The 127,002-nt window shown below is 50.3% G+C and overlaps 3 protein-coding genes across 6 annotated transcripts; 1 reads left to right on the forward strand and 2 right to left on the reverse strand.

Moving 5' to 3' along the window:
- The first annotated feature begins 10,282 nt into the window (after positions 1–10,282).
- SHISA8 (shisa family member 8) lies at positions 10,283–37,153 on the forward strand. 2 transcript variants are annotated; one of them, XM_045020062.1, is made up of 4 exons: positions 10,283–10,845; positions 31,313–31,440; positions 34,415–34,585; positions 35,137–37,153. In XM_045020062.1, exons 1-4 carry the CDS (start codon positions 10,283–10,285, stop codon positions 35,517–35,519), a joined length of 1,245 nt encoding a protein of 414 aa, XP_044875997.1. In that variant the 3' UTR covers positions 35,520–37,153. The 2 variants fall into 2 exon arrangements, with proteins under 2 accessions (XP_044875997.1, XP_044875998.1); XM_045020063.1 differs by having other exon boundaries at positions 34,436–34,585.
- Positions 37,154–49,875: 12,722 nt separating this feature from the next.
- On the reverse strand, positions 49,876–85,751 carry SREBF2 (sterol regulatory element binding transcription factor 2). Its single transcript, XM_044983831.1, has 19 exons — positions 85,602–85,751; positions 79,474–79,857; positions 78,172–78,353; positions 73,024–73,164; positions 71,553–71,774; positions 70,057–70,171; positions 69,675–69,856; positions 68,651–68,843; positions 67,589–67,770; positions 66,167–66,440; positions 64,360–64,529; positions 62,674–62,842; positions 61,908–62,028; positions 59,414–59,523; positions 58,345–58,477; positions 57,125–57,293; positions 55,289–55,474; positions 53,904–54,015; positions 49,876–53,031 (listed from the first exon to the last, which is right to left on the reverse strand). The coding sequence occupies exons 1-19, from the start codon at positions 85,681–85,683 to the stop codon at positions 52,811–52,813; spliced, it is 3,348 nt and encodes a 1,115-aa protein (XP_044839766.1). The 5' UTR covers positions 85,684–85,751; the 3' UTR covers positions 49,876–52,810.
- An 8,756-nt stretch (positions 85,752–94,507) lies between these two features.
- Positions 94,508–118,512, reverse strand: CCDC134 (coiled-coil domain containing 134). Of its 3 annotated transcripts, none has more exons than XM_044987923.1 (7): positions 118,219–118,512; positions 107,413–107,528; positions 104,874–104,995; positions 104,358–104,442; positions 100,899–101,080; positions 100,572–100,643; positions 94,508–96,925 (listed from the first exon to the last, which is right to left on the reverse strand). In XM_044987923.1, exons 2-7 carry the CDS (start codon positions 107,513–107,515, stop codon positions 96,800–96,802), a joined length of 690 nt encoding a protein of 229 aa, XP_044843858.1. In that variant the 5' UTR covers positions 107,516–107,528; positions 118,219–118,512; the 3' UTR covers positions 94,508–96,799. The 3 variants fall into 3 exon arrangements, with proteins under 3 accessions (XP_044843858.1, XP_044843866.1, XP_044843849.1); XM_044987931.1 differs by having other exon boundaries at positions 107,413–107,525; positions 118,213–118,512; XM_044987914.1 differs by having other exon boundaries at positions 118,213–118,512.
- Positions 118,513–127,002: the final 8,490 nt, after the last annotated feature.

Consider the following 127,002-nt stretch of genomic DNA (forward strand, 5'->3'; position numbering starts at 1 on the left):
GAGGCTCTTACTTAGCTGCAGCCCTTAGTTTGGTTGATTTTCTTGTCTGACTCGGTTTAACCAGCTGTGACTAAAAGGACTAAGGCCTCGAATGACTCCTCCATATTGTCATGCCCTGCCACAAAGGATCTGCTTACAGTGTCAGTGATTGGTATAGCCTCCTCTAGCCTGTGTTTAACCACAGGATTGTATTTCCGCAGGTACAACATCACTCTTTTGTAGCCTTGGTGGTGCAGCCACATATTGATTATGTTGTTTAGTCAGTTAGTCGACTATACCTGTGGTTTGTTATGAAAAATATTCAAGAGACCAAATAACTAAAGTATCAGAGGGGTAGCCGTGTTAGTCTGGAGCTGTAAAAGCAGCCAAGAGTCCTGTGGCACCTTATAGACTAACAGACGTATTGGAGCATGAGCTTTCGTGGGTGAGTACCCACTTCGTCGGATGACATGCATCCGACGACATGCATCCGACAAAGTGGGTATTCACCCACGAAAGCTCATGCTCCAATACGTCTGTTAGTCTATAAGGTGCCACAGGACTCTTTGCTGCTTTTACAAATAATTAAAGTTAGCCAACTTCTTGTCTAAGACAAACTAGCACAATATAAAAGGGAGACCTCTATACCCCTCCTTTTGGGCAGCAATCCTCATCTCCCAGCATGTTCACCTCACACAGTAGGTGTGCTTCGGAGATACACCCCCAGAACCACTTGTATTTACAAGGCGATTGCTTACAAATTAGGTGATGTATAAAGTGTTTTCTAAGATCCAACTTCTTAGTTTGTACCAGTTCCTTAACTTGTTCTGTACCATTCTTATTGTTTTCGATACTAGAGTTCCAGGTACTGGTCTGCGAAGGTACCGCCCCAGCTTTCATTGGGGCAGAATATTAATTTGATCTTTGACCATTTTCCTATCGGCTTGTGCCAAATGCTGAGTTTTCCTGTTCCAAAGCATTGCGGGATATACTAGTGAACAAGAGTGAACAGCATTGTGGGAAAAACAACACAATTCAGTTGGCAGAACTGCCCAATACCTACAATATTCACATCATATGCTGAACTTGTGGTGCAAGTTATATGTATAATATATACGCTGGCTAACACACATGAGGAATTATTAGCATGATGGCCTCTAATGCTTATGGCCAGAGTCCACTATAATGCCTCTCCTGTGCACCTATTCATGAAAGGACTCAGACAAGACAACTGCACACACTGCTTTTTCAGTTTGTGCACACTTTATTTGCATGCAAGTGAGAGTCTTGAATGCACGAACCACCAGCTTTCCTTCATGCGGTAGCACAGCCCCTCCAAGCTGGATGTAAAAGCTAGAATTGACGCGTTTTGACTTATATCACAGTACGCCTGAACTGGCGATTAGTTGCCTCATTCTGGTAAACACAGAACCATGCTGGGCATCTCGTTAGGGCACAGGCCAGATTCTGGTTGTGGTTCCCTGACTTTGAGCTGGTTCTGTGCTGACACCAGCCTCAACGTACTTTGGAGCAGGGGTTCCAAACAGCAGCAATACATGAGCTTGTTGGAAGTGGGATGCCAAAAACGTAAACATCTTTCAGTCTCAAACAAACAATTGTCTCATGTACTGTGGCAGGCCAGAAAATGCCCCAGAATCAAAATGCACTTTCCTGGTTGCTTTCAGCCATACTGGTGGCTAACACTCACCAGCCCTACTGGCATCGTTTTATTAAGCGGTGTGCCGTGCGCTGTGGCTGTGCAGATGGGCACTGTCCTCTTCTCCAGCATCCAACTGGCTTTCTGCTAGTCCTACCTTCAGCTTGCCCCAAGCCAGACCATTTGGGCTACTGAGGCAAACGTGCATAGTTCTGTGTAATTCTCCCAGAGTCCCCCTCACCTGAAAAAACCACACTGCTGCATTGATAAAAACCTGCAATGTTTAAAAAGAATGTTATAAGCCAATGTTTTAGGGTTCCTTAGAACTTATGTTGCTATAGAGCCCAGAAATACTTAAAATAAATACACACAAGTAGAAGATATTTGCACGTGGTATTTCAAACATCCATTTTTTTTTTGAAGAAGAAGAAGGTGGAATGTGAAGCAATAAGATTGAGCAACCACAGCTTCAGAGCATCCATGTCAGTGACTGCACAGTCTCCAGATAGAAACATTAATTCTGTGACACGCTCATCTGTGGGTCTACTTGGACCTTGTATTTGTATAATGTGCAAACAATTGGCTTAGCTTAGGTGGGACATATGAATCAAATATAGCGTGCTGTGCCCGCAGGTCATTTTTCTCCTCTTCAGACTTCAGGGGACCCTTGAAGACATGTGCTTCCTGCTGCGTGAACTTCATCCAGCCCTCAGGAAGGTTCTTTCTTTCCCAGTTCCTCATGGGCAACTAGACTCCAGTAAGCTCCCTAACTTTGGTCAATTCCTTTCTTAGGCTGCTTCTGCACTCACAGGCCTTCTGAGCCCTGGAATGTTTTTTACTTCATGCACGACTGTGAGCAGCATCTCTGCACCTAAGAGATTATTCCAGTTGGCACTCAGGCAGGGAACAAACTTTACTGCTGACTAACTTCTAGAAAGTATTGTATCACAGCTAACAAGCTCGTCTCCAAGATCTAACTGCCTCTACATTCGGTTAAACAGACCTTGTAAGACTATACACAATAGTGCCATGTAATTATTTTTGTAATTTTGTGAAGGCAACGGGAGTAGAGTTAATTTGCAAAACGGATCTCAGGCAGGGCTTCAGCGGGAACTGGGTGATCTGACTGGTTAAAGGGTTTGACTGCTGCTGAGATTTGTAGTAACTTGGGCTGAAATCCTCTCAGTTCTAACAAGCAATATTGGCCCTTGTCAGTACTTGGATGGGAGAATTAAGGGTGCTGCAGGAAGTGATGTGGGTGACTCAGTAAGGGGCACTCTGCCTGCAGGGTCAGTCAGCCATGAACCAGTGCTCCTGTATAGCACTTGCAGGGGCTGCTAGAGGTGCCATCTTCTTCAGGAGTCAAAAAAATTAGCCCCTGACCTCTTGTGATCTGGTGACAGCGCCGCCCCCCGCTAGACACTGCAGTGTCTTTATCTGAAGCCCAGTTGGACAGTAGGTAATCAGTCACAGGTGCACTGGATCCTGCTCCCTCTTAAAAGGGCCAGTCATCCTGTAATAAGGAGCCACCTCTAGGAGGGGGTTGAATCTCTATGACCCGTTCAATGGTTTGTTTCTCTCTTGTTGTTATTATTAGTATGTATGTTACAGTAGTGCCTGGAGGCTCTGGGGGCTCCATTGTGCTGGGCACTGTAAAACTTGGTAAGAGACAGTCCCTGCCCTGAGAAACTAATGCCACGTCTATACTACAAACTCTTGCCAGTGCAAATTATGTCAGTACAAAGCCACCACAGTTAGTATTTCGCTTGTGAGCGTGCATATTTGGCTCCTTGCATCAGTGCTGCAGGTACTCACCAGGAGTGCTTGTGTCAATGCACAGTGCAGTGCACCATGGGTAGGGATCCCAGTGTGCAACCCGCCACCATCCAGTGCACTGGCTTGTGGGAAGTTTTGGCAGCGCATGGTGGGGCAGAAATGAGTCGTGCAGGGGTGTCTGGGAGCAAGGGGTCAACTTCCCAGGGTGCAACTGTCTTCATCCCATAATGTCAGCTATAGCCCATCATTTTTGCACCTTTTAAAAAAAAAATCCTATGAACCCGTGTGGCCCTCCTCACTGCTCGCCATCTCTGACAGAAGCATGGAGCCTGTACAGCTCTGCACTATTTTAAGTTCTGCAAGCACAGGATGCACAATCCTCCAGTATTTGCAGAGCTGCAAGAAGAGAACTAAATCAGCAGGGAACATGGTCGTTTCATAGAGAACAGATGGCTGGGGGACACAGCAAGAACCAGTTCACGGTTGTTGGTGGTGTTCACGGAGCAGCTGCAGAGGGTGGAGTGCCATTTCTGGGCCTGAGAAATGAGGGGACCATTGTAATGCAAGTGTGTAGGGCTATTAATTGTCTCCTGCTATGCAGGACTGTGGCTCTCATCAATGTGCAGGACACAGAGGCTGGATTTGCAGCAATGGAATTGCCGAACTGCGGTGGTACAACAAGCAGCATGCATATCCCTATTTTGGCACTAGCCCACCTTGCCATAGGGTATGTCAACAGAAAGGTCTGCTTTTCTATGGTCAGGTAAGCATTGGTGGATCATCAGGGATACTTCACTGACATCAGTGTTGGCTCATCAGGGAAGGTGCATGACACTCACATTTTTAAGAACACAGGACTGTTCAGAAAGCTACCAGCAGGGATCCTTCTCAACTAATGGATTATCATTGGCGATGTTGAAATGCCAGTAGTGATCCTGAGGTACCCAGCCTACCCCTTGCTCCTTGGCTCATGAAGCCACCTCAACTGCACCAAACAAAGATTCACCAACCAGCTCAACAGGTGTAGAATGACAGTTGAATGTGCTTTTGGTAGTCTGAAGGGATGCTGGCATTGTTTACTCACAAGTGTGGATCTCAATGGAAAAAAACATCCCAATGGCTATAGCTGCCTGCCTGTGTCCTGCATCATATCTGTGAAGCAAAGTTGCCGCCAGGGTGCAGGTGGAGCAGCTGTCTGCTGTGTTTGAACACAGGGGCTATTAGAAGAGCTCAGTGGATCAAGGAGGCTTTGAAAGAGCACTTTAACAGTGAGCCGCAGTGAAGTACTGTGCTCTACATAGTCCTGCTGTTTCAGAGCCTGTTAGAAATTGTGCAGTGCTTGGTGTACATCTCTGAATATAACACTGACAATGCACCTACTAACTGTGTGGTGCTTGCTGTACGTTTATGATTATTACACCGTTCTTCACTGATCCTACGAGTCGTCGCACTATACAACAGCAAGTAAGCGGGTGCTTTCAGAACTGCTAGGCGCTCTGCAGCATATGTTGTGAACTAATAAAGATGAATTATTTTCCAAATAATAGAATTTTATTGAGCAACAAAACCAGTGCAAATTAACATCTGTGCACTTTAAAAGCAAATACACTAAAAACTTAATGAAGGAATGGAACAGAACTTAACTAGGGGAAAGAACATGTCTTTCCATTTTAGCTACACAGACAGCAACCATGGCTTTCACAGGTCAGTGTATATAAAGCTGGGGTTGTCCTCTAATGTCCTCGCACCCCGGGGTGGAGTGGGAGGGCTAGAGATGCAGTTCCTGATGCCATGTGGAATGTTGAGAGGGGCTAGGGAGGTGCTGGAAATCGGGTTGTCATCATTGTATTTCAGAAATATACAGGATTGTTTTCTTAGCATGGGGGAGGAGTACCCAGGGGGGCTCCCGATGTCACAAAGGATGGGGAGCACTAATCATGGGGCAGTTGAGGAAACCTTCTGCTCCCTGCAGCAGTCTTGGCTGCCGGGACCCAGCTCTGGAAGTGAACAGGGCAGCACTGCAGGGGCGGGGGAGGGAGGGGAGTGGAAAGATGCACCCCTGAGTATTGGTCCCCTGCTGGACAGGGCCCCCTGCTGACTCCAGCTCTTGATCATGGCCCCATCTGCTTTCCCTGGGCAGGCTCCATCTGGCAGAGCAAGTGGATGGGGCCGTGTGCCCTGGAACTGCACCGAAGGGCCAGGGCCAGGGACAGGAAGGGGCTCTGTCTGGCAGGGGGGTCAGCACTCCTGGGGTATAACCTTCCATTCCCTGCTCACAGAGTCTCTGCCAACATCCCTAGCAGAGGAGCATAACTGCTGGTTGGTGGCTGCTGCAGTAGTGGGGGAGTGAGGCAGGCAGGGAGCCTGGTCCTCGCAGCCGAAACCACCTGCACAGAGCTCTGTTCGCTTATCCTGCCGGACAGACCCCCCTCCGGACTCCAGCCTTTCAGTATGGCCTCATCAGGTCTTGATGCCCTCCTGATAACCTTTTCAACCCCCCCCCCCACCCCCATGAGGCCATGCCCCACAGTTTGTGAACCTTTGCACTACAGGTAAATCATGGGACCAATTCTAAATTGTCTAATTTTACAAACTTTATATAATTGGAAAGTGAGGTAATAATAAAACTGGCTTTGCATAATGAGAATATGTTTAACACGTTGAAATACGAGCTAAAAGGCATCCTGTACGACAGGCAATTTTCTATTTAAATAAGTGTAAGCAGGGTTTGAATGAGCTCTCCCCTGACATCTAGTGATGAGCTGGGGAAGAAGACTTCAGGAGCCAACCTTGTTTACATGGACACACTCACCCTGCCTAGGTGCTCAGCATGATGGGGTTGTTGGATCACAAGTCACTTTCTTATTGGGGGCAGGGGTAATAAAGGGTCATTATCCTTGTTGTGTGAACCAAGAGGTGGGCAGAACTGTGCTTAGCATGCCCTGATTGAGGGGTTCACCGTCAACTGAACTGCGCTTGCTAGTTAGGGGACAGGGTGCCAAACTCCAGTAGAGTTGAGGAAGGATGGGGGATGAGTACGTGTATCTGGACAATGGAGCAAGTAAGATGCCTTCTCTCCTTCCTCACCCGTACCAGGGTGGGAGGTGAGTTTGCACAGATGCACCTCTGAACTCTGGGTCTTCACTGACCAAGAACAACCACTGTGAGTGGGGCACATTGGAGGGTGGAGGGAGGGGCATGTTAAAGGAATTTTTGGTTTTTGGACTTAAGAACCTGATGCAAAAGGACACTGCCCAACATGTTCTTGGGTGCCGGTTTTGTTCATGGTTTAATGCTTATGAATCCTGCATGTGGCATTTTCCCAAGTTAATGCTGAGTTACTTTCCCCCTTTTTATTATGTTTCTTTTCTAGGCTTAGACTCTGTGCTTGTGAGAGGGGAAGTGTTGCCTCTAGAGGTGCCCAAGGGATGATGTGTGATTGTCCCAGGTCACTGGGTGGGGCTCCAGATAGTTCTTTGTTGCGCTGTTGAAAAGAAACTCCTAGATATTGAACCCAGCCCTTGTTGCTGCTGACTTCAACTGGCAGAAGGGTTACATAAGGGACATCCCTTGTAATACAGGACTGTTGGCAACCCTAGCTGTAGTGGAGTTCCCCATGGACTGCAAAGGGACGTGAGCCCATGCTGTTGAACCTGGAGGTCTACAAGAGTCTGCAGCATCTGTGTTTGTTTCTGAAGAAGCCTCATTATGTCCTGGTGCATCTCCCTCTCCTCTTCCTGCTGGGACTCCTGGACCTTTCTCCTGTGTGCTCTCTCCTTCTCCAAGCTGTCTTCAGTGTTCACTCTCCAGGCCCTTTGCTCATAGTCTGATGCAGCACTGGCTTGCAGGATCTTAGTGAACATGTCATCCTGAGTCCTCTTCTTTCTTCTCAGCTGGCTCAGGCGTTCCATGGGTGTGGCGGGGGAACCCCTCAGGGCCGCAACAGCAGCAGTTGCAGATACCACACCCAGAGGTACCATTGTCAGTATAGTCACACTAGAAAGTGAAAGTTAAGATTGAGAACTCCCTTTCCTCAGTCCCCCATTTTAAACAAGACGTGCTTATTGTTGTTCTGCTTCTGAGTGCTTCTGCATGGTGCCACTCACAACATCAGCCGTGGTGAGAATGGCCTGCCAGGGGTGAGGAAAATGAGGGAACTGTGCCGTTGCATCACACTATGAATATAGGGTCCTGGCACTGAATACGGGCACCATTTTCCACAGGTAGTCGTGGTTTTAGCTGCTATCTCACGCCTGAGGGTGACAAAGGCACAGAGAGCACAGCTGCTGCAGACGTCCCAAAGCTGCCCAGGCCTGTATGCTGCTAGTCTGTGCTCTGCAATGGTGCCTGCCAAAGTGATCACTGACCGGCATGGGAACATGTCCCACCGCAGAGGAAGAAATAAGGCTGCCGTCCCTAGAAACCTTCGGGAGGGGATTACAGAGTAGCTCCAGGGAAGTTTCATGGAGATCTCTCAGGAGGATTCAGGGGACATCCCTGTGTGCATGAGCTGCTCCTCATGCCCCCACCTCACTGTACAGGGGAATGAGCAGCAGCCAACGCCACCTCTCTCCATCATTCCTAGTATGAGTAAGTGCCTGAAAAGTCGATAGCTGTGTCCTGCTAGGTCAGGGGCGCCATCAGAACATCACTGCAATGGGAAATACATTTACACACTTACATTGGGCTCCTTCTCCTGCATCGGGCTCACCTGTGCTCAGCTGCCGGAACTGACTGGCCTGCAGTGCAGTCCTAAACAGGTCCTGGCAGGTGACCTAGCTGGATCACCACCCCCCGGTTGCACGGCCCCCATTGTCCTCTTCCATCTCCTCCTTGTCCTTGCTGTTCACGCTGGGGTGTGTGACTTGAGCTCCTTGCAGGTATCCATGGCGGTGTGTGGGGTGGTTATGCACATTGCACCAGAGGCTAATATATTTGCTTTATGTGTTGCTGGAAGGTGTTCAGCCCAGAGTGGTGGGCACCATGTAAGAGCTGGTAGAGCGTTCAATAAAGGGCATTTGGTCATCAGCCACCTGAGTCTGGACTGGAACCATGTAGAGGCGGACGGCTCCATGCCACATGCCACATGCTCAACCTCTGGAGCCAGCACAGCCCCCTTGGCCCATTAACTAGGGCCAAGATTTTCAAAACCAAGAGCCTCTACTTCGGTGACTCAGTGTGGACGTAGATTCCAAAATAAGGGACCTGCTTTCGCAACTCCCGGCAGCGCCCACTGAACTCAGCACTTCACTGGGTGCTCAGAACTCCTGGCAAGCAGCCCATTTATCTAGGTGCCTACATCTGGACTTGGGAGCCTAATGTCACGCACCCCTGTTTGATGGCTGGTTGTATGGGCAAGGCTGGGGGGATGTGTTGATCCTGCAGTCCTCCCGCTGGCAAAACTCCCCACTGAAGTCAATAGGGAGCTTTGCCCAAGTTGGAGCTGCAAAAGCTCGCGCCAGAGGGTTATTCTTATAAACGGTGTCATGTATTAGCCTTCCAAGCTCCTCAGAGCAGTGCCCTCCCCCCGCACCCGCCCACCTGGTTGGAAGGTCTAACTTCAGGTGGGTGAGGATAAGGGTGATGGTGACAGCACTGTATGGGCGCCTTAGGAAATGCACTGCAGTCATGGGCCCAGACATGCTGGCCTGAAACCGGGTTACTGCAGGGCTGGGGCTCTCACTGCAGTGGGCTCTTATGGGGTGGTAGTGCTTTGCCAGAGGAGGGAGAGTGTGTGTGTGCGGGGGGGTAGCCCTGCAGAGAGAGAGAGAGAGAGAGAGAGAGAGTGTGTGTGTGTGTGTGTGTGTGTGTGTGTGTGTGTGTGTGTGTGTAGGGGGGGGGGTAACCCTGCAGTGTGTGTGTGTAGCGGGGGGTAGCCCTGCAGAGGTCCAGGCGCTTTCAATCCCTCCCTTGACAGGTGTGTGTTTGTGGGTGTCTCTCTTGTTCATGCCACTTGTGCACCAGTGCCTGTGGCTACAGTCGACAAGGAGCCGCTAGTGTCCTCTTGTATCCCCTCTGGCCTGGTGACAGCCTGGCTCTGGCTGCCAGCCAAGGCTCTGCACGAGGACAGTGGCTGTGCAGCTAGAGGACTTGGCTAAGGTTCTTCCCTGGTTTCCTTTGGTAACTGTCAGACAATTGTGGCGCAGGAGCCCGCTCAGTTTAGGAAGGAATAAGGGCTATTTCGCCTTCTTTCCCCTTCCTTGATCTCCCTCCCGCGCTCTCAGTTGCTCCCTCCCTCGCTCCCTCCCTCTCTGGTGTGAAGGTTGTGTGTGTGTGTGTGTGTTGTTTTTTTCAGAAAGCTCAGTGTCTCCGAGGAAGGGGGAGAGAGACAGAGCTGCGCTGGCTGCCTCCAGGATCCTCTCCCAGCTTCTAGCCCCCGAGGTGGGAACAGCCCTCGCTGTTTCCAGGGCAGCCTTTCGACTGACACGACAAAGATACAAAATTCACTCCTGAAGGACGAGGAGCAGAGGGGGGTCTGCAGCTCCTGCCTCCTTGCACCCAGGCTCTCACTAGGAATTTCAGGGGTTGCCCTGATGCCAGGCTGACACTCCCCATACTGTTGTTTTTATCTTTAGTATTTTCCTCTTCTCCTTTTTTTTCCTTCCCCTGCCCCACACCCCACCCTAAGCCCTTGGCTCAGCCGGTGGCTCGTTCTAGTTGTGGGGTTTGCTGGGGGGAGCTGTTTAGTGAGGTGGGGGTGACTCGTCTTTTCCCGCCGGCTGACGGAGTGATACAGCTTGTGTCCTAGCATCTGGCTGGGAATTTTTGAACACCCTCCTGGCTGCGTCTCCGGAGGAGAGGAGCTTTTCTCCCTCGAGAAGGCGGGCGAGGCGCTAACCAGCCTCCGTCCCCATTGACGAGGCGACTGCGATGGCAAGCGGGAGTGGCGCACGGATGGAGCGGGGTTACGTCTTCGGAGTCTGTTGCCTGGTTCTGTTGGACCCAGGGCGGGTTTGGACCAGAGCGCCCAGCACCCAGGATCCTGAGCTGGAGGGACAGGTGGAGAGTCATGGTAACACCAGCTGGGCTCCCACCTTGGAGGACACCATGGTGGCCCCCACTGAGGCTGTGCCAGGTGGGGACAGGTGCCGTGGTTACTACGATGTCATGGGGCAATGGGACCCTCCATTCAATTGCAACTCAGGGATCTACCGGTACTGCTGTGGCACCTGCGGGTACCGCTTCTGCTGCCAGTTCAACCACGGGCGGCTGGACCAAAGTGGATGCTCCAATTACGACACCCCCAACTGGGTCAACACAGGCCAGCCGCCAGCCCGGGTGGATGAGACCCCCGAGGATCCTACCCGAGACAAGACCAACATGATTGTATATATCATCTGTGGCGTGGTGGCCATCATGGTGCTGGTGGGCATCTTCACCAAGCTGGGCCTGGAGAAATCACGTAGCCCCCCGACGGAGATGACCATGTCCAGGTAAAAGGGACCTCACTCCTCCCTTCCTCTCTGTCTCTGTCCCAGCTCCCTCTGTCTCCCTCCACAGCAGATAGATGATACTTCCAGACTTCCCTCTTGGCTGCATTTTCACCTTCCCTTCCAGAGGGCAAGACCCAGTCCAACCCCAGATCCCCACAGTGACCTGCCACCCCTCAAACCCTCCTTGATGTGGCTCTGGACCCTGAGAAGAGAATTTACGGGGGAGCCAGGTGTCTGAAACACCGAGGCGGGAGAGGAATGAGTTGAGGGGGTAGAAATCAGAGCTGTTGGGTGAAGCTGAGCAACGGGAAATTTAGGCTGGAGATCAGGAACCCTTTCCTACCAGTGAGTCCTGCTGGGCTATGGAATAGTCCCCCAAAGGGGGTCGGGGGATGGAAGCCCCATCACTTGGGTCATTTAACAGTGGACTGGTCAGATCCTGGGAACAGTCCTCAGGGGATGGACAAGGCGTGTCCTACTCTAACCGGTCTTCTCCAGCCCTGATTTCTGTGATTCTGAGTGTAAGGCTCATAGTTTTGCCATCTCTTTGGGGGCATTTCAGAGTTAGATTCTATACAGGACGATTACTTACAATGAACGTCTTAGCTTTCCTGCAGCATCCTGCTTTGGGAGAGACCTCGCTGAGCAGCTTCATTAGTTTCTGTCTTGTCAAAGGATGTGTGTGTGTGTGTGTTTACCATATGACCCTCTCCCCTCCTTGCCAGCAGGTTGCCAGAGAACCGCAGCATTGTCCGGGCTGGTTTTGATCGTGCTGTGGGCAAAAAGTTCAGCCAGGGCACCTCCTTTCTCCGGCGGGGTGGCTTTGCTACCATGTGGGTGCCAGGAGGGAGTAGGCAGCCAGCTGAAGGGATGGGTGGGGGAACGAGGGATCAGGATGGCACTGCTGGGACTCTGCTCAACCTCTGTGTCTCCTCTCTTTTGTCCAGCAAGTCTGAGAGGCTGGACTTCCCAGCAGTGAGAGAGTAACAGGGACCGGGAAGGTTACAGGATTCCCTCCCGCCCCCGCACCCTCTTTCTCCCTCTTTCCTTCTCTCTCACTCTCGCATCGTCTCTGTATTGCTGTCTGTCCCTTCCTCCCTCCCTCCCTGTGTGCCGCCTGCTCTCTCTTTTCTTCTCTGGTGCACGCTCTCTTAATACGCGCTCTCTTAATATGTCAGTTCTTCACTTCAAATAAATGTTCTTCTTGTTGTGTTCCCAGAAGCCGACTAAGGAATTGCTCAGGGCCCCAAGCAGCTTGGGGGGGGGGGACAATTCACTTTTTATTATGTGTTCAGGAGGGCCCCCCAAAATATTCTGCTTAGGGCCCCCAATGGGCTAGCACCGCCTCTGCGTGTCCCCCCGACCCATCCCCGCTACACACAAACACACACACGCGCTTCCTTTTTTATTAGCTCTCTGCATTCAGCCTCCCTCTCCCCCTCTCGGAACGTCTCGCCCTCCCGCCCCCCGCAGCACTCTGGGAAGGTTCAGTCCCAGCTCAGGGCAGAGGTATGTCACCTCCAGCCACGCCACTTTGCCCCAGCGATGGCCCCCAGAGGTCCTACGTCCTTTCAAGCACGTTCAGTTGTTATCAGTTTCTGTCAGGGCGGTGGGTGGTTCAGGGGCTTGTCCATGATGAAAGGGTGTGTGTGTGTGTGTGTGTGTGTGTGTGTGTGTGTGTGTGTGTGTGTGTGTGTAGAGGCAGGTGCGGGGAGGCAGTGGCACCTGAGATGCCAGCTTCTTAAAATGCCAGGGCCTCCCCTCCCCATTGCTTCCTGCTATGGCAGGACAGGAGAACATGAGACCTCACCTGACTCATGACGCTAGTGGAGCTGGGGGGGGTGGGGGCAGCCAGCGAGGTGCCATGGTGCTTCGGTGGGGGGACAGATTTAAGGCGAGAGTGTGTCACCCACTGACAGACTCACTGGGGCTGCCAGAGAGTCCAGCTCGCATGGCCTGGGGGAACTCGCTCAGCCTTGTGCCTGCAACCAGCTGCTCCACTGACCCCTGTTGAGTGGCAGGCGGGGAGAGAGCCGCTAACGAGCTGCAGCCAGGAAGAGTGACTCCAGAGCCAAACTCCTTAGGAAAGTCCTGACTTCCAGGCACCAGGTCTCTAGGGCTGGCTGGCATGTTGTGATGCCACAGACTGGGGCTATGCCAAGTGCCCAGCGCTGGTCACAGGGTGCCTGACACAAAGCAGGTGTGTTGTGCCATTCGGAGCGGTCCCCTGACGCCGCACTCTGAGCGGTCCCGCGCTGGGATCATGGAATCGGTGCCGTCTCTCAAGGGCACCGCAAATGCTGCCTTGCCCCCTCGTGGGGGCCGGATCCTCCACTGGCGTCAATGTACACCATCCTAAGGAGCAGGCATGTGGTCTTTAAAAGCCCCACAGCACTTTTTGCTAGAGAATAGGGGTTAAAACTGGCATCTCAGTCAAATCCACCCTAGGTAACTGCAGTGCACCTCCCAAATTCCTTCTCACATTTCAAAGGAGAGGATTATCCTAATTTACCCAGCCTATGGCATGGCTGGATTGTTCTGCTGGGTGAGCATAGCCATGGCATTCCACCCCAGAGATGGTTGCATTTCCTGGCCGTGTGAGTGATCCCCAAACATTCATTCTGTACAGCACTTTGCTATGAAAAGGAAATCAGTAATGTAACCTCTTGCTATTCATATATCTTGGCTCTGGCTTTGGTCACCAGTGTGGTGAGTTGGGTTGGGGTTTTGTCCTAGGTCCCTGTAGACAAAGCCCTATGTGGTGACATTGTCTCCTAGGGGCTGTCAAACAGCTGATGGGGACTGTTGCTCCAAGGGCAGCAGAGGGCCCCCCAGCTGGAACACCATGGAGTGGTGCAAGACAGAGGTGAGGCACAATGGCAAAGGGCCTGCAATAAAAATGCATGCTTTATGCCAGGATGGAGGGGCATTGGCACAGCGCTTGGCGGGGGGCTAGCACTGGAGTAGCTGGGTGATGGGGGTCAGGATGGAGGGGCACTGGCAGTGCTGGGGTGCTGGGAGTGGACGCGTTGGCAGTGCTGGGGGGCTGGGAGTGGAATAGCCGGGTGCTGGGGGTCAGGGTAGGGGGGCGTTGGCAGTGCTGGGGGGCTGGGAGTGGAGTAGCAGGGTGCTGGGGGTCAGGATGGAGGGCGTTGGCAGTGCTGGGGGGCTCGGAGTGGAGTAGCAGGGTGCTGGGGGTCAGGATGGAGGGCGTTGGCAGTGCTGGGGGGCTCGGAGTGGAGTAGCTGGGTGCTGGGGGTCAGGACGGGGGGGTGTTGGCAGTGCTGGGCAGGGCTGGGAGTGGAGTGCCAGGTACTGAGGGTCAGGATGGGGGGGCATTGGCAGTGCAGGGGGGCTGGAGTGGAGTGCCAGGTGCTGGAGGTCAGGACGGGGCGGGGCATTGGCAGTGCTGGGGGTCGGAACAGAGGGCATTGGCAGTGCTGGGGGGCTGGGAGTGGAGTGCCGAGTGCTGGAGGTCAGGGTGGGAGGGGCATTGGCAGTGCTGGGGGGCTGAGAGTGGAGGGTGTTGGCAGTGCTGGGGGTCAGAATGGAGGGCATTGGCAGTGCTGGGGGTCAGGGCAGGGGGGGCGTTGGCAGTGCTATGGGGCTGGGAGTGGAGTGCTGGGTGCTGGGGGTCAGGACGGAGGGCATTGGCAGGGCTGGGGGGCTGGGAGTGGAGGGTTGTTGGCAGGGCTGGGGGTCAGGACGGGGGGAGCTTTGGCAGTGCTGGGGGTCAGGGCGGGGGGGATTTAGCAGTGCTGGGGGGCTGGGAATGGAGGGTCGTTGGCAGTGCTGGGGGTCAGAGCGGGGGGAGGCTTTGGCAGTGCTGGGGGTCAGGACAGAGGGTGTTGGCAGCGGGGAGGAAGGGCAGCAGCAGCAGCACAATCAACACAGATTTGTTGCTTTTACTTTTTTGCAGCTTCTCTCTTAGGCTGATTTATTTTTTTTAGCGAGTTTTATGCTACGCAGTGAGGTGCTAACAAGAGCCAGTGGAGCCAGGCAGGGCGCAAAGTTCCCATGCAGAGCTCTGCCAATGCACCTCAGTGCTGCCTCCGAGCTGCCCCTCCTAAGCCAGCCATGGAGGTGCCACATGTAGCCCTGCCAGTGCCCAGGACTCCTCATCTCCAGCACCTCCTGTTAGCCCAGCCTTCCCCTACCCTGACCGAGGGCAACCACAGCTCTGCCAGGGCGTCTCCCTCCTGATCAGCAGCACCAGAGATCCCTTGGTGGCAGAACACAGCACTGGTGCAGAAGTAAGGAAGTTGGATGATCTAAAACAAAGGGGGAGAGGACGATAGGGACAAGAGGGATGGGGAAAGGCACAGACAGAGGGGAGGGGGAGAGGGCAGGGGACAAAGAGGGCGCAGCGTAGACATGATTCCATCAAGCACCTGGGTGAGTTTCTAATCGGTGAGGTGCATGTTTTAGCTGCAGATTGTCGGCCAGGGGGGTAGATCTGGTGATGACTCCGTTATATGGGGCCGTGTTAGGGGGGTCTATTAAAAAGGCAGCGCCTGAGGAAATGCCTGCCCAGGACAGATAATGACCAGGAGAGCATCTCAAAATATCTACATCCCCTGAAATGGCTGGGCCTTAGCACTCGTCCCCCTTGCTTTGTTATACAATTTTGTAGCAACTAAATGTCCTGCGTTTGGTCTCCAAACGGGTAGCAGCCTCTGCTCTCCCGTCGCTGGCAGCCACTGAGTCAGCACTGGGAGAAGCCCCACCTCCCGCCCGTCGCTGACATGAAAGCTCCGCCCCCCCAAGGGCTGACTCAGCCGAGCCGCTGGGTGTGACAGGTGTAGAGGAGAAGGCTGGAGTGGGTGGCAGGGTGATTACAGAATCCCTTGAAAGGCAGCTGCCACTCAGGGCTGGGATGGGGGAGGAGGAATGAGAGCGCTGAGGAGGCGATGACAGGAACAGATGAAGGCAAGATTGAGCCCCATGCTCCGAGGGGACTCACTCTTCCAGGAGAGTAGCAAACAGCAGTGCCATGCACGGTGATCACTAGTAGCCAGCTGCCTGCTGAGCTGGGGGCTGCCTGATTTTGGCAGAGGGCTAAGGAGGAAGCCGAGTGTCCATCTGGGAGCAGGCAGGACTAGGAGGCCCAACATTTTGGTGAATCCAGGTTCAATTAAGTCTCAGTCCATCTATGAGATGAAGCCTAGTCCTCTCTGTCTCTGTGTCTGCCTCCATCCCTTCCACCTCCTCCCTGTTCCTCATTTGCCTGGCAGGTCTACTGAATCGATACAAACTCCCCCAGCCTCCCTCCGCCCCAACTCCTCTGCCACTAGCCTGCTCCTGGGAAGTGCTCTCTGCACTCTTGGGGTGTGCACGCGTCCAAGAGTGCGTGTGTGCGCGTATGCACACGCTTGTTTTCCTGGCTGGGACAACTGGAGGAAGGACGCTACATCCCCAGGGATGCTGCGATGACTCCTGTCATAACACACCTCTCTCAGCTCCGCTGGGGTGTACCCAGAAGGCCTGTTGCCTTTTCTGTGATGGGAGGGTTTGGTGGGGCTGGAGCGGGGTATGAAGAATGTGTTGTGTGAGCAAGGGGGATGTTCTAACCCTGCTCTCTCCAAGAGAAACCAATGAGAAAAGAGGGGAGGGAAAGTATTGTCTGGTGGCCATTAGCTATAGTTCCTCTCTGGCCAGCAATGTGAGCTCCCTCCCAGCAGTGCCTACCTACACACTTGAACTAGGACTCAATTGGTGCCCTACCAACCTCATCAGCGAGATCCCCAGGAGCGGTCGGCTGCCAGATCTAGCTGCTGGAATCTCAGTAACGTGCTTTTCCCTCGCCTGGTCCTGGCCATGCCTGGGGCTGTGTTTAGTCATATGGTGTCAGGGAGGGGGGTAAGTTCCCATTTCATGTGTGTGGGTAATAGGAAGAGAGAGAGACTTTCCATGAAACTGGTAGTGCCTAGCAGTGATACACAGATACACCAGTACCCCAAAAGCTTAGCCCACTGTTGGGAATCACATCTTCTTAGGCCAATAATGAGAACCAACAGATCTTTCTTCAGGACACGTGTGGTTGGGTTCCATTTATTCTCCTGCATTTCTTGCCATCAGGGTTTAACGTGTGAGCTGTCCTCTTGGCAGATTGTGTTAACCAGAGGAAACCTGTTTTTTTACTTGTAGCCTGGATTCTGTGGTGCCAGATCTGAGCGTTCGGTTTTTTTCCCTTCACTAGTGCAAGTCAGCGCTCCCTGTTTAACCAAGCTGGTAATGTATTCTGCTCCCCCTCAGGGTCTAGCTCCCCATAAACATACGTTCCAATCACATGGGACGGTACTTTGAAATATGTGGGTCATCACTGAACAGATCTCTTCCCCAGAAGCTGCGTATTTTTGGACATGAGCAGATGGAGTGGGAAAAGGCAGGTTTTTCTTGCATGCCTTTGCACTTCTTCCATGTGACAAAAGTAGGACCCCACACCAGCCCATTCTCCGTATGGAGTATGGTAGCTAATCTCTGGCCACCTACCAGAGCACTTAATGGCTGTTGCTGTGCTGAGCACGCATGGTCTTTCTGAACTTCACAGCAAAAGCAGGTGTAGAACTCGCATCCTCTGGCTTCTACCACGTGAGCTAAAAGACTCTCTCTGTTAGCAGCATAGGCTCTATGACTCACACTTGAGGAGTTCTGACACTCTCCAGCAGAGGGCAGTACCACGGGTACGCTCTATCCAGTTTATTATGAAATATATTGTCTATGATCCTGATAGTTTCCTTTGACACAAAATGTTCTGGAAAGGCGAAAGCTGCGCTTATACAGTGCTAATAGCAGGGAGGAGATGTTACGCGCCAGCATTCTCCACTGAAATGCACTGGAGACTTATGTGCATGCAGAGGCAGGAGTGGGGCGTGTCTCACAACATATGCAAGTGCACAGAAACAGTAATGCAACTGTGACAAATCCAGGCGGCCTGGTGATGCAGGCCAGCAACCCCAGCAGCAAGAGGTGTCGAAGCTGGTAACCTGTGCCCGGACAGATGGCCTCTAACAAGACCGCACCAGAGGGGGAAGATAACAACAGATGCATAAGCTGCCTGGGCCAGGAGCGGATGCATGAAGTGTCTGTGCAGAGGTAGCACAGGGTCTGCGCTGATTTCAGAAATCTCTTGATGTAGAGGGAGCAATGGCCTCAGTGTCAAAATGTGTCACAGTCCTGACTCTGGTACAATGGGGTCTGCGCTGCATGAGGAAAGCAGAGGACAGCCCATGGGTCTGAAGAGATCATAGAATCATAGAATATCAGGGTTGGAAGGGACCTCAGGAGGTCATCTAATCCAGATTCTAGAAGACAGTGCCACTGACTGCAACAACGATCACATGGTTCATGGTTGGCAGAGGTTGTGGGTAGCCTCTTCTGGAGAGGATGTTGGCCGCAATCACTGTAAAAACAGGCAGCATGTGATCGGAAACACACTCAGCATATCTGTGCACCCTCACCACAGCCCCTGCAGGCTATTGGTGGAGGCTCCCCATGGCTCCCGCTTTAACTGGTCTTGTTTTACACTGGTGTTGCTCAGTGGAGTGCCATGTGATCGACACTCAGGTGAGAGGAGAATCAGGCTTCTGGGTGAACAGCTGCAGCAGAAGTCTTTAAATCCCACATGTTGAAGAGGGAGCAGACAGTGCAGGCAGGCAGGCGTCCCGATGGCCTGGTCTCAATCTGCATGCAGCAGGCCCAGGTTCCAGTGGGCTGGGTCCATGCTCGTGCTCTCCACAAACACGCAAGGTGACGGAACATCACTGCCTTCTTTGTGTAGCTGGCGCAAAGGGTGGCTGGTAGCACCTTGTACCCTTTATGGTATGTACTGGCCGTGTATCATGGCGGCCAGTCAGGCTCACTTCATAGTGACGCAGTGGTTCCTGGAGCACTTCCAAGGTGGTCTCTGTCACAATGGCAGAAATTCCACCCGTCAGTAAGTGAATTGTGGCCTAGTCCTGCTGTCATAAGCTTCTAGAAGCTTTTTTGATCAACTGACGTTATAAAAGTCAGCTCTGCTCGGCGCTCTGGGGGGCTGCTTTACGTCTGTCTGGGGCGGGTGTTTCTTTGGTGTGGAGTCAGCTGCGATGGGACTTGCGGCTGAAAGCATGGTCAAAGCGGGGACAAAGCCCCAGGAGGCAGAACCAAACTGCAGCGCGATCTGGGGAGATTGGAGCAGGGCTGGGGAGGTTGCAGGCTACGAGGAAAGGGTTGGTCCTAGGATCTCTAAAGTCCTAGATCTGGGGGGAGAGAACAAACTGGCAGAGAAGTACAGGGTGGGGGGAGATGTATTATTTCCTTATTTGCATTATGATAGTGCCAGGGACCCCAGTCAGGATCAGGATGTGCTCGGTGCTGTACAGAAACAGAGGGACCGATTGCGCTGCCTTTATTTGCGCTTGTACCTTCCTGCACCGTGGTGGTCCCCTGAAGCCAATGGAGCAAGGTACTCTCTGGTATGAGGAAGGGCTTCACACCTGACCCAGAAGTAAATACAGGCCGTGCCCCTAACAGCTTCCAGTCAACATCTCCAAGCCTGCCACCTTGCCTCACATGGGCTAAGACCCTGTTCTGCTAGGAACACTATTAGCGGCGGTGGTGCTACTCGCTGAGAGTAAGGACAGCAGCATCGTAGCCTCCTGCAAGCGCAGAAACCTGAGCAGCAGCTGCCTTGTCACATTAAAGGGAGTTCCTTTTCATCTTACCTCCTTAAATCTGTCCTAAAGCAACCAAGCAGTAGAAGAGAAGGGTGGAAGCTGCAGGGAAGGGGGCCTGAATGGCTATTGGGGGATATGCATGACAAGATTGGAGTGGTAACACCACAGACTAAAGTGCTGTATTAGAAGATCCTTTCCCTCTTGCATGCACCAGGCTAATGCTGCTGTGAACTCCACTGACCTCAATGGAGGAGTTTACTCCTGGGGGAATTCTGTGCCACTGCGCATGTGCAGAATTTATGTCCCCCACAGATTTCTTTGTTTCCCTACAGAAAAATGACTTTCTGACAAGGATGCAAAGGGAAGCCACAAGAGCTGTCAAGCGACTCTCCCCAACAGTATGTTCTAGGGGCCCAGGAAGAGAGGTAAATCACTGTGGGGCAGGAGGCAGGACTGGGGAAGACCCAGCTGGTGGCTCCTACCCTGCGTCGGGCTCATCTGCTAGTCCCAGCTGGGCTGGGGAGGATGGGACTTCCTCTTCTCCTACACAGCATCTGGGGCCGGGTCAGGCCCACCCCCAGATTTCTGCCCCAGCTGAAGGAAACTCTGCAAGCCTCCCCTCCACCTCCCCTGGGCAACTGAACAGTAATCCCCAACTCTGTGCACCGAGTGGCCTGTGCTCACCAATGCCATGCTGGAGCCTCCACATTTATTTGACAAATAAAATTTGCAGAATTTTAAAATATAGTGCGCAGAATTTTTATTTTTTTGCTGCAGAATTTTTAATTTTTTGGCACAGAATGCCTTCAGGAGTAGGAGTTGTGCCTCATTGGCCCTGGGGTGAGAGCAGGATCGGGCCCTTTCTCTTTATCTCTCTCCACCTCCCGCTTCTGTCTGTTCGTCTCTCTCCATAAGTGTGGGATGGGTGCACCAAATACTGCCCCTCTGCTCCTTTCCAAAGGCCAAAAGGGGCAGCCTGCTATTTCCAGGTGTGAATTTAGCCCCTGGCGTTTGCAGTGATAACAGACCCAGGGCTGTGGGGAGCTGGGTGAAGGGGGTAGAATTCTGCTCATTTGTTTGATTTGCAGAGCAAGGTTGGGAAGGGACAAAAATGAGCTTTTTAATCCTTTCTGGCTAAGTTGAACGCTCACCTGAATGAGTCAGTAGAGGAGTCAGGACTCTGACACATTTCGACATTGAGGCCATGGCAACTTGCTCCCTCTGGATTGAAGGAATCTCTGAAACCTGCCCAGAGAGCGAGGAGCCCCTACAGCCAGTGAAAAGAACAGAACAGAGGTGCTCTGGGGCCAGTGCATTCTGGTGTAGCTGAAAGTCTTAGCAGGAATCCTAGTCCCATTGTTTCACAGCGGTTGCTGAGCCATTGCCCCGATATGGGACAGCTTGAGAATGCTAGACAAGGTTATGGCTCTTTGACATCCGTCATGTCTCCTTAGATCTGCCCTAATAGCATATTTCCTATCGTGTAGCACAGCAGTACCGTTGCCTCAGGGAAGGGACCTGTCTGATTGGTAGGGAGATGGTCACGTGAATTGGGAGGCAGTGGATATGCGACTCAGGAGACCTGGGCCTGGCTCAGCCACTGATCAGCAATGTGGCCTGGGGCAAATCTGCTTCCCTCGCCAGTCCTTCGATTATAAACTCTTTGGAGCAGGGACTGTCTCAGAGGGTACCTCTGGCTCTGCGGGCTGGAGGTGTCATTTCCAGTCTGGTTAGTCACATGTGCACTAGCTTTGATCAAACTAGTACACTAAAAATAGAAGGGTGGTCATGGGCGGCAGGACAGTACAGCTGCCTTAGAAAGTACCTAGGGTCCCGGGTGGGACTTCTCGGGGCAGACAGCCCAGGCTGCTGCAGCTATATTTCTATGTTTAGCTTGCTAGCTCAGTTGGACCTAGTGTGCTGTGTCTACACCAGGAGTGGGCAAACTACGGCCCGTGGGCCACATCCAGCCCACCAGCCAATTTAATCCGGTCCTCGAGCTCCCACTGGGGAGCAGGATCACCAGCTGCTCCAAGCACCCGTGCTGCAGCTCCACGCAGCTCCCAGAAGCAGCGGCATGTCCCCACTCTGGCTCCTACGTTTAGGGGCAGCCAGGGGGCTCCGCGCAGTGTCCTCACCACAAGCTCCACCCCCCAGAGCTCCCATTGGTCGGGAGTTGTGGCCAATGGGAGCTGCAGGAGCGGTGCCTACGGACATAGGAGCCAGAGGGAGGACATGCCGCTGCTTCCAGGAGCTGCCTGAGGAAAGCGCTGCCTGGAGCCTGCACCCCTGAGCCTCTCCTGCACCCCAACCCTCTGCCCCAGCCCTGATCCTCCTCCCACCCTCCAAACCCCTCGGTCCCAGCCTGGAGCCCCCTCCTGCACCCCAAACCCCTCATCCCCAGCCTCACCCCAGAGCCTGCACCCCCAGCCAGAGCCCTCACACACACACCCCGCACTCCAACCCCCTGCCCCAGCCCGGAACCCTGAACTCCTCGTTTCTGGCCCCTCACCAGAGCCCGCACCCCCAGCCAGAGCTCTGAGCCCCTACTGGACCCCAACCCCAATTCCATGAGCATTCATGGCCCACCATACAATTTCCACACCGAGATGTGGCCCTCGAGCCAAAACGTTTGCCCACACCTGGTCTACACAATGGGGCCCTGATCTTGGGCAGGGCCTCTTGTGTTCATTTAGATAGAATAAATGGGCCAAAGGTGTTAACGTAACATAGTTCCTGTCTAACATTAAGGAGCGTTAAACAAGGTTCCTGGTTTGGTGTGCACAAATATCCACTTGCTTAGTACTATGGAAAACACATTAATGAAAATCTTAACTTTTTATTAAAGGGACAAAAACAGTGAAAGCATCCGAGATGTAAAGCATTAAGTGAGGCTTTCATTTTAACAGCTTCCCTTTCTCTTCGGCTAGACAGAGTTTTTAGAAGGAAACCTCCTTTATTTGACAGTCTCTGAGGTGATGTCAAAGATGATAATAACTGTCCTTTTTGGGGAAAAGAGAAGAAGTTAGTTGAGATGAGCTGGACCTATTGTCGTTGCTGTTGTTCGATTCCTTTTTATTCAGGTGGCATTTGGGATTCAGTTGGAGCCAGTAGAGGTGGCGATTGTCATCTGGGTCCCTCTATCTGGCCTGCTCTGGTCAGGACATCTCTCAGGATTAGGACGAAGAAGATCAAAGGTCACACAAGATGATGGCGGTGGCAGCCATCATGGGGAAGCTCACTCCAATAGCCTCTGTCTGTTTTGTTTTTCTATATTTCCCCACACGAAATCTCTTTCTTTAAGGACCCAAAAAGGGAGTGATGGGTGGAATAGCCCATCCCCCTCTTACTTTGTTCACCAATTCGGCTGAATGTTTTACCCACCAGTTTTGGTTAATTGATTTCTGGACCCACACTTTCTTGTTTGCCAGGCATGAGCTTAACACAGTCCTTGAGTTATATCAGTAGGCCTTTTTGGTTGGACTAATTCCGTAGCACTATCGTGTCTGCGTACACCAGTCATTCTGTCTGCGTTTCATACCTTTTCCCCCATCAGCATGTGTTGGGACAGGTTATTGTGACATCTTAGGAACCTTCACACACTTTTTACAGTTGAGCTTACAATTAGGGTAAATTTGCAGGCCCAATTATCACAGTAGACCTCTATTTGCTACCAGAATACAAATAATAGTCTAGCAGCAACAACGCATTCATAACGCTCCAATACCATGATCCTGACCTGCCCCACCCCCTATTTCAGTCCAAGGGCCAAACCCTCTCCTCCCACTGCTTTGCCAGGTCTCCTCAATCCTTACCATTAGCACCCCCTGCTATTCCAGGCCCAGTCTAGCCAATGCACCTTGATCTTGATCTACAACCTCTCCTGCCACTCCTGTAGTGGGCCTCTCTTCAGCGGCTGATTGCCATTCTTGATGAATTATGTGGTCCATATGTGGTGGTGATGATGGCTGCTTTATTGTTTGTATTGGGGCAGTGCCTAGGAATCCCAGTTATGGACCTCAACCCCAGTGTGCCAGGTGCTGTACAAACAGAGCAAGACAGTCCCTGCCCCAAAGAGCTTACAATCTAAGTCATGCTGACACCGTTCCACTGGAGACTAAGCTGAGACTCCCAAGCTTATCTCACGTGTTGCTTTAGCTAATGATTTGAACTTCAGTGTGGGAGGCCAGTTCAGTAACCCAACTTGGCCCTGAGGTAGGTACCCTGCAGCACCCCCACTGAGCTGCCACATTTCTACTCACTCATTGATTCACTGGTTTCCCCTCTCCTCCTTCCCAGTCACCAGCCTGAGACCTTCAGCTTCCCTCTGAGTGCAGAGATGAAGAATTCATCCTGGCTTTGGGCAATGTCACCCGTCACTTTCACTAATTTGCTTCTCCGCTTCTTGGATGGCCACACTGTCTCCTTCGCCCTGCTCTGGGTCCTCTTGCTGATGGGTTGGAAAAGAATTGCCAGTGGGTCCCTCCAGAGATGGGCATCAACTGCAGTCGGAGTTGGATCCAAAGTATCCAGAAGCTGGGGGTTAGTCAGACCTGGGAGCTTGGTTGGATCGTCAGGCTCTAACTCTCCAGCTTGATCTCTCCGTCTTTACTAACATGCTTCCATCATTGCACATGCCTGGCAATCGTTTTAGGGTTGCTGAAGAACACTGGGCAGTGTATGTTTGTTGTCAGAGGGCTGTTGCTGAGTGATAGGCTGTGACACTTTTGTTACTGTAGGGTTTTTTCTGAGCACTGGTTTGTGCACATGGGTTTCTGATTTCTGGCTTGCTAACAACCCCGGGGGTGCTCACACCAGTCTGTCACTGGAGGGATTCTCATGAATGTTTGCATACGCTCATTGGTTGCTTGTTTGGGCTGTTCACAATGCCCTATTGAAGGGGGTTTTGCTAGTGTAAGACATGCCCACTCAGTGGTGGTTAGGCCACATAAAGGTTGATAGCCCACCCTGTAGCAAGCTTAGCAGCCTGGGTCTTAGCTCAAGCAGTAGAGGCTTGTGCCTTAAGCTCCAGAGGTTCCAAACACGAGCCCTGCTGCTAATGACCCCCCTCAGCGTTACACTAGCAGTGCACGGCACACATAGATTTGTTGTGGGGTTGCTCTAGTGCAGTGCTTCTCAACCCTTCCAGGCTACTGTGCCCCTTTCACGAGTCTGCTTTGTCTTACATACCCCCAAGTTTCACCTCACTTAAAAATGACTTGCTTACAAAATCAGATATAAGAACACAGCAACACTGTTACTGACAATTGCTGACTTTCTCATTTTTACCATATAATTATAAAATAAATCAACTGGAATATAAATCTTGTACTTACATTTCAGTGTATAGTATAAACTATACTATAGTATAAATAGAGCAGTATAAACAAGTCATTGTCTGTATGAAATTTTAGTTTGTACTGACTTTGCTAGGGCTTTTTATGTAGCCTATTGTAAAACTGGGCAAATCTCTAGATGAGTTGCGGTACCCCCAGGAAGACCTGTGTGTATCCCCAGGGGCACATGTGCCCCTGACTGAGAACCATTGCTCTAGATAGTGATTGTGGAGGTTGGTGAAATCTAATATTTTTGGATACTTTAACGTGTTTGTGACACCGTCCCTATCTAAGAGTTCTCTTGGCTATTGTAGCAGTTCCTGGTATATTCTTTGTGTTGGTTGGGAGTGGGGGAGGTTTGCTTGAGGCTGTGAGCTTCGTTTGTTGTTTTAGGGTTGTGCTTATGCACATAGAGCTTTGCAAACTTTCATTGTGTTTATAGGGTTGCTGCTTACTGTTGGTCTTTGCACTCTGTTTTTATTATAGCATAGATTCTTATTGACAACTGTCTACACTGTTTTGATATTGTAAGGTTGCTTTGGATTGCTGGTATTGATGTTCTTTTTATTTCAAGGGGAAAAGTCACGTATAAAGAACTTCACAAAGAGGCCCAAGAAAATGTAGGTCAAATAACATTCAACTTGCTGATGCAACAGGCCCGTTTGAGTGCTGATAAAGGAAGTTGCCTCGGGTAGTATGGTCTTCAGTGACAGAGATGTCCTTCCACTGCCAGAGACAAAAGATAAAAGCCTAGCCCACCAGTTTCCAGCCTGCTGAAACTGACTCATAGCTATGGCTGTAAAAAGGTGAAAAATTAGTATTTTCAGTGGGGGGACACAGCGTGAGGAGGAGTGTGAATCAGTTCCTATAAAAGAAAACCCAGTTCAAATCCTCACCCCAAAATACAAATCAAACCAAAACTCTGTGGTGCCTTCAACATCCCTCTTGGATTGCGGGGGGGAGGAAGAGGGCTAAAGCTACTTCCCTTTGGGATTGCCTCAGCCCCTGAGCTGTACTAATGTGTCCTGTCCTAGATCTTTGAGGATCTGGATGAGGTGGAAGTAATTATTGTTGATGATCTGCTGATTTAGAATGAAATCAACCCCGCAGCATGCCAGAGATAAAACTGGAACAAATGCCAGGTCAGGCTGAGTGAGGGCAGTTATGTGGGACATGGACTCAGCAACAAAGACTGGACCCAAGAAAAGTGGAGTCAATTGTGCAAATAGAAAGACCCCAAATCAAGGAGCACTTATGGAGATTCGTGGCCATGTTAGTCAACCTAAGCAAATTATCCCTCATTTGTCACAGGCAGAATGCTCTTGGAGACTAATACAGAATGGTACAGCAATGGCTGGCAAAAGAAAAATGTTGGGGAATTAAACAAAGGTTGCCATCAAAAGACCAGCACTGAAATATTCTGAAATTAACAAAAAGCCCAAGATCTCAGTTGGTGTGAATTTTCAGAGAATGATGCAAGATGATCACCCAATGGCAATTGCTTTCTAAGCACTGTCCCCAGTGGCTACTATTAGAGTTAGCTTGTGATGTTCACCAATCGCTGACAGGGGCCAGAGTGAAACATAAAGGTCCTGGGAACAGCCCTTCCATATTCCAGACTGGGATCTGGAACAACTGACAAAGGGACTGGCCTCAGAGAATCCATCTCTGGTTTTACATTCAGCACTGTGAATGCTAGTCCAGGACTTTAGAGGTTTGGTGAAAGCTGTGAGAATTCCCTTGCAGTGCAGGGGAAGCTAGTGTAAAGTTCATGGTTATGTACTTCAGTACTGAGTCTGAGTTCTTTGTCCAGATGCCAAGACACAATTAAACGTGATACAGGAATGACCCGTGTATAGAAGCTGTGACAAAGTAGGCTATGTCTTTATCAAATGGCAAACTCCATTTTGGATGGTAACCTCCATTTTGGAGTAGGATATCCTTTTGTTTTAGGAGCTGAACCCGGGTCTCACCTTGTCCAGGTTCAGGTTATTATGCTGCATCCCACACACTGCCCTTCCCAGGATCAGTGCGGGGGGGCCTTGCTGAAAGACTGTGACTGAGAAGCCATCACAAAACAAACTAGAGTCATCAGCTTTCTCTCTCAACTATTGGCCATCCACGTGGAACACAAGCTCACTACACAGAAGGGAAAGGGGCTGGAGATTCTCAGCCTGGGAACATGGGCACAAGGGGTCAGAGATGGTATTTGAGGAGGATGATCTCTGTGAGAGGGTTGGCCACTGCCACATGCCAGGAGACCAGGCTGGAGAGAGAGAGAGAGAGAGAAGGCAGAAGGCACTCTGCCTGTCCTGAGATGCTGACCAGACCTTGGTCTCACAGAAAGGGTGAGAGCAGACTCGGGATGGATATGTCTCAGAACTCTTATTTTGCAAAGCTTCTGTAACTCTTTAGTGCTTTGCTTGCTTGCTTGCCATGTTGTCCCTGAAAGGGTTAATCAAGAAGCTCAGAGGACTCACAGCAAGGTGGAATGCTAGAAAAGTGTCTCTGAGCAACTGGAGGCTCAGGAGGGCTGGGGCACTGGTTCTGGGGTCTAAGGTGGCTGGGCTGCAGAGTCTACTTCACAAGGAAGGGTAGCAGTGTGATGCTGTATGGAATCTGGGGGACACTTTAGAATATTATAAAGACCAATATTGTAAAATGGAAATGAGTTGTGCCAGATATGTCGTGAGGCAAAAATGTTATAATTTGTCCAGTACAGTAAGTCCTCACTTAACGTTGTAGTTATGTTCCTGAAAAATGCGACTTTAAGTGAAACAATGTTAAGCGAATCCAATTTCCCCATAAGAATTAATGTAAATGTGGAGGTTAGGTTCCAGGGAAATTTTTTTCGCCAGACAAAAGACTATATTATATATTATATATATATATATATATACACACAGTATACGTTTTAAACAAACAATTTAATACTGGTACGCAGTGATGATGATTGTGAAGCTTGGTTGAGGTGGAGGAGTCAGATGGTGGGATATTTCCCAGGGAATGCCTTACCGCTAAATGATGAACTAGCAATTGACTGAGCCCTCAGGAGTTAACTCTCACACTCTACTTTACAAGGCAGCAGGAAAGGAGGGACAGCAGACAGAGACACACACCCTGTGTGTGTGTGTGTGTGTGTGTGTGTGTGTGTGTGTGTGTGTGAGAGAGAGAGAGAGAGAGAGAGAGAGAGATGAGCATTTCCCCCTTAAGTATGAAGTGGGGTCAGAAGTACACTGCCTTGTTAATTAGATCAGCAAGCTGAGACTGGACCACAGCTGCAGCTGCTGCTGCCTGGAAGCTCCCTCACCCTCTGTCGTGTGTCTTCCCTGCTCTATGGAAGATGGGGTAAGTGGGGTGCAGGAGCAGGGGGGCAGGGGACACCCTGACATTAGCCCCCCTCTTCATCCCCCCCCACAGCAAGCAGGAGTCTTGGGGAGCAGCTCCAAGGCAGAGGCCAGGAGCAGCATAAGGCAGTGGGGGGAGGGACAGCTGCAATTGGTAGCCTGCTGGGCAGTTGCTGCACAGGGAACTTAGGAGAGTGGGGCTGCCAGTCCACCCTGGTTCCAAGCCCCCACCAGCTAGCTGCAACAGGCTGCTCTTCCTGCAAGCAGTAGACAAAGCAGGCGGCTGCCAAACGACGTTAGAAGGGACCATTTCACAACTTTAAAAGAGCATGTTCTCTAATTGATCAGCAACGAAACAATATTAACTGGGACAATTTTAAGTGAGGAGTTCCTGTATGCTAATCTTGTTTATATGTTCATATCATCTTTGTATTATGAGTGATAGATATGTAGGGTGTATCTGTATTTCAAACTTGTGCTGTGCATCTGGATGACACCCCCAGGCAGATTGGCATCAGCACTGCCTAGCCTGCTTGATGGCCCATCAAGGGACATCAACTGCACATTGGAAGGGTCAGAGATACACCGTGGGACTCAGCAAGGCATGCAGGGATGTGCCTATAGACTGGCCATGTGCTGGGCAGCTTGTGTTTGAAACAAAGGAAATACAAGCGGCCTGGTAAAAGACTATAAAAGGCAGCTTCATCTTCTCCATTTTGTCTTCAGTCCTGCCTCTTGTCTTCATTCCTGCTTCTTACCTCTGGAGTAACCTTCCTACACAGGAAGCTCTGAACAAAGCTGTGGAAGTGTCCAGAGACACTTTCAAGCCAGCAAACTCACCAATACTGCTAAGAAACAGATATCTGGACTTTGAATCTTTGTTTGTATGTGACTGTTTTACCCTTTAACATCTCGCTACTTATTCTTTCTTTTTTCTTTATAATAAGCCTTTAGTTTTAGATGCTTAAGGACTGGCTGGCAGCGTGGTATTTTGGGTAAGATCCAAACTCATATTGACCTGGTAACACGGTCAGAAGAACATTTTGTATATGTGAGCCAAGTTTAAAATAACTTCTCACTGTACTGGACCTATGTGCTGACTGGGAGCCAGAGAACTGGAATGAAATAAAGGGGGCTGTGAGATTTATTTTTTTGCTTCTTGATAACCAGTGTGTGGAGCAGAAGCACCATTTGTGACTGGTTGGGGAGTTTAATTTCGGTGTTACCCACCAGTCTTGGGAATATCTGCTCTCCCTTTTGCAGCCTGCCCTGACCTTGGCATTTCCAGTGAGGGCTGCCCTGGGCACACAGGGTCACAGACAGATACCTGGGAATGAGTCTGAGAAACCCAGAGCTAGGACCAATGACCAGGCTCTGCCCAGACCTGATTGGCTTAGGAGCTTGTGGGATCCAATGGTTGGGGCCATTCACAACAGACTGGTGTCTGTCCAGATGGGGGGACAGGGCCAGGTTGTGACAGAAGCATCCGCAGTGGAATATGTGATAAATATGGAGTAAAAGGAGTGAATCTGTGTTCAGAAGGAAAGTGGGGGCGGGGGGTGGAGAATGATCATACAGATTGGAGGCAGAAAAAAATCTATCTGGACGCTCCTTGCTTGGTCTTTCCTTGCAGGACAGGCTTGGATTTTATGCTAATTTTTATGCAAATAGCACCATGGGTATCTGATCCTGGGACTTGCTGTCCCTGGCTGTTCTGGTTTCTGAGCGTATACGTTGCTCTGGGAGCTTCCGTGCACCATGGAATTTCTGGGATGTCTTCAGACATGAATGTTAAACAAATGATGCTTATGTAATGTTCTTTAATGTCATTATTAATAAAGGGATGATTAAAAATGGACAGAACAGCGAAGAAAGGTCACATCTGGCTCATCCACATCCCTGCTGATGCCGGATCTTTCCCTACAGTCTCTTCTGCAGGGCTTTCTCCACATCCATTTGAAATGACTCAAGCCCTGGGGTTTCCATTGCTTCCCTCAGCAGACAATTCTGCACTTTGGTAGTTCTAGCTCTTGGGAAACCTCTCCTGTTATTCGGCCGGAGTTTTCTGCCTCTGTTTCACCCCATTACACCTAGTTATACACCTTTGGTTCACTTGGAACAATTCCTCTCCCTCACTGTTTTGACACCCATTAGGTATTGTGCCCCCAAGCCCATAACCATGGCCAAGCCTCATGTCTTTCTTTATTTTAAGCTAGTCATGCAAATGGGTCTCTCCAGCTTCTGGATGTGCAGGAGGGGGAAGAGGACAGTGTGATGAGCACAAAGATTTCACTAGTTCATTCTCCTGCCCCCCGACCCCACCCCCTTTAACATTAGCAACAACTGACAATTTACTAGGTGGCAGGGGCCTCCCTTGTAATATTGACAAAGTGCCCCACAGTGTTCACGCTTTTCAAGAGGAAGTGGATCATGCTACAAGGCTGAGCATGCTGGGGGGGCATGGCTAGGTGGGGTTGGCCTTTCCTTCTAGCCTTGGCTAGCACAGAGTTCAGATCCCACCTTGGTTGGCAGGTGAGTTTGGTGTTTGGCCACCAGGGCTTTTGGTTTGTTCGGCCATTGTTGCATAGGACTGGAAAGCGGCTGCGTAAGAGGCACTGGGAGACCCATGTAGTGGCCCAGCACTGGAATAGCAGTGGGATCTACGGGCAGAGTGGAGGTGCATTGGCATTGCTATATTGAGCCCTAGGCTGGAATAACCAGGGTTTCTGTGGGGAGGTCTACACTACAGAATTACTTCAATATAATGTGACTAATCCACCCCTTGAGTGACGTAGTTACACCAACCTAGAGTGCTGGTGCAGACAGCGCTATCATGGCAGGACAGCTTCTCCCACCAACACAGCTACCGCCTCTCAGGGAGGTGGATTAACTACGCCGACGGGAGAGCTCTCCCCCATCGGCGTCATCCATCTTCATTAAAACACTGCAGCAGTGCAGCTGCACCAATGCAGCATATGAAGTGTAGGCCTGCCCTCTGGGTCTGAACTGAGGTGCATTGGCAGAGTGATAGCATGTCTGCACCAAGTGGCTGTGTCACACACCCGTGAGGCAGGGAGATGTGGAGACTCCCCTCACGTGACACTGCTTTCCTTTCTGCCTTCTCCAGAACGCTCACAGACTTACTGAAACAGCCGGGCCATGGCCCCTCGGACCACATGACTGACGGCCACGTGGGCAGCATCCAGGTCCAGATGGGTGACGGGCTTGCCCGGAGCTCCCCCAGAAATGGCACAGGTAAGAGCATCGCCTCCTGTCCCCCTCACAGTCCCAGCTGTGCTGGGCAGGGACCGGGTTGTGGGCAGCAGAGGGTCTCCCGGGCTCCTTCCATTTCTGTGAATGAAGTTTGAGGGGGGCAGGATGGGAGCTGGGGGGCCCTGAGTGGAACAAACCAAGCAAGGCAGTTTACACGGAGGCACAGGTATCTGGCAGTAGCAGAACATGCACAGGAGGAAATCTGTTCCCTTGTTTCTGTTATTTTCTATTTAAAGTAGAGCATGAAAGGCAGCCTGGGGAGCTACCTCCCGCGGTGGACTCCAGGGCGAGAGAACGCCCACCACCACCACCACCACCAAAATGCTCATCATGGGGAATATTGCAGGCACTGAGCTCTCTTCTAATGTCAACCCAGCATGATGGGGCGCTGGTCATGAGGAGTTCTGGGGGTATCATGCTGGCATCAGGGGTTCCCAGGGAGGGGGGATACAGCCCCTGGAAATTCGTTCACCAGAACCCTATTCTCAAACGGGGAATTCCTTCCTCTTCAAGGGGCCAGATGTCCCACTTGGGACCCTGTCACTGCTCTTTATCAACACTCCCCTGGGAAGCGGGACATGCCTCTCTCCACTCTCCCTGTAGCTGCTGCTCTAGTGGATGTTGCAGGGGCTGTGGGTGAGAGGTATGTTGAGGCTCAGGAGGGTTGGGCGCCCTGATGCTTCCGCTCCTGGTTCTGGGACAGTCCCCACCAATAACGGCTGGCACAGGGGAAACACGACACTGATTTGGATGTGTGGCGGCTGCGGCTGCCCCTGCCGTGGGGTGGCAGATTTCGAGGCTTGCATAAGTTGCATGTGTGCCTTCTGCCCCTTCTCCAGTGCGCTCCCTGCTGCCTCTGGGGGAAGGCTCCCCCTCCGGGCTGACAGTCCCCTGCTTGCTTCTCTGAAAGATCGAAAGTGACATTTGCCCTGGCAGCAGTCAGCGTGTGTTTGCAGCTCACAGGTCAGAGCACAGTGCAGTCATCCGGCTAGGACAAGCTGCAGGAGCCCCCAAGGCTGGGGGTTACTAGCTGCACCCGGACTAGCGGGTGGGAGCATGGAGGAGGGAGGAAAACTGTCCTAGCTGTGAGGTGTGTTAGGTGGTGGAACAGTCCCGTGGTGTTGGGGAAAGACCCATCACTTGGGTTCTTTAAAGCTAGGCTGTGCAAAGCACTGCAGAATATGGTGTAGGTCAGTGTCCGGCACTGCCAGAGTGTACCTGGGGTGGGTGGGATCCATTCTATATCTCATCCTTCTAGAGCAGGGATTTCCCCCTCAGAGCTGGAGCTAGTCCCAGTGCTGGTGAATGGCGACAGGTGAGATCATCTAGCGTGTGGAGGGGGGATGTCCTCACAGGGGATCTGCTTTTGGGGTGGGTGTGGGGAAGTGTTTCTCCTCTGCTGAAGGATGGGCTGATCGCTATCCCATGCTGTCCCCTTGGCACTCCCCTGGATGGCAGCAATGGGAGGATTGGTGGGGCCAGGAGTCACTGGTACCACTGCGGTCCCCAGCTGTGTAACACAGGGAAATCGGCTGCTAATCCAATGAGCTTTAAGTTTGGTTCAGCTCTGCTCTGCCCAGGGAAGATAGGGAGGACTCTGTTTTCTCTTTCATTTGCCAATGACACTTATTAAAGGGGGCCAGGGGAATTTGCATTGAAACGCTTTGATCTGAAGTTACCGCTGGTGAATGTCTCCCAACCAAGAGCCTGGAGACTGAAGTCTACCAGGTAGATGGGCAGCCACTCTCCTAGCTTTGCACTCACATGGCCCACAGCAAGGGACTGTTGCTAGGAGTGACGGGAGGTCAGGTCCTGTGGCCCATTCAGCCACTGGTCTCTCTGCTGAGGGGGCCAGTTAGTGCTGCCGGGAATGGCGGTGTCAGGGCTGTGGGTGTCGCAATGGAATGGGAACTCGCCCTTCACACCAGCCACCAAACAGCAGTCGGTTACAAAGGGCTTTTGGCCTCTCCTGATCTGGGGACAGAGTGTCACCAGAGCCACAGCCATGGAAGGTTCCCTGAGCAATCCTCCCAGGTGTCCAGTCCCACGAGGCAGGTGGTGATGTTTGCTCTCAGCACAGATGTCTGACTGCTCAGGGGAGACTGTGGGGACGCATGGGGGAAGGGTGTAGCCAAACCTGAGGCCAGGGTGGGGGAAGGGTGAGCTTGTTAACATTAAAATGCATTTTTATGCAGCTAAATGCAAATATATATAACTAGAACCAAGGAAGGCAGGCCAGCCACTCTATCCTGGAAATCAGTGACGCGCAAAAGGAGTGAGGAGTCCACATGAGCCCCCGATGCGATGCTGTGGCAAAAAGAGCTATTACGCGCCTTTGGTGTATAAACGGGGTGGGATGAGTTTACCTCTGTGTATGTCCCTGGTGAGACTGACTCTGGCATACCGCATCCAGTTCTGGGGTCGGCAGTTTAAAAAGAATGTTTAAAAGTTGGAGAAGGTGCAGAAAAGAGCAACAACCAAGGATTGACAGGCGGGAGGAGATGTCTTGCAGTGAGCCACTTAACGAGTGCCGTCTGCGTAGCGTCGCCAAAAGAAGATGTAACTTGATTAGTGCACAAGAACCTTCACAGGGAGAACACACGGGCTTTTTAATGTGGTGAAGAAAGATATAACAAGAACCAATGGCTAGACGCTGAAGCCAGACAAATTCAGATTAAAATTAAGGCACAGATTTTTATCAGTGAGAGGGAATGAAACCATTGGGACAATCTACCAAGGGAAGTGGTTGATTCTCAGGCTCTTGCTGCTTTCAGATCAATACTGGAGGCCTCTCTCGAAGCTGTGCTGTAGCCACGCACACGTTCCTGGGCTCAGTACTGGGGTAGCCAAGTGAAATGGAGTGACCTGTGGTGAACAGGAGGACAGGCTAGATGATCTAATGGTCCTCTCTGGCCTTAGACTCTGACTCCCTGACCCCTTAAACCTTCCCTCCCAGAATCTTTCTTTGCATTTCCAGACAATATGCACTTGAATAATGCTGTGGTCAGCACCCCCATCGCCCCCCAGATGGGGCTGCCACATGCTCACAGCAACCGGCTGCAGATGACGAGCACCATGCCCCACCAAGCTCCGGACTACGCCAAGTATGCCACGCTCAAGGCCGTAGGTATGTGCTGCCACCGCATCGCTGGCCCAGGGGCTGGACAGGGCTGCTTCATCAGCAAGTGCTTCCTCTGTCTTTGCTTCAGCTCCTCCCTCCCCTGATCCCATGGCAGGAGTGACTGTGATTTCCCCAAGGCCAGAGGGAAGGAAATGGGACACCATTGCTGCTGTTAGGGAGAGCAGCGCAGCCCCCTCCTCTGGCAGTTCTGCAGGCCTGGAGAGAGAGGCAGGGGCTGCAAGTGGCGTGTGTGCTGAGTTCGAGCAAAGCTTCGCTCAGGGGTGGGGGTTCAGCACAGGCGTCAGTGAAGGAAAGGGGCCTGGAGCAGGCTGAGCAAGGGAAGCTGCTGCATTCATGGAGCAGGGGCCAGAGATTGAGATGGCCAAGGTTCTTTCCCTCGCAGCAGAGCTGAAGCCCAGGTAGGGAGAGGTGGGGACATGCATGGAGGAGAGCCATCCTGGCAGGCAGAGACGTGGAAGGCTCCTGTACAGCTCAGGAAGGCGTGTGTGTTCCCTGTCTGTCTGACTTCCTGCCCTTTGCTTTGCTTTCCCCTGCAGAGAGTGCACCCGAAGAATTCTACAAGCGGTTTCCCATGGTGGACATGCCTCCGCCTGGTCCTCTGTCCTTCCCACCCATGGGGCTGCATCAGAAAGACATGCCTCCCCTGCACGACAGCTGCGCCTTGGTTGGCTTGGCTACACCCGGGCAGAAGGCCAAAGTGGTGAAAACCAATGCCCACCCACTGGTGGCCAGCCCTGCCTTCAAGGGAGGCTGGGACCCCAGCCATCACCACCCCCCTGATGTCCGCCGACAGATCTATGCCAACAAGCGCCAGTTCAGCGTCGAGAAGCTGCCGGAGGTCTTCAGCCAGACGCCCACCCACTATGTCCAGCCCTCGCGGCCCTTCTCCACCAATAGCAAGACTGAGGTCACTGTCTAAAAAGAACCTCCATCTTTTCTTTTTATGTCCCAGCAGCCTCTGGGGCTAACGGTCTTGCCAGCCCAGACCACCAGCTAGCAAAGTACCAGAGGTGCTTCTCCATTATAGCTGATGGCACTAGGCTGGGTGTCAGGAGGGGCGAGGAAGGTGGGGGAAATACCCACCAGCACAGGTGCCCACACCTCCTGAGAGTACGCGGATAACGTGCATGGTGAAACAGGCATGCATGTTGCCCTGTGATTGATGCACGGCTGTTGTTTCCAGTTCACCTGTCCATCACATCACACTTGTACCAGAACGGTCAATGTTGACGGGAGCCAGGGGAAAGGCACCACCCTCCCCCACCCCCGAGAGGAAGGACAACAGGTGGGAGATGTGAGACAAGCAATTGCAATAACCATTAAGGCCCATTGGGTTCGCACGTGTAACCCGTCCCCTCCCTCTGCCCCGCCACGTGGGTTTTAAACAAGGGCCCACAACCACCAGTCATGCCAGTATAAACGAACTGTACAAAAGGGCAGCTGGCAAGGGCTCACAAGGAGTTTGACGGTTCCCTTCACTGCCAGCTCAGCTCGCTCCCCTGCACACGCTAGGCACCAGCGCTGAGTGGGGGTGGGGATTTTTCTTACACCCATTTTTGAATGTTTCGAATGAAGGCCTAGCTGACCCTACAGTGCTTGTTGCATTTAGCTCCCGCAGGCCAGGGCTGTGGGTCAGTAGGTGAATGCAGGGCTGCCCCTGCTGGATGCACAGTAGCAAAATATAGGTCCTATGTAAACAGTGACTGCTGGCTGAGGTTGCGGGGACGGGGGGCGCGGACCATTATTTTTAGTTTCTGTGGGACATTTCTGCCAGCAGGGGCAAGGCTGAGCACTGGCTTTGGCAGCTCAGGCGGGGACTGATGGGGGCATGCTGGTTTAAAGGGGGTGCAAAGCTGTCTCAGTGAGTAGGCTCCATGGCCTGGCTGCATCGCATGTTCCATGGAGCCTTTCTGGCTGCAGCTACTGCCCAGCACCAGGCCCTGACGGTTGCTCCTGCCAGGTTACAGCCCAGCAGAGCGTGTGGGGCTTGGGATGGAGTTGTGGCTCCAGAGCAGAGCCTAGGTGTGATGGCCATAGGTGTCATGCGCTTCACTCCTTCCCCCTCAACCTTGTGTCGTTTTCCCCCACGCCTCTGCCCCGGGCCCAGCCGTGTTCCCCTCTCCACTCGTACAAGTTCCACAGCAGGCAGCAGTGCCAAGCTGGCCGCTGGGCTTGCTGCTAGCGCTGGAGCTGCTGGGCTTCAGTCACACCCCTACCAGCAGTTATTGCACACGCCGGCTACCTGGGTCACAGCCCCACCCAGCAGCCACTGCCCAGCCCCATGGAACTGTATCCAGAGGGTCTCAGGCTGGGTCAGCCCATGTCTCCCTGACCATGTTCAACCACTCATCGTGGTCCACCATGGAGGTGGTCAATCTCCTTTGTGCCCAAGCCGTTTAGACCCACCCCTGGCATAGGTTTGAAAAGCCACTGCAGCTGTCAGCCTGGGGAAACAGCCCCATTGCTCGTCCCTTTGCAGGGGCTGGGCTTTTCTAGTCACCTGTGTGTGTGTGTCACTCACTTGCTGCCCTTGTCGCTCTTTGTTTCCTTAATTCTGCTCCATTGGGCTTTGTACCACGGCCAGGTGTGTGGCTAATGTCTGCCCGGCGGAGTGCTAGCCCCCTAAGGGTGCCATTCCCCTGAGCAGTCCCTCTCTGCAGCTGTATTTCTACTCCCTGGACAAGAAGCACATGCTTGGCCATTGGCAGGGCCAAACCACAAATACAGCTTGCAGGGTGGGCACAGGTGATGCTGCTGAGGTCAGGTGTGAACGGGGGACCTTCAGCACCAGAATAATAAGCCACTAATGCTTGAGCTAGAGGACAGCTCCTCTGATGAGCAGCAACACCTCTTAGCTGGACCAGCTACTGAACATAGCAGGGAGGGATAGCTCAGTGGTTTGAGCATTGACCTACTAACCACAGGCTTTGTGAGTTCAATCCTTGAGAGGGTCACTTAGGGATCTGGGGCAAAAATCAGTACTTGGGCCTGCTAGTGAAGGCAGGGGGCTGGACTCAAGGTCTCTTCCAGTTCCAGGAGATGGGTTTATCTCCAGTTACTATTTTTTTATTTTATTTTTTTTAAGGTAAACATGCCACACTGGGTTACCTTTTTACCCCCATCACTCCCCGCCACCCCTTCATCTGTCCACAAGGCAACAGTGAGCTGCAGAGAGACGAGCGGGAAGAAAAATGGAACAAAAATGTTCTATTAGTCCCAGCTTGCCTCCCCCCCTGCTGATTTGACGTTCACACAAAGTTTAGGGCCTTGCAGGAGCTGACAAAGAGCTGCCAGTTTTCCTTCCTGCTGCGCTCTGGTTGCTGCACGGTGGCACATGCCCTTTGCACAATGCACTGAACAGCCTCCAATAGGCATGAACCTCTGCTCAATCCTGGGGGGGGGGCGGAGGCGTGTTAGCACCATGGGCTGCATCCTCTGGCACCAGCCCATGCAGTGGGCCCATGTGCACCCCCAGTGACAGCCAGTGCAGACCCCCACCAAGGGCTGCATACCCACTTCATGCTGAGGCCAGGCCGGGTGCCCACCTTCCTCCCCTTGGTGAACTGGGGCTTCCATATTGTTTCTGATGCCTGGATATTAAGTGACTTTAGGCCTTGTGCCAGCCCAAGCCCTGCAGTGGGTGAGGCTGGGCTTAGCCCTGCAGCGCAGGCGACCACACCACACTCTCCCTCCCAGCCCAAACTGGCCTTTTTTGTAAACCAAGGGGCTTTGCCGCATCAAGGCCCCTTTGGCTCTTGGCCTCTGCTGAGGCTGCGAACAAGGAGGCCAATCAGTGCCAATTGCCAGGTGTGTGAGGCAGAGAGCGCTGCAGCCACCTGGCCCCTCCGGCGGATGCTGGAATAAAGCCACCACGCAGCAATCAGCTGGCAAAGCTGCCAAGTGGGGGCTGGGGGTTGGACTGACGCCCCAAAGGGGAAAGACTCCTCTCCCCCCCATTCTCTTCATTCCAGCCCTGGGTCCTTTGAGCCGCTGGACCCCTTAGCAATAAATACCACCCCCACCCCCAGACGCCTGAGCCGTGCAACTGGCTGTGACAGGGCAACGCGAGAGAGGGCTGGGTAGGACAGCCCGGCCACGGACAGCCAGAGCAGAACCAGGGCACTGGCTGCACGAGGGGCAGGGCCGCATGCCAGGACCACGGCCACGGGGGCTCAACCCTTGTGTCCTGCCAGCCCTGGGTCATTTTTGTTTGTAAGTCCTACTTTCTGCCCCCGCCTCCTACAGAAATAAAAGTGCCCCTGTTGCCAGCCTGAGTGTGTGTCCAGTGGCTGTTGTGCATGTGCAGACCTGTGCTCCCAGGTCGGGGGGTGTGCGCAGCGTTCCTGAGGGCCTCTCTTTCAGCTAGACACATCCAGCCGCCCCTTTGCCTCTGGCAGCGTTAGGCCCCAGGGCTCAGGAAGAGCTACACCAGCATTGAAGCCTTGCGGGCTTTAGTAAGGGGCAAAACAGGACTTCCCTGCCCCACAAGGGCTTGTGACATAGGGCCACGCGGCCTCCCCTCCACCCTACTGGCTTGGGGGCAGGGGCACATAAGTAACTGCAGCCCTTCAGCCCAGCTGTGCTTCATTCAGCGTCTCTCAGCACCAGGCACCAGCCCGTCACAGCAACACGTGAGCAGCCTGAGGCTGAGGGGTAATGGAGCTGGGTCAGTGGGTGGGGTTGGGACACTTCCCCCACACTGATTGCAGTGGGGAAGTGAGACCATGTCAGTGACTAAGGGTAGAGCTGTCCCCATTGAGAGCCTGCGCTGCCCCCACCCATTGTGTACAGGGAGGGTGGTGCATGCCCAGCCTATTAGGAAGGTTGTGGCATGGGTCAAGGCAGAGATTTGCACTCTGGTCTCCCATAGGGCAAGGGAGTCGTGGGCCTTATGCTGTTCCCAGCAGCAGAAAGGTTGAAGAAGGGCGCATTGGGCCTTCATCTCAGCCCTGGGACGGAAGAAGGTGAGCAGGCCAGGAAGCCCCATCCCCCAGAGCCGTGCCCAGAGGAGCGCTATGGGTCTGGGTGGCAATCAACGCCCGACTTCCCCCAGCACCGGCTGCTTTACACACCCCATAACTCTGCTTCCCCAGTGCAGCACGTGCTCAGCTGAGAGAGCTCCCACCCACTTGGGGCACCCAGGATTAATCATGTCCCCTAAAGGGTGGGTCTGTTCTTTCTCCGCTTGTGACAAATGGAGCAACGCCCGCAGGGAAAGCATTCTGCATTTTAAACACATTCCTGCCAGCGCCAGCAGCCCTTGAACAGATGCCTTCAAAGTCCCCACCCCCACACCGCAGCCAGCCATGGCCACATCAGCCCCCCTCCGAAGGAGCTCTGACCATGGGTAGGAGCCAGCGCTTGGTCAAGCTGCAGCAGCTTTAAGTTCCAAACATAGAGAAGGGCAAACGCGGGTTTGCCGCTAATGGGAATGGACGGATCAGTGCAGAGTTTGTATGTCCTGGTCGCGTTGTGCAGGAGGTCAGACTAGACGATCATAATGGGCCCTTCTGACCTTAAAGTCTATAGGTCACACAGGTGCAGCTACACTTATCACATAGCCCCACTTCAGCCACGCCCGCACCTAGCCCTCCAGGGCCCTTGGCCACACCTGGCCCCTGGATACTGTCAATCTGAGCAAGGTGTTTCCAGCTGATCGGCTGGGGGCAGGTTCCTGCTATGAGGTCCAAGCAGCAGCCAGGCACACGACAGCATGCAAGGGTCAGGGGCCAGCTGGCTGCAAATAGTGTAGTCAGCTATTCCGGCGCTGTATAAAACCCTGTGTGCTTTTCAGCCCCCATGTCCCGCTCCAGGGGGGCCGGCTGGCGGGAGCAGGAGCGGTGGGGCGACAGCAGCGACAGATTGGCTGGACTCAGGAGCCATCCTTAGCAATGTGGGAGGATGCAACCTCTGCTCGGTGCCATATGTAAAGCTACACAGGCTACAGCAGGACGTGGAGCAGCTGTGAATGTTCATCTCAGGCCCAGCTCACCCCTGAGGCCAGCACCAGCTTGGAGCCCAACCCCTGGCCATAGTACCAGCTCACACCCCGCCCCATGGCCAGCCCAGCACCTGCTCATGCCCTGCCCTGCCGCCATGCGGGCCCCTTGCCTGGGCCCCTGAGATCACAGGCATCTAAGGCCCAGCTCCTGCCTCTACCAGGGACAGCCTGAGCCCAGCTCACACCCCGGGCCAGGCCTAGCCCAGTGCCAGCCTGGCACTAGCTCACCCCCACCACAGCCTGACTGGTCCTATCGGACCTGGGGTCCCTCACTCCTCGCCCTCCAACCAGCAGCTGCCCCTGCCTTTGTTAACACACCGGTTCTCCAGGGAGGAGACAGCCGCTTGGGCCCTTTGCAGCACAACAGCTTCCTCGTAAACCACGGCAGGTACGGAGCGCCTGACCCTGGGGCACCCGGGAGCACTTCACCCGCCCTGGCTGAGCCCTTCACGATGCTCTGCAAGGGACAGTCAGACCCACTTGTGGCAGGCAAGAAGTTACGTGCTACGGTCACGCAGTGAATCACTCTCAGGACGGGAATAGAGCCCTGCTCCCCCCACTAGGCTGCAGAGCCTTTGATGGAGAAAAGGCCCGGGGGGTGGGGGGGATTCTTCAACTCCCCGCCCCCACAGTTTGTGAGAGGCATCGGTATTGCACCGTGCCATACAAAGCATGGCCCAGGAGCAAGGAGCCATGGGGAAGGTACGTGCTGCTCCAATCAGTCGTTTCTCCCTCCTTCCCCATCCGTCCCCTGCCAATTCGTGGTGGCAGAAATCAAAGGCTGGCATTGGCACCGGGCCAGCGCAGCGTTCAGGCCTCCCAGGAGCGGCTCAGTGCCCCTCACCCACACGTACCAGCTGTCAGGCAACTGCTACCCTGAGGGTGACAGCAGGCCCCTGCCCCATCAGCTCTCTCAGGGCAGCTGCACCTTGCTGGTGGTTTCCTGCACAGCTGGGACGAGGGAGCAGCAATGAATCACCCCCCACCCACCCCCGCCAAAAAAAATCCCAGCAACAAAACCGAAGTCAGAGCGCTGCAAGCGCCCAGAGCAGCCTGTCCTCATTCTAACATCTTACACCAGGGAGTCCCCCCGGAGTATTAATCTTTAATAGCAGAACAGGCGCAGACCCTCCGAACAAAGAGCGACACTCCGCCAACCTGATTTCGCTTCCTGAGCGGGGGAAAGGGGGTGGGGGGGCTCTCAGTGGAATCTCACAAGAACGCTCCGTCATTTTTTAATGAGAACGGCTTACAGTTCAACGGCACTTTCCATCCCACAGTGCCCAATCCACTGTGCAGAGTAGGCCGGCATCCCGAAATGCAGCCACCTCTGGGGGAGCAGGCTGCCGTCCTGTCCTGTGGGTGACGCTGCACAGCACTTTGGAGCAGGAAGTGAGGTCTCCAAGAGAGGTTAGCTGAGGGGCTCTAGGCAGACAATGGAATTATCAGAGCGAGGGGCCGATGGCCAGTTCTGCAGGGCTAACACACCAGCCTGGTGAAAGTGCCATAAAATCTTTACTGGCAAGCCAGGGTCAGAGGCTGAGTCCCAGCTCGTCTGACACACAGCACCGCTGGGAGCAGTGCCCCTGAATGAGCGACCTCCTGCCTCAGCACGCCTGAGCATGAATTGCTACCACCGCTTAGGAAGTACTTGGTTTGCAGCACAGCTCTCCCAAGCAAGATCTAACCAGGCACCACCCTTCTTAACTTGAGAGTCCACAATCAGAGCACAGAGTCACTGGGCAGTCACCAGTTAGAATAAATGGCTACACACAGAAATCTGGTGACCAGGGCTCTCCTACCATAACGATGAGCGCAACATAAAACTCAACTTGCACAGCTGAAGAGTTATTCTGCACCCGACAACAGAGGCCCCAGCTACATCAGCCTCCTTGGAGACCGCCTCCACTCCTCCCAAGCCTTTGCTAGCGTCCTGATCATTACTGCTCAGAAAGCCCAAGGGAGACCAGACTTCCATGCTGGTGCAGCTCCAACCCCAGCTGTGTAGATCATCACTGATCCATTGTGAACAAGTTGGCCACTGCTGCAGGGCGTTCAGACATGCCTGTTACAACGTACAGCACTGTACTAATCAGAAACACTGAGATGGGCAGGGGCAAAAGCCCAGATTTGCTCAACCCATCAGCACACACCGGTACCCAGGCACCACTGCATTCTTATGACCCTCAAAACCATCCCCAGAGAAACCCATCAGATGTAGCACAAGCTCTTCCTTTCATGGTAGTAGCACTGGAAGTCTTTAATAGACCTGAGTAGGAAACTTTTCCCACACTGAACCAGGACAAAAAAAAATCAAGAGCTCAATTTTCTTGACCTCCCCCAGAAAAATTGCTTTGGGTCAAAGTGTTTCGGTTTGATTTAATCACTTCTGTTTAATGGTACTAGAATTAGCTTAAATAGATACACAAAACGTAGTTTTTAACTAGAAGACAGCTTTTGAAATGAAAAGCTCCAGTTAAAACTAAACAGACAGTTGCAAAAAAAATTTCAAAATGTTTTCAAGTTGAGAAATTCATCAAAACCAGCAAATCAGTGTGGGCTGACGAAAAAAAAATTAGTTGGTGAAAAATTCCCAGCTAGCTGCAGTCCTTCCTTTGCAGTGTTCACATGCTATTTCTTTGCTAGATTTCTACTGCCCTCTCGTGGCTGCAGGCATAGCAAATGTAATTAACTTTGATCCTCCCCTCTCTTGCTGCGTTTGTCTTACAACAGGAGCGAGGCTCTTTCAGAGTGGCCCCTTTACCAGTACTTTGTGTTAGGGATGGTCTCTGCTGAACTAAATGCCTGGTGGATTACGTACTACAGCAGAGAGAAGTACTCTGTGTTGACCAATATATGCTGGGCTTATATATGTATTATTAATATATTAAAAAAAACAAAAACAAACAGAAGAGTGGGACTGGAAGGGACCTCGAGAGGTCATCTAGTCTAGTCCCCTGCACTCAAGGCAGCACCAATAACTACTAAACCGTAACTTGACAGGTGTTTGTCTAACCTATTCTTAAAAACCACCAATGACAGAGATTCTACAACCTCCCTTGGCAATTTGTTCCAGTGCTTAACTACCGTGACATGTAAGAAGTTTTTCCTAATGTCCAACTCAAACCTCCCTTGCTGCAATTTAAACTCATTGCTTCTTGTCCTATTCTCAGAGGTTAATTAGAACCATTTTTCACTCTCATAGGTCATGTTTTCTAGACCTTTAATCATTTTTGTTCCTCTCCTTGCGGACAAATTGGAGAAAGTCAAATCTTTTCTGAAATGTGGTGCCCAGAACTGGACACAGTACTCCAGCTGAGGCCTTATCAGGACAGAGTAGAGTGGAAGAATTACTTCTCCTGTGTCACTTACAATACTCCTGCTGATGCAAACATCATTCTGGGATGTTTGCTTTTTTTGCAACAGGGTTACACTGTTTACTCATATTTAGCGATCGATGCACTATAACCCCCCAGATCCTTCTCTGCCGTACTCCTTCCTAGGCAGTCATTTCCCTTTTTGTATACATGCAACTGATTGTTCCTTCCTAAGTGGAGTACTTTGTATTTGTCGTTATTGAATTTCATTCTATTTACATCACACCATTTATCCAGTTTGTCCAGATCATTTTGCATTTCAATCCTATCCTCCAAAGCAGTTGCATTCCCTCCAAGCTTGGGATCATCCACAAACTTTATAAGTGTGTTCTCTATGCCATTATCTAAATCATTTAAGAAGATGTTGAACAGAACCAGACCGCACTCAATATGCTCTACCAGCTTGACTGTGAATCACTGATAACTACTCTCTGTGAACGGTTTTCCAGCCAGTTATGCACCCACCTTATAGTAGTTCCATGTAGGCTAGTTTTCCCTAGTTTGTTTATGAGAAAATCATGAGAGACAGTATCAAAAGCTTTACTAAAGTCAAGATAATACATCTACCACTTCCTCCTCAGTAACAAGGCTTGTTACCCTGTCAGTGGTTACCAAACAATAAAAGTCAACCTTCATCTAGGAAAATAACTAAAATGTATAAGCGCAAAAAACAATTTAAATCAAGGTTTCCTGCTTGCTGACCTAAATCATGAATAAACTGGGTGATGTTGAGTTATTTTTATTCCAATCGGTGCATCTGGCTCTATGGGTATGTCTACACTGCAGTGTAAGCCTGTGCTTGAGCCTGAGTTTAAGCTTAAGCCCCTCCTTCCCTTGCATCTACACTACAATTGTGCTAACCCAGGGCTCAGAACCAGGGTTCCAGGACCCTGCAGGGCATGAGCTCAAGTTAAGCTGGGACCCAGGGTATGAGCCCTAGTGCTTTGCAGCATAGACAGCATGACAGATTTCTGTTACCAAGCTGCCCAGGGCATCAGGTGATCAGGCTGAGGCCACAGGATCTTTAGGGGAGGAGATGACGGAGCACACCAAGTGTCTAAGTTTTAAAGCTTTATTAATAAAAAAAATAAAATAACAGCGGTGAGTGTTGGGACTGCTCCCACGTCACTCAAAGGAAGCAAGAAAGCGTTAGTACCCCAGCCCTAACCCACTTTCATACTCACACATGCACGACCCTGTGGCTTCTTATAACCCTTTTCACTTATGCCAAGTATCCCATAACACCTTGCATTAGCTGAAGTAAGTTTTGGCTTAAGTAGATAGTAAGACTGTCAGCATTAGGACATAGGAGTGTTTTACCTCCAACACATAAGGAGTTATTCTCAAAGGCCAGTACTGGAACCTCCCAAAGGACAAGTCATAAGTGTTCTACCCTGGTTCAAACCTGGGAGGTACTTTTACCCCCGCTTGGTATGGGGAATGTATGTGTTCAGAACCAAGGTATAAGCGGTACAGCCTGGGACCAGAAAAACAACATATTTAACCAATCAGCTTTCTCTCATTTCAGCTAATGCACACCATAGCTTTTATTGTAAACAGATTGGTTATAAAAAGAATAGCTTTTAGTCATGTAACTTTGGGAGCCTATCTTCTCTTTAACGTGAATTCAACAACACTGCACAAGATAGCTTCCTGAAAACGCTCTCATATTCAGCCTTCCTCATTGGCGGTGGGTATAATAGGCTAGGGGAGGCCACTGCCACAGGATCCCTGGTTGCAGAGCTTTTTCGTTTGGTTGGTTTTCTTGGGGGGCGGGGGGGAAATTTTGCTTAATTATGCTCCATGCAGGTTTTGGGGTGGCTGAGGCGGCGGTATGTACTATTTCACTTACTGGGTTTATCAGCAGTCGCTCTGGACTCCAGGGACATTACTGATGGACCCAGGAAGCTGAGTAGCAAATACTGCCTCCTCAGCAGCCCTGGAACCTGTATGGGGCATATCAAAAGCTTCTTCTGACAAGAGTGAGAGGCAACTGCATGTGAGAAGGGACAGGGCTTTTCCCAGGGCTGCTATTGCCCTGGGAAAGGAGAAGAGAGCAAGGGGAGTTGTTGCCCAGTGAGGCCCTTGATGCTGTGTAAGCTGGCCACAGCTGGCCTGTAAGAGTTCTGTGGAGAGAAAGGTTCTGCCCTGTTCCTTGTTAGTATAGAGGTGAATATCCCTGCCTGTCATGTGGGAGATGGGAATTTGATTCTGATGGGGAGGATGTTGCCTTTAAAATGAAGAGAAAGAAATGCCTTGTCTGCCAGCACATTCCTCACCTCCTCCTTCTATGGCAACCTCCATTCACACCCCACTGCAGTGTTGATTTTCACCTCCAAAGAGACAGTTAGCCTGCAAGACTACCCCAGCCTGCTTGCCCTGCCCTAGCAAAAGCCTCTACATCACCTCCGCCACTGAGCCCAGCTTTTTAAGACCTGCACGTCGGGGCACGCTTCAGAGTCACAAAGGGAAATACTCTGACCAAGGGCATGAGGACCATCGCCCAGGCTAACGTGGTGGCAGCTGGTGAAGGGGTGAGGAAGAGAGAAAAGCAGACAGGCAGCAGGCTGGCCTCCTGTCTTTTTTCCTTTTGTTGCAATTTTAACTATGACAGTAATGGGGAGACTTGAAAAATAGCTGTGGCCTTAGGTGAGGTAGGTGGCCGCCCCAAGAGCACAGAACTGAGCATTTCCCCCTCTGTTGCTTCATCAGCTGAAAGCTGGCAATGATTGTATAGTGGTTAGTACTCTGTGCCATGGCTGCAGCAACCTCGGTTCAAATCCAAGTCACAGCATTGCTTTTGGGTGGGGGAATCTGCTGACGAGCACCGAGTGGCTCAGTCTGATTGCATCCATTTGCAAAGAGAGCCAGCAGCTGGTGCCTAGTTTCTGCTTGGTAAAGAAACGTCAGTGAGGTAAATCCATCAGGAAAAGAGTAACGGGGATGAGTAACAGGAATTCTTCCTGGGCACCAATGTCCAGAAGCAGCGTATTCCCTCCTGAAAAGGGCTGAGTTTGGAATGTCTGGCCCCTGCGCGTTGAAAGGATCTATGGGCCTGAGAAGCTGCAGCCCTGAAGAGGTGCTTTGAAAGCCAAAGGGGCCTTGGGTAAGTTTGTGAAGGCGTGACTTTGAGGAGCATGTGGAAGAGGGAGGGTAGAAAGGACAGAGGAAGAAGGTGCTGAGCAGCCCCTCGGTGAGGGAAAGGTCCCAGGCAGGTGTGGTGGGGGGAGCTGTGTAGCCCCCACAGGCAGCCTGCTGAGACTTTTCCCTGCAGTGGCTTGGGATCTGGGGAGGGGAGGTGTGGCACAGCTGCTGCTGGCCCAGGAGGGGGGCGCTTGGGACTCCTCCAAGCAGGGGTGACTCATGGCCCCAGCCACAGGAGAGGGACACGGGTCTTGGGGCCTGGCCCTGCCCTGCAGCTGAGAGATTTCAGAGAGGAAGTCCTGAGTTGCAACCAAGGACTAGGCTGGAGCTCATTTCACCAGGGAAGAGAAGAGCCTAGAGAGCGTAAATGCTAATTACCACCATGTCTGGCTGCAGTTCAGAAACCTGCAACAAATGCAGAGGTCTCTGTCCAGCTTTAGTGTGGAGCTTTTCCCACCACCCACACAGCACCAGTGCAACTGACATCAGCCCCCCAGAATAAACTGCTATTGGAGCTACAGCAGGTTTCTGAAGGATAGAGGCACATTGACAGGGGCACATGTACAGGTTGCACCTGAGGTACGTACAATTAGAATCAGACGTCAACTGCTGTAAAGCTGCAGAGCTAGCAAACGACTCAGTTTTGGGTGAAATCTTGGGTTGGATTTTTACCTAGACTAGCTCCTTCTTTGATGTTTGGGGGGGGGGGGGGAAAGAGGGAAGTTAGCTATTGTCCTAAGGGCCCTCTCTCACCAACCACCCGCCACCTCATTTTCCATTTACACAGGTCCCAAGAGGCCCCAGCACTTGATGAAACAAGATTCACAAGGGAAAGGAAATGCTGTAGTAGCTGCCTGGGTACAGACCCCAATAAGAGCACAAACATGCTAGGAGGGTTATATCACTACCTATGCAGGAAAGGATAGCAGGTGCACCTTGTTAAGATTGATTGACAAAGGAACTAAGTCAAACATAACAATGGGCAACTCCAGTGAGCTGCTCATAAGTGGTTAAAGCTCCCAGCCAGCTAAAGGCTAGAAAAGCCATTTCCCAATGGTTTCTGGAACAGCTAGTTCTAAAGCACCCAAGAGCAGAGGTTACTCTTGAGTTGGTCCACAAACAGCAAACCCACTAAGGAATAGTGATCACAAAGGCTCACTTCCCCAAAAGGCATTTAGGCTCTCAACTTTCATTGATTTCATTGGAAGTTAGGAAACTAAATACCTGTGTGAATCTGGGCCTATTTAATTAAGTTCAACACTCGTAGGGAAGGAATTAGACAAACCATAGCACAGACACAGCTTTAGAAGTTTTTCCATTTTATTTTTTAAATGAGGAAGCTAGTCAAAGACACACAAAAAGGAAATTAAGACACCTGGGGTCTGCATGGAGGCTAGGTCAGCAACTCTAACGGAGTCACAGAAGTTAGGCATACCCCTAACCAAACAAGGAAATAGGAAGGCAAGGAGAATAAAACCAGTATGGCTAAATGGCAAGCTTCAAGAGGTTATTTGAGTCAAACAAGCAGCTTTCAGAGAATGGAAATCCAGCCCTAGTGAAGCCAATAACCAGACAAACAATGGCAGGTAAAATGGAAATCAGGTGGGTTACAAGAGAAATTTGAAGAATAACTGACAACATTAAAATGAGAGAAGTGTGTGTGTGATGTGTCTCTCTGATCCTCAGGCTTCCTGCTTCAATCTGCTTGACTCCCAAAACATAAAGGGAGAAAAGGAGACTAAAGCATTTCTTTGCATCAGTCCAACACTTAGAGGAGGTTGGGGGAGATGTCTATCCCAAACTGCTCTTCATGTGGCTAAGATGAAGCACAAGATATCCAAGGAGAAGAAGCCAGAACAATGGCTAGATTCAAGACCACCAATTCATGAGCTCCAGAGGATACACACTGTATTTAAAAGGTATTTAAGACTGAAGTAGATGAGCTGCAAACCAAAACATCCACTTGTTAAGATCAGCTACTATAGCAAATGCGGTGCCTACCTTAAGCACTGAGGTGATCCTAGGAGTTTCAGACCACCAGGACAACTAGTTGAAAGCTATAATTACAAGTAAAATGAAGCCGTAGATTTATGTGATGGGACAAGCCAGCAGGGCTTTCAAAAAGGAAAGTACAGCCCTCATCAACTAGGATTCTTTGAGCATGTGGACAAAACAGTGGATAAAGGAGAAGGCATTGTTCTAATTTGGATTTTTAAAAGCTTTGTCAGAAGCCCTTCACAAGGGGCTATATAAGAAACTAAGGGATCAAAGAGCAGGAATAATGGGGGTGAAGCAAAAGTTTCCCCTACGAGCATGTTATTTCATAATTGTCCATTACAGGGTTTTACACCCACCCCTGAAGCATTTGGTGATGACCACTGGCAGAGACAAGATCCTGGACCAGACAGACCATTAGTGCAATCTGGTGTGCTGTACTGGCAGGTTCCACAAAAGCAAGAACCCCAAACTACTAGGAAATGCTGCTCTTGCTTACATTCCTGGTGTGGTGAGCAGTAGGAAGTGCTTCATCGCAAGATTTCCAGCCTAGTTTAGCAGACAAGATGTCTAGATAAGCACTGGGCCTTGCATATACTTCTATGAAGCGACTCCCCTTTAAGAACTTTGGTGGTTTGGCCATTTCTAGTCCAACCCCTTTCACTGCTGAGTTTAAAAGCTATTCAGTCTTACCACTGCTAAAAGCAGCATGGATTGGGGAGGGGGGGTGCTATTAATAAATACACCATACACAGGGCCAGGTGGTACCATGGGTCTTTATTAGGCAACAGTTGCTCTCTAGCACTGGGACAGGGTACATAACTGGGCACCTCTCAAAGAGCAGAAATGGTTCCCTAGAGCCATCACCAGCTATATCTTTTACAGCAAAGTGTCCCTACTCCTAATATCCGTTGGATAAACAAACAGTTTTTCACATCCATAGCCCCCCCCCCGCCCCAAATATTACAGTGTATACACGGAAAAAGATTGGAGGGGGAACAGACAGACAGCGGGTCCATAAATAACAGCACACAAACAGGCACAGAGAGGAACCTCACACCTGAAGAAGTGCCACAGGTGTAAAGAACAAACATCATGCATGGACCATTTGCACAAGGGCAGCCTGCACTGTCCTTAAGCTATCAGTACTGCCCTCAACATCTCCTGGGAGCCCATCCCACCTCCCCCAGCTAACACTCCAGTACAGGGTTCTGTTCACCTTTACATGAAGTGACCAAGGGAGGAGATGGGTCACCACTTCCCTGTTTGTCCAGGCACTCATGGGATGGGTGCAGAACTCCTCCCCTCCCTAGTATACTACTGTTGCCGTTGCAGATTGACCAGTGGAGGTTTGAAATGACATGGAGGATGCCATGGGTAGATACATTCCTGGGCAGATTAAAAAGCCTGGGGCTTTAAAGCAAGAAGCCTTTATGGGAGTAGTTTGTTTGGAAACCAGGGTCTTAGTTTCATCCTGCCTTGAAGGGGTGGGTGGGCATGAGGCTCTCCACAAACAAGCTGTATCTCTGTCCCATTTGATGAGCCAAGAAGCTGTGGTCCCGAGCCATAAAAAGCAGCATCTGTTCTTGTGCCAAACTACCAGGGTACTCGTATCACCACGTTATTGTACTCATGTGCGTTTAACACAGAAGCAGCCAACATGATCAACACATAGGACATCTCACGTACACTGATCTACCGAGATATCAGGAGCCAGAAACCAGAAGAAAGAAAACCACTCCTGAGTGTCCCACTTATCATGGGCTGCTGACGTCAATGCGAAGCAGGAGTTCTAAGTGGAGCCTTTGAACGCATCCACCCACACACTAGGAAGACACAAAGGACATTTTCTTTTGAGGAAATGATTACAATTATGACTCTTCCATTAAATGCCCCCCAAAAGGGGTGGGAGAGATGCGGGGGCAGGGGGAGGCATTTCACTGCAGAATGCCCAGCAGTTCAATAACAGGGAGCATGGAACCAGTGTGAACGTGTGGTTTGATGGCAGGCGAAATTACATCAGTAAGGTTTACATCTTAGCAAAGCAGTGGTGGACAACATTCCCAGGGTGTTTAGTTCTGTGGCATTTGAAAACCTTCACCAGGAGCTCGCTGCAAAACAGAGGCAGAAGGTCCCACGTGTATTGTAACAGCCTTTTCTTTGCAGTAACTGAAGCTCCAATGGTGGTTGCTGCAGAAAACCGAATAATCTAGACAGGTTTAACAAAAATTTGAGTCCTGCTTCTGCAATGAGACACTGTGCTGGGTAACGAAGGGCTACAGGCACCTGCTCAGGATAGGATTGTACCTAGTTCCAGCGTAGTTCTAGCTACACACATACACACAGCACACGCACACTCAGAGCAGCAGCAATGCATTCCTGCCAAGCGCTAGCTTCCATATTGCAGGTGTGAACAGGAATGATTTCACACAGTCTTTGGACAGAGGCAATGTGAAGGATGGAACAAAAGGGAAAACTGGGTCACTCCCCCTCTTTCAAAGTCACCTGACTTGGCATTAGTACACAGAGGATCCAGCCAGCTCCAGGATCCTCCAAACCATGGCAGACACCAGGTTTATGTAAGCTCCCTCCCGAGGGGGCACATCCTGCCATGCAGATCAGACTGACAGATGTGGACAAAGGGGCCTGGAGCAGGGGGGAACCACCAGGTCTAGGATTTTGAGTAATGAAGTATCAGACCGTCTCTTTTTAAAAACCCGTTTTAATCTGTGCCAACGAAGGGAACCCAGCAGGGACAGTTCTCTCCCTTCGCCTCAGCCCAGGTCTCTGCACATCCTAGGTCTCTCACCATGTGCGCAGCCCAGAGAAAGGTGCCCTTGTGCCCTCACTATGGATGCTGCTGAGGATTTACACTAGAACTCTGCCCTCTCCCAACCCCAACAGAGGCAGGAGGTAGCTCTGTGAGGGGGGAAGCACATGGGGCGGGGGGTTCTGAGAAGAGAAATCTACTCAAACTGTTCCCGACATCTTGTAAAGACACAAACAAACATCGCTATAAAAAACTGTATAAAAACCACTGGGAGATTTCCTGGGTGGGGTGGGCTGGCCCCAAGCACCACCCCTCCCCCAGAGCTCCCCACACACGCAGAGTCTATAGAAAAAGGGTCCCATAAAAACAGTGTAGTGAGCCCCACCTTGAGGAGGCAGCACTAGTGCTCTCCCCTCCCCATCCCAGCCAGCCCGGAGCAGGCGGGCAGCCAGCCTGCAGGTAGAGAGTTGCCTGAGATGCTGGTTTTGCCTCGGAGGGGGTTCCGGGTGGCTCCCCTGCCCTCCCCTGAGGGGTCTGGGAGAGGAGAGCAGCCCCCGGAACACAGACCCACCCAGCACCAGGAAATGGCACTTTTGTCCTCAGGGCTTGCTGAGCCCTCCTCCTGAGCCGGCAAAGCCTCTAACCCCAGCGAAGGGCAAGGGAGTGGGGGAGCTGCTAGCAGCCGCTGGCCTGGTTACACAAACGAGAACAGCACTAGCCAGATTCCAGTCCTGCCACCAGGCCTGAACGCAGCCAATGGCTAGGAAAGCTAACCCTGGGCTAGTCCAGAGCCCTCCCCAGCCCAAGTGATTCCACTCGCAGGGCCCTAATCTAGAACGGTCTGCTCCAAAGAGGGACTCGAATGGGGGGGAGAGTCCAGTCTGACGGCTCACAAGGCTGACTTGGGCCGCACGGCCCCTGGGCTAGGAGGCGGCAATAGCAGTGCCCCCGCTCAGTTTGATGATCATTTGCTGGCAGTCGTTGCAGGAGCGCCTGTCCCCCACTTTCTCCAGCGTGCGGGCTGCTTCCGCCAGCAGGACTGCGCGCTGGCCCGGGGACGAGAGGAAGGAGAGGGGGAGGTGGCGGCAGGCCAGGAGAATCGCCGTGGCTCGCTCTCTCTGTCCTGGCAGCGTGTCCAGCTCACCTGCACAGGAGAAGAAATGTCACTGCGACCAAGCCTGGCATGGCTCTAGCCCAAACCCGGCACAGGGGAAACGCAGCCTTCTCCGGGCTGGCTGACAGCTGCGCAGGTCAATACACCACGCCCGAGTGTGATGGGACGAAGCCTTCAGGGCGTTATTTTAAGGCAGCGAGGCGAGGTGGCCCGAGCTGCAGTTTGGCCAGGATTGCAGGATTAACACCCAGATCCCAGGGAAAACACGGACTGGATCTATAACCAGGGGCCAGGCCCTCGCTTCCAAATGTAACTCGTGCCAGTATTAGTCATCTCGGATGTTCACTGTGACCTGAGCAAAGACATTTGCTTGCTAAGAGGATTTTTTTTTTTTTTTTTTTTTTTTTAAAGCTGATGGCTTTTCTTTAGGAGATCAGCACTTTAAACTTCACCCTGATCTGTGAATTCCCTGCTTCCTAAGGGTAGTTCGCTCCCCTTAAATTCAGCTTAATGATGGTTTTTAAGAAGCATTTTAAGGCTTGCCCTGTGACCTGAAGCCCCGGGTCCTGGTTTCCTTTGCTAGAATATAGGAGTCTCCAGTGAGATGCCATCTTCTGCTGGAGTCTGTGAAGGGATCCCAGGCTCCACTGGGATCTATTTCCCTGAACCAGAGCACCAAAGCCCCACAAACCCCAGCAGCTCAGCGACGGACTTCAGGAAGACCTAACAGATCCCACAGCCTGCCTCCAACCCCTGCACCGTTCAGCTAACACGCACCATGCCGGGCAGCTCAGTTCCAGACACTAAGCCTTGCCAAATAACTCCCTGCTTGCCAAAGAGCCCACGGCACAAAAGAATGCTACAGATCCCTCTCCCAACAGGGGGCCTGCTTCCACACCGACCTTGTTTGCCGCTCTGGGGGGTGCGTCGCCTCAAGCTGTGCTCCAGCAGCTGGTGAGTGCGGGTGGGGCTGGCGCCTGCCATCAAGCGCACAGTAGCCTCGTGCAGGAACACCTGGGGGAGGAGAGCAGAAGGCAACGATGGGCAGCCTCACACTGGGAAGATCCTACGTCCATACTGCATATCCCACGCTGCCGCCACGTGAGACAGACTCCCAGCTCACAAGCAGGGACATGGTTTCCCCTCGCGCCTCGGCTCTGGCACTCCCTACGGAGTGGTCCCAAAATGGGGGCAAGAAAGGAGTGAGAAGCAAAGCTGTTACATTGCCAAGGTACAGGAGGGCGAGGAAGGGGCTGGGTGGAAGAGGCTGGCAGTAAATCAGCAACACAGGAACCAGGGCAGAAAATGGAAGAGGTGTGGCCCCAGCCCTAGGGTTCCTTATCTCAGAGAACAGGTCTGATGTCCCCATAAGAACCAGGCCAGTGGGGTTAGCTGTTTAACACACACTGTTTACACACATTTAGAACCAGACAGGAGAAAGCTGTGTAGGTTAGACCATAAGGAGTAACCCTGCACTGACAAGGGACATGGAGTGGGAAGAGAGGGAGGACCCCGGATGAGACACGAGGGTTCGCCCCGTACTTCTCAGCCACTGTTTAGCATATGGGTAAACGGAGTCCTACATTGCACAGACTCTTCCCCCACCCGGCTCCCCAGTGGCCCAGCCTGAGCTGGGAGATCACAGGGATTATAGATGAAAGAAACCCCAGGCCTTCACCTCCATCCCTTCCACATGGCGCACACATCCCCTGAGGACACTACAGGACTGTGTTCACAGGATGCTCCCTGGTGCTTTGTCCAATCAGTGAAAGGCAACCAGATGACAGAACCCAAGTCCTCCATTTAGCCACAGAGCAGGAGCAGCATGGACAGACAGGGCATGGTTCCCTGTCCTACCCTCTGCCAATGGCCTCAATCCTAACTTGCAGTCACGTCTAGGGACAGGAGGGGTAGTCTCTCATTGGCAATCTCAGCAGTCTATACCACAAAGGAGGCCAATTAACTAATATAGACACCTGCCCATTGGGAACAGGACTAATATTGCCAGTTCCCCACCCAGCTGTCGGAGGGGAGTCGCTCTCGCTCACTAAGCGCCTGGGGAGAGACTGAATACTGTTGGAGATGTGAGAACTCCATGCACCATCTCCAGCCCCAGGCCATTCTGTCCTCTTCTGCACTTCAGATTTACAAACTCAAGTGACGAAGCTTCTTTGGGGCGACTATTTGGAAGTGTGGTGCTGCGCAGAGCAGGCTGAAAACCAACATTGCTTGCTCTGTGGGACTGAGGGGAAGGCAGATGGGAAGGAGAAAAGAGGCAGGACTTTACCTTGCGATAAGCGGGCCTGAAGCCATGGGCCAGTTTGCGCAAGCTGCCGAGGTCTCGCTGGAAACCCGTCAGCTCAGAGGCCGAGGCGTGGTAGGTCTCACCCAGGGCCTGGCTGGAGTTCGCCTGCTTCTGCCACAGTGTGGTGCGGAGTGAGAGCAGTAAGTCACAGGTCAGCAGCTGGATCATCTGCAAGGAGCCCCCACAAGAGAGGACGGAGAAGGTAAGTGACCCAACAGCTTCCCACTGCAGAGTGGCCAGGATTCTTCATGGCTGGGAGCAGCAGTGCCCTCTAGCTGCAAGCAGGCAGAGTGACCGACCCACCTGAGCAGAACCACTTTGCTAAATGCCTTGAGTAATTCTGAAGGGGAATTTATTGCTGCCGAGAGGTGCCCAAATCAATGGCTCTGGGGACCAAAGTCCGCTCCTTCATTTCAGAACAGGGACGGTGGGGTAGGCCCTGCCCAGGAGGGACCATTTCTAGAGGGCAAGTGCTGCTGACACGGTGTTATGGCTCTGCGATGTGGTGCCTGCTCAGCAGGAAGTGGCTGGAGAGTTCCAAAAACACTGCAGACCAGCCACCAAAAATCCAAAATAACCTTCAGTGACTATCAAGCTGAGCTGGATTCAAACCACCAGCCTCGAGGCAAAAGGCTCCACATTTGACCAGTCACCTGGAACCATCCTGCCCCAGAGAATTAGTTAACCCCGAGCCAGGCGGGGGTAACCGGAGACCCTGCAGGACAGCATGCCTAAAGCAAACAAGCACTTGATGTGCCCTCCTTCAGCACACCACAACCTGCTCTGTATTGTTACACAAACACAGAAAGGAAATTTTGACGAGCACATTTGGCTTGATCCATTAACCACATCAAAACAAAGTGCACTCCACAGCTGCACAGCGACAAGCCGGCCCGTTTGCGGATGGCTATGGCAGAGCCATCAGCCCACCTCAGAGCTCCATGGTGTCACCGTCCTTAAACACACACTAGTTATACACCAAGAGGCTGTTCCAAATGGAATCAGCAGCACCAGTGTCTTCCTTGGCCGTCTTCCCATCCAATACTGACCAGGCCCCTAGCTTACTGAGATCTACCAAGATCCTCGCCAGAAGTAGAAGGCTACAGGCCATAGAGAGCTCTACCGCACACAGAAAAGGGAGGCCTTGTCCCCACCCAAGCGCCCTGAATCCCACCCGTTGCTGCTCCCAGGCAGGGGAGATGGGGTATTATCCTAGTCATCCTTCGGAGAGCCTACCTGCGCTGCAGAAGTGGAGAGTGCCTCTGTACTGCACTGCAGAAACATTGCACAAGTACTGCCAGAACATGCAATGCAACTACAATGCACTACAGCTGCCCCCCAGGAATAACAGAGTGGGCCAGAGGCCAGCATCCCACATGTCCTGCAGGGAAGCCTGCGCTTTGCGGTGCTCTGAAAAGTAAAGATATGAGAGATGCACTGATGCAGAGTGACTAAGGGAACAAGGAAAGGGTGGCAACAGGCAAGATGACACAGCCAAGCACTGAGCTGCGACCATGTGCCCCCAGCATGGCATTACAACAGAGAGTCACCTCCACACCAAGCAAGAGGGGCGGGAAGGCTGGATGAGGAGCCCATTTCTCCCTCTTCTCCAGTCATAAGCATGGGATACTGGGGGGAGGGAAATCCTCTCCAGCCTGGAGCAGAGCAGAAGTGGGGGGGGGGGGGAAGGAGTGACATGCCTTGAACTCCTCCACAAGGGGAGACCAGAGCGACATTCCGGCCTTAGTGAAAACTACATGGTAGTTCCTTGCAAGAATCAGGAAGCACAAGCTAGCAGAGGGCACCCTGGACCCTTACATTGTTGAGGCCAGTGTTAGAGACACCACTTCTCATGTTAAGGCTGTTCCACAGGTGGCTGCTGGCCCTCTCGCAGTGACCAAAGGAGTTCTGCTGCCCATCTGCCTTCCCCGACAGGGAGGCCTGCATGGCTTTGCATACATGGAAGATCGCTTTCACCAGGGCGTTCCTGAAAGACAGAGACAGGGCAACGCTTTCAAACATTGCTTTGTCCAGGCCTCTCCAGCAGCTGCTCTAAAGCAACTTCCAGTTCTAACCAAACAAGACTTGAGCCTTCAAGGACCTATACTGAACCAACCTTAAGTCCTAAGGGAAATGAATTCAGTGGTCTCAGCCTTCTCCCCATCCCAATTGGTTCAGATCACAAAAGACACCACATAATCTGGCATAAGAGCACTGCCAACCCGGAGAAGCTGCAGACTGGTATAGACACACGTGCAGCACTGGCAGATCCAAGGGCATGGGAGGAACCAATAACAAAGCCTGTGTCTGTACACGTGCTAGTAGGGCTTGTCTACACTTAAAGCAGTGCAGCTGGGCTGCCATAGCACTTAGCGAAAACACTATCTACACTGACAGGAGAGCTTCTCCCATCAGCCTAGGTAATCCACCTCCCCAAGACGTGGTAGCAATGTCCACAGGAGAAGCTCTCCATAGCACTGTCTACACCTGAGCAACGTAGTTATACCAACATACGTTTGTAGTGTAGACCAAGTCTGAGTTTCTGTCTACAGGAGCCCACATGCAGCTGGACGAAGGGGCTTTCAGTGATGGGCACTGATGTTGCTTTCAGTGTTACTAGGAAAGGTTTACATGCTTTCCCCTCACACAGCTTAGGGTACTCAGAGAGAAAGGACCCAGATGAGGATAACCTTCCCCCACAATTTTTTGTTTAGATAGCCCGTACAGGGCTGTTACATTCCCACGGGACTTTCCCCAACCCACTGCCCAGAGATCTGCAACACAGGCGCTGATCAACATGACAATGAACACTCCTACGCATTGGACATTTCCACATCATGCCATCGCATCAGCAAGTACTGAAGCAATCTTCCAGCGTGACACTGCAACTACCTTCGGATGCAGCACCAATAGGGTTAGCCCACAGGACAAGTGCCAACACGTGCCCACCCCACAGAACATCTGCTTTCAAATGGGCCATTGATATAGTCATTTCTGGAAAGATACGGTGTTTTGAAAAAGGTAAAAGGCCCACGCACTCTGACATCTCCAGGGATTTGGGCATCCGCTCCACTTCTGTGAAACGTGACTTCACGCCTGCATCGTCGCCTCTGAGCCAACTGATTGCCATGCCGATTGCCGCTGACCACCATCTGCACACCAAATCAGGGCCTATGGAAACAGTAAGACGACACTGCAGCCAGGGAAAGCATAAAAACCTGTGCCAAGATCAGATAAGTAGAAGGATAATGCCTGATATTTCTAGTGCTTTCCACTTTGATGAATCCAGAAGAGCTTTAGGGAATGTATGGACAGACGTTATTTCACCCAGCACTGAAATGCAGCTGTCTCTAGGGTGAAATGCTGCAACTTCTTGACAGCACACGACAATGCTACACAACAGGCTAGGACAAGGTGTGCAGAACAGTGTACTCACTCAAAACTGCAAGGGGAATTTTAGGCCTTCAGAACGTAGTTGGCCTAGCCAGACTCTCTCCCTTGCTCTAGTGAAGAGGGGCATGGGATCTTCAGACGACAAGCTGTCAAGATCTCAGTTTTCCTCTCTCATCCAAAGAGCAGCTGCTCCAGCAGCACACAGAATGCTCGCGCGCTGCGTCCCGCTGACTGAGTGGAGTTTACTGAATCATCTCACTTTGCCTTGAAGGTCTTTCCAGCTTCAGTGACTGCATCACTAGCCAATCCTATTCCTGGGGGGCACGAGGCCTGCCCACTGCACTTCTGTCTGTATGCTGCACCCCTTTGCCCTGCGCCCGTTTGCTCGTTGACAGCTGGAAGCTCTCGAGTGCAGGAGTGGTCCTTCCGAGGGCTTGGAAAGTGCCTAACACATTTTGGGCACTGCAGCAACATACACAGCCACCACAATCCACTCCGTCCACCTGAAGTTACCAGTGGAGTTTCTATTCCATGGAGCTGAACTGCCGTAGCTGATGTGCTGCTGAATAGCTCTGTCCCAGCCCACAAGGGGCTACACATCAGCAGAGGCTGATTCCCCTGTAGTTAGTAAACCCCAAAGATGAAGGGTGCCGCAGAAGCTGGGCTACCATTAAGACTCCCAGAGATGGAGCGGCTTTGAACCATGACACTCACCCAGGGCTGACTTCAGCACGGAACTGCTATTGAAAGGTGGAGTCCCGCTTCCCATCGAGTCCACAAAGGAGTTGACTAATTTCAGGTACTCCAAAGCACTGGAGAATTCGCTGCAAGCACAAGCGAGACAACAACATTCACTAGGCAGCAAGACACGAGATGCCACATTTGCAGCGTGTGACAATATAAACTGGATGAGCCGCATTTATAAGCTCCACTGACCCACTAGGTTAGTGAGTTAGGGGGCAGATACAAGAGTTCGAGCTCTGAGTAGTGCTGCTTTGCTACGAGCAACCTTCCCCCAGCCTGGAAGAATATGACTGCGTCAAGAGGAAGCCCTGCTGGGTATGTCTACACTGCAGCTGGGCGTGTGCCTCCCTGCACCGGTAAACAGACTCATGCTAGCTCGGGCAGTGTGGACATCGCAGCTCCGGCGGAGACTGAGACTAGCCACTCGAGCTCAGACCCAGGGCTTGGATTCAGGTGGCTAACCTGAGCGTTCACATCCGCCACACTTCTCTCTTTAGTGCACTGGCTCGAGTGAAGCTAGCCAGCTGCAGTGTAGACAGACCCACCCAGGTTGTGCTGGGCAGAGGAAGAGAGGCCAGGTTTAGGATTCACCCAGAGCAGTGAATTAACCTCTGGTGTAACTGCAGAGATGTTTGCACTCAGGGTCTGTCTGGACTTCAAGCTGGGGGGAGGGGAGCGTTAAATGTCCAGCTCAAGGAGACATAGCCATGCCAGCTCTGATCAAGCAAGCACACGGCATGCAAGGGGTTTCCTACCCTGAGTATGATCCTGACTGAGACCCGGGTGGCTAGCCCCTCCCGCCGCTGCAGCTCCCATTTGGTTTCAGTACGCTAGCTCAACCAGAGCCGGTTCAGGTAGCTCTCCTCAAACTGGGAATTACTCCTTCCGGCTTCAGTGTAGGCAGCTCCTCAGTCTCCAGGGGGCAGTGTTAGCTAGTGCTTCACTGTCAGTGTAATCATGGCCAGGAGTACACTCAGTGCTAGCCCCCAGGTCACAACAAACATGCTCTACCTGCTCTGTTAGCAGGGTGACCAGATAGCAAGGGTGAATAAATGGGACAGGGGGTGGGGCGTAAGAGGCACCTATATAAGAAAAAGCCCCAAATATTGGGACTATCCCTATAAAATCGGGATATCTGGTTACCTATCTGTAAGCCAGTTGATAGGTGGAAAAACACAAACCCTAAAACAGGCTATTTATTATGGGAAGGACTAGTTGGAACGAACAGAGGAGAACTACTGTGTGTAACCAGTGACATTTTCAGGAAAGGCAACATTTGCTCTAACATTTTAATTAGCACTTTAAATTTTATAGGTGCTGTCTGGAAGCTGCCAGCCTTCTCTCCAGTATCTGACACCTGCTGACATTAGGTGAGACAGTATTACGAGTCCTTTATAGGCTCCTTTCCATGCGTGGCTTCCAAGACAATCTGAACTACATTTCAGCAAGTCACAAAAGCTATCAAATGTTCTCAACCTTGGCCAAAGACAACAGCACATGTTGTACTTATCCAGTTCCTCTGCGTCTGTCACAGAGGATGTGGGGATCCTGTCCATGGAAAATGTATTACTATTAAAAGAGACCCCTGCCAGTTAGAGACATAGGGCTACCTTCCCACAGCAGTCCACGCATGGTGTACAACACCTTGCAACCTTTATGCTTCATTAGCAACAGCAGTAGCTTGTCAGACATCGATTTCAATGAGCTGGATCAAGTTTGTTTGTCACCCACTGGGACTATACCAGTACTTAGATGTACAAACAAAAATGTAACTACACCTGCACTATAATAAAAACTATACTATTTCCTAACTGATCGGGGAGGGGAGAAGTGTGGTGTCCTCTTGGACCAAAGCCCTCTTTTGGGGGGGCAGATCACTACAGAACTTCACAGATTTGAGAGAGACAATTAGGACTGGTCTAGGACAAGGCATGACCATAGTTCAGTGCTAAACCAGACAGCTCAGAGAATAAAAAGCAAGTCTTTGCTTTCCCTCCATTTCCCTCAGATATGGTGACAGAGACCAATGACAAAGCCTGCAGCCAAAGCCTGCTCTGCCACTCACACATCTATATATTTTGGTTTGGTTTACACTGCTGGTAAATGCAACCTAACGTTTTTTATTTCGCTATCAAAATACCACAAACAAATGTTAGGCATGGAGCTGCTGTATGTGGCCAGGTCCCTCTCCAAGTGTCTGAGCCCAAAACTGTTATAGCTAAGATTTCTCCTTCAAATTCAAGTGGCAGAGGAGGGGGAGGGGGTGGTTGGCAGGTCCGGAGTTCAATCCCTGCTGCTGATCAGTGGCTCCTATTAGTTACATTAGGGTGGTAAGTTTGATTGAAAAGATGTAAGTTAGTTATTGTCCTCAGGGCTCCTAGTAAATTATGAATGCAGCCCTTGATGCCTCAGAGTATTGGGTCCCCGTCATCTAGACAGTAATAACCTAAGCACTGAAACTTACCAGGGCTCCTCCTCCTCCTGTCCCGTGGCCCCTTTCCTGGCCTGAGGCTTCATGAGGGAATCCACAGCTCTCTCCAACAGATTCTCACAGAAGGCCTGGTGAACCTGGGCAATGGGATCAGCTGGAAAGAAGAGAACAAGAGTCTTGCTCTTCTCTTATTCACAAACCCAAGCATCTCCAGACACAACAAGACCAGCTGGAGGAGGGATGCAGACTCCATGACAGAAACAGTAGGAGCCAGCAAGAGGGATGTTTGTGAGGGACCGGTGCAGGGACCTAAAAGATCCCAAAAATTCCAACTTTTGACATATTCAAAGTGACTCTCCACACCGCTGCTGGTTTCTTCATTATTAGTGATCTAGCTCTGCACAGCTAGCCCACAGATCCCAATCAGAAGCCACTTCACCTATGCAAAAGAATAGGTATGATACTGTTCCAAAGAGAAAGGACCATGGTTTTACCCCTCTTAGTCACTCAGCCCCACACCTGAGGGAATGCGGCTCTGTTATGTGATTGGAGAACAAAGACGGGACTAGGTGAAGAAACACAGCACACGATAGGAAACGAAGGGATTAAACTTGCCCTCTCAGCTGCTAGCAATGGAGGAAGTCAAGTGATCTTGACTTGTGGGGTGTGCAGGAATTGGAGACTCTTCTGGGATCAGGTACTGTAAGCTGTCCCAGATATTAGAGGGCAGAAAAGAATCCCTGTGCAGGGTGTTGGACAGTCATGCATTCAAGGGTGTCAGACACACAGTGGCTCTTACCTGGGTTCCTTGGGGCACAGTACAGACTCTCCTTTGTAGCAGATTTCACTGTCCAGCTCCGTTCCACAAAAAACCTTTGTCCCAGCGGGTGACACAGCCAGCGCAGGGAGTCGGGAATGGCACTCCGCTCTGAGCTACACAGGCTCTGGGCCTTATTTAAAAAATAACCCTGGGGAGAAAGGAGAAGGGTGCCAAGAAGAGGGAGAGAGACATGCAAACATCATGCATATGGCTCAGTGACTGCAAGGGCCAGGTTCATTACAGACCAGCTCATAAGGTAATTCCAATTCAGTGGAATTGTTGGGCACCACTGTAAAAATCAGGGGCCAGACATACCAGGGGGAAAACAGAGGGGTCTAAACCCCAATGAACAAGCAATTGAATCAGCTGATTGTATACAGTATTACTGTACTATAAGAGCATAGAGTAACATCTTTTATGAAAGCAGGTCACACTGGTGATTAATATTGCACAATGTGTAATATTAACACTGTATGAGGAATTATGGATACTCGCGGATATTATGCTTTACAGTCTGTGTGTGACCAAACAAAGGGAGAAACCAGTTTTCTCCCAGACAGGAGGAAAGGCAGCTACCTGTCTCCAGTGTAATTTAAGCAGTGTGGAATCAAAACAATGGAAGCCCCATTGACATACAAATCAGCAGGGGGATGGGAAGTGCACAGGAAGGGAAAAACAGCAGGAAACCTTAGCGGCTTTTGATAACAGAGACAATGGGGGACGGGAGGGGGCAAAAACGCATTTGAGTTATCCATCCCTTGGGCTTCAAGGGCGTCAGAGCTCTTGAAAACACAGAACATTGGATCCTTCATGCAAAGGGGTTGAAGTCTTTGGGAACCGAGTTTAGGTAAGGATTGTAACTTGCTGAAGTTAAATTTTAGTCTTAGAAGCGTATTTTACTTTTGTTTGCTTGTAACCCTCTCTCTTTGTGCCATATATTTGGTAACACTTAAACTTGTGTCCTTTCAGTAAACAAACTTCGATTTACTTTTACTATAACCCTTTCCAGTGCACTGATTGAAATAAGAGTGTTTGTCAAACCCCAGTTAAATTAATGAGCTGCAGTGTATTGTCTTGCTAAAGGAGCAACGAACTGAAGCTTTGAGAGTGTTCAGTAAAGGGGGAGACGTCTCTGGGGAAACTCAGGAGTTGGGGTTCACTGTTATCTGCAAGGCAAGCTTTGGACTGGCGGAGTCCCGAAGAGTTTGCTGGCAAGGCAGACAAGCTGGTGCATCAGGGAGCTGTCACACAGCTTAGCTATAGCAAAGCTCTCACTTGCTGAGGCTGAGAGGAGGAACATAGTAACTCTCAGTTCTGGGAACCCCAGCAGTATGTCACAGGGAGACGGTTTTGGGGAAATTCAGGACTGAAAGGGTGTTGGGGTCACTCTGAAAAAAGCAACCGGGTGGTAAAAGACAGGGTGTGTGACCTGCATGCTTGTAGGCTGGCTGTTGTGTCAGGCTGTGAGCCATGGCAGCATAGCACTGAAGGCACCCAGAGCCGCAGGGCAGGTGGTGACAACCCCTCACTGGTCTGGGTTGAACCCCGAAGTGTCACAACCACCAAGACCTAACTATGCGCCCTTTGGCTAAACAGTGACTGACTGGAGATACGCAGGCTTCCCTGCTCAGAGCTCTGCTGGGAGGCACTGGGGGACGCACTCACCGCCAGGAAGCCCAGCTTGCCTCCGCAGCGGGTTTTCAGGCCGACAGCAGCAGTCAGGTGGATCTCTGCCATCATGCTGGGTGGGATCTTCTCCTCTGCGCATTCAGCCAGATTCACAGCGCACAGGGCCATGTGCAAACCTGAGTAGGCTGAGCTGGATGGAAGTTTACCTGTGCCAGGGAGAGAGAAGAATTCACCTCTCCTATACAGTCACCATGCAAAACAGATCCTAGTACAACTAATACAATTACCGTGCGTCCCACAGCCTGCATCCCACACAGGCTGGACCATTTTGGCAGAAAAAGTTTATCGTATCATAGGCATCATGACCCAGTGCTCTGTGTACAGAGCAGCTGCACCGGAACTTCTCTCCCTGGACTCTGTGAGCTGCAGCCACAGCTCTGTGCTTTCCCTGCTTCCCCACCCCAGCTCTCCAAGAGCCAAACAACCATGGAAGGAATGAGACGGAGTCTTGTGCTGCTGCACGCATCCTCACTGGAATAGCCAGCTTCCTTTGGGGGCCCAGAACTGCACAGGTATTTGAATAGCATGATCAAGAAGGCTGGACAATTGCTCAGGGTGGTCCAAGCTGGCTTAACTAGCATTAATGGGATAAAATTGGCAAAGGGCAGCTTAGGCTACACATCAGGATGTGTCAGTGGTTTGTTAGACTGAATCATACTACCAAAAGGAAGTGGTGAAAGCTCCACTCATCACGTAACAATCCCCAAAAGCTCGTCAGTGTGTGTGTGTACATACATGTAAGCAGAGCTTCAGAGGTATACCACACCACACTTCAGAGGTGTACACAAGCCTGAGTGTGTTGGTGGTGGTCTCTGCTAATCTACTCCTCCCTCCGTCTCTGATTTTAGGGTCTTCTTCCAGCGATTAGCTCGGCACCTGATTCCACTTCCCCTGCTTAAGTGACATGAGTGAATTTGACCCTCAGGAACCCCACTAACAGCAGTGAACACTGATGAGATTCCGGTCCGTTCTCAATCTGCTGCTGCATGGGAAAGCTCCGAGAGCAAAGACTCCCAAGCTGTCTTTCTGCAGACGGCACGGCATCGGTCCCTGCTGTTCACAACCGGAAGGGCTAGAAACAATGTTTATCATTTCAGTGAAAGCTTAGATTCTATAGCAGTTATTGGCAGCCACCTGGGAAAGCCTCTTTTTCAAGCCAAATGCACATGGATCACTTACCACTGAAACCTGCCAGGTGGACTGCATCAGCTGTGTAACAGTATACAGCACTGCCACCCAGCAGTTCAGGGGAGGAGAGTCAGAGAAACCCCAGGTTTTACATACACACATACAAGAATTTTAGGGTGGCATAACCAATCTGGAATTTGCCCAGGGCACCTACTAACAGCTTACTCTTGCAAAATGTGCCACGGGGAATTCTGGAACCCATCCACGGTACAATTATAACTGAGTAAGGCAATCAGGTTACTATGTGGTTAACCCCCAACTCAGCTCGACACACTTCCATTTTGTGGTGTGGACAGGACCTTATAACAGTGTTCAATCATGCCAACTAAAACCCTGGAGGTGCCTTACAGATCACAGCACCCCAGAGGTGATACTATTGCCCCAGGAGAGGTGACGCTTACTGAGACGTTCTTCTGAATGGTGTTGTTCCTTTGTGACATTTCAAGTCAGTCTGTGTGTAACTTGCCCCTTGAGCTAGTAGCAGATTTGGGGACATCAGGACAAGGAGCCCTGCCAAGGACCCAATGAAAAGGGCAGCTACAAGCATCCTCATTCTATCAGGGGAAGACTGTTCTGTTGCAACCTCTGCCCTTACCTGTGATGTGGAGCTGATGGAGCTTGTGATATGCCAGAGCTGCATCCCGAGCACTGGTCTTGGCCTCGTCCTCAAAACCAGCAGCAGCCTCTCTTGCTCGCTGTCGCTGTGAAGTCCTCTTCAGTAGCCAGCGAACCAGCCCCAGCTTCTGCAGACTGTAGCGGATCACGTTCCAGGACAAGCTGCAGGCCAAGTCCAAGCGGGACGCAGGCAGCGCTCGGCCCAGAACTGACAGGCAGATCTGCAGATTTGATGCAGCAGCCGCAAAATCCCCCTGCAAATGCAATGGTGAATGGTTAAACAAAGACCATTTAAGCTGCTGAACGGGGCTGCATTGACAGCCCTTGAGACCACAGGGCTCTATTTACCCTCAGAACACGTACAGTCTGAGCAGAGGCAGTGCAAGCTACTTCCATGCACCTCCACACCCATTTACACCCTATTCCCCTCCCAAGCCCTGGAGCCCCACCTCCAGGAACCAGGAGAGTTAAGTCTCCATGGTCCATGCAATCTGACACCTCTCAGCCGAGTGCCAGTGTAGTGACTTGTATACACTACTAAGTTTTGTCGGCAAAAGTTATGCCGCTTTAATTAAAATCAGTGTTGCATGTCCACACTAGCTCCTATGTCGGCAGAGTGCATCCACACTAGCAACTCTTGCATAGTCACAGAGAGAAGTGCACTATGGGTAGCTATCCCATTGTGCAACTGGCCACAGGGTGCTTTGGGAAGGGTTTGCAATGCATCATGGGGCAGATACAGCATTACATGATGCAGGTTTCTCAATCCCATTATTCCAGGGAGATCCTAGTAGATTGTCAGCCTCTTTTTCAACTGGTGTGTGTGGTGGGAGGGAGAGGAGAGTGGTGTGTCTGGGGCAGGGGAGACAGCAGGTTGACCGACCTATCCTGAGGAAGGGAGAGGGGAATACCCCTCCCCCACGTCAGCCCCCAGCTCTGCTCGGCACAGCACTCTCCCCCAAAGCAGCCCGCTCAGCCTGCCTGCTTATGATTCTGTGATTCCCTCCGAGCTCTCCCACAGCCTCCTCAGCCCAGGAGCGGCATCCTGAGCAGCTGCCTGTGCTGAGGAATGTCCTTGCTGCCTAGGACTGAGCGGGAATGAAGACTGAACTCCCCTCCCCCAGGCTGCCCTGCAAGGCAAGAGTGAGGCACTATGCAGGGGCTGTAGATGGGAGGCTTACAGCGCTGCTGTCTGTGCCGTACATGTTTAGCTGTTTGATGTCTCGTGCAGACTGGTGTCCTTTATCTGGCACCAATTCTCTCCATGTTTTCCACTTCAAACTGCACAGGAAGGTTAACCCTAGAAATGCTGGCATTCTCCCAAGTGCCAGCCATCGGGACCGCCAAAGAAGTCACTGGGGGAAGGGCAGGATTTGCTCTGCATAGTGAGGGGTTGCTTTACCCTTGCCAAATCCAGGTCAGCCTGCTTGCGATGCCGCCAGAACATTACAGACGAGCGGGAGTGCAGCCGGGTCACTGGCTCCCCGTGCACAAGGAGCTTTATACACACACTCAGGACAATTACACCATTCACCAGCCACAGCAGCAAAGTGGGCATCATCCAGCCAAACCAGCCGCCAGCACCTGGCAGAAAGAGAAATACAGAGAAGTCAGCCTGGATAGCACAAGCTTAGCGGGCAACATGTCACTGTGACCCCATTTAACATGTCCTGAATCTGGGAAAGATTTGATTTTCTTCAACTGACTGTAGTTATTTATTTCTTGACATCTGAACACTGACGTAGAAGCTTGCAACGTTAAAATAATCTCATTTCACAAAATTAATTTTAAAAAGCTAAACTTCCCCTTGAGGGGAGGTCAGCGCAAGTGGCTCTAGTGAAAAACTGGGCATCCCAGGATGCTTGATGCCTGAAAGGGACACAGTAAGATATTAATTAAATGCACAAAGGTAAGCTAGTGCAGCATGAAGGCTGCACAGTTACAAGTCAGGAAACTGCAGAGGTCACTATAGGCTTCCTGGTCCTTGTTAAAAGTGTAATTTAACCACATCTGTGTAGGCTGTTAAACACACACCATAAACCACACAGTCTGGGAAGCATGGCCAAGTTAACATTGTGGCAGGAGCCATGATTTCTGCACTGATTTTCACAAATGACTTGATTTGTAAATTATGAAAAATGACCAGAGAAATAGCTCTTTGAACTTCATTAGAAAGTTCACCCTTATGGAAATAGAAAAAAGTGACCTAGTTCAAAACTCCACAGCATCTGTCCAACCAGGGTAGCTTGTGGTGATGGGTTACGGATAGGTACCTTCTGGTAGCCCACTGGATTTGATTTTACCACCCCTAGTTTTCCTCTTGTAAGTACTAATCATGCCTAAGCACTCACTAGTCCATTCAGGTCTCTGACCTCCCCTTTGCCAGGGTTCTAGCTCACTACTACAACACTTTGTAAACAAAGGAGGCTGGATGCACTCTGTAAGTCTGTTTTTAAATGGTTACCTGACTCGATGGCCAGTACATTCCTTCCAGAGCCATGGTGTACAGGGCTGTCTGATTCGGGCATCCCTCGGCCCTCCAGGAGGGATGTCAGAGGGTTGAAGGAGAGGCAGAGGAATGTGAGAGCACAGAGAAGTATTCGAGAGCGATCCACCATGCCAAGGGCCACAGGGGGAGAGTCGGGTTCGTCTTTAACCTTCACAAAGGGCAGGGATGGAGAGGAAGAGCAGGAAGAGACAACTTTAAACACACTGTGAAACAGCAAGGGGGTGTGTGCATACGTGCGCGCGCACATACACATGACGGGAAGAGCATGAGTTTCAACATATTTGACTAATGCCACCAAGAACTCTGGGGCAGCCTTTCCTGGCTCAGTAAGAGGGGCCTGGAGCAGCAAAGTGACTAACCTTCACTCTGGCCCCCATCATTTCAGTTTCTTGGATTCCTTATTTTAGGCCAGCACTAAGCTTCCATCAAAGCCACATGTAGCCACCTTGCCCACCTTGATTATGATGCCTACAAAATCCTTTTATCTGATAATAACTAGGCAGGTGGTGAGTTAATATTGCAACTACTCATGGGCTTATTGCCTGTAGAAATTAGGCACACAGCTAGTGTGTGTAAATACATGCTATTACTATTAACCCATCCTCCCTTCCTTCATCTCCTATTTCATCCATGTCATGTGTCTTGTCTTCAAGACTAAAAACTCTTTGAGGCAGGGTCTTTTACGACATATATATCTGTACAGAGCTTAGCATGATGCAGCCTGGCTTGGTTGGAGTCTGTATGTGCCATTGCAATACAAACAAACAAGAGCAAACATTTGGCTCTCCCCCTGAAGTAGAGCCCTTTTAGGTGAGAGTCATGTCTCCGTTCCCTGCAGCCCTACCCTTCAGAGCTCTGTCAGCATTGCTCCTGAATGACAAGCAGCTGGCACTGTTGAGACTCACAAGGATCTAAAGTCCTGGCCATGATGTACTCCTGGAGAGGCTAGCCACTTTGCTCTCCTTTTAACTACAATTACCTTTGCATCATCCAGGAGCGGGCTTCCCGGCTCAGAGTCAATGGAATAGGGGGAGAAGCCCTCCTGTGACCCCGAGTCAGAGGCCGGGGGAGACATCAAGAGAACGTTTTGGTTGAAGTCATCCATCTTCAGGTCCACATCGTTGTCCACGAGACTGCTCAGATCAATGCCCTTCAGCAGCTCTGCAAAGATCAGAGATTCCATTAACTACACACCTCTCAACCATGCCCTGTGCCCTGCCCACTCTGCTCAGCTGGCCACAGAGATATGGGCCAACACTGGTATGATTTCACATGCAATCTTTCACCACTGGCACAAATGGGTAGGAGGAAGCACATGCTCCTGCTTCCTGACCCACTCCTGCCTGGCGCTGATAACTTACTGTTTTTCTGGTTAGCCAGCTTCAGAACCATGTTCTCCTGTCTCAGCTTATGATTGACCTGCTGTAGGTATTTAATGTAATCAATGGCCTTCCTCAGTACTCCAGATTTGTGCATCTGCATGGAAGCAACACGTATGGAAAGCAGTTTATAAGAGCAATCACATAACCAGAGGCCCATCCACCCTAAGCAGTGCCACCCTCTTCACCATGTAATATACAGAGAGGGTGGAAAAATGACCATCCAGTATCACCAACACAGCCACTGAAAGTGTCAGCGCTGAGGTCAGGAAAGATTACACCTTGAAAAGTGCAGAGTGACTTGCTAACTAGAGGGGGAGTTACTGTGCCTAGGAACCACAGGGGTGAATTAATATTTATTGGAAACAAACATTAAAAACAGTTTAAGAACCCCAATCGGAGTAACAGAATTCAGGTCTAGCCTACCAGAAAAGATACAAGTGCATAGATAGTAAGTAAAAGGGGCTCTTTTCAGGAGGAAAAAGCTTTTATGGGTTAACACAATGACCATTTCTCACTCTTCCATTGGCTCACTAGGAGATCCTGAGCCAGTCCCATAACTTTTGTGCCTCAGGCCTCCTACCTTCATCAGTAGAGTGAAAACATTTGCCTCCTAGGGGATGCTGCTAGGTTTAGCTTGTAAAGCACATGGAGCCACTCAGACACAAAGAGCTATGGAAGCACTGTTTTGTGCCTGGTTCTTCAAAACTCAAGTTTCCCATTTCCCCAGGCCTCACTAACACCAGAAGCAATGTTAAGAATTGCAGCTCCCTGATCTGCAACAGTGATGTCAGCAAATAGCACGAATGAAAGGGCACAACCCTGAACTCAGGTCTTGTTACGGTGGCAAAGCCTTTCACAGCACACCTTTAGCATTTGAACCAATATTAGTTCTCACAAACCAAAGCAACCAAGAAATCAAATTGCCCAGTTCCGTGTAAAAAATAGTTTTATATTTCTACAACTTTCATTCCAAAGCTCTTTTGAGACAGTTTATAGGATTCATTTACCCATCATGGAAATGCAGCCACTTCCAGGCAGCTACTTAACAGCACAGTACAGTTAAGAAAGGAAGCAAAGAATACCCTATTGAAACTACTGGGGAACGGTGTAACACTGTAGTTAACTAGGTTGGAATTTGACCAGAGAGTTCTTTAACACAACTCTTACAAAAGGCCCAGAGGATCTTTAACCACCAAGGCAGGTTAGGTCATGTGTTTTGTTACCTCAGTCTCCAGCAACAGTGCCCCTAGCATCACCGTGGAACACTGAGCCAGCAGTATTCTTATTCATGTGTTTTCCTTGGCAGTCTACCATCCCAATTAAATAATTATTAAAAACAACTACCACTAATAGCTTGCACCAGCTAAGGTCTCACCAACAAAGCAGTTAGGCAGGATTCTTCTTATCTAACATATCTGGAGGTGAGAGGGCTGCAGACCACACAAGCTTAATGACAGCAGCTTTCATCTCTTTACCTTAGCATCTGTTCCCATGACCAGGTCCTTCAGCTCAATGATCTTGTCATTTATAGATGACCGATATCGCTTCTCAATGATGTTATGGGTCGTCCTCCTCTCTCCTTCTTTGGGCGGTTCCAGCTGCTTGACCCCACCAGGCACCTGTTTGATGGGCATCTTTTCCTGTCCCATCATCATGGGCATCGTGGTCAAAATGGTCCCATTGCTGCCAACCAAGGTCTAAAAAGGCAGAGAACACACAGCATTACTAGTAACAGCCAAGTTACATGAGATGTGTGCCACATGAGAAAAAGGAGTCTGAAAAATGAAGTGTGGAATCAGGAAATAAAAGGGTTACAGAGACCAAGGAAATACACCCCCTCACCTCAATACACACCCCAAGTCGAGGATAAGACACATTAGTTAGAGCAATGCCATCGGCCATGCCAATATCTGTATGGAGAGAAAGTACTTCATTCTCCAGGATTGCTGACCTAAGACTTTTCATCAGTGTTGAGTCACTTTCATTTGAACATGTGAAAAACAAACCCAGGATCCTGCTGGCTCCCAAAATCCTCTGTACTAACCAATGGATCTCCAAAGCTACCTTTATACAATGAGAAATAAAGCTCTTTGAGAATCCCTTTGTGAGGGAAGTGAAAAAAACGCATAATTCCACCAGCTAACAAGTATGGCCCAAGGCTTCTATTCTACTACCCCTTCAAATCTTTGCGTTGCTTGGCCAGATGGTCTTTGCAAGCTAGGATAGCAACTCCTTTTTTAAAAGGGAGCCAATATTTTGACAATTCTATTTACAGTTTGCTCACAACTACCCAATAAGCCCAGCTACCATGCCAGAACAAGCCAATGGTTAATCTAGGCTTGAAAATTTGTCTCCAACTGTGGATGCTTTGGGAGAAAAAGAAACCCTCTCATCATGAACCAGTCTATGCAATACTAGAACCTTTCCAGGAGATTTTCTTTGAGTCAGTGATCTGTTTATGCCATGAAGCATGTCTGACTGTTCCTGTAATCACTATTACAGTCAAGTGCCACTGAGGATGCTGTTCATATAGACATCTGTTTTTGAAATTTACCATGCCATCTGCCTCAATAATATCTAGTAGTAGCACGTTTCACAGAACATGCATTAAGGTTTCTTTGAGCTATTTTAAGTTTGCTACCTTGTAATTATGAGTGCTCTCCTGTTCCAAAAAGCTTTAAAATAGCAGTGGATTATGAGGCCATGTTCCTCTCTGGCTAATGCAGCAAAAAGGTAAACAGGAGTCTACCCTTGGTCTATGCTCTCTGGTCAGCAGACACTGCCAAAAATGCACAAACTGCATCTGTAGCCTTGGTGGAAGAGAGGCTATTCCTCATCTCAGGCATGACCAGGGCAGCACTCCAACTCCCTCCCATTGTCACTCATGGAGAGCACCAACAAACACTTAACAAAAGAGAGGCAACAATTTAGAGGAAAGGTTCATACCTGCAGTGCTGTTGTCTGAATAGGGGTGGTCAGTGTAGTGAGGGCTGGATTATGAACTGCAGCCATAACTGGATTACCATCTGCCTTCAAAGTTGTCAAGACAAGAGAATCTGTCTTTATGATCTGAGGTTGGACCAGGACCTAGGGATTACAGAACATGGGAACACAGCAGGTGAGCATCAGGAAATATAGCTCTGTCTCCAGTAACCACAAACCTGTCACATAACAGACCTATCCGACTGCATAAAGAGTTGGTATGTAGCAAAAGCCCGAGGTCTGGAAACCCTATTTCCCTCACCCCACACCACCAGGGCTTTCTCCGAACGTCAGAAGTCAACGCAAACTCCACAATGAGACAACCTGTACGCAAGGCTGGAAGATGGGAAAGGAAGGAACAAGATAGACATGACTTGAAAACCAGTTGTTATTTCTATGGGGAAATTAACATGCAAAAATAAAAGGGTGGGTTTAAGTCTCCCCTCTGCAGTGGTTGCACCTATAACTGGCTCCCCTGAGAACATACCCTATTTTACTGGAGTGAGCACTCAGTACTTAACAGGGCTAGACAGCCTCTGGCAGCCATTCAAATGCTGGTTTGAACACAGCATTGCTGGCGGTATTATAAATCACCAAGTCAGGAGGATGCAATGGTGGTGGTGAACAAACAGAAATCTCCAAAACACAAGCCTGACAGTAATGGAGGTCTTTTCCAATATATGTCTGGGTAGTTAAAAGTAATACAGCAACACACAAAATCTCTAGTAAGTTCCTGGAACATACTGGGGACAACTTTTTATTTCAGAAAGTGGAGGACATAACAGGGGCAGCCATTTTAGATTTGATTCTCGGCAACAGGGAAGGTTTGATTGTGGGGCTAAAGGTGGAAGGTAATTTGGGTGAAAAGTGATCATGAAATGAGAGATTCATGAGTCTAAGGAAAGGAAGGAATGACAGCAGCAGAACAAGGACAATGGACTTGAAAGCAGCAGATTTTAACGAACTGGTAGGTAAGGTCCCATGGGAAGACAATCTAAGGGATAAAGGAGTTCAAGTGATATGGCAGTTTCTCAAGGAGACAATATTAAAGTCACAATTGCAAACTATCCCAATGCAAAGGAAAGATAGGAAGAATAGTGAGAGGCCAATATGGCCCACCAGGAGGTCTTTAATTACCTGAAAAATCAAAAAGGAATCCTAAAAAATCTGGAAACGTGGACAAAGTGCTAAGGAAGAATACAAAGAAAGTACAGGCATGTAGAGACAAAATCAGAATGGTCAAGTCACCAAATGAATTCCACTAGCAAGGAACATAAAAGGCAGTAAGAAGAGGTTCTTCAGACACAGTAGGAGCAAGAGACAAAGGAAAATATAGGTCCTCTTCTTAACAGGGAAGGAGAGCTAATAAGTGATGACATCAAGAAAGCGGAGGAGTTTAATGCCTATTTTGCTTCAATCTTCACTAAAAAGTTAATGGTGAACAGATACTCAACATAATATTGACAACAAGGGGGAAGGAAAGCAAGCCAAAATAGGGAAAGAACAGGCTCAAGAATATTTAGACCAGTTAGATGTGTTCAAGTCAGCAGGGCCTGATGAAATTCATCCTACGGTCCTTAAGGAACTAGCTGAATCAATTTCTGAACAGTTACCAACCATCTCCAAGAATTCATGGAGTATGAGTGAGATCCCAGTGGACTGGAGAAGGACAAACATAGTACCTATCATTAAAAAGAGGAACAAAGAGGTCTTGGGGAATTATAGACCAATCAGCCTAACTGATCCCTGGCAAGATCTAGAACAAATTATTAAACAATAACTGTGTAAGCATCTAAAGGACAATAGGGTTATAAGTATACCCAGCATGGATTTGTTAAGAACAAATCATGCCAAACCAACCTAATTTTCTTCTTTGACAGGGTTACTGGACTAAGAGATAGGGGAAAACTGTAGATATGGTATGGCTTGATTTTAGTAAGGCATTTGACACAGTCTAACATTACATTCTCATGAGCAAACTAGGGAAAATTACTCTAGTGTGGGCACACAACTGATTGTAAGACTGTACTCAGAAAGTAATCATCAACCATTTGGTGTGAAAATAAAGAGGTGTACCTAGTGGGGTCCCATAGGGGTAGTCCTGAGTCCAATACAATTCAGTATTTTCAATTAATGACTTGGATAATGGTGTAGAAAGTACACTTATAAAATCTGCAGATGACACCAAGGTGGGAGTGGCTGCAAATGCTTTTGGCATATAGGATTAGAGTTCAAAACAACCTTGACAAATTAGATAACTGTTTTGAAATCAACAAGATGAAATTCAATAAAAACAGTGTAAATTATTACACTGAAGGAAAAAATCAAATGCACAACTACTGGGTGGTAGTACTTCTGATAAGGATCTGGACGGTATAATGGATCACATAATGGAATAGGAATCAACAATGTGGTGCAATTGTGAAAAAGTCTAATAGCATTCGGTAACTATTCTGCTCTACTTGGCAGTGGTGAGGTCTCAGCTGGAGTACTGCATTCAGCTCTGGGTGCCATACTTTAGGAAAGATGTGGACGAAGTCCAGAGGAGAGCAACAAAAATGATAAAAGGCTTAGAAAACTTGACCTATGAGGAAAGGTTCAAAAACTGGGCACATTTAGTCTTGAGAAAAGATGACTGAGGAGATCCTGATAACAGCCTTCAAGTAAGTTAAATGCTGTTATAAAGAGGATGGTGGTCAATTGTTCTCCATGTCTTCTGAAAGTAGGACAAGAAGTAATGGGCTTAATCTGCAGCAAGAGAGATTTACATTAGATACTAAGAAAAACTTCCTAACTATAAGGGTAATTAAGCTCTGTAATAGGCTGCCAAGGGAGGTTGTGGAATCCCCACCATGGGAAGTTTAAGAACAGGTTGTACAGATACCTGTCCAGGATTGTCTAGATGTACTTGGTCCTGCAGGGGGCTTGACTCAATGACCTCAAGGTCTCTTCCAGCCCTACATTTTTAGGATTCCATCATTCTCATCTATGGCCTGAGAATTAAGGTCAGGTTTTACCTCATTTGGCTGAAATAATCAGTTAACCCAAACTTCACTCAAACTGAAGCCAACAGTAAAGGCTGGTTACCCTTTACCCTAAAATATTCTTCCTTGCTTTTCCATTTTTGCAGCTACTTCACCATTCCTGATCCTGGGTGGGATAATAAGGGACATGTTACTGTTTTGCTTAACCTCAGTAATCTCTTTCATACAGAGTGTATACCCTACGGTGAAGCACTTCACATAATAGCAAAGGGAGAAAACAGATCCCTTTACTTTTGTGGGCATATTTTCAAAAGAGATTTGATAGGAGATGAAGCAGCAGAGAAATACTGGATGATGTTCCATATGGCAGACGTTCACAGTGGAAAATGCTCTAATAGCTGCATTGGTGAAATTCTAACAGGAATAGAAAAAGCAGACAGGTTATTGGCAGCCTAACCAAAAGTAGGAACAATTAGAAATCTACCATAAAAGACTGCTAGCATGAGATTTCAAGTCTGGTTTGGCTGACCAAAGCAACTTAGACACACAGGATAACGTATAACTATGCAGCCAGACTTTTGATGCTTAGTCAAACAGAAACTTGTGAAGTTTGCCCAGTGCTACATTTAATCGTGCTATGTGACATGACAGATATTCATAGAATATCAGGATTGGAAGGGACCTCAGGAGGTCATCTAGTCCAACCCCCTGCTCAAAGCAGGACCAATCCCCAACTAAATCATCCCAGCCAGGGCTTTGTCAAACCTGACCTTAAAAACCTCTAAGGAAGGAGATTCCACCATTTCCCTAGGTAACCCATTCCAGTGCTTCACCAACCTCCTAGTGAAAAAGTTTTTCCTAATATTTGACCTAAACCTCCCCCACTGCAACTTGAGACCATTACTCCTTATTCTGTCATCTGGTACCACTGAGAACAGTCTAGATCCATCCTCTTTGGAACCCCCTTTCAGGTAGTTGAAAGCAGCTATCAAATCCCCCCTCATCTGCAGACTAAACAATCTCAGTTCCCTCAGCCTCTCCTCATAAGTCATGTGCTCCAATCCCCTAATCATTTTTGTTGCCCTCCACTGGACTCTTTCCAATTTTTCCACATCCTTCTTGTAGTGTGGGGCCCAAAACTGGACACAGTACTGCAGATGAGGCCTCACCAATGTCAAAGAGAGGAATGATCACATCCCTCGATCTGCCCTATACAGTCCAAAATGCCGTTAGCCTTCTTGGCAACAAGGGCACACTGTTGACTCATATCCAGTTTCTCATCCACTGTAACCCCTAGGACCTTCTCTGCAGAACTGCTGCCTAGCCATTTGGTCCCTAGTCTGTAGCAGTGCATAGGATTCTTCCATCCTAAGTGTAGGACTCTGCACTTGTCCTTGTTGAACCTCAGATTTCTTTTGGCCCAATCCTCTAATTTGTTTAGGCTCCTCTGTATCCTATCCCTACCCTCCAGCATATCTACCACGCCTCCCAGTTTAGTGTCATCTGCAAACTTGCTGAGGGTGAAGTCCAAAACATTCCAAGTGGTATGTTCACAGTAAGGAGCTCTTTTGCCTGGGTAAAATAAAGCAAGATGTTTTTGGAAGGTAGAAAGATTTGTTAGAATCACTTTCCACACCCAACAACTCAGGATCCCTGAGTAAGCCCAGCACCAATCAAGCAACTAAGCCTCAGCCAGCCCCACCCACCACACTCCAATTCCTGGATCAATCAAGCAACCAAGCTGTCTCCTGCAATATCCTCCCCGACAGACAGGGCCGGCTCCAGCTTTTTTGCCGCCCCAATAGGCGAAGGGGGAAAAAAAAAAAAAAAGCCTCTATCAGCAGCACTTCAGCGGCGGCTCTACCACATCGCTTAATTCTTCGGCGGCAATTCAGCAACAAGTCCTTCACTCCAAGAGGGACTGAGGGATCCGCCGCTGAATTGCCACCGAAGACCCGAACATGCCGCCCCTTTCCACTGGCCGCGCCAAGCACCTGCTTCCTTCGCTGGTGCCTGGAGCCGGCCCTGCCGATGGATCCTGGGGAGTTCTGCGAATTGTGCCCTCCACACTGCATTTGCTGAGGGCACTAGGCACTCCCTTCTTTGCATATTCCATATTTTTACTTACTGGAACTTGCTGGACCTGAGGAGCAGCTACTGTCTGGACTGTGGCAGGGGTTAGTGTTTGGATGGTGCCATTGGCAGCCTGTGTGAACACTCTCTGAGCCTGCACAGTCTGCACCTGCTGCTGGATGGTGACTGGTTGAACTTGGGAGGACGTCATGAGACTCTGAACTTGAGGCTGAAGCACTGAAAAGGAGAAAAAGATGTGAGGGACAGCACAGCAGAGAGGCTCTCAGTCTGGGGGTTATGACACCCCGGAAGATTGTAAATGGCTGAGTAGGTAACTCATGGCACCACCACTACCTTGTGAACGATCATACAAATTCCCTTGATGGCACTGGGCCTAGCACAAAAGAATCTGGGATGCACTGCGGACCAGCTGGGAGCAGCTGAATGGCAAGAGCATGGGAGGAAGAGGTTGGACACCCTTTTATCTGCTGAACCTTTTAATTATACCAGAGTCTCTGGCCCGGCCTTCCCTACAATGCTGCCATTAGTACTCCCTGTGACTTATCCCTTGCATCAGCTCTTAGCACCTGAAATGAGAACAGAATCCGATGCCTAAGCAATAGAGAACTGTGATGACTGACCTTAATGAGAGCTCATTATTTGTATTAGTTTAGCCCCTTGGGGCAGGGGCTGTGTTTGTACAGCACCTAGCTCAGGTGAGTCCTGGTCCATAACGAGGGCTCCCAGGCACTAAGGTCAGATGATTTCCAATTGAACCTTCTGGGAAGTGCCCCTACTCCCCAAATGCATTAACTCTGAGTACCTGAACCCTCGTACCACATGCCTTAGTCCCTTATCTTATTGCCTTGGATGCAGTGTCACAGTGGGAAGACAGCCCAACCTTCTAGTGGCAAAACACACTGCCATGTGGGAGAGAATGAGAGTTCCAGCGCTGGGTTTATCCTTTGCTCCCACAGCTAGAAGCACTACACAAGTAAACTGTGACAATTTCTAAAGCACCATCTACAAAGCCCCGTCAAGAAGCCAATGCAAAGGATTGTGGGGCCACGTTTGAGGCGAGCAAGTATAAATGAGTCACACGTAGATCATACGAAGAGTTAGAAACCCATACACTAGAGTTTTCCTGTCTTGCCCATTGAATCTGAGTGAAAGTACATTTCATTTAGATTGAAACTCTTCATGCAGTACCAGTGATTTCCCAAAGACCAGGTCATAAATTAGAATTATTGGGCAAACGGCATCCTCTAGAGCCATCATGCCTAAAGGTTTCTTTGAAAAGTAGCTTTTTTTCGTGACTACAATACAAAAAACAGTGTTCTGAGCCCCCAGGCACTACCTTGAAAACTCGTGGCTGCATTCTGGTATATTAGCGGTTGCTGAATGAACCTGGTCTGGGGAGCAGAGCTGAAAGTTGGAGTAATCATCACAGTCTGCTGTTGGAGCTGGGGCTGGAGCTGGGGACGAGGCTGAAGGAGGGGTGCAGACCGCTGAGGGGCAGGTGCTGTTGCCTGGGGCACTTTGACTTGCACAGCCTGGAGCTGGGGAGAGGCGGTGGTGGATGGGAAGGACTGCAGCTGTGCCTGGCTGTATGAGCTCTGCAGCGGATGGTCCAAGGTTCCACCAGTGCTACCTCCACCACTGCTCTGGAAGGTGCCACATAACTGCTCTGAAAACAGATCCGGAAACTCCCCCACCTGGTTGCTGACGAACTGCAGCATCTCTGAAAAGAATAAGAAAAATTTGTAAGTGCTATCCTCATGCTGCTCCATTCCTCCACCATCATTAGGTCAGGACTCAGAAGCTTATGTGAGCATGGGAGGGAGGGGGCGGAGGTTCAGGATGATCCAGGACTGGAATAGGAGAGAAGCTACATAACACACACACAGTAGTATTTGCAGACAGCAAGGGGTCACATCTGGAACAGTGGTGGGGAGGAGGTTGCAACAGTCAGGAGTGAGATGCGGAAGAGCTGCAGAAGAAGTCTGCAACAGCACCTACCCATGCTGAGTCTGATGGCAGCCTGTTCCGCAACTCCCACGCAAACAAGAATTAATAAAGCCATCTCCAAAACGAGCACAGACATTACAAAACCTACATTTTAACACAGCTGCCTTCCGAGACACTCAGATGGCATATAGGAACAAAACAATCGCAGAGCCCCACCTAACAGTTACTTTCCCACCAAGCTTTTAGGGAAGCGTAAGGGAATAAATGGCAGCTGTCTCAATAAGCTCCTCAGAAGTGGGGAAATTTAGACAAGAATTCAGCTTAAGTTAAAGTTTAAACCTAAGGGAAAAACAAAAACCTAGCGGACCCATCATCCTACAGGGCTTTGGTGAGAGGAAGCAATGCCCACATTTAGTTCTTAGATTATTTTTTAAACAACCACCACTAAAAAAAAAAAATCAAACATCCCTCACGATCTCCTGCAATACATGTCTCTTCTAACCAGGCTACAGTTCTACAGCAACCGTTAATTTAATGCAAGCATTGATCCATTAAAAATGAAAACAAAGAATAAGACTTTAGAAATGAAAGCATCACTGCTCCCTAAAAGGATCTAACCTAGAGATCCTTCCATTTTATCCTGCAGAGTGCAACAAACGCAAAAGGCTGCCTTGGTGGCTAGGTAGGGCTGTAGGGAGGAAAAAAAGAGCTTTTCATAAGAGGTTGGCTCAGTTTGTACAGACATAGCAGAAGAGCTCTTAATACTCCGCATTTATATAAGACTTCACTCCAAAATACGATGTACGTATTAACTAATTCATTTTCACAGCCTCCATGACAGAAAAGCAAGTAAATATTATCCTGCATCTTTGCATCCTCTATGCCTTGTACCATATTAATCTCTCTCACTTTCCTCACTTCTACCCAACGGGCATATCAGTAAATAGATGGGATAAATCCCCAAGAGTGAGGATAATCTATTTTAAAGAAAAAAAACCTGTCAAGTCTGGGAGGCCCAAATGGATTCTTTTTCCCCTCTCAGCCTAGTTATACATTGAGAATAAGTTGCTGTTACTTTGGCTGCAAGAGGCTCAATAATTTACTTTCCATCTGCACATCAGCTATCTGAGGGAAACAGCTACCAGATGGGGCAAAAGACTAATAAAACTGACTGCGGTTTTCGCCAGATGAATGAAGGCCATACATTTTTGTGCAGCATCCAATGAACCTGTCGCAAAATACTATTGAAGCACGTAGGAAAATGTCAAGAGAATTAAACATTTGTAAATAAGGAGAACATCTACAGTAGTGCTAACGTGGATAAAATGACAAAGGATATTTATCTGCATAACCTGTCAAACTGATCACCCGCTGGGGTCAGGAATAAAAAACCCACCATGCTTATCACTGTAGTCTTACACAACAAGGCTTTTCAGTTTCCTCTGAAGAATCCATCGGTGGCTATTATTAGAGGCAGGAAACAGGTCTAAATTGGACAAGGTTTTGTTCTGGCACAGTAGTTCCTATTTAGGAGCTGATTTTCAACTATTTTGTATTAAAGAGCATTTATTCACAATTCTGAAGTTACTGACTTGGAATCTTAGGAAGTCTTTTTTTTTTTAAATATATTGCTTCATCAACAAGTCAAATCCCACTTTTATCAGTAACCGAGTGTTGTTTAACCTGAATTTGACCAAAAAGTCAAAAACAAAAAAGCCCCAAAGGATGAATTTCAGGACATTAGGCTGCATATGGAACAAACATTTTCCAAAAACTATATAGCTTTGCTAGCAAAAGTACAATGAGGAGAATAAAATACAAAGAATTGTAAGAAACACAAAGCCAGATGACAACTCTCCTTCCTAAAACCTATTTGCCAAAGCAAAGGAGGAGAGGAAACCTGCAAAATAACCACACAAACTGCGTAAGCCAGAAAATAAGATTTCAGGAATATGGAAGGCTGCCAACAGCTAGCAACTAAATGATGAACCTATTATTTTGCAAAGATTATATAGGCCCTTATGTGTTTGAAAGGAGTGAACCACTAAAGAGGAACAAGACAAGTTACTATACAATACAGTTCTATGTAACCCAGTACCAGTAAAATGTCAACAAAATGTTGTGACATTGAGTCCACCTATGATTTAATATCAAACTCACATCAGTGAAGAAGCTGAGCTCTTTACCAATTAAACAAATGCAAAGAACTAGTCCAACGCTTGAATTATAGTTTTCTCTCCTCCTTGGATGGTGTCTGGAATTTGGTTTTTCTATTTAAATAAATACAGGTTTATTTTTAAAAATAAATCTGCCAATTTCAAATTTAATTTTAAATAATCTATTCAAATGATTTCTATTAAATACAAAAAAAATAACATTAAACAGCACCTTTGCTGCCAAGTTTTAAAGAAAGTCAAACCACTGAGCTGGTGGAAATCAGTGGCTTAACACCTAGAACCACAATTTCTTGGAGGAAGAAAGGCTCCTGGGCTTCCCTTCCCTCCCTCCATGATCAGCTTCTCCTTTGACATGCATCCGACGAAGTGGGTATTCACCCACGAAAGCTCATGCTCCAAAACGTCTGTTAGTCTATAAGGTGCCACAGGATTCTTTACTGCTTTTACAGATCCAGACTAACACGGCTACCCCTCTGATCCTTTGCTTTGAACTGCACTTAATCATGAGTGCAACCAGAACATCTGACTGCAGACTGATTAGAACTTGTGTCTTGCCTTAGGGTCCAAGCTGTAAGTTGCATCCCATGCAGCTCCTTGGGGAGACCATACATTATTTATACTCACATGGAGTAACACTAAATCTTCAGTGTATATCACAACCATTAATTACTGTAATTAAGCCTTATCACAATCTTGTAAGGTAGGAATATGTTCCCCATTTTACAGACTGGGAAACAGAGAGAAATAACTGATTTGCCCAAGGCAACACTGCAAATCAGTTGCAGTTATTACTCAAGGACATTTGACTCAGGCCTGTGTTGCACCCATTAGACACCCACTACCTCAGCCACATGCACCCAAGGGTACAACTGGTGAGCAAAGCAAGAAAAGGCAGTCAGCCCAATAGCAGGCCAGGTTGGCAAATCTCCACTGTCTTCTGGAGGTCAGTTTTCATTTTCAGCCCCTGGGGAGTCGACAAGAGCTGTTTGTCAAGGAGTAAATAATCAGCTCTCATTTGTTCAAGCTAAGGTTTTGGTTGCCCCAAGCTGCTGGAAAGTAGATTCCCCTCCTCTCTGGCACTGCCCCACCACCCGAGTTCTCTACAAACATGAAGAGTATAAACAGTAAGGAAGAGATGGAAATGTTTAGAGTGATCCAAAGAGATGTAACAAGGAGCAACAGGATGAAACTGAACAAAGGGAAAACTTTTCTAACAGTAAGGTACCTGATCTGTAGAATAACCTCTCATAGCAATTAGTGGAAACTTAATCACCTGAGTCATTTGAAACGGACTTTGAAAAAGCCCTGGAGAATATGCTGTTGGAAACAGCCAAGCCTTGATATTAGCAAGGGTGGTGCTGAAAAAAAGATGTGACTTTATTGGGCTCTTCCATCTCTAATTTCTTTGATTCCAAGAAAGATATTTTTAATCCCTATTACTGCAGGGTAGTACTGGCAAGAAGCTAAAAGCAAGAACTAGAAAAAAGGGACGGAACCTACTAGACCTGGGACTGAGCACCTGTCCTAGAATGAAAGGGCACTATTCTAATATCTTCCATATAAGTTCCTATACCACACTCACCACCAGGGTATCTAAGTGCCACCCACAGTGAGTCAGTCCCTCTAAAAACATTTAAAAAAAACAACACAATGGATACAAGTTAAACAAGATTGTTCATCAAGTGACAGGACTGCTCCCACACATCAAAGTAGCAGCATTTTTAGACAGAGTTTCACACTGTAAACTCTTAAATAAAGTGTCTTAAACTGCCAGAGTGGTATACATGCTGCTCTGAGAGACAGTCTACACACCCATAATACAACAATGTAGTCAGTAGGGATACAAGAAGGAAGCAAGCAGGCACATCTTTATCCCCTAAGGAAGTCCCCTAACGCTAACATAAAGCAGGTTTCTAGGGTGCAGTTACCATGCTAGCCATACCACATCAGTGCTGTTTCACAGGGAGGCACACAGGATGCTGCAGGCACATCATGGGAAGACCAGTGAATAGGACACACATGTTGCATGCCTGCCTGGGGTGGGATGGGGACAGTTTCACCACACGACTCATATCTATAACAGGCAGACATTCCCAGGTGGGCACATAAATGTTGTCTAGGCAGGCACATGTATCCAGGACTACAGAGGTGGCCTCACATCATACACATATCATAACAGGAAGTGACATATTTAAAGGAGCAAGTTTTACTACACACACTGCAAGTCTACTGAATGATTTTGCCCCCCTAGATACTGTGCGTGTGATCACAGGCTTGCCACATATACGTCACACCTATGCTACACACTCCTGAGTGGATGGGCACAGAATGGCCACATGTGCGTTAGTGAACCCCACACATTTCATTCCCTTGCCAGCTACTCTGTGGAGGAAGACACAGGCTTAAGCTGCCACACACATCACTCTCCCCATCAGAGAAAGGGGGGCCACAAGCTGGCCATACACCCACTACATACTTTAGAGGCGAGTGGGCAAAACTTGAAGTCATACATGCCGAGGACACCACTAGAAGCAACCACAGCCCAATCACACATCAGCACCTCTCTCCACACACATGGTAGTGCCCCCTGGTATGCCCCCCAGGGAGGTGACACAGCCTGGGCATATGTCAGTGCCCCCCCATGCACCTACATGTAAGAACAAGAGAGATACCATGCTGGGTCAGACCAATGATCTAGCTAGACTAGTAGCCTGTCGTCTGACAGCGGCCGGTACCAAAGCACCAAGAGACACATACAGAACAAGGCAATTACGTAGTGACCCATCCCCAGCTTCTGGCAGTCAGAGGTTTAGGGTCGCCCAATGCACGGGGTTACATCCCTGTCCATCCTGCCTAATAAGCATTGATGGACCTATCCTCCATTAACTTACCTAGTTCTTTTTTAAACCTCCTTACACTTTTGGCCTTCACAACATCCCCTGGCAATGAGTTAGCTCCACAGGTGATTTATGCAGTGTGTGCACCACCCCAGGCACACTCCAGAGGAGCAGGCACAGCCCGGACTCCCCTATGTCAGTGCCCCTGGGCACCCCCCAAGGAGGCAGGCACAGCAGGGGCTCCCCTATGCCAGTGCCTCCGGGCAGCCCCCTCCACCCCAGAGGGGCTGGCACAGCCCAGACTCCCCTATGTCAGTGCCCCCAGGCACACACCCCCCATAGGGGCAGATGTAGCCGGAGCTCCCCTATGTCAGTGCCCCCGGGCACCCCCCCCCATAGGGGCAGATGTAGCCGGAGCTCCCCTAAGTCAGTGCCTCCGGGCAGCCCCCCCCATAGGGGCGGGCACAGCCGGGCTCCCTGCCCTGCGGACTCCCCGCTCTCACCGTCGATGTCCCCCAGGGTGAGCTCGTCCCCCAGCTCGGTCAGGGTCTCCATGGCCTCCATGCCCAGCTCGCGGCTCTCCATCCCGGCTCCGCACACGGGCCCGCCCCCGCCGTGCGCCTCAACCCTCCCCCGGCCGGGCACCGCCTCAGCTCAGGCTCCCAGCACCCGCCGCCGCCGCTGCCGCCGCCATGTTGGGCCAGGCCAGCCCCGCCCCCACCTGCGTGCCAGGAGCCGGGGCCGCGCGTTTCCTCGGCTTGTTGTCAATGAGACCAGGTCTCCCCCGGCCAATCAGCGGGCGAGGCGGCTCGTGGTGTGATTGCGCGTCAGCGATCAGCAGCTGCGATTAGCATACGGGGCCGAGCCCCGCCTCCTTCCCAGGTGGAATATTCATGAGGGGGCGGGGACAGAACGCGGATTTAGTCATTGGCCCGAAGTAGGATTTAAAGAGACAGGACGAGTCAAGAAGGACTAGGGCGAAGTGGCCTAGGGTGGGCAGCGGGTGTGGTGACAGGGGGAGATGAGCCGGTTGGCCACGGGTGTGATAATGGGGAGGGAGCGGGCAGCACGTCTGCTGATGGCAAGAGAGGGGTTGGGCTGCAGGTGTGGTGATGGCAAGGGACAGGGGAGGTGAAGGGGTGGATGGGGGAATGGCGAGGCAGGCAAGAGGCACGCATGTATTGCCAATCTGAAGCATTAAAAAATCTCAAGTCAGGCCTCCAATATAAATCAGGACCAGCTTTAGGAACTGTGGGGCCCGATTCAAATACCCGGCAGCGGTCTGGGTCTTTGGCAGCACTTCAGCAGTGTGGGGTGCCTCACTCACTCCGGGTCTTCCACGGCACTGAAGGACCCTCCGCTGCCGAAGACCTGGCCTGCTGCCAGGTGAGTAAAAAAAAAAAAAATTTAAAAGGCGCCTAAGGCACGAGGCCCTCTTAGGCGCGGGGCCCAATTCCGGGGAATCGGCCTAAAGCTGGCCCTGATGACAACAGGGTAATTTTGGCCCAGCAGCATGCTCTCATGGCAAGAGCTACCACAGTGCAGCACCAGTAAGGACACAGTAGCTTGGATATGGTTTTTCAGCATGGCTGCTCATACCCGGGCTAGGCTAATTCAGGTGCCAATCACCCAAGTTAATGTGGCAGTGAAAACTACCCGAAATGAAGAGTAATTCTAGTGAAGTCAGAGGTCTTGTTGTTGCCAATTTTCTCGATTTTTATCATGAGTCTCCTAATATTTGGTGTTTTACTTACTGCCCCAGATCCTGGAGGCAAGTGATTATGTGAGACTCTCAGCTTTCATATAAAAAGGGTAAATTTCTAGCCCTCCTGGTAGCAGAGAAAATATTGCAAATGTGACCTGAGTGCATAGGTGCTGACTCCATGAGTACTCTGAGGTTAGAGAACCCCTGGGAAAAAAATAGTGGGGGTTCAGCACCCACTGGCAGCCCTGCCAATCAGCTCCTCCTCCCACCCCACGCCTCCCGAACAGCGGTGTGCAGGATACGCTAGAGGGGAGGAGGTGGAGCAGGGGTGGGAGGAGGTGGGGCGGGCAGGCAGGGGTGGGGCCTTGGGGCTAGGGGTGGGGTGGGGCGGGGCCTGGGGCAAAGCAAGGATCTTTCCCTCCTGAGGGAAATGAGGAAGCTGGCACCTGTGCCTGAGTGCTCCTAAAGGCTCAGAAACCAGCAGTCAAATTTAATTATTGGCTTTAAAATCATGAGAATTAAAAAAAAATAATCTCCATGATTTTTTGGGACCTGACTCACGATCTTTGAATGCCTGGGGCTGGCAATAGTACATTGGGGTTTCACTAGAGTAAAATAGGAAGAACATTAGGCCCTCTAGCTGGTTAAGGTTAAACCAGCTTCATGCAGCTGCCTTTGCCTCACCTGGTCATGGTGCATTCCACATGAGCCTCCCATAGGTCCTGAAATACACACAGTCTCTATATAGTTAAAAACCTCTTTCCAGGCTCACTGCAGCCTTTGTATTCTGAATCACTCCATTCTCCTGGCTCTCCAGTCATCCCTTGTTCCCTTCTGTCACAGCTCCTCTTCTATCTAATTCAGCGCTCTCATGCTGGATCAGCTTTGCTAAGACCCCTTTTTCTGTGGAGTCTAACCACATTCAGTTCACTGCCTCTGATCTTTTCTAACCTGCCTTTTCCCTCATGTTCCCAGGAACACACCCACCACTTAGGCTCTCGCTAAGTCCTGTTTCTTTATCCTCTTATCACCTGAATCCACCCTTTCCTTCCTGTTCACACCATTAAAACCATGGTCAGTTCTTGCCCTTATTGTTGTAACCTTCTCCTCTTCAACCTGTCTAAAATACCACTAGTAATGTCATCTTTGTCTCCTTCTGCTCCATAGTGATGCCTTCATATGCTTGTGGCTTTCTGCCTCAACACATCCAATTCAAGCTCTTGTTAATATGCAAGGCCTTATGTAATTCCCCACCTACACCTCTGCTCTCACTTTCCCATAGCAACTCCCCACCCACCCACCATCTAAACTCTTCCCAGTCCTCTTTCTTTACTGTTCCTTTTTTCTGCATTTCCCCCTCCCACAGCTCTATATCCTTCTTTCCTACTATCTCCCTGTCTGCATCTGTCAGGTATCCTCCTCCAAATCTTTGTCCAGCCATCTCTCCTCCCTCTTTTCCTCATTAATAATCCCCACATCCTCCCTGTCCTGAATCGATGCCTGTGCCTTGTGTTGGTCATAGTTTGAGAGTCAGTTCTGTGGGGTAGAAAACATAGATCTAGAAGTAAAGTGCTGCATAAGCTTATAGCACTATATGAAAAAATAGTAACAATAATTAGAAGTGAAATAGAGCAGGCATTTAACAGCAGCTTTACACAACAGTTCAGGACAAGGAGTGAAGACAATAGCATCCAATTGAAATTTCAGGGGGAGCTTTGATCTGCAGAATGTAACTTCTCAATTAAAATGCAGCCCCAAAGTTCTGGCTGACACCCCTACTTTTATGGAAAGTGCCATGGGCTCTGTTTAGAGTTCTGATGATCATTAGAATTTAGAGCCTCTCTGTTTGTGTGCCATCTGAAAGACAACCAGAACACTGCTCTTCTAGCACTATTCTAGGGCACTGGTTTAGTGTAGACCCTAAAAGATGACCCCATCAGTTACAAATAATACTTCCTGCAGCACCCTGGATTTTCCTGGGAGGTCTCCCATCCAACTACTTTCCAACCCAGACCCAACTCTGCTTAGTATAAGATGTGAGGTGATCACACCACCAGGTGGCACAGCCACCCCTTTCCCTGTATATGACGCAGCTGAAATTTAATCCTGCAAGACGAGCTGTTAGCACAAGACAGGTGAATGGAGACATTTCCAAAATGAATTCCTACCCATGGATTCTCAGCAGTGCAGATGGACCATATCTGACCAGAGCAAGGAGACAGAAATCATATCAGGCAAACCCCTTCCCTTGCAGAGCGGAGCAACCACTCTGTAACATGAGTAGCTATGCAAAAATGAGACCCTCTAAGACAGAGGGGCTGAATGTTTTTCAAAGAGTGATCCTATCAGTCATTTGCAACTGCTCCTTCCCATCTGTCTTCCCAACTCCTCTGCATCGTGTCCCAGGAGGCAAAAAGAACATAAGAACGGCCATACTGGGTCAGACCAAAGGTCCATCTAGCCCAGTATCCTGTCTTCCAACAGTGGCCAATGCCAGGTGCCCCAGAGGGAATGAACAGGTAATCATCAAGTGATCCATTCCCTGTCGCCCAGTCCCAGCTTCTGGCAAACAGAGGCTAGGGACACCATTCCTGCCCATCCTGGCTAAAGCCATTGATGGATCTATCCATGAATTTATCTAGTTCCTTTTTGAACCTTGTTATGGTCTTGGCCTTCACAACATCCTCTGGCAAGGAGTTTCACAGGTGGACTGTGTGTTGTGTGAAAAAATACTTCCTTTTGTTTGTTTTAAACCTGCTGCCTATTAATTTCATTTGGTGACCCCTAGTTCTTGTGTTATGAGGAATAAATAACACTTCCTTATTTACTTTTTCCACACCAGTCATGATTTTATAGACCTCTATCATATCCCCACTTAGTTGTCTCTTTTCCAAGCTGAAAAGTCCCAGTCTTATTAATCTCTCCTCATATGGCAGACGCTCTATACCCCTAATCATTTTTTGCCCTTTTCTGAACCTTTTCCAATTCCAATATATCTTTTTTGAGATGGGGGGGGGGGTCACATCTGCACACAGTACTCAAGATGTGGCAGTACCATGGATTTATATAGAGGCAATATGATATTTTCTGTTTTATCTATCCCTTAATGATTCCCAACATTCTGTTCGCTTTTTTGACTGATGCTGCACATTGAGTGGATGTTTTCAGAGAACTATTCACAATGACTCCAAGATCTCTTTTTTGAGTGGAAACAGCTAATTTAGGCCTCATCATTTGATATGTATAGTTGGGATTATGTTTTCCAATGTGCCGTACTTTGCATTTATCAACATGAATTTCAGCTGCCATTTTATTGTCCAGTCACCCAGTTTTGTGAGATCCTTTTGTAGCTCTTCACAATCTGCCTGGGACTTGAGTAATTTTGTATCATCTACAAATTTTGCCACCTCATCGTTTACCCGTTTTTCCAGATCGTTTATGAATGTTGAATAGGACTGGTCCCTGTACAGATCCCTGGGGGACACCACTATTTACCTCTCTCCATTCTGAAAACTGCCCATTTATACCTACCCTTTGTTTCCTATCTTGTAATCAGTTACCAACCCATAAGAGATTGGATTCCACTGAGGGAATAGGTGCAATGATTTGTGGAATGCTGCTCATGGCATCCTCTGAGCAAACGCATGTTGGTGGAAAGTCAGATACAGACGCCTGGTCTACACTATGGGGTTAGGTAGAATGTAGCCATATTAGGTCGATTTTATAATGAATGCATCCACACAACCAACCCCATTCCGTCGACCCAAAGGGCTCTTAAAATCGACTTCCGGCAAGGAGAGTAGCACTAAAATTGACTTTGCTGGGTTGAATTTGGGGTAGTGCGGATGCAAATCGATGGTATTGGCCTCCGGGAGTTATCCCAGAGTGCTCCACTGTGACAACTCTGGACAGCACTTTGAACTCCGATGCACAAGCCAGGTACACAGGAAAAGCCCCGGGAACTTTTGAATTTAATTTCCTGTTTGGTCAGTGTGACAAACTCAGCAGCACAGGTGACCATGCAGGCTCCCGAGAATCGTAGAGCGTAAAATGTTTCTACGCTCCCCCTATCATCTCCGTCCCTGAGGTTATCGCAAATTAGAAGGCAAAAAAACCACACTTGCGATGACATGATTTCCGAGCTCATGCAGTCCTCCCGCACTGATAGGGAACAGCTTAATGCATGGAGGTATTTGGTGGCAAAGATCAGGAAAGAATTGAGTGAGTGCAAAGAGCGGAGGCAGGATGCGATGCTGAGGCTAACGAGGGAGCAAACAGACATGATGAAGCATCTGTTGGGGGAGCAAACGGACATTATGAAGCGTCTGTTGGAGCTGCAGGAAAGCCAATAAGAGCACAGACCCCCACTGCATCCATTGTATAAACATGCACAACTGTCACACCGAAGCCTGGCCAGTCATGAAACTGGTTTTCAAAGCCTCTCTGATGTGCGCTCTTCTAATTGCCCTGGTGTCTGGCTGCTCAAAATCGGATGCCAGGCCATTTGCCTCAACCTCCCACCCTGCCATAAACATCTCCCCCTTACTCACACAGATATTATGGAGAACACAGCAAGCAGCAGTAACAATGGGAATGTTGGTTGCGCTGAGGTCTGACCAACAGCGCCAGCGAGCTTTTAAACGTCCAAAGGCACATTCTACCACCATTCTGAGCTTGCTCAGCCTATAGTTGAACTGCTCCTTACTATTGTCCAGGCTTCATGAACGGATCCCCTGAGCTCATCGCTGGGGAGCAGGAGAGCAGTTGCACGGGAAGTAATGGAGCCGTACATCATGCCCTGGTGGTTGCTAGGAGCCGGGCAGGGACGGTGTTCCCAGAACCCCCAGCCAAGCTACATGTCCGACGAGGACGGTTACCAGTCCTACTGCACCGTCTGCTGCCAGCAGCACTCAGGAGACCAGTTTGGATCCCCCGACCTTGTCACTGGGAAGCAGAAGAGGAGAGGAGAGTTGCAGCGGAAGTGGTGGATGACGATAGTTAGCAGTCGTACTGCACCATCTGCTGCGAAGGCAAGGAGCTGCTGCTGTGTAGCAATGCAAGCTGCTGTAGGTGCTTCTGTGTTGAATGCTTGGAGGTCTGGGTAGGGCAAGGTACCTCGGCCAAGGCAAAAGAGCAAGAACCTTGGAGCTGTTACATGTGTCAACCACAGAAGTGCTATGGGGTGTTACAGCACCGACCAGACTGGAATGTATGGCTGCAAGACTTCTTCACCAGCGACAAAGGACAGGAATATGATGCACCTAAAATCTAAAAAGGCCCACACATTTCCCAGAGTCATTGCCCTTGATAACAGAACGTCAATGATTGCATTGGCTTGTTGGATTACAGCAGCCCCCACAGTAGACTTGCCCACAACAGCAGCGGTGATGGTGAGCTGAGCGGGCTCCATGCTTGCCATGGTATGGCATCTCCATGGGTAACCCAGGAAAAAAGGCGCAAAACAATTGTCTGTCGTTGCTTTCACGGAGGGAGGGGCGACTGATGACATACCCAAAACCACCCACGACGATGTTTTTGCCCGTATCAGGCATTGGGAGCTTAACCCAGAATTCCAATGGGCAGCGGAGACTGCGGGAACTGTGGGATAGCTGACAGGATCACAACTAGCCAGCTGAGATTCAAGAATGGGGGGCTGTGCCATCACTGCTGACTGTTGGTCCTGCTCATTGCTTTGTAACCTGCATACCTTCTTGGTAAGCAAATACTCTGTCAGGCCTTCCTGCCCCCTTCCATCTCCACCTGTGATAGTAGAAGAAGCAAGCAATAGAACTAGCTGGCCATATCCTTGGCTGTGGGAAGAGCTGTCATTCAGAGGGCTGGCACACATGAAGCTGTCTGTTGTATCAAATCCTGCATCTTTGCTCCAGTACAGACTCTGGAGGGGACTGCAAGCAGTGGCCCACCTCACATGGGAGAGTCTTCCTCCATCCCCCTCGCACCCAGGCTCTGAAGGATCTGGCCACCTGTATCCCACTCAGATGCCAGGAGCGGCTTGAGAAGCAAACATAAATTAGCCCAAATCGAAATTTGACCAGGGATTTGTATCCCTGCTTTTGCAAGAGTGTTATCAGATCTTCAGTGACCCCGCACTCAGGTCTCCGTTTCGTTATCCATTCAAAAGGTGGTGCCTCCAGCAGCACAACCAAAGCACCATGCTGGGACACAAGATCAGTACCAAGCGCGGGGAGGAGAGCACCACTTCCAACAGCTGCTTTGTTTGCCTGGTCCCAACCACAGAGGACCTGGATTTCAGAGGTGCTGAGCTTCGGTAGATTACATTGAATCAGTGCCAGTTGTGGGTATTCAGCACCTCTGACAAATCAGGCTAATAGTGATCCGGCATAGTCTTATTTCACTTGTGGGCTCTGAGGCAATCATAACCCAAGGTGCTACAGCAGCTGGGCACCATCACGATACCTTTATAGCCTATCCCCACCCTCACTATCGCCTCTCACTCCCTACTGAGATGTCAGCTCCTGCTTCCATTCTTCCAGCCTTCATTGTCCACTTGTTTCATTTTCAAACGTTCACATCCTTGCTGTCGCCTGTGCTGCCCCTCACACTTGGGACCAGAGCCCCATAAACATCTGCAAGGTCACCTCACTGTCCACCTCCAGCTCCCTCTTGGAAACTCTCTTTTGCTGTGATGCCTACAAAAAACTTGCCAACAGGCTGCTGGTGAGCTGAGAACCCCTCCCGTCGTAATCACTATTGTCTTATTGTTTCCTGGTATTCCCCTCCCTCTCTCTTTACCCATTGTCTCTTGTCTTGGCTTACAATCTAAGCATCTTTGGGGTAGGGATCATCTTTTTTCTTCTGTTTGTACAATGCCTAGCACAATGGGGTCCTGGTCCACGACTGCAGTACAAAATAATACCTGAACGTTGGTTCCTGGAGCCCCATCCTTTCTTTGGGAGAGAGAGCAAAGGAGAGGGAGAAGAGAACAAGGAGAGATGCAAGCAACAAATCTCTCCCCAACTGCATGAGAAGCCAGCAAGGAGCAGGGATAAGTGCAGGCCCTGTGGTTTGTATGTCTTCCCCACGAGAGGTCTGAGGGTGCGTAACAGGAGATGGGATAGCCGTAGGGGATGGACCACTAGTCTGACCTAGCACAGCAGCCACAAGGGGCCAGATATTAGAATGTATTTAGTGCTTAAAGATGCAGGTGGTAGGCACTAATGGGATTTTCAAAAGCACCTAAGCAGGTTAGGCCCCTAACTCCCTTTGAAATCAATGGGAGTTAGGTGACTAGCCTGGTTGGGCATTTTGAAAATCCCACTAGGCCCCTAAATACCTTTGAAAATCTAGCCCTAGACGCCAAGGAAGGTTGGTGGAGTGTGGGAAGAGAGTACCATTAAAAAGCTCGAAACTATAGTACTGCATATGTTAAATGAGACATTCCAGGGTTATTTGTGTCAGTCTGAAGGTGGTGGTTGTGGGACAGGATTTTTGGAATATAGACAGTACATTTTAGAGGAAGATTAGTCTTTAAAGTGCTACAGTAACTAATTTAGCAGGTAACCAGACAGAATCAAGGGAACTCTTCCGATTGTATTTCAGCACCAATCCAGCCTCTAAAATGTAGGAGGTTCTCAATAGCCCCTATACCCCAGAGACACCCCCAGGCATGCCCCGAATCAAAAGAGATCCCACTGAAACACTAACAAGATACAATGGTTTCATTTTAAAAATTCTGATTTATTCAAGAAAAAAAATGGCTTCCCCTTTCAATGCATGTCCAAGGAACAAAACAAAATGTAACTGGCTCTTCATTTAAAAATAAACGACATTTCCCATCTCTGGCCATGTAAAATAGCCTGAAGGCAGCAAGTCAGACTACAGCGTCCCCTGACAGAGACCCTTATTCCCCACAGAAGGATAATCCCCCAGCAAGAACAAGCTAGGGCTGTGCGATTCAATCAGCGACTGAAAATACATCAAAAACAAATCTTGAGAGAGTAAATTTGAGTTCTCGTGCTCAAGACAGTGAGGGGCTGATAGCGCCAGCTGGAGCCAGGCGAATGCTGCACAACCTACTCATGCACAGCTCTGCCAACGGTCATCAATCCCGACTTGCAGCATCCCCAGCTGTTCCAGTTGTGAGCCCCTGTGCACTGAGTACCACTTGATACAAAGCCTCCACGCAATTTGGCTCATGTGCAAACATCCACTGGGGACTTGGATGAGATCCATCAAATTCATTTACTGGCAACCAGCTCCGGAGCTGGACTACAGCGTTAGCTGCACTGAGCCCAAGGCTGGATCACTAACCTTTACCTTACTGATGAGAGTTAAAATGAACATTAGTCAGAAACCAGCATATTTCTAGTACACTTACAAGAACATGTCTGTATGGAATAGTTGCACATGCAAAAGAGAAGGCTTGTTGCTCTGAGACAGTAAGGCAGCAGGTCAGTAACAGTGCACTCACAATAACTCTAATTGGACGATTAAATCTACAGTCGGTTGCTTGGTCCAATGGAAAGAATCCATTTTTGACAGAACACACGATCAACTCTTTCTTCCCACTGTTTATGTAGTGGCAGGTCATCCTGCCACGGTGATCTAGTAGGTGGGTATCTTTTCATTTTAACACAGCAAAATAAAGGTAATTAAAAAAATCCACAACCCAAAGCACTAGGTGAATTTAGTGAGACTGAAAGTGCCAAACTGGGACCCACAGAGTTTGAGGTCCCCTCTTTAGCCACAAAACAACTATAGTAAAGGTAGTCACAGCACAGGCTTCACATCCCCCCAACAATGTGCCTCAAATCTGGAGCAAGTGGGATTCTCTAGGGGGAAGGTGAAGAAGAGGAGTTCTGCCTCCATAGCTTATTCAATCCTTGGTCTTTTTGTCAAGGCTCCCACTTAGTGCCAGTGGCCATGGTGATTGTCCTGTGGGCACCTGTTTGCCAGGAACTGAGCTGAGACCAGAAACCACAAGCTCAGCTCATGCAAGCCACCAGCATAAGGAACCTTTTTTGCAGGGGGGGAGGGGGTGTTCAGGCTGAGTCTTTACTCCAGATCCTTTGCTGGGAGGTCTTACGGTGACGTTACACTCTCTGGAGCCCGCTCAGTCTGTCCTTGCAAGCACAGCAGTCCCCCTCTCCTTCACCCCGCCCTCAAAAAAACCCCAAACACACACAACCTTCCCCCTGCAGCCCTGGGAAAGCGGGCTGCCTCCCACTACATGGGTGGGGGTTCACCCCTGTTGGCTCTCTCCAATCCAAATCAGCCAATGGTCTCTTTAGATTTAAAATCATGTTTTTTTAATAAAACAGCCATTAGAAAGGAGAGATCTGATTGGTGGATGGAGGTTCCGATAATGCAGGATTTGGTATAAGTGGCAGGGGAGGGACTAGCTGGCTAATTGAACCATACAAAAGCGCCATCCCCGTTGGAGCCGCTGAGTTACACCGCCTACCCCCCATTTCCAGGGGGAAGGGAGCGTGTTCAATACATGATACATTGCATTTCTCCAGGAACTGAAGGTTCCCAAGGCCTGTGAGTATCTGGTCTAACCACACACCCTACCATGCTTTCCCTCTGACCGGTGTAACTATGCAGCTTGCAACATAGACCTGCCCAGTATAACTATGCCGTGTATCCTGCACTGTGGTTCCAGGGGGGCGGGTACCACTCTAATCCCTCCATGCAGTCTCACTGTTAGTATCAGCAAAGCCCTACAGTGCATGCACCCAATGGATGTTCTCTGCCGGACCCTCCGTATGCCAATGACTATGGAGAGCTTCCCCATGGGGGGCTTGTATCCAGGAGCTGCGTCCAGTCCCTTCTCAGGATTCAATCCAGTCCTTGTCCGATACACCACAGAAAAAAGGAAAACAAAAACCATTAAACAAATTAAAGGTGACCCGCCCAGCCTTCTCCTGAGGCTGCTGAGGGAGTAGGACACTCTGCTTCCAGGCGCAGCATCTCCCGACAGCAGGGGTCTCAGTGACGAGGCAAGTGCCAGCGCTATAACTCCGACTGCGAGCGTGAGATGCGGGGCCCCTTGCGGATCTCCTTCCGTTTCTCTTCTTTCTTCCTCCGTTTCTCCTCCTCTCGCAGGGCCTTCTGGAACGTGTCTGCACTGGGGAAAAACTGAGAGCGCAAGGAGGAGTTCAGCTCCACAGGCCGCACGGGTGCAGACAGGAAAAGCAATCCCAGTGCCTTAGCAGTCTTGGGAAGCCTGACAATGTTAATTAATTAAGTCTCTTAATCCATAAAGGGGGGAGTCTCCACTCCCTTCTGCCAGCTGTAGCCTTACTGACGTCAGTGGAGAAAGCAGGTGATCCAAAGCCCATGAACAGACTTCTGATGACTCCCGTGGGCTTTAGATCAGACGCTAAGCAAGAGGCAAATCAGGCCCAATTACTTCTATGAGGCAGGTACAACTGCCCCCATCTTATCGATGGGGACATTCAGGAATAGAGAGATTAAGTAACTTGCCCACGGCAGTCCCATAAGCTCAGAGTCCCGACTCTCCTAGCCAAGCAGACTGCAGAAGGGGCCCCCAACTCTGAGGCCATGCTGCGGCCAAATGTAGACTATCAGAGGGAAGGGAGAGAGGTGGGTTTGCGAGGGCAGCAGGGCCCGTTGGTAGCAGGGATGGCTCCTTGCCTTGCTGCCACGTGATCATTCTCAGCCAGACCCGCTGCGTGCCAATAGCTATGGAGAGCTTTCCCACGGGGGGATTGAGTTGAAAGACCAGGACTCAGCAGTCAATCTGGACACAACACCAGGCTCCAGGAAGAGCTGTGTCCAACAGGACAGACAGGCCTCGACGCGGGCCCTTTGAGGGCAAAGAGGGAGATAAACGGCAGAGTGCATGGACCTGCCTTTCCCACACTGCCACGCATCTCACGCATTGAGCAGCAAAAGGAATTCTCTCTCTGGAGCTGGAGCATTGAGACCCTCTAGGGAGGGGTCGCCGACACTGCTCCATGGGTCGGGGGGAAGAGGAAGGGAAAGGCATGACCAGACTGCTCACCAAATGGTGCCACCATCATGGACAACACGAAAGGCTTGGCATGAACTTGGAATCCACCTCCACCTCCACCCCAGGCATCAACTGCCCCAAAAGTTTGGCCTTTCCATTCCCAAACCAGCTGCCTTTAGTGCAGGTGTCAAATATAAAGGGCAGGGTAACAACCTTTATGTATGCAGTAACGTCAAATCCCTCCTAGCCAGAGGTACAGAATCACTTACCTGTAACGGGTTAATCAGTTCAATTAACCTAGTTGGCACCTGACCAGAAGGACCAATGGGAAAAGAAGATACTTTCAAATGGGGGGGGGCTGTTTGTGCTCATTTGTTTTGTTTTGTTTGCTCTTGGGACAAAGAGAGAGACCAAGCTGGTAACCCAGCTCCTAAAAAGATCCTGAACTGACACATTTAAAAAAACTGAAATTGTAAGTAATAGCAAGGAAATGTGTTAGATTATCTTTTGTTTTAGCTCGTGAATTTTCCCTATGCTAAGAGGTAATTTTATTCCTGTTTTGTAACTGGGAAGCAGAGTCAGAGGGGAATCCTCTGTGTTTTAAATCTTATTTACCCTGTAAAGTTATCTTCCATCCTGATCTTGCAGGTGTGATTCTTTTACTTATTTTTTTTTTTTTAAATTCTTCTTTTAAGAGCCTGATTGATTTTCAGTGTCCTAAAAAACAGGGGTTTGGTCTGTGCTCACTTTGTTAACATATTGGTTGGTATATTATTCTCAAGCCTCCCCAGGAAAGGGGGTGAAGGGGGTTGGGGGGTATAGTGAGGCGGCCTGGCTCCCGGCGGCCCCTGAGAGAGAGGAACCGGAACAACCCCCTCAGTGGGCGGAGCCACTGCCACCTGTTCCCGCCCCCCAGAAGTCAAGGGGCGGGGCAGGAAGTATAAAAGCCCGGCCTCAGCACTCAGTTGGAGCCCAGCGGCCGGAGAGGACAGACGCTCCTGGTCGGGCTCCCGCTGGACCGAGCCTGCCCAGAGCCCGGTACCCTGAGGTGGACGGACCGAGCCTGCCCCGAGCCAGGTACCCTGAGGTGGACGGACCGAGCCTGCCCCGAGCCCGGTACCCTGAGGTGGACGGACCGAGCCTGCCCCGAGCCCGGTACCCTGAAGTAGACGGGCCGAGCCTGCCCCGAGCCAGGTATCCCGAGGTGGACTGGCCGAGCCTGCCCCGAGCCTGATACCCCGAGGAGCAGCCCGAGCGTCGCCCTGACCCGCGTCCGGAGGAGCCGCCCGACCTAGACCGTCTTCAGCCCGCCGAGGAGCCCATGGTATGGGACCCCGCTGCCGAGCCCAGCGGGGAGCAGGTACCCGAGGAGGGGGAGATGGAGTGTAGCCCGGGGGTAGCCGACCCCTGTCCGGCTGAGGGCACCGACGTGCCCATGTCAGTGTGTTGCGGCCAGGATCCCCCCTGACTGCAGCGGATCCACGCCGCTGCTAGGGCCCCGGGCTGGGACACAGTGGAGTGGGTGGGCCTGTGTCCCCCCCTGCCACCCCACTCACGGGTGGCAGACTCCCCCTCCTACCAGCGTTCCGGCCGAGAAGCCTGCACTTACCTGGGCTTCCGGAACTGTTGTTGTAGCTCAGCTCCTGCTACAAGGATCTGAGCCCTGGGGCTGTTATTACTGCTCAGCTCCTGCTATAAGGACCTGAGCCTGGAACTCTTGTTTATTGCCCCGCCCTGACTAAAGGGCCTGGGCTTCCTGAACTACTGTTACTGCTCAGCCCCTGCTATAAGGAGCTGAGCCTTGAACTCTTGTTTCTTGCCCCGCCCTGATTGAGGGCCTGGGCTTTCCGAGACTGGTGCTACTGCTCAGTTCCTGAGGCAAGGACCTGAGCCCTGAACTGGTATTACTGCTCAGCTCCTGCTAAAAGGATCTGAGCCTTGAACTCTTGTTTCTTGCCCCGCCCTGATTGAGGGCCTGGGCTTCCTGAGACTGATGCTACTGCTCAGTTCCTGAGGCAAGGACCTGAGCCCTGAACTATTAGTACTGCTCAGCTCCGGCTGTAAGGAGCTGAGCCTAGAACTGCTGTGTTGCTGCCCCGCCCTGATTGAGGGCCTAGGCTTAGCTCATTAACTTTGTGGTGCTCAGCCTGCAGGAAGGACCTGAGCCCCTTGGACCCTTGTGTGGTGCCCAGCCCTGAGCTGGGGCTCGGGCTTGCTGACTTGGTGACTGCTCAGCTCTGGCTGCGAGGACCGGAGCTGAGAGCCGGTTTGCCGCCCCGCCCTGACTGAGGGCCGGGGTTATGGACTGTGTTACCGCTCAGCCTGCAGAAAGGGTCTGAGCCTGGAACTAGCGTTTGCTGCCCCGCCCTGCCTGAGGGCCGGGCCCATTGCAGTGACCGTGTGCCTTCTGTTTCAGCCCCTGCCTGAGGGGCGGGCCCCTGAGACCTTCAGAACCCGAAGACTGATCCAGGCCGTGTAGTGAGGCGGCCTGGCTCCCGGCGGCCCCTGAGAGGGCACGGCCCCCGTACCGGACTATTACAGGGGGATATTTATATAGCGCTCCAAGTGGCCCCTCCCTGAATGGTTGTTTAAATCACTTCGTGATGGCAGCAATACCATCCAAGGACAAGGAAAGGAATTTGTGCCTTGGGGAAGTTTTTAACCAAAACTGGTGGAATATAAACTTAGGGGGTCTTTCATGGGGTCCCCACATCTGTACTTTAGAGTGGGGAGGGAACCCTGACAGCAGGGGATAAAGGTGGAGGAGGAAACATGCACAGGGATTGACTCATGGTTTTGCCAACTTACCTCAGAATGGTCAGTTTTAAAGGGATTCCGGTAATCTGGAGATTTCTCACTAATTCCCAGCTCCTGAGCCATCTGTGGATCAAAAGAAAGTCAGTGCTGGAGAGCAGCATCTCTCACCCTACTGCTCCATGCCCTGCCCCACCTCTCTTATTCCTCCCTCTCCTCCAACCCCATCTCTCCCCCTCTCGACTCTCTTCTCTGTTCCCTTCTCTCCCCATTTCTCCAGTCCAATAACCGCAGTCATCCCCCACCCCCCCCTTTGGCCTGTCCCCTGCCTCCAGGGGGCCGGCCATGCTGGGAGTCAGGATGATAAGCGCAGAGCCTTACCAGTCCGAGCACTTGGGAGTGAGGTCCCTGATCGAACACGCCCGTCTGGTTGCAGAAGCTGATGCCCCAGCGGACCAGATTGTTCCAGTTGGAGTTGCGGTCAAAGTAATGGTGGACGATTTTGGGGAAGCGCAGAACCACGTCTCCAAAGAAAGCCGTGTTCTCCACCACATGGGAATAGGCTAGGGGGCAGAGTCACAGGGACAGTCAGCTGAGGGTCTTGTTGCACATGCACATGTCCACTTCCTTCTGCACGTAAGCCAGCAGAGATCGCCTTCCAGCCAAGGAACTCTCGGTGTGGCCCCTACTTGCATGGCCAGACCAGGGGGAAAGCCCGCCTCTCAAGCTGCCAAAAAGACTCCATGACAATCCCAGTTTAAGTGGTGACATGCAGGATGTGTCCTCAAACACAGCAAGCCCTAGGTCAGGGGTCTCAAACATGCGGCCCGCGGGCCGCATGCGGCCCTCGGAGCTCTTCCCTGCGGCCCGCGGAGCTCCCCCAGTTACTTCCTGTCGCTGCCCAACTCCCCTCACCCCCGCCCCCCTCCCCGAGTTATTTTCTGTGCCTAAGCTCCCCGCGCGCTGCTCCCCAATGTTTGGGGCCGGGTCTCTCCCCTGGCCCCACCTGCCGCCCCCACGCGCCTCCCCCCAGTGTCTACCAGCCCCCACTTGCTGCCCCCTCACCGCCCGGTAGCCTGCCCGGGAGCTCACGCTGACTCCACTCCTCCTCCGCTATGCCGGCTTCCGGCATCACCTGCTGCCGCAGGGTCCTAGCGCCCCCCTGCACTAGGGCCAGGGCAGGCTGCCCTTCCCCTAGTCCTGAGACTCTCCAATGCCCCGAGCCTCTCCAATGCCTCAAACCCCTCACCCTCAGCCCCACAGCCCTCACCCCTGCACCCCCTCCTATCCTCAAACTCCGTCCCAAAGCCTGCACCCCCCACCCCCTGCCGCAGCCTGGAGCCTGCACCGAGCACAGAGCCTGCACTCCAGACCCCCTCCCCCACCCAAACTCCCTCCCAGAGCCTTAGGCAGTAAATCTAAGTGCGTGTTTTGTCCTTTGAGTGAGGTGCATTACTGAGTGTATATATTTATTAAAACTGCTTGGAAATGACTTCGTCAAAAAAAAGAACACTCATGGAAGAAAAGAGAGTTTTCCAAGACAAATGGGAGAATTTATATTTTTTCACAGAGGTAAAAGATAAAATTCAATGCCTTATTTGTCAGCAAACGATTGCTGTTCCCAAGGAGTATAACGTGCGTCGGCACTATGACACGATGCACCGTGAAAAATATGATGCATTCACCGGAAAAATCCGAGAGGAAAAAGTTCAGCAACTTAAAGCAGCATTTGCCAAGCAAAGAAATTTATTTTCAGGGATTAACAAGTCTAGCGAAGATTCAGTAAGAGCAAGTTTTGTGATAAGCGAAATGATAGCTAAATCATCGCGACCTTTTACAGAAGGCTTATTCATAAAAGAATGTCTTATGAAGGCCAGTGAAATTTTATGTCCTGATAGGAAGAAAGTTTTTGAAGGCATAAGCTTGTCTGCAAATACAGTTGCCTGCAGGATAACGGATTTAGCTGATAATGTGCAAAAACAATTGATTCAAATGGCAAAAGACTTTGAAGTATTTTCAATTGCTCTTGATGAGAGTACAGATGTATCAGATACCGCACAGTGTGCAGTGTTCATTAGAGGTGTGGACTGCAATTTGAATATAACTGAAGAATTGCTAGACTTAATGCCACTGAAGGGTATCACAACGGGACGTGACATATTTCAAGGATTGGAAGAGTGCATTGAAAAAGCTGTTGGTGGCGCTTAGCACTTTCCAGGAGGGAGGGGGGAGGAGCGGGGAGCCGCGCGCTTAGGGGAGGAGGTGGAGAAGAGACAGGGCAGGGGCGGGGCCTCATGGAAGGGGTGGATTGAGGGTGGGGCCAGGGGCAGCAAGGGGGCGTGTCAGTGATGCGGCCCTCGGGCCAATGCACTAGTCCTCATGCGGCCCTCGGGGTCATTTGAGTTTGAGACCCCTGCCCTAGGTGACTGGAGACTTCTAATTGTCTACGTCTGCTCCAGTCAGCAGACGTCCCAACGAGTAGGCACCCCTGGTTGGGTCTGGTTCAGCAAGGCGCTAATAAACACGGCAGAAGACTGCACTTTCCTACTGACAGAGATGAGGGATGGAAGAGCCCTAACAGGCAGCATCTTCTCCGCCCTCCTCAGCCCTGGCTAATGCAGGATTATTCCTTGTGCTACCAACTCCAGGGGCCTCGTCTAGTCTAATTTTAAATAACTCAAGTGATGTGGCCCTCCAGCACTCGTTCCCCTTGGGAGACTGCTCTCCTGTATTATAGACCTAGGTGTTAGGACGTGTTTTTTTTATACTCAGCCCAACTTTTCCCTTGGTCAATTTCTTGCTTTTAAGTCAGAGTTACAAACCCCCTTGGTTCACCTTCCCTCTCTGCTTGCCATTTACAGCCTACAGGTACTTTAGAAGGTTTGCATAGCCTCTCCTCACCCCCCCCCCCCCCGCCCGCCATCATTTAGCCAAATTCTTAAAGACAATTCAGTCATCCCACAGGGCTGAATTCATCCCTCAGATACCAATCTGTGCATCTCTCTGGGTGGGAGTTGCCTGATGGTCTTTGTTTCCCTCATAAATCAATCCTCCAGCCATCATAGATACTGACCCACAGGCTGTGGACAGGGTAAAATACAACTCTCCCCAGCCTCCATCCTTGAAGTGATTTTCTCTTCTGAAACCATTACTGGCCAGCAACTGCTTAAAGAGAGGGTAATTGATAGAGGTTCTTGTGTTCCTCTACAATGTAAGGACTCTCAATCCTCATGCTTCAGGTCATAAACTACTCATTAGCTGGGGTCAGGACGAAATTTTTTCCTCCACATTCTGTATAGCATTGCACAAAGAGATGCATTATGGGAGGTTTTACACCTCCCTCTGAAGCATTCAGCATTGAATACTGTTGAAGACAGGATACCAGATGAGGTGGCCCAATCAACTGTTTTGGTCTCCAGCGTCCTCCTTGTTCAGCACACTGGACAGAATGCCAAGTGCTTATTTTTCATCAGCCATGCAGAAGAAACAGACAGATTCTGTTCTGCTTCACAGATCACTGGCAGAGTCCCCCGGCTCCACTCCCATCCCTGGATCTTCTAGATGCTGGCAACAATGATGCAGGAAGCAGGACAAAGAGCCAAGTGGATGAGAAAGGGTTCCCAGCATGGACTGACCAGAGAGGCAGTAATAGTTTCATCGATTTTTAAGGCCAGCAGGGACTATTAGATCATCTAGTCAGACTTCCTGGACAACACAGGCCATCAAATTTCCCCCATTACCCCTGCACTGAGCCCATTTGAAAAGGCAACTGAGAGGGAGAGAGAAGTATGGAAGAGCATTGGAAGCGGAAACTGGAATTCAAAGGAGAGGAAGTCCTACCATCCTTTAGCTTCTCATCCTGAGGGAAGGGCCCATCTGGAGGCACATCTGCGGCTATAAGGACCGCCCGGGAGTCCTCCAGCACCTGAACAGTCAGAAAGTGAACTCAGTGAATCCATCTGCCTCCCAGATCTGATGTTCCTCCTGCCTGTCCCAGGTGTCCTGCCAGCTCCAGGCTCCTCTCACTCCCCCTCCTCCTTTTTGTTGCTGCGCCAGCTTGGTGGTGCAGTCTGTCCCGACTCTCCCACCCTGTTTTAAAACATAGCCCTGCCCTCTCATGCCCATAGTGACCTTGGGTCCAGTTCCCAACCCCACTGCTCATTCTTATCAACCCCCTTCTTCTCCCCTCCTCCCCCCACTCCCGTTGTCACGTTCCCATTGTGGTGCTCTGGGCTGGGCCACGCCCGTAGGAACATGGGATAAAGGTAAGTTGTACTGAGCCCTCCCAAAGAGCACCCAGCGGCACCCAAAGCCCCGGAGGAGGGATGGGGGCGGCAGTTAGTGGGTGACGCTCACTTTGAAGAGTCCCTTGAGCATGATGTCGATGATTTTATATTGTTGGTTCACGTCGTTGAGCTCAATCAGGTTCTTCAGCGCATTCATCTGGTCCTTGCGCTTCACCTCAAACAGCTTCTTATCTGCAGCTCTGTCAAGGATCGTGCCCACTGCCCAGACGTCAATGCTGGACCAGGCCCTGCCTCCTGACAGCACCGCAGCGTCAAACACTGAGGCCTCTGAGGTTACGTCTACCTTGCATCTGGGATCGAGCCTCCCAGCCCGGGTGCACACAGTTGTGTTGGCGAGGCTTGCGTTATTGTGCTCAAAACAGCTGTGCAGCACCTCCCCACCTTCCTATGCTCGAGAGCCCGAGCTGCAACACCACTGCCGCATCTACACCGCTATTTTTAGTGCACTAGCATGAGCCCTGCCAGCACACATTTGTGGACCTGGGATGGGAGGCTCACTCCCAAAGGCAGTGTAGATACACCGTTAGGAACCCCGCCCATAGTTTCCCACAGACAGGCCACTTCCCTCTTTCCCAGAGCTGGGCTCAGCCCCACGATCTCATTTTATGGGCTTGTAACAGTTTTTCCCTCCCACAACTCCAAACTCAACGATTTCCAGCTGAGATGCACTTACCCATGCAGCACTCCAGAAGGGAGACCACCCAGGCCAGTACAACCAATCGTTTATGGAGCCTCCATGGTGTCTGAGGACAGGGTGTAAGTGACTGAGCCTATCCGCTCCAGCAGTTCAGAGGTGGGAAACAGGAGCAGGCTTTTACCAACCCTGCAACACAGACATCTGCCAACAACCCCCTTGGGGCATTTAATAAATAACCACTTATATCGAGCTTAACATTTACAACCCACTGATATGACTGGCAGTCTGGGAACAGCCACTCTGAACTCACGTCAATTCCCAACCTCTCCTGCAATACACCAGGGGCTTTGAGCATCCTGTAACATCAATCTGATTAACCCTTCACCAGGGGAGGCTGGCACAGACAGGAAGGATCCATGTCAGTTGCCGACGGCCAGTAAGAATGATAAACACAGAAGAGATATAGACCAGGCCAAGTGAACCAATGTACAAAGCAGCCCCTCACCAATAGCAACAGTGTCAGGCAATCACGGTGAGATAGCCCCATGCATTCGTAGTGTAACTTGGTTAAAGTTTTAAACTAAAAGTCACTTCAACTAGGCAATTATTTTGACTGGTTCCTTGAGGGTTCACTTAAAGGACGGCACTCCAGATTGTCACACTCCAGTGAAGAGAGAAGTACGGTCCAGGTCCTCAGCTGGTGTATGCTAGCATAGCTCCAGGGAAGTCAATGGAGCAGCACCAAGCTACACCAGTGCATTATCTGGCTGAAAAGTTCAGTCTGTTTACCTGCTGAAGAAGTAATCAATAGCGACTGAGTGGTGTGTGCTGATTGGTAAGAGAATTGCCCGGCTGATCTCTAAGACCTGGAAGGAATAGGACCTTTTGGCTTTGATCCCAGGCATGTGGGAGATTTTGGATTATTTTTGGAGAATTCATATGGATTAAGACAGGACAAACCCTGACAATTCCTGCAAGAATCTCACTGAAAGTATTTGGAAGCGGGGAGAGAAAGTGTATTATGGGGTCACTGTGCTTTTCTCCCTGGGAGCACAGGACAGGTCACCACACTGCGGCGCAAACTCTTGTCTAGAATACAGTCTGTACCTACTCTGCACCAAGCTGAGAGTCTGCCTCTGTGCTAACCAAGGATAAAAGAATGACGCGAAATGGGTCTTATATAAGCAAACTACTGAGCCTAGATCAGGGGTCGGCAACCTTTCAGAAGTGGTGTGCCGAGTTTTCATTTATTCACTCTAATTCAAGGTTCCGCGTGCCAGTAATACATTTTAATGTTTTTGGAAGGTCTCTTTCTATAAGTCTATAATATATAACTAAACTATTGTTGTATGTAAAGTAAATAAGGTTTTTAAAATGTTTAAGAAGCTTCATTTAAAATGAAATTAAAATGCAGAGTCCCCTGGACTGGTGGCCAGGACCCAGGCAGTGAGTGCGCCACTGAAAATCAGCTCGTGTGCCGCCTTTGGCACGCGTGCCATAGGTTGCCTACCCCTGGCCTAGATAAATCCTCCCTACAGAAGAGCGAAGACGTGGCAGCTCAGCAGTTCTGATGCTATCCCATAATCAGAGAAATCAGAGTCAGGGTCATCTAGTTCATCTCCTATCACCTGGCTAACACAGGCTTGGTCTTTGCAATTCCTCGTCTCAGCCCAGCTCTACCTGACTCAGTTAATGTGGTTCCCACCACTGCTCCCAGGGACTGTTCCCCAGTGTGTTACATCTCACAGTGAGGAAATAGGAAAATGCAGACTGAATATTGGGACCTTAGTTCGCTTTTACATCATTATCCATAATTCTAACCCTGAGGCCCCCTCAATAACTCTTTTCCCTCTTCGGTGCTTAATCCTTCTAATACCTGTCAACTGCTCTTGCAGTTCTCCCCCCGCCCGCCCTCACTCACTGCCCAAGTGCAGCCTGGAGAGAAGGATACAGATTTCCAACCCAGAGTCTATGCTCTGTTTCTCTGTGTCTGAAGAGCTGCTCCTGGACAACGTCAGCGTGAAGAGAAAGGTGCAGACCCGGAACAGATCCATGTCTGAAGTCCTGGATCAGAACAAAACAACAACAAAGACTTCATGAGCTGGATAAGATGTACAAACCTCCCCACACATCCCAGCGCCACGTGCCACACAACCCTCTGACATCCGGAGCCAAACAGCATCCCCAGGAGAGATGATAGGGGTTCTTGTTGAAGAGGCTCCTTTCTCAACAGTCTTGTATCCATTTCTCTGTCTTCTCCCCACTGCACAACAGGTGCATTAATAGGGGGAGGCAGGGCTGCCACTTCCGTTTACGTTTCATCCAATAGTCACTGGCAGAAGCAGGATGGTGGCCAAGATCCATCAGGAACTGCCCAGCACAAGAAACAGGGATATCAGACTATATGGGACAGGGCTCTGACCCCGTTCACCAAATCCGGTTATTCTCAATGAAGTCTGAACGCCATTTAACCTACTCTTCAAACTTGCCTTTAGCAACCGTGTTCTATGCTACTGCCTAAAGCCACTCTCCTAAGAGCTTCCAACCCAAACAGTTCTATATTTCACTGCAGGGTGTCACTCCCGTTCCTGCCTCGGCATTAGCTCCTTTGGGGTATTATCTATTCCATGCCAACCTGTTAGGATCTCCCTTCACTTAATCGCCTGAGCAGGGTTCAGGGGGTAGGGGGATACAACCAACAATTATAATTCAAAGGGGGGGAGACTCAGCTCAAAAAGTTTGAAAACTGCTCAGGGGGCAGGGAAAGGAGTAGCTAGGGCCTAGGCGCTGTGTGCACTGAGGCATGTAGCACAAGGTGCAGGGAGAGGAGTAGCTAGGAGTTGTGTGCAGGCAGGGAGTTGTTCAGGGGGTAGCTAGGAGCTGTGTGCAGTGAGGCGTATAACTCAGGGTGCACAGAGAGGGGTACCTAATTGCTGTGTGCAGGCAGGGGGTAGCTCAGAGAGCAGGGTGGCTAGGAGCCGTGTGCAGGCAGGGGGTAGCTAGGAGCTGTGTGCAGTGAGGCATGTAGTTCAGGGTGCAGGGAGAGGAGTAGCTGGAGCTGTGTGCAGGCAGGGGGTAGCTCAGGGGGTAGCTAGGAGCTGTGTGCAGGCAGGGGGTAGCTCAGGGGGTAGCTAGGAGCTGTGTGCAGGCAGGGGGTAGCTAGGAGCTGTGTGCAGTGAGGCACGTAGCTCAGGGTGCAGGGGGAGGAGCTGTGTGCTGGGCGGGCACACCTTGTTGCAGTCGCTGCTCATGAGGGCTCTGCTGGCCCTGGAGCCAGGACCCCCGCCTGGGCAGGTCTTACCAGCTGCCCGAGAAGTCAAAGGGGGCTGGGAGCTGAGAAACAGCCACAACTCTGGTGACCAGCAGCAGCAGAACCCAGCTCCAGCTTCCAACCTGGCTAGGAGGCAGGGTCTAGGGGGACTGAGGGAGAGAAAGAAGTGTGTATGTGTATGTGTATGTGTGTGGGGGAGAGGGAAGCTGCCCTCTGGATTGCCCCACTCTGGATAAGTCACTGCAGTTTGAAGGGGGGGGACAATGCCCTCCAAGGCCCCTCCCCCCCCAAATCTGCCCCTGGTCTTCCGGCTTCAGCCCTACAGGGAGTGCCACGGCTCCTGGCTTCAGCCCTGCAGGGGGCACCAGTGCTTGTGGTTTTAGCCCCACGGGGGGCACCAGGGCTCGGTTTAAGCTCCTGCAGCTCCTGGCTTCAGTCTCGTGGGGGACTCGGGATCATGGCTCCAGGCTTCCTCCCTGTGGCTCCCAGCTTTAGCCCCCCCGGGGGCACCAAGGCTCCAGACTTCAGCCGTGGCCCCTGCAGCCCCCCTGAAAACAGCCTGTGGACCCCCAGTTAAGAACCACGGCACTAGCGTATGTGGTAAGTAAAGACAGGCACTGTAGGATCTGCATAACAGAACTCGCTCTGCCTGGGGGATCCAGTCCCTGAGCAAGAAAAGAGAATGTCATCAGATCAGGTAGAAGTGGTCCTGCCTGGAGTGCTAGATTTACAGTAATCCCTCAGGTGGGGGATGAGAGAGACATCAAGGAGGGTCAGAGAGGTCCACATATAAGTCAACATGTGCCTTCTCTCCGGGCACAGATTTCTTGGCACATATCAGGATAGATAAGGTCTACAAAGAAAAACAGTCCCTGATTATTCAGGTGCTGGGATTGAGAGCTCTCTCAAGAGTCTATTCTGCTTCTCCAAGGGAAAAGAACATTATGGAGAGCAGCAGAGCCACCCAAACCACCCCCCTCTGGGCCACTCCCTCCAGGGACAAAGGCTGATAGTTGACAGGACTAAACTTTTTATTGCAATGTAACAAACACTGCAAGTCAATTCTTTCTGAATAGGTAATTTGTCCAACTGAAACAGGGGATCTGCACTGGTAGCTGCAAATCCCAGAACATGAATCATCAGGTAAACCTCTCTCCCATAGGAGTCAGAGTCCCACCACGCCAGACTACCAGGTTCAGAGACGCTGAGCACAGCATGAGGGGGAGTTACAGAGCAGACAAACTGACGGCTGCAATCAAATGCATGCTTTTTGCTATATTTCTGGGACCTCTACGGCCAAGGGCAGCACTTGCAGGAGCTAAAGTATCAAAAAGTGATCACATCCAGTATTATAAAATGTAAGGTGCTTTCTCCACAAATCCTGAGAATGTCACGGGCCCTCTCCAATTTAGGAGGTGAGCAAAGGAGAAATGTTCTGGTCCCAGTGAAAAGTAGATGCAATAATTTAGGCATAATACTGCGCAACACACAACAAAGAGCCTAGTCCTTGTGAAAAATTTACAATGGAGATCAAAGCTATGGGTTCAAACAGAGCATTTGCAGAGCCTCCTGCAACTGAGTGAGGGCCAAAGCAGAGCTGCGATAAGTAGATGCAAATTCCACCAAGCCAGAGGCAGCTGCTCAATCTCTGCGATTCTCCTTAAGGGTTTTGGATCGGAGGAAAAGGAACAGCCTGTGGGGACTGAAAGCTCATCAGCTGTCACTTGGGATCCAGACACCTGTTTGTGTGCGACTTTGTGTGTGTCCTTAGCCAACATCCTTGTCTGCTCCCATGTGATGCTACAACCATAAGGAGCAGACTGACCATGGCTGAGATGTCAAAGGGATCTGGGTGGAAAGGTCTGTGGCAGCTGGAGTCAGCTAGTCAGTCCATTGGGAGCTCCCAGCCCAGACTGTACAGTGATCGACCTGGCTGCCAGCAGCTCTCTGGAAAGGGGATGGGAAAAATTCCTGCCTGTAACTGCCTCATTCTGCTGCCCAAGGTGGCTCTGCTGGGCCTCCTTCCGCTGCTGCTGAGAAGTCTTGGGCAGAATCTGTGGTGACTGTTTCCTCACAAGGGTCTCCAAAACCACAGACTCCTTTTAAGTGGGGCACAGTATGAAGAGACACTGGCTGGCTGAAGGGAGGACAGGGAAATAGAGAGTGTGCAGCAGCCCCCTCTGGGGCAGTGGAGAGCCATCAGTGCTGAACCAACAGACGGGCAGCACTGCCGGGGAGAGATGTAAGCAGATGCAGACATAGGCAACAGAGGAGTTGATGGGGTCTGGGAGCAACTCATCAGCTATCTGAGGGGAGAAACAAGGGGGAAAGAGAAGCAGGGAGCCAGAGGCCAAATTGCCCAGCCTCATCACACTGGTCCAGTGAAATAGGCGGCTAGTGGGGACACATTGCACAGTTACAGCTCACACTGCTGTGATCCCACCTGCTCAGGTTCAATTCTCCTGTGAACATGAGAGTACAAAGAGCCCAGATCCACTTGGTTCAGATAAGTGTGAATCAGCCAGGACTAGGGAGCGGCACTGACAATGGGGGAGGTTCCTTGCTCAAGTAGGTTGAAGTCCTGCTCATCCTGTAGCAGAGACCCTCATTTCGCCTGTCCAGAGAAACAAAATGACACGAGAGCCTCAGAGGAGTCAGAGCATTTGGGCAGGTCTCCAGCGCAAAAGGTAACCGTGTCTGAACATGGCTGTCGGCCATAACATTCATTGATCCGGGGCTGACCTTGTCTACATGCATTCAGCCCCAGGTCAGCTAACAAGCCTGCCAACAACTGCGATGAGACATGGTTACATTTCATAGTGGGGACCAGCCCTCAGAGAAGCTGACGAAAGCTGGAGCTGCTCACTGCCAGTAACAAGAGGGTGAGCAGTGCTGCCATTTGCCAGCAGGCCTTCTTGCTACTGAACACTCCCAATGGACTTCTGACCTTTAACACTACCACGTAAAGAGCTGTTGTTTAAAGAACACAAGTCCCATATGTTAGATGGCTTAAGTCTTTGCATTTGCGTTTCCAGCCTAATAAACCCCGTTAAATCTGTCTGAGTGACATGTGCACACACGTGTCTGTTCTATGTTGGGGAATTTACCCCCCAAAATTCTAACAGGTTCTAAAATTGGTTCACTAAATCAATGTTAAAAGTGGCCAATTTCACAAAGCTGAAAACTTTATTATGAACCAAATCAGCCGAGAGGAAGAATTTAATCAGAAAAATTTGAATGATAATTGGGAATTGTTTAAGAATACTTCACTAGACGCCCAAAAAGCTACAAGTAAGGAGGAAGGCCGTATTAGTTAAAAAAAAATCAACCTGGTTTAGAGGGGAAATGAAAGCAGCTATAAAAAATTTAAAAAATAATAGATAACAAATGGAAGAAAAAGGAAATTGCATAATAATTAATATAAATCATAAGCTATGAATTGTAGAAAATTGATAAAGGAAGCAATGGGACACAAGGAGAACTTTATGTAGAGTTGAGGACAATAAGGAGTTATATATTAGGAACAAAAAGAATCCTAATAATGCTTTTGATCCATTACTAGATGGAATTGGTAGAATTATCAACAACACTGCAGAAAAGGCAGAAGTCTTCAATAAATATTTCTGTTCTGAATTTGGGAAAAAAGCAGATGATATAGTCTCATCATGGTGATGATAACACTATTTCCTTTCCACTAGTATCTCAAGAGGATGTTAAACAGCAGTTACTAAAGTTAAACATTTTTATATCCGCAGGTTTTATCCAACAGTTTTAAAAGAGCTGGTTGCGGACCTCACTGGACTGTTAATGTTGATTTTTCCAGTAAGCCTGGGAATACTGGGGAAGTTCCAGAAGACTGGAAGAAAGCTAATGTGCCAATATTTTAAAAGGGTAAACAGGATGACCGAAGTAATTATAGGTCTGTCTTTCTGACATCAATCCTGGAAAGATAATGGAGCAGCTGGTTCAGGACTCAAAGAATTAAAGGAGGGCAATACTATTAATGAAAATCAAGACAGGTTTATGGAAAATAGATCCTGTCACACTAACTTGATATCTTTTTTGATGAGATTACAAAATTTGGTTGATAAAGATTAAAATAGCGTTGATATAATATACTTAAACTTTTATAAAGTTTTTAACTTGATACTGGCATTTTGAAGAAAAACTAGAACAATATAAAATTAACACTGCAAACATTCAATGGATTAAAAGCTGGCTAATCGAGGAGTCTCAAAATATAACTGTAAATGGGGAATCATCATTGAGAAGATTTCAGAGTAGCAGCCCTGTTAGTCTGTATCCACAAAAAGAACAGGAGTACTTATGGCACCTTAGAGACTAACACATTTATTTCAGCATAAGCTTTTGTGGGCTACAGCAGCTGAAATCAATGTGTTAGTCTCTAAGGTGCCACAAGTACTCCTGTTCTTTCATTGAGAAGATGTGTTTCTAGTAGGGTTTTGTGGCGATCAGTTCTTGGCTCTATGCTATTTAACATTTTTATAAGTGACCTGTGAGAATACATAAAATCATCACTGACAAAGTTTGCAGATAACACAAAAATTGAGGGAGTGGTAAATAATGAAGAGGACAGGTCACTGATACGGAGCAATCTGGATTGCTTGGTAAACTGGCCACAAGCAAACAATAAGCATTTTAGTATGGCAAAATGTGCACATCTAGAAACAAAGAATGTAGGCTATAGCGAGATGATGGGGGACTCTATCCTGGGAAGCAGTGACTCTGAAAAAGATTTGGGGATCATGGTGGATAATCAACTGAGCATCACCTCCCAGTATGATGCTGAGGCCAAAAGAGTCAATGCATAAACAGGGGAATCTCGATTTGAAATAGAGAGGTTATTTTACCTCCGTATTTTGCACTGGTGCGACCACTGCTGGAATACTGTGTCCAGGTTTGGTGTTCACAATTCAATTTTATGTTGATAGATTGGAGAGGGCTCTGAGAAAAGCCACAAGAATTATTAAAGGATTAGAAAACATGTCTTATATAGTGATAGACTCACTCATAGATAGACTCAATCTATTTAGCTTCAGAAAGAGAAGGTTAAGGGATGACTTGATTGCAATCTATAAGTACCTACATGGGGGAAAAATATTTAATAACAGGCTCTTCTGTCTAACAGAGAAAAGTATAACACAATCCAATGGCTGGAAGTTGAAGTGAGACAAATTCAGGCTGGAAATAAGGTGTAAATTTTTAACAGTGAGTGTAATTAACCATTGGAACAATTTACCAAGATGTGACGGGATGGACTAGGCCCAGAGGCCCCCAGCTGGAGGCCTCAGGGTCTCGCCACACTCCTCCCAGGTAAGGAGCAGTGGAGAAGTCCTTGAAGCAGGCTAGAGTGGCTGCAGAGGAAGCAGCCAATCAGGGCCCAGGAGGGCCCTATAAAAAGGAGCAACAGAGCAGACAGAGCAGTTCCTTGCTAGAGATGGAGGAGTGTGGATGGCTGAGGGAACTGCAGCACAATGGACAGCCCAGTGCTAATAGGGACTGGCGAAGCAAGGAAGTGCTCCTGGCTGGCTACTGGTCCTGAGCTTAGAAGAACCCTGAGCTAAGAGTAAGGCATTGGTGAAGGCTGCTCTCCCGCCACAGACCACTGGGGAAGGGCCTACAATTGGATATTAGTAAACCCCCAGAAGGGGACTGAACTCTCAGGAGGCCTAACTGAAGACTAGGGCCAAAACAGACTAAGGTGGCAAAAACATTGTCTCCAGGAAGGAAGCCTTGGGGCTATGGCCTAATGGTAGAGCTGGGATTGGTTTAAAGACCGTGGACACAGACAACCAGAGGGGGTGCTCATGAGAGGTATGTGCTGACCCCATTACACAAGGGTTGTGATGGAGTCTTCACCACTGGTCATCTTAAATCAAGATCTTATGCTTTTCTAAAAGATCTGCTCTAGGAATTGTTTTGGAGAATTGTTATGGCCTGTCTTATACATGAGGTCGGACTAAATGATCACAATGGTCCCTTCTGGCCTTGAAATCTACGGAGCTGTATTGTAGACCAGGCTCCAGGTGGTCTGGACCATTTGTACTGAGCTACCATCTTCAGCAGGCTCTGAAAATGGTTTAGGCCACCTGGAGCTTGCAGTTCCAAGGACTTTAAAATCACATTAGCTAACCGGCGTTTCAAGTTGGTTAGAATTCTGTGGACATATTTCCCACCCAGACCAGGCCACTGGTTTACAGGGCTTGGGGTGGAAGTTTTCAGGTGATGCTCTTCTGTGTTTTCTCTAGGAAAAAATTCCCCTTGGAAGTTGGAATCCTTGCCTCAGCCTTCATCATCTTAGGGATCATATGAGAGGGAGAAATTTGAAATATACATTCCCCACCTCCCACTGAAACAATCTTTGCTCAGGCAGAGTTGTTGCCACAACCTCAGGCAGAGAGAACGTTGGGAAGCAAAGGCCTATGATGTTCCAGATGGGAAGCAGTTGCCACTAATATTCTCTGCCAGCTCTGTCCAGCTGGTTGGTTCAGCAGAAAATCCATTTGTCTGAATTGGTTGCTTGAATCTCCCAGTGTAGATTGTGTTTAAACAGCCAGTATGAATAGCCTGGCTGTGAGAATGGTTACCATTTTCAATTCAATTAGAGGGGGGCAGTAAGCTTTAAATATTCTCCTGCAGTAACTCAAAATCCACAGCATCTGGCTAGTGCACAAGAAGAAAATCTGCAATCTACCTCTATCTTCCAGGATTCGTGTCACCTTGGTATCTGCGCTCCTAACGAGCAGTTAGGGATTTATTCTCACAACAACTCCAGGAGTTAGAGATGTATCATTATCCCCACTTGAATTTAAAATATACACACACACACACAAGGCACTGGGCAGAGAAATTAAATCACTCGTCCCAGATCTACAGAGAGTCTGTGGCAAAGAAGTGAATGGAATTGTCAAGTCTCTTGCTAGCCCTCTGCTTTAACCACAAACCTCTTTAGTGAAATGGATCGATTAGGTGCCTTGTCCGAGCTGAACGAAATGTAAAAAACAAACAGCATCAGTGGTGGAAACAATACAAGATATTCTCACTTCTTTACATCTGAACAGCGTGAGATATTAGTAACACAGGTATGGAATAATTAAATACAATGACCTCAGTGGTCCCTTAAAATGCAGATTAGATAGATTAAATATTCTGGAGCAGTTCATCACATGGTGTTAAGTGGCATCACTCCTATTGAAGTCGATCGAGCCCCCATGATTTATGCCAGCTATGGATCCGGCCCCAGCATATTTAATTTTAGTGGCTTGTGTTCACTTGAGGGAAATCAGCAGCACCTTAAAAAGGCTCATGTGTGGTACGGTTGAACCATAGAGCTTCCCTTTAAGCACTGCGGGAGCCAGTCTTTATCACACAGGGTGGTAATGGTGTGGAAATTGGATTAGCTCTCATTTCCCCAGCAGCTTTCTGAAAAACCCAGCCATCTGATTGTCATCCACACATCAATTACAGAACAGCAAGCATCACACAAGTAGGACATAATTCTGTCACAATGTAGGCTGTGAAAAATCTTGAAAGCTATCTGTCCTTTTTAAGGACTGCTTTTTAATGACCAGAATGGGAGCATGGGGAGGTGTGGGGGGGAGAATGAGACCATGATGTGACAGAGGAGAGAGTCCCTTTATGGAATGCACATACTCCCTGTAATTGTTGTCGAGCACATAGATGATATGAGGATAGGTGCCATGTGTGGGTGGGTATGAAGGAGAGATCCAAGTACAGAAAATTTCAGTGTTTGACAGCAAGAGAGCCTTTTATAAAAGCGACATGCTTCCAACAATGGAAAAAGGGAAAAGAAAATTACCTCTCCTAAGCATGTCAGAGGGATTATCTATTGAGATATATCGAAGAGTAACTGCAGGAAAGATCAAAGTGATTTACAGACATTAATTAAAGCATCACAAACAACCCATGTGAATTCCACCTTTCTATGAGGCATTCAGCTGAGATCATCTGTTGGAGTCTAGCAGGCGTATCCTATACCAGAGGCCATAGGTGCCATGAACAGGGGGGAAGAAGGTCTGGTGTCCTTCAGTCCCTCATGTCTTTTTCTTGCACTACTCTGCTCCAGAGAGATGCTGAGAATCAGACCTTCAGAGGGAGGTGTATGAGGTCAGAAAGAAGCTTCCTCCTTTGTGGTATAATAATGCAAAGTCAGAGGTATTATGGGGAGTTTAAGCCTTCCTCTGAAACATCTAGATTTGGCCGCTATCAGAGACACAGAATAGAAGATCAGCAAGGTCATTGGGCTGATCTAATATCACAATCCCTTCCATAGTTATAAATAGGACACCATTTTTTGCACACAACATATCAGACTAACATCCAATCAGAAAGTTACCCTCTTGGGCAGGAACAAAACTGTACCAGGTACCGGCCAGACTCCTCAATTAAGTATTGCTAGTAGTGTGAGCAAGGAACTGAAAGACAATGGGGATCTATGCAGTGCTTAATTTGCATCATGGCTGAGCACTGGTGCTTCTAGGCTTGGCAGCTCATAGGCCCAGCACCTCTGGGCTTGCCCCATCAGTTATGAAAGTAAAAACAAAAAAATTTGAGCCCTGGCACCTGTTTGAGCCCAAAACCTCTTTCATTACAAAATTAAGCACTAGATCTATGCCTAGCTCTGCCTATGACTCATGGCCTGCATGACCACTCAACTTAGCCGTGCTGCAGTTTACCCATTTGTAAAATGGGCATAACAACACAGCTGTCTCAAAGGGTGTTGTGAGGCTGGTCTATTAAGCACTCTGAGACACTTCAACGAAAGATGCTCTAAGCGACATGGAGAAGCCCATCCAGCCCAGTGATTTGCTTGCATTTTATTAGCTTGATCTTGAAATAGCCCCCTGCACACCACAGGTCCTCTGCATTGCCTAGTCTAGGAGGGTGGGTATGGCTTGTGGCCAGCCTGAAGTTAGGCTACTATCGTTCTCCAGCAATCCACCCGCTCCTCTCCGTTAACCCCCTCTGTGCCTAGCCATGAAGAACAAGCCATGACGGGGACGGGAACTTGCGGTGGTGCCCCCGGAAAGTCAGGCACAGGCTCCTGCGCCTTCCACCGCAGGCGGCGCGGCGGCTTGTTAAGCAGGAGCTGGCGGTAAGAGAAGCGCTGCGGGGCTGGCGCAGGGCCCCAGGGCAGCTCAGCGCCAGGCGGGCGGGCTACAGCAGAGAGCCACGTTCCGGTCTCCCCCTGCCCACGAGAGAGCCACGAGCCTCCCCGGCGCCGGGGGCTGGTGCCACTGCACCCTGCCGGCCTGGCCGCTGGGCGAGCCGGTCTCTCCCCACCGGCCGGGGCTGAGCAGCCCGCGGCGGGCAGCAGCTGGCCCCGCGCCCGGCACGTGCTGGCAGCGCTCAGCCCGCGCTCCCCCGGGACCCGGCTGCGCCGCGATCGCACCTGCCGCGCGCGGGCCGAGCAGCGCCGGCCCCCGGCCGCGCCCTCACCTGCCGCCGCCGCCGGGGAGGCTCCAGCCTGCGGGGCCGCCGCTCACTGGCACCGGGCTGTCATGCCGCCGCCGCTCTTCTGCTGCCCGGGAGCGGGCTGTGCGGGCCGGCTGCGCGAAGCACGGTCCAGCATGCACCGCTCGGCGATGTCACTTCCTGAGCCGGGCCGGTGCAGGGCGCTCGGGCTACGAGCCGCGGCGGAGCAGCGTCTCTGGGCAGGAGGTTACCGGTGCTGCCTGGGCCCGGTTCACTGCGCAGCTACAGTCACGCCGTTCGGAGCACAACCTGATTCCAATCGCCTTCTCTGGACTTCAACCTGGTGACAACACAGGCCGCTGAATCTGGTCAACAATTTGGTGTCACACACACACACACACAGACCAGGTGTCCCGATTTTAAAAGGACCATCCCGATTTTAGGGTCTTTGCCCTATATAGGATCAGTGCTTAATTTGTAATGAAAGAGGTGCTGGGGCTCAATTTTTTTACTTTAATAACTGACTGGGCAAACCCAGACGTGCTGGGGCTCTGAACTGCAAAGCCAAGAGGTGCCATGGCTGCCTCAGCACAAATTAAGCACTGTATAGGACCCTATTGCCCTCCCCTCTTGATTTTTCACACTTCTTGTCGAGTCACCCTAGCACACACATACACGGCAATCTAGGGTGACCAGATGTCCCAATTTTATAGGGACAGTCCCGATTTTGGGGTCTTTTTCTTATATAGGCTTCTATTAACCCTCACCCCGGTCTCAATTTTTCGCATTTGCTGTCTGGTCACCCTATGGCAATCTCAATAACACAGATGCACCGTAGGATGCCAGCCCAGCAAGGGCTGCATTTCGGGGGCAGAGGAATATCTGCTGTATATTCAATCTGTAAAATCTTTTGGATCCTGCAGGCGGAAAGACCCTAGAAATGTAAGGTGATGACTAAGAGGATTTTTTAAAAACAAAATGTCTTTGAACCATACAGAACATGAAGTGGAAATAGATCAAAACTAAATGACGAAAATGAAAAGATAACCTTCAAAATAAAATGTGTAGATTTAAAGTGTTAAATATGCAGAGGCAAAAGGCTAGCTCAGGCCAGTGCTTGCATATGTGCCTTTGCTCATTCCAGTGTTCCCACTGAGGTCAGTAAGACTGCTCACATGGATAAAATTGGGTCACCTCATCTGCATAAATATTAGCAGGATTAAGTCCTTAAAGTGTGAATGCCTGCAGCCGCACCACCAAGTGCTGTGATCCATCAGCTAAGCAGGGCCAGTACTTAGGCCTGGTCTACACTAGCCTGTTATTTCGGAATTAGTCAAGTTATTTTGAATAAAAAAAAGATTCTATCCACATGACCAAATTTTTTTTTTCCGATTTAAAGCATTCTTTAATTCGATTTCTGTACTCCACCTTGGCAAGTGGAGTAGCGCTTAAATCGAGATCGCAATCCCAGGTTAAAGGTATTGTAGACACAATTCAACGTTATTGGTCTCCGGGAGCTATCCCAGGATGCTCCCTTGTGATCGCTCTGGTCAACACTCTCAACTCCAATGCACTAGCCAGGTGGAGAAGAAAAGCCCTGGGAACTTTTGAATTTCATTTCCTTTGGTCACCAGCAGCACAGTCCACCATCAGCACAGTCCACCATCACAGGCGACCATCTAGAGTCCACCATCGCAGGAGATCACGCAGTCCCAGATTTGCAGAGGAGCCCAGCATGGTCCAAACGGGAGGTACTGGATCTCATCACATGTTGGAGAGACGAGTCTGTTATGGCAGAACTACGTTCCAAAAAAAGGAACGCAAATACCTACACTAAAGTCTCCAGGGCCATGATGGAAAGAGGCTACTCCAGGGACACAGAGCAGTGTCATACAAAAATCAAGGAGCTCAGGCAAGCGTACCAAAAAGTCAGGGAGGCAAATGGGTGCTCTGGGTCACAGCCCCATACATTCCGCTTTTACCGTGAGCTCCATGCAATTATGGGGGCTGATGCCACCATACCCCATCACTGTCCATGGACACCTGCAAGGGGGGAGTTGCACAGAGCGAGGAGGAAGAGACATTGGAGGACGAAGAGGAGAAGGACAACGGTGCACAGGCGGCAAGTGGGGAATCCTTTCCCCCCCCCCAGCCAGGAACTAATCTTAACGCTGGAGCCAATAGCCTCCCCTCACTCCCAGTGCGGGCTCCTGTTCCATGACCCTGGAGATGGTACTTCTGGTGAGTGAGAGCCTGCTCGGAGCCACGCAGTGGGGGGTGGGAATCCAGCTGCACTGGGTTGTTCGCGTTTAGAGTAAACGGCTCATCCCTGCTCTGAGCCTGACCGGAGTCATGTGGTCGGGGGTGGGGGTTGTTGTTGTGTGCAGTGATCATCCCAGAGAGCCCGCAGGCCCTCCTTTTATATGGCAAACCCACCAGGCATTGTTTGCTGTGGGAAAGGGAGCCCAGCAGTTTGAAAGCATTGAAATGAATGTAGAAGCAGCAGAATCCCGCGTGCCCCTGCCTAGGGGCTGCCTGCAAGATGAACTCTGTTGCCCGGCCCTGTGTGATGACTTACTCATACCAAAGTACCCCCTTTGTTCTCTGCAATGTATTTTTTAAAATACTACCCTCCCTTTTTCTCCTCCCGCAGGTGCAAATGTTTCAACACGGCCCCTATCTACTGTCCCAGAGGCTGGTCCAGGTTAGAAGGTGGAAAAAGCGAACTCGGGACGACATGTTCGCCGAGCTCATGCAGTCCTCCCACACTGATAGGGCCCAGCTGAATGCATGGAGGCAAACAATTGTGGAGTCCCGTAAAGCATTACAGGAACACGGAGAGAGGAGGGAGGCGCGCAATGAGAGCAGGCAGGACGCTATGGTCAAGCTCATGGGGGAGCAACCTGACATGCTCTGCTGTATGGTGGATCTAATGCGGGAAAGGCAGCAAGACCAGACTTCCGCTGCAGCCCCTGTATAATCAAACTCCCTCCGCCCCAAGTTCTATAGCCTCCTCACCCAGATGCCCAAGAACACGATGGGGGAGGCTATGGGGACTCACACACTCAACCCCAGAGGATCGCCCAAGCACCAGAAAGCTGGCATATGTGAACTTTTGGTTTCTGGACTTGTCCTTCCTTCCTCCTCCGCAACCCAACTCCCCCCCCCCCCCCCAGTCTACCTTCTAATTTCTCTCAATGTGTTGTGCATGAAATAATAAAGAACAGTTTTTAAACAATTTTGACTTTATTTCCTTTCATATATATAGGGTGTGGGTAACTTCAAGAGAAACAAACACAACTGTCACACCATACCCTGGCGAGTCATGAAACTAGCTTCCAAAGCTTCTCTGATGCGCAGTGCGCCCTGCTGCGCTCTTCTAATCGCCCTGTTGTCTGGCTGTGCGAAATTGGCAACCAAGTGAGTTGCCTCAACCTCCCACCCCACCATAAAAGTCCCCCCCTTACTCTCACAGATACTGTGGAGCACACAACAAGCCGCAATTACAATTGGAATATTGGTTGTGCTGAGATCTAACCGAGCCAGTAAACTGCGCCAGCAGCCTTTCAAACGTCCAAAAGCACATTCTACCACCATCTGCACTTGCTCGGCCTATAGTTGAACTGCTCCTTACTACTGTCCAGGGTGCCTGTGTATGGCTTCATGAGCCATGGCATTAAGGGGTAGGCTGGGTCCCCGAGGATAATTATAGGCATTTCAACATCCCCAACAGTAATTTTCTGGTCTGGGAAGTAAGTCCCTTCCTGCAGCTGTTCAAACAGACCAGAGTTCCTGAAGATGAAAGCGTCGTGCACCTTTCCTGGCCATCCCATGTTGATGTCAGTGAAACGTCCCTTGTGATCCACCAGTGCTTGCAGCACCATAGAAAAGTACCCCTTGCGGTTTATGTACTGGCTGCCACGGTGGGCCGGGGCCAAGATGGGGATATGCGTTCCGTCTATCGCCCCGCCGCAGTTAGGGAACCCCAGCGCATTAAAGCCATCCACAGTGGTCTGCACATTTCCCAAAGTCACTACCTTTGATAGCAGCTGCTCAATGACTGCATTGGCTACTTGCAGCACAGCAGCCCCTACAGTAGATTTGCCCACTCCAAACTGATTCCCGACTGACCGGTAGCTGTCGGGCGTTGCAAGCTTCCACAGTGCTATGGCCACTCGCTTCTCAAGGGTGAAGGCTGCTGTCATTTTGGTGTCTTTGCACTTCAGGGCAGGAGACAGCAAGTCACAAAGTTCCATGAAAGTGGCCCTACGCATATGAAAGTTTCACAGCCACTGGGAATCATCCCAGACCTGCAACACTATGCGGTCCCACCAGTCTGTGCTTGTTTCTCGGGCCCAGAATCGGCGTTCCACGGCATGAACCTGGCCCAATGCCACCATGATCTCCCAATCACCACATGCTGTGCATCTAGGAATGTCCGTGTCCATGTCCTCATCAGTATAGTAATCACACTGCCGTCGCTTCCTCACCCGGTTTTGCAGGTACTGAACATACTGCTGGATAATGCGCAAGGTATTTACAATGGTCAAAACTGCAGCACAGATCTGAGTGGGCTCCATGTTTGCCACGCAATGGCGCCTGCATGGGTAATCCTTGAAAAAGGGCGCGAAATGAGCTGTTTGGTTCAAGATGGAGTCCAGACCAGCTTCCACCACTTTCTCCAGATTGTCTGTGCGGCTCTGTTCACGATGGGCGAGAAACAGTAGGGAATTGTTGCCTTCTGTAGCTTCCACAGGAGCCCAGGACAGACAACATGGAAAAAGCGGCAGAAGCTGTGTGGCTCTGTTCACAATGGCCAAGAAACGGTGGGGAATTGTTGCCTTCTGTAGCTTCCATGGGAGCCCAGCACAGACAACCTGGAGAAAGCAGTGGAAGCTGTGCAGCTCTGTTCACAATGGCCGAAAAACTATGTGAAATGGTTAGATGAAAGAGTAGATAGAAAGAGAAGAGGACATTCAAAATGGATTCAACATACGAGGAGACAGACTGTGCACCGTGCTACACCGTCTGCTGCCAGCATGATGTCTGCCATAGCTTTCACGGAGGGAGGAGTGAATAACGCAAACACACCCAGAAAAACCTGCAAGAATGTTTTTGCCCCATCATGCACTGGGCGCTTAACCCACAATTCCAATGGGCGGCAGAGAATGTGGGAACTGTGGGATAGCTACCACAGTGCAATGCTCCACCATTCGATGCTAGCCTCAGTACTGTGGACGCACTCCGCTGAATTCATGCGCTTTAGTGGGGACACATAACGTTAAATGTATGAACTTGATTCAGGAAATTTGAATAAAAGGAATTTTAATTCATTTTGTACTGTAGACGTACCCTTAGATGACAGACCTCAAAGAACCACCATCCAGAGCCGGCTCCAGACCCCGGCGCGCCAAGCGCGCGCTTGGGGCGGCATTTTGCCGGGAGGGCGGCAGGCGGCTCCGGCGGACCTTCCGCAGTCATGCCTGCGGGAGGTCCACCGGAGCCGCGGGACCAGCGCACCCTCCGCAGGCATGTCTGCAAGAGGTCCCCCGGAGCTGCGGGACCGGCGACCGGCAGCATGCCCCCTGTGGCATGCCGCCGTGCTTGGGGCGGCCAAATTCCTAGAGCCGCCCCTGCCACCATCCACCATGGGGCAACTGTCTACGTATGTCCCACTGTTGCTACATTGGTCCTACAGTTAGCAACATTGGGAGTCCCACTGTAGGCACTTGTCACACCATGATATTTAGATGTGTTCTGGGTAGGGAGACATGATCCACAGTTAAATGTCTGCAGCACTCTACCCAAGTCAGCTAACTCCAGTGAAGCTGATCCAACGTTCAGCACTAGTGGGGAACTTTTCTAGAAAGAAACTTACGTACACAAGACCTCTGAGTGTGACAAGGAAATTGAAATAGATGGGATGCAGAAAAGGTCTGCTAAAGAAACACAAGACTACCCAGCAGAAAAAAAAAAGGAAGTTGTATCTGACTTTTTCTTCTGAAAATCATATAATTTCATTCAATCACTGTTTTAAAAAGCACAGTATATATGTCATATAATGTCACAGTCACACTAATATCTCCCAGCCTAGAAAAGTTATGGCTCTGGATATATTACAGGAAAAAGGGCTAGGTAGGCATTTCAGAGTGAGCGAGGAAAGAGCTAAAGGGCCAGGAATATTAAGAACCATGACTGGGAAAACGTGCTTGTTGGGTTACTCGGTGAAGTCACCACGGAAAAGGTGAGTCTGGAGATAGTTCTATTTTAGAGAGAGAAAAGAAGGAAACTCAGTCAATGAGGGAAGAGGAGCACCATAAGCAGGGGGTGCAGACCACTTTAGAGGAGGCTAGCGCCGGAGCTGCCTATTACACCTGCACCTCCCCTTCTACAGCAGAACTCCTGAGACCCACTGCCCTATCCCCACGGCCAGGCCCACGAATCCGCTCCTTCCAGGTGGAGTTCCACGCACCCCACTCACGGCCGGAGGAGCCAAACAGGGCCGCGCAATGCCTGGATCTGCGGGAGACCACCTATGGCCAGTTGACACCACATCGTGGGCCCTAGGGGGCAACAACACCCCTTGCTCTCTTCTCCTTCCTAAAGGCTTTGGTTGGCTGCAGCAACAGCCCTGGGAAACGCCCTCTCCCGCCTTACATCCGCTTGCCCAGCAGGCCCCCTTTGGGGGCTACACAGCTCCTCCCACAACACCTGCCTGGGACCTTTCCCTCACCGACGGGCTGCTCAGTACCTCCTTCCTCTCACAACCATTTCTTTCTACCCTCCCCGTTCCACACTTCACACGCTCCTCAAACTCACGCCATCACAAACTCACCCAAGCTCTCTTTGGCTTCAGAAGACCCTCTCGAGGGCCGTAGCTTCTCAGGCCCGCACATCCTTCCCTTCAGCGCGCGGTGGCCGCGCAGTCCAAACTCAGCCCTTTCCAGGATGGAACACGCTGCTTCCGGACGTTGGCGCCCAGGAAAACTTCCCGTTACTCATCCCCGTTACTCTTTTCCTGATGGATTTACCTCACTGACGTTCCTTTACCAAGCGGAAACTAGGCACCAGCTGCTGGCTCTCTTTGCAAACGGATGCAATCAGGCTGAGCCACTGGGCGTGCGTCAGGAGATCCCCCACCAAAAAGCAAAGACACCACTCAGATTCCAAGGCAGGCTGCTGCGGCCACAGCCACAGTGCAGACTACTCACCACTATACCGTCACGGCCAGCCGCCGGGTGACACAGCAGCTGAGTGGGAACTGCCCACTTCTGCGCTCTCGGGGCGGCCGCCGACCTCACCTACGGCCGCAGCTATTTCTCAAGTCTCCCCATTCCTGTCCCAGTTAAAATCGTAACAAAAGGAAAAAAGACAGGAGGCCAGCCTGCTGCCTGTCCGCTTTTCTCTCTTCCTCGCCCCTTCACCAGCTGCCACCACGTTAGGCTGGGCGATGGTCCTCATGCCCTTGGCCAGAGTATTTCCCTTTGCGACTCTGAAGCGTGCCCCAACGTGCAGGTCTTGAAACTGGGCTCAGTGGCCGGAGGCGATGTAGAGGCTTTCGCTAGGGCAAGGGTGGCCTTGCGGGCTAATTGTCTTTCTGGAGGTGAAAATCAGCACCAAGGCAGGAAGTGTGAGGGGAAGTTGCCAGAGAAGGAGGAGATGAGGAATGGGCTGGCCGGGCAAGGCATTTCTTTCTCCTCATTCAAAAGGTAGCGCTCTCCCCGTTGGGGAATCGAACCCCGGTCTCCCGTGTGACAGGCAGGGATACTCACCACTATACTAATGAGGAAAGGGGCAGGGCTGTGCGCTGCATGGAGCTGTGGGAGACCACCTATGGCCAGTTGACACCACACCATGGGCCCTAGGGGCAGGGGTGGCTCTACGTTTTTGGCCGCCCCAAGCAGTCATGCGCGGGAGGCGCCCGGGAGCAGTGGACCTCCCGCGGGCATGACTGCAGAGGGACCGCTGGTCCCGCGTGGCTCGGCTGGACCTCCCGCGGCTGCGGACGGTTCGCGGGTCCGGCGGCTCCGCTTGAGCTGCCGCAGTCATGCCTGCGGGAGGTCCAGCCGAGCCGCGGGACGAGCGCCCCCTCCGCAGTCATGCCTGCGGCAGGTCCAGTCGTCCCGGGGCTCCGGTGGACCTCCCGCAGGCATGACTGCGGCAGGTCCGCCGGCCCAGCCTGCCGCCCCCCCCCGGCCGCAGGGGACGCCCCCTAGATTTTGCCGCCCTAGGCACCAGCTTGTTTTGCTGGTGCCTAGAGCCGCCCCTGCCTAGGAGGCAACAACACCCCTTGCTCTCTTCTCCTTCCTAAAGGCTTTGGTTGGCTGCAGCAACAGCCCTGGGAAACGCCCTCTCCCGCCTTACATCCGCTTGCCCAGCAGGCCCCCTTTGGGGGCTACACAGCTCCTCCCACAATACCTGCCTGGGACCTTTCCCTCAGCGACAGTTGTAAAGGTGTTTGAGGATGAAAAGACGGCGTTTGAATGGGAGAGAAAATGGATGATAAACCACTGGAGGTGTTTCAGGAACAAGCAATTAACATAAAATGTTTGGCTGTGGCCAGCAGTAGTAGCTGGAGGGTTGTGATAATAAGATTTATGATCCATGGCACATTCAGATACTACCACAGTCCTGGAGAAGTGACTTTTCTATAGACAAGTAGGAAATTGATTTCATTGCATCTGCAAGTCTGTCAAGTGGAAGGAAGGGGCTCTGAGAAGAGGCTGCAGAGCCAGGGTTAATGTAAAGGGGTTGCCTGTGTCTTTGTGACACAGATCCCACATTTCTACTATAAGCAGAGAGGAGCTGCTATGC

The sequence above is a fragment of the Mauremys mutica genome, chromosome 1, assembly GCF_020497125.1.
Source record: "Mauremys mutica isolate MM-2020 ecotype Southern chromosome 1, ASM2049712v1, whole genome shotgun sequence".
NCBI lineage: Eukaryota > Metazoa > Chordata > Testudines > Geoemydidae > Mauremys > Mauremys mutica.

What these genes read in the sequence shown, in the direction of transcription:
- SHISA8 (XM_045020062.1), top strand. Translation starts at nt 10,283, where the DNA reads ATGGCAAGCGGGAGTGGCGCACGGATGGAGCGGGGTTACGTCTTCGGA. An exon ending in ACGGAGATGACCATGTCCAG is followed by an intron (nt 10,846 to 31,312) that starts GTAAAAGGGACC and finishes TGCCTTCTCCAG; the next exon opens with AACGCTCACAGACTTACTGA. An exon ending in TGCCACGCTCAAGGCCGTAG is followed by an intron (nt 34,586 to 35,136) that starts GTATGTGCTGCC and finishes TTTCCCCTGCAG; the next exon opens with AGAGTGCACCCGAAGAATTC.
- SREBF2 (XM_044983831.1), bottom strand. Translation starts at nt 85,683, where the DNA reads ATGGAGAGCCGCGAGCTGGGCATGGAGGCCATGGAGACCCTGACCGAG. An exon ending in CTAACACTGGCCTCAACAAT is followed by an intron (nt 55,475 to 57,124) that starts GTAAGGGTCCAG and finishes GGCTCCTTGCAG; the next exon opens with ATGATCCAGCTGCTGACCTG. An exon ending in TCAGGCCCGCTTATCGCAAG is followed by an intron (nt 54,016 to 55,288) that starts GTAAAGTCCTGC and finishes CTCCTCCCCCAG; the next exon opens with GTGTTCCTGCACGAGGCTAC.
- CCDC134 (XM_044987923.1), bottom strand. Translation starts at nt 107,515, where the DNA reads ATGGATCTGTTCCGGGTCTGCACCTTTCTCTTCACGCTGACGTTGTCC. An exon ending in TGCTCAAGGGACTCTTCAAA is followed by an intron (nt 104,443 to 104,873) that starts GTGAGCGTCACC and finishes CTGACTGTTCAG; the next exon opens with GTGCTGGAGGACTCCCGGGC. An exon ending in ACTCCCAAGTGCTCGGACTG is followed by an intron (nt 100,644 to 100,898) that starts GTAAGGCTCTGC and finishes TTTGATCCACAG; the next exon opens with ATGGCTCAGGAGCTGGGAAT.